At 40.0% G+C, this 142,888-nt stretch overlaps 9 protein-coding genes and 1 non-coding gene across 15 annotated transcripts; 8 read left to right on the plus strand and 2 right to left on the minus strand.

Annotated features, from left to right (window-relative positions):
• The first annotated feature begins 447 nt into the window (after positions 1–447).
• glb1l (galactosidase, beta 1-like) lies at positions 448–5,093 on the plus strand. The gene is made up of 16 exons (XM_054615256.1): positions 448–621; positions 1,065–1,234; positions 1,310–1,460; positions 1,615–1,675; positions 1,750–1,844; positions 1,923–2,103; positions 2,193–2,251; positions 2,345–2,466; positions 2,691–2,731; positions 2,840–2,958; positions 3,056–3,130; positions 3,210–3,299; positions 3,427–3,540; positions 3,690–3,821; positions 4,458–4,685; positions 4,783–5,093. The coding sequence occupies exons 1-16, from the start codon at positions 556–558 to the stop codon at positions 4,984–4,986; spliced, it is 1,908 nt and encodes a 635-aa protein (XP_054471231.1). The 5' UTR covers positions 448–555; the 3' UTR covers positions 4,987–5,093.
• Positions 5,094–5,231: 138 nt separating this feature from the next.
• On the minus strand, positions 5,232–11,015 carry ankzf1 (ankyrin repeat and zinc finger peptidyl tRNA hydrolase 1). Of its 5 annotated transcripts, none has more exons than XM_054615496.1 (16): positions 10,933–11,015; positions 10,452–10,593; positions 9,898–10,016; positions 9,686–9,788; positions 9,390–9,601; positions 8,963–9,072; positions 8,259–8,412; positions 7,595–7,817; positions 7,396–7,494; positions 7,051–7,218; positions 6,798–6,926; positions 6,389–6,671; positions 6,162–6,273; positions 5,910–6,077; positions 5,758–5,828; positions 5,232–5,628 (listed from the first exon to the last, which is right to left on the minus strand). In XM_054615496.1, the coding sequence occupies exons 1-16, from the start codon at positions 10,933–10,935 to the stop codon at positions 5,502–5,504; spliced, it is 2,223 nt and encodes a 740-aa protein (XP_054471471.1). In that variant the 5' UTR covers positions 10,936–11,015; the 3' UTR covers positions 5,232–5,501. The 5 variants fall into 5 exon arrangements, with proteins under 5 accessions (XP_054471471.1, XP_054471469.1, XP_054471468.1 ...); XM_054615494.1 differs by having other exon boundaries at positions 7,051–7,215; positions 10,452–10,596; positions 10,933–10,998; XM_054615493.1 differs by having other exon boundaries at positions 10,452–10,596; positions 10,933–10,998.
• Positions 11,016–14,792: 3,777 nt separating this feature from the next.
• trnak-uuu (transfer RNA lysine (anticodon UUU)) lies at positions 14,793–14,865 on the plus strand. Its single transcript has one exon. It is a non-coding gene; the product is annotated as a tRNA-Lys (tRNA).
• Positions 14,866–15,343: 478 nt separating this feature from the next.
• LOC129104928 (hatching enzyme 1.2) lies at positions 15,344–17,252 on the plus strand. Its single transcript, XM_054615793.1, has 9 exons — positions 15,344–15,403; positions 15,501–15,543; positions 15,630–15,689; positions 15,794–15,949; positions 16,082–16,199; positions 16,503–16,681; positions 16,810–16,891; positions 16,982–17,115; positions 17,236–17,252. The coding sequence occupies exons 1-9, from the start codon at positions 15,344–15,346 to the stop codon at positions 17,250–17,252; spliced, it is 849 nt and encodes a 282-aa protein (XP_054471768.1).
• A 1,077-nt stretch (positions 17,253–18,329) lies between these two features.
• On the plus strand, positions 18,330–19,939 carry hce2l1 (high choriolytic enzyme 2-like 1). The gene is made up of 9 exons (XM_054615794.1): positions 18,330–18,401; positions 18,498–18,549; positions 18,662–18,721; positions 18,799–18,951; positions 19,046–19,163; positions 19,267–19,445; positions 19,532–19,613; positions 19,706–19,830; positions 19,926–19,939. Exons 1-9 carry the CDS (start codon positions 18,330–18,332, stop codon positions 19,937–19,939), a joined length of 855 nt encoding a protein of 284 aa, XP_054471769.1.
• Positions 19,940–21,977: 2,038 nt separating this feature from the next.
• On the plus strand, positions 21,978–26,236 carry tra2b (transformer 2 beta homolog). Its single transcript, XM_054615187.1, has 8 exons — positions 21,978–22,117; positions 24,058–24,203; positions 24,375–24,537; positions 24,738–24,926; positions 25,023–25,138; positions 25,451–25,660; positions 25,759–25,829; positions 25,923–26,236. The coding sequence occupies exons 1-8, from the start codon at positions 22,085–22,087 to the stop codon at positions 25,931–25,933; spliced, it is 939 nt and encodes a 312-aa protein (XP_054471162.1). The 5' UTR covers positions 21,978–22,084; the 3' UTR covers positions 25,934–26,236.
• A 3,460-nt stretch (positions 26,237–29,696) lies between these two features.
• igf2bp2a (insulin-like growth factor 2 mRNA binding protein 2a) lies at positions 29,697–76,158 on the plus strand. 2 transcript variants are annotated; one of them, XM_054614821.1, is made up of 16 exons: positions 29,697–30,113; positions 31,318–31,378; positions 56,446–56,494; positions 57,550–57,601; positions 60,071–60,134; positions 61,046–61,336; positions 61,733–61,867; positions 64,576–64,698; positions 66,533–66,671; positions 68,450–68,587; positions 69,067–69,135; positions 69,861–69,983; positions 70,420–70,494; positions 70,890–71,021; positions 71,720–71,833; positions 72,941–76,158. In XM_054614821.1, exons 1-16 carry the CDS (start codon positions 29,939–29,941, stop codon positions 73,037–73,039), a joined length of 1,839 nt encoding a protein of 612 aa, XP_054470796.1. In that variant the 5' UTR covers positions 29,697–29,938; the 3' UTR covers positions 73,040–76,158. The 2 variants fall into 2 exon arrangements, with proteins under 2 accessions (XP_054470796.1, XP_054470797.1); XM_054614822.1 differs by lacking the exon at positions 29,697–30,113 and adding an exon at positions 30,498–30,538.
• A 1,590-nt stretch (positions 76,159–77,748) lies between these two features.
• Positions 77,749–83,237, minus strand: tmem41aa (transmembrane protein 41aa). Its single transcript, XM_054614823.1, has 5 exons — positions 82,962–83,237; positions 81,088–81,238; positions 80,391–80,552; positions 79,329–79,467; positions 77,749–78,896 (listed from the first exon to the last, which is right to left on the minus strand). Exons 1-5 carry the CDS (start codon positions 83,138–83,140, stop codon positions 78,676–78,678), a joined length of 852 nt encoding a protein of 283 aa, XP_054470798.1. The 5' UTR covers positions 83,141–83,237; the 3' UTR covers positions 77,749–78,675.
• A 1,113-nt stretch (positions 83,238–84,350) lies between these two features.
• On the plus strand, positions 84,351–92,693 carry ehhadh (enoyl-CoA, hydratase/3-hydroxyacyl CoA dehydrogenase). Its single transcript, XM_054615147.1, has 7 exons — positions 84,351–84,645; positions 85,390–85,493; positions 86,405–86,574; positions 86,859–86,970; positions 87,543–87,647; positions 90,070–90,411; positions 90,803–92,693. The coding sequence occupies exons 1-7, from the start codon at positions 84,572–84,574 to the stop codon at positions 92,053–92,055; spliced, it is 2,160 nt and encodes a 719-aa protein (XP_054471122.1). The 5' UTR covers positions 84,351–84,571; the 3' UTR covers positions 92,056–92,693.
• Positions 92,694–93,357: 664 nt separating this feature from the next.
• zgc:162707 (UPF0524 protein C3orf70 homolog B) lies at positions 93,358–106,249 on the plus strand. Its single transcript, XM_054615548.1, is given in 3 exon segments — positions 93,358–93,945; positions 103,918–104,160; positions 104,163–106,249. Coding segments are annotated over 3 exon segments (882 nt in total). The 5' UTR covers positions 93,358–93,761; the 3' UTR covers positions 104,618–106,249.
• Positions 106,250–142,888: the final 36,639 nt, after the last annotated feature.

Genomic DNA, 142,888 nt, shown 5'->3' on the forward strand with positions numbered 1-142,888 from the left:
TCATTTAATTCTATTTCATCATTATTTAACATGGGTTGTTGAGATGTATGGATACTTCATCCAGCTTTCTATACCATGCTGAACATATGCAGAGGTATTAATATGTCACTTAATCTAGATTAAATCAATTGTCAATCAGTTTGGCGTGAACAGTGACATCTGATGGTCAAACTGTAAACACATTCATTTTGTAGTTTTAAGTGAAATTATTTTAATTATTTCAAAGTGAAATTTGAGAAATTTGTTATTCAATCCCAAAATAACAAAAAGAGGACAAACTATGACATTTGTGTCTTGAATGGGGTCAACCATGCAGAGCAGCAGGAACTTTTACAAGCAGCCTGGACAAGAATGGAGGGGAACCCTTCGGTCTTTAGGACCCTGCGGAGGTCCAGTGATAATCACGTGACAGTGCTTTAAGAGGACTTTGATGGTGCTGCTTAACAGACTGCTCGATGCAGCATAAACACAATAACAGACATGAAACAGTTTAAGCATAATGCAAAATAGAGATGAACTAGTTTAAAGTAAAGGCATCGCGGGGAGGCAGCGGACATGGCTGCTGCTGGTTTACTCCTCGTTGCAGTGAACCTCGCTTGTTTATCTTTCAGTGGAAACTTGGTAAGGAAGAAACTAAAAGTTACTTTAATTATAGAAAAAGTCACATGATCAGCAGCAGATCTGTAGTTCCTGGAACATTTAAAACAGCTGAAGTAGAAACAGTTTTCCGTTTTATCTTGTTTTTTATAACTCTTTGAACTCATTATTGAACCGATTTAAAGTGTACAATCTATTCTAATGCTAATATTATCCCCTGAAGACAGATTGAAGGTGATAAATACCACACTGTATGCAGTGCAGTACTTAGATATTTTACTTAAATACAAACAGCAATACTATAGTGTACAAGTCAAAGTCCTGCATTCAAAATCTTAATCTTAAATGTTAAGTAAATACCAGGTACATTCCACCACTGATTGTATTTAATAGAGATTTGTGTCAATACAAACTTTAAGCTTTTTTTTAACATAACATCTTTCTGGATACCATGCCATCTCTTGCAGGTCTCTGGAGAAAGATCATTCTCTATAGACTACCAAAACAACTGTTTCCTCAAAGATGGGAAGCCCTTTCAGTACATCTCAGGCAGTATTCACTACTCCAGAATCCCTCAGTACTACTGGAAGGACCGTCTCGTAAAGATGTACATGACTGGACTCAATGCGATCCAAGTGTAAGTTCAACACATTGCATATTTTGCATTAGGTATGCTGCTTCTTTACAGGACATTTATTCTGCCTCCACACAGATATGTGCCTTGGAACTTCCATGAACCGGTACAGGGGGTCCAGAACTTCACAGGGGGCCGAGATCTGGAACATTTTTTGGATCTGGCCAATCAGACAGGTCTTCTGGTCATTTTGCGTCCCGGACCGTACATCTGTGCAGAGTGGGAAATGGTGAGAAATTGAGCTTTTGAACAGTTGTAGTAACAAAATTTGTTAACAACATCACACCCCAAAGAACAATAATTGATACCTTTTTAGGACAGTGTCTAAAAACTTATGCTTCATTTGATGTATTCTTTCAGTGATGTTTGGTCTTTCTACTCAGGGTGGATTGCCAGCGTGGCTACTTCAGAAACCAAACATCATGCTTCGCACAGCTGACACAGGTATGACCACTGCACCTACTGTATGTGTTTGTGTTTTTTTATAGTAATATGTCATTGATTTTCCGCTGTTACAGATTATCTCCAGGCAGTCAGCAACTGGCTTGCTGTTCTTTTGCCCAAAATGAAGCGTTGGCTGTATATCAACGGGGGCAACATCATTACCGTCCAGGTAGAGCATGTTGTGGTTACGTTTTGTATGAATCAGTTTTATAATATAGTTTTAATTATTCATCTTCCTTGAATACAGGTGGAGAATGAGTATGGAAGTTACTTCGCTTGTGACTACAACTACATGCGTCACCTGCGTACTCTGTTTCGCCTCTTTCTGGGTGAAGACACAGTCCTGTTCACCACTGATGGAAACACAGACAAAGAAATGACATGCGGGTCTCTGGAGGGATTATATGCCACAGTGGACTTTGGCACAGGTTGGTATCGTATGAAAATGATTAACAAGATGTATTTTCAATTATTCATAAGGAAAGTTGCAATTTCTACAATTTATCCCCTCATACAGACACCAACATAACTAAAGCCTTCAGCCTGCAAAGACGGTTTGAACCTCGAGGGCCCCTGGTTAGTTATAAATTCACTTATCTTAAGATGCAGTTATTACTGACTCATCAAACCAAGCGTATGATGGTAAAGTGTTTTAAAATGATGTTACAGGTGAACTCCGAGTTCTACACCGGCTGGTTGGACCACTGGGGAGATCAGCATGCCGTGGTTGATGGGCAGAAGGTCAGCAGAATGCTTGAAAAAATGCTAATCATGGGGGCCAACGTCAACATGTAGGTCTCATCTAACACTCGCAAACTTGCAAAAATTTCCTGCCATTTTCTAGATGTTCTTATCGTCAAAAAAATGATTATAGAATATTGCTAGCCTTTTCTTAAGGATGCATCAAATGGCAGTTTGAGTTGAAACTGCTCCTAAAAGGTGAAAAGCACCTGTCTATGTGATGAAGAATAAGTTTCCCCACTAAGAAACACAATCTTCCCCTCTCTCCTCTCAGGTACATGTTTGAAGGAGGCTCTAACTTTGGCTACTGGAATGGTAAAGTCATTGGTTTCATAATCAGTACCTCAGTTGTTCACACGATTTAAAAAGAAAAGATAAAGGCACAGATTGTGGTGCATTCATCCCTTTTTTAACTCCCCGAAGGTGCCGATCACGACACGAGGTTCCGCTCGGTAGTGACTAGTTATGATTACGATGCCCCGCTGTCTGAGGCAGGAGACCCCACAGAGAAGCTGTTGGCCATCAGAGATGTCATTAAGCAGGTAGCTTAATAGCTTAATCCCCCATCCAGGGATAATGTCCTGATTACACTTGTTCATATGTCTAAGATATGATAAATGCATCACTGTTTCTATACAGTTTAGAGATATTCCCGCTGGCCCCATGCCACCAGCGACCCCCAAGTTTGCCTATGGCTTTGTGACCCTGACAAAGGTAAAATAATTCCAGCTTTTGAAGTGCAAAATAAAGAGCCAGAGGTTGTTACTGATGCCAATAATGGACTATGTTTTAGGTGGGAAACATCGGCGGCCTGTTAAACACGCTCTCACCTCTCGGGCCAGTGAAATCCCAGTATCCTCTGACGTTTGAAGAGATGAAACAGGTATAGTGTGTCCGTCTAAAAGGCAACAACAGGGGGGGGACTAGTGTTGTAGTGGCATTAAACCTCTTGAAACATGGAGAACTTCTAGACTATTGTGCCTTCAACCTGTCATGTCTATTGTGTTCAGTACTATGGATACATGCTTTATCGGACCACGCTGCCCCGGGACCTCTCAGAGCCTACGCCACTTATCTCTCCACTGAATGGGGTTCATGACCGTGCATATGTGTCCGTCAATGGGGTGAGCCTTCACAATGAACTTTTGTTGTCTAGCCAATCAGATTTGTCAGGTCAGGTATAGAGAAAACATCACAGGTTAAAAATAATAATAATTCTTCCTGTTGTTCTGTTTAATGTCCTTACTCATTGAGTGTGTGTCTGTGTTGACAGGTTTTCCAGGGTCTGTTGGAGAGAGACACTGTGCTTGTGATGAACCTAACTGGACAGCAGGGGGACACTGTGGACATCCTGGTTGAGAACATGGGCAGGGTGAACTTTGGCAGCAAGATCAATGACTTCAAGGCAAGAAAACAACATCCAATCCTGTAGAGTACTTTTTTTTTTTTTTCTGCACACACAATCACTTTACCATTTTTTAGGGTTCTTCAAACCTCAATGATGTGTGTGTGAATCCAATTACTGCTAAATCTGTCTTTGTTTTATGTTCTTGACCTCATAAATACCGGGCAAATAGTGAAGAATTAATTAGTATAAAAGTATTAAATAGGTTATATTCCTACCCTTTGCCTAAGACTAGGCTTGCACATTTGAGGAAGAAAAATTACCTAAAAGCATCGTTGTCAATCTAAATAAGGATAGTATTCAAGATGTATATGATGGGGTGTACACAATTAAAAAATATTTCTTCAATTTGCCAGAGTGCTATAACTCCCTGTTAGACCTCCGCCGTCTATTTCACTGCAGAGACATATATTAACATTAGACTACTTATCTGTTCATTACTTGTCAAATAGACAAACTTTGTATATTAAAACAAATATTTATAAATATTCTTTGGTATTTAAAGGACCGTAAAGATTGATATAGCCATAGTATCAGGTGTAGTTCGTGACCAACCAAAAACCCTAAAACCATGATAGCCTGAATTACTTAAACAAAGTATTAAACAAGCTATTAATCAGAATGTATGTACTTCAGGGCCTCTTGAGCAACTTGATCCTGGGTAAAGATGTACTGACTGGCTGGACTATCTATCCTTTGGATATTGATGGAGCCATCGCTGGAGGATGGCCTCATTCAGACAGTCGAGAGTCCTTCCCCGTCCCTCAGAAAGACCCATCAGTTGGACCAGTGTTGTACATGGGGACCTTACAGCCCAACGGCCTGGCCTGGGACACCTTTCTCAAGCTCAATGAATGGACAAAGGTAATGTTGATTTTGTTGTTAATTCCTATGCAGATTTACATCATTATTCCAGGGGGAAAAAATTGATTCCTTATCATTCTGTCCTTTTTAATATCAGGGTCAGGTTTGGATTAATGGTATGAATCTGGGACGATACTGGCCAGCAAGGGGCCCTCAACAGACTCTTTATATCCCTGGACCCCTGCTCAGCACCACCCTACCCAACAATATCACAGTGCTGGAGCTGGAGAGGGCCCCAGCACACCTACGGGTTCTTTTCATGGACAGGCCTCATCTTGATGTCATTGCTGAAAAGACTTAACGGAGCGCACAGATTTGAATAACACAACATTTTCCCAACATTCAGCTGAAGGAATGCTCGTGCCAATATCTGAATAAAGCAAGCCTGTGAACAATCAGCATTGTTTTGGTGTCATCATTAACTTCAGATTTCAGTGTTTCATTTGTAGCTTATTCATAATCATCACAATCCAACATCAACTGGATACACTTACACCAGTGGAAAATATGACCACATAACAGTATTGGATTTTTTTTTTTTGTTGCATTTGTTTAATTATTATTAATCTCCATAGTTGCAGATACTGTGAATAAATTATACATTCATTATGTTTAATACAATTTATTCTTCCAGTTGTCTTGAGATCATCTGACATAATAAAAATAATATTTCAAATGCATGTTTTGAGTTATAAATGAATCTAGCACATTGGCAAGACAGCCATATTAGAACTCTATCAAGGCTGCCCAATTCGACTTAGTTTTAATGAGGCAGCTTCCTTCCAACCAAGATTTTGCACATGGATTTCCTGGGTGTTAGGTCTTGCCTGGGGGAGCGTGGGCTTTTCGATGTTCTTGGACACAGCGAGGGGTGCAAAACGAATACTCTAGGTACTGAAATGGGATCTTCCCAAGCAGAGACTCTCCACAAAACCAGCATCTCCTGGAGACAAAGACAAACAAAACACACATTGTATTTCTGCGTCAAAAAGCATTTACAGTATTCCCTGATATAAAGTCTTAAATTACTTTATGACTAAGCTCAATGAGAGAGTGGCTCTTTTGGACTTACTTGACATTAGATAGGCCGACTCCTGCTGCAGCTACTTGCTCTGCTAACCTCCTCTCTGCTGCCAGAGCTCTCTATAACAACAAAAGAAAAACAGTTTTAAGACGTTTTAAAAAAACATCACCTGATAATTAGATAAATACACATTAACTCACCTTTTCCCGATCAGTCAGAGATGCAAACTTCTTCTTTTCCTCTGCCTCCAACTCTTGTTTCCTCTTTACCTCCTTCTGCTCCTTTTCTCGCTGTTTTTTTATTGCCTTTTGTGCCTTTTTCTTCTCCGTCTTTTTGGATTCAATCTCTGCCGTTAGCGGCCCAGGAACCTAGAGGTGCAACAAGTGTTATAAAATGAGTGCTCTGCTTGTATTTAATGGCATACACGTCAAAGTTAGACTGAACATTCTTACCTGTGCCTTGATGTAGTCGTATTTGTCAGGATTCTCACCCATGTATTTACGAAAGACGTTCCTTGTGTCTTTGTCTGGGCCGACAATATATGGCGTCTGCCCTTTGTTATCCCTGTAAAGGAATATATTTTAGAAGTAATGGTTAAGATCACTGCTTTCACTACAATTGCTGCAAAATATCACAGAAATGTTAACCTTTACGACACTTGAATATATAATTGTTATACCTGCAGGCTGGGTCTGCACCTGCATCCAGGAGCAGCCTGACCACTTCCTTTTGTGCAGCAGCCGAGGCAACATGCAGCAAAGTGAACCCTGACGAGTCTATGGGCTGATTGAGGAGAGTCAGAGGACTAGGGACATCAGAAGGGTTCATATCCAACTGGTCTTGACTCTGTGACGTTTCTCCAGGTGGCTGAAGGAGTACACGTAGAGCGTCCACATCCCCAACCTTACAGGCTGTGAACACTTCATCCCTCAGGCCAAACTCTGACGACTCATCAACGACTTCTACAGACACAGAAAGCTTAATAATAAGTATCTAAAACACTATATATATCACAGAGGTGGCAAGTTGCAAAATGGAGTAACAGGTACAACATGATGAACAATAGTGGGAAAGAAGCAGTTACTCACCTTCTGGTTGCTTCTTACTCTGTGCTTTCCTCTTCCTCTTGTGCTTTGATTGTGTCTCTTTGGGGGAATCTTCTGCAGGTGTAGCCTCTGGCATTTCTTCTTGATCGTCTGCTTCTGTGTGACTCAATTCTGTCACACATGGATGTGAAATTTCATAAATCTTGTAGAACCTTTATGTGATAAATATGCATTGCTTGGGTTGCTGTAATGTAGCTACAGGCACCTATGTGACAACACCCTGGACCAGCCCTACCCTCATTTTGCAGTTTGGATTCCTCCTTCTTTCTCCTCCTTCTTCTCCTGTGCCTGGAGGGATAGATTTCAGACTCCCTGAGGTCCAGAGTTCCTATTGTCACCTCCACCATCTCCAGCTGAATGTCTCCACCCTCTTCTTCACCAGAGCTATCATGGTTTTCATCTGCTGGTGCCAAAAATAAAGGAAGTGTGCTGTAATACCAAACTGTACAGTAAATAAACTTTGTGTTGAAACAGCAATACATTAACTTCTAGATTTAGTAATGGTATTTTACCCACATTGAGCTCCATAGAATGTAAGCCCATAGTGTACACACTGGGCATGTTAACCTCTTAAGCTTACCTTTCTCTTGATCTGTATTTATTTGTGCTGTGGGTTTGACTGATTTTTTCCAGGCCTTCTTAGATGGAGCAAAGACTGCAGACATGTCCGTGTCTTTCCCTGCAACAAGATAATTTGTGCACAGTATTGATTATACCCTGGCTGTACGACAATGAGCAAATGACATGTCATTATTCCATGGATATATAATTCAGCTTACCATAAACATGGACGGTGGAAAGTACCTCATGTACCCTCTGTGCCTCCCGAAAGGTTGCCCTGCGTGTGGGAAAGGGTAGTGTGTGGATCCTGGGATCCTTCTTGTCAAACGGAGCTGCACGACCACCAAAAAAGATGCTTTTATTGTAGCTGGGAGCTCGTACAAATATTGCAGAGGCTTCCTTCAAGTTTTCAGCCCAGCTGACCAGAAGATCCTGAATGTCCTGCAAAATGTTATACAATTGTTTGTGTGAAAAACTTGGTACCTCACCTTAGAATTAAGTTGTAGAATACACTGCAGGTAAAAACTCTGAAGGATGGATTACATCAAAACATTTTACATGGTTTACTTTAAAACTCAGAATTGTATTCATTTATAAAAATCTATTAAATTGATATGTTGAACAATAATAAAATGAGCAATATGTGTTAAACGAGGAAAGAGTTGCATGCAATTTTTGGTAGTTATCTTTTGACAATATGCAACTGCTCACTCAGATTTTCCTTTTGGAATAAGTAATGTCTACACAGAGAGAAAACTATTTTTGTAGGAAAGCAGCACCTAGGCCCACTCACACTCTTTAGCCATTTGACACAACGTCATAGCTGAATTAGTTTGAAGACATGAAGACATGACAGAGACGTTAAATGAAGGGTAACCTTGCCTTGACTAGCGCCGCCTCATTGTAACGCCTCAGAGCAGCTCCTGCAGACTTAGGCGTGTGACTGCGGTTCTGAGAGTCTCTGAGTCCTTGAGCGGTGCCTCGCTTTGCTCGGACTGTGTAGCGGTGGAAAGTCTTGTGCTGAAGCACTTCTTTTCTGTAATGTAACACATGGTGTTTAATCAGATGCTCACACACTACTGAGCTGGCTTTTACAGGGTTCCCACACATTTTGAAGGACAAGATTTTCAAAACCTTTCCATGACTTATATACTTTACTCCAAATGTTAGTTATTGACCTTTATTCATAAAAAATAGCTTCACAAGCACTTATATCAGTTTTGGAACTCGTTCAAGGACCAGTGCAAAAACCGAACATGATTGCACTACCAGTGTATTCCTACTGCATTAAAGTCGTGCGATACTGGAAGAAACGTTACGTCTATAGCTACAGAAAATAAAGTCAGGACTATGTTTCATTATGTGGAAAAATTACTAACAGAAGACTACTGTAACAATTAATTTAATTATTTTTTTATATTTTATTACTTATTACTTATTCCATGATTGAGATTTTGAAATTCCATGACTTTTCCAGGTTTTCTTTGTTGGTAATAATCCTTCTTTTCCACTTACAATTCCAGCCATAACATGTAATCTAAGGGCCTAAAAGCAAACAAACCAAAAAACCTTCAGCTCACACTCACCCTTGGAATACAGCGCCAGCAAAGTGGCCTCCACCCGTCATGAGGATGACCCACACAGTCTTCTTACTTATGGCCCTCAGGAGGGATTCTGCTTCCTGTTCATCATCTGACTGACATATTACAGGAACAGAAAATTCAACAGAAATTAGAATAAAATCAAATATATGTTAACATACAGTACCAGTCAAAAGTTTGGACACACCTTATATCTAAAATATAAAACATATTCTGGTTTGTTGAGCATCTGTTTGTTTACCACATAATTCCATATGTGTTCCTTCATAGTTTGGATGTCTTCAATATTAATCTACAATGTAGAAAAAAAAAATAAAAATAAAGAAAAAAAACCATTGAATGAGAAGGTGTGTCCAAACTTTTGACTGGTCCTGTACACATCACACACCGTACTGTATCTGCTGAGCCTCACCTGTCGCTGCAGAATGCAGCGGTACACTGATAGATATTGTCCAGCTGAGTTCTGGAAAACCACCTTGTTAGAATGCCTGCCAGCAAATAAACTGGTTTCAACTGAGCTCTCATTATCAGTGCCAGTGACATTGCTGCTTGTTCCTCCACTCTCACTATCTGAGTCCTCTTCCTCTGAATCCGACTCCGAGCCCGAGATACTGGACATGTCACCTGTAAAGCAATAACTAAAAATCAATCAACTGTTCCAGACTATACAATGGCTCTTCTTTAGGTGTAGGACTCTGGTTTCCTCACCATCTCCAGTCTTCCTTTCAAACTCCTCAGCTGTGACTGTGGGCATTCCCGAAATCTTTAGTCTCAAGTTGAAGCGATGCCAGTCAAGCTTGTAGTGCTCCGTCTGAAATGTAAAGACAATGTTTTATCGAAATTAAAAACCATGTAAAAGTCTTCAGCACACTGACAGGTCTTATTTTATTACTAGAGCAAAGGTTAAGTTGTGTTGTCACCTGTTCCTCACGACTAATAAAAGGACATTTGCAGGCTGAGCAGACCATCTTGTCTGACACCTCTCTAACCAGGCTGGACTCCCGCTGTCTGTCATCCTCTGGGGATTTGTCTACCAACTCTATGAGGAAGCATATTCATGTTAGACTCAAATAGACAGACAAAAATGACGGTGTTTACTACATTACATTACATTACATTACAGTCATTTAGCAGACGCTTTTATCCAAAGCGACTTACAGGAAGTGTATTCAACATAGGTATTCAAGAGAACTACTAGTCACCAGAAGTCATAAGTGCATCTCCTTTCTTAAACAAGCATCTAAAAGCATAAACCAGAGCAAAAGTATAGTGCAGAAGCAAATTACTACGAAAACAATAATTGCAACAAACTAATACGAATATAATAAGTGCTACAAACTACTACGAATAGGATAAGTGCAATAAACTAATACGAATTCAATAAGTGCAGCGAACTGATACGAATACAGTGAGTGCAACAACTAATACGAATGCAATAAGTGCTACACAAACCACAGCTACAACTCATACATACCCTCTGAGGCTGGGTTTGTGTTTACAGCCTGCCTCAGGACGGAGTTGACTTCTCTCAGTCCGATCAGAGCCTCCTCATCTGGGGACAGATGGAAGACGGAGCGGTGCTCGGGACCAGTCGTCATGGTCTGGACCTCACTGACCTGCTTAAGTTAAGACATAAGAAGAGTTATCAAAACTATACATTTCTGATATTGCCACCATAATTAAATTACTAGCCTGCAGTAAACAGCTCAGCCTAGCTCTTACACCATTGCTGTCATGAGCTGGAAACAGCGTACAAACCAATAGCAGCCTGAAAGCTGACGTTATCTCAGCTGATGTAACGATTGCTGGTCTTTGAACGCCACATGTAGTAGTGACTAATATCCATTATCTTCATTAAACAGTGGCCCAGTCTACCTTTTTAATAATAGGTGCTGTAGTATATTACAGCTAGTGTAAGTGACAGTTAACTAACTTAAAAATAGCAAACAACTTACCATAAAAATATGTTCCGAAAAGAAATGCTAACGTTGTGTTACTGTGCTTCCCCATAACATGTCTACGGAAGCCCGAAAGCGACAATTAAGCTTCAACGCGAAGGCATCCACAGCGAATTCTATGAATGAATCTATAAATAAGTACATTTACTCTGTAAGTAGGCTACAATTTTAACATACTTGTTTCTAAGTTGAGTATTTCCATTACTCTGCTGCTCTGAAGCAGATGTTATTACTCCATAACATTTATTTGATCACTTTAGTTAGAGGGACTTTGCATATTTTGATTATTAATGCAAAAAATAAATAACTAATAGATTGTGATTTAATATCATACGTTAAAACACCCAGTAGTTAAGTCATTTACCCACACTCTGCAGTATACAATTGCTGTACCCAGAATGCATCACTAATTACAATCCAGTAATTCTGAAATGGGCCATTCTGCACAATGATAACTTTACTTTTGGTTCTTTAAGTATATTTTGATGCGAATACCTTTGTACGTTTACTTCGTAATTGTTAAAAAAATGAACTTTAGCTTGGAACAATGTATTTATATGCTGTGGTACTGCAAATTTTACTTGGTGAACATAGCTTTCTTATTCATTGTATGAGTTTGGTCCCTTTTTTCTTGTTAAATAGTAAGGCTATACAAAGGGAAGGTGGTTCTTTTTTATAAGCAATAATACGTTGTATGCACAGTGAGAAAGGCATCATCAACAGAAGTGTATATCTATGCACGGGGCTGTATGTTTCTATACAAACAAAAATATACTGTATATTATGTGTGTCTTAAATGAATGGGGAGTTTTCTGACCCATGGCCAATTATTGTGTAGCAAAACCACTCAACTATTAAAGACAGGACACATTATGCAAGTCGATTTTAGCACTGTAATAGTTAGACAGGCAAACAAACCAGGTGTATCAGTGGCCCAGTTAGTTTTAGATGAAGGATATTCATATTCTTCAGTATTCAAGCCCCTTTCAAATAAAATTAATTTACCTGGTTTGACAGCCACTGTGACAGTTGAGTATTAGCACTTGCTTTTTGTTTTTAACAAACCAAATGTCCATATGCATATCCAGAGAGCTATCCTGCTGGGCTATTAAATACAAGTGCCTCTGGGACAAGATGAAGTCAAACATTTTATTAGGTGTAACAAAACATATACACGTTATACATAAAACAAACATGGCTGTAATCTTTAAAACAAATGTTACATTTTGGATTCAATTGGGTTTGCTTTGATTACTCTTTGATTTGTCAGTTGTTGCTTGGATCATGGCTTGTGCTGTTGGCAAAGAAAAATAGCAGATTACAAATTGTAATAACTGTATTTAGAATCGAAGTTTAGTTTACTCCAAGCTCCCCTTACCAGCCATATTACGAGCCTTCATCTTTGTCAGAAGCTCATTCACCTCCTGAATTTCAGCAGCAAGGCTTTCTTCTTTGTTTGTTACGCCCTCACTCCTTTCCAGCAAATCATTCCTTTGTTTCCCGAAAGACAATAAATATTGTGAAATCACTCTGGATAGGGCAACAATTCTGGTTCATGCAAGGTTACTCTCTCTATGCCAGAGCACAGCACATTTACCTGTCCCCAGAGGCTGGACCATTCAGTTGTTCAGAAAGATGCCTTTCCTCTTGTAGCAGATGACCCAGGTCCACCAACGCTTGAGCAACTTCTCCTTTTTCTGTTATCAGATCCAGTCTACGCACAGTTTCTACTGCACTGCAAATGAGAACAGCACTAATTAGACAAAGTCACAACTGTATGATATGATCTCAACACAATCTCACCATTCATCACATTACATTACAGTCATTTAGCAGACGCTTTTATCCAAAGCGACTTACAGGAAGTGTATTCAACATAGGTATTCAAGAGAACTACTAGTCACCAGAAGTCATAAGTGCATCTCCTTTCTTAAACAAGCATCTCAAAGCATAAACCAGAGCAAAAGTATAGTGCAGAAGCAAATTACTACGAAAACAATAATTGCAACAAACTAATACGAATACAATAAGTGCTACAAACTAATACGAATACAATAAGTGCAACGAACTGATACGAATACAATAAGTGCAACAAACTAATACGAATGCAATAAGTGCTACGAGGAAGGCTCAGGGTAGTGCTTCTTGAAGAGGTGAGTTTTCAGCCTGCGCCGAAAGATGGGCAGCGACTCTGCTGTCCTGACGTCAGTGGGGAGTTCATTCCACCACTGAGGGGCCAGGAAAATATTCCTCTGCTATCAAAAGTAAAAATGTCAGTTGTGAAAAAGGTATAATTGCCATGTGGATGGGCCTTTACATTTGGTTAGCATGCTGCATATTACCAGAGATGGGCACTAGATCAGGTGACTCACTTCTATCACACTCGATTAGCAAATAAAATTCAAGCTTGAAGACCTGCAACTCGTCTTGACTAAAAAGTTAAGAGTCTCCACATTTTTGCTTTAGCACATTTGTGATTTCAACAACCTCCCCATGTTGATAGCTATTAGTGGTAGCCTTGAGCTGATGCTACTTCTCTTACTTGCTGATCCCAAACAGTGCTTCAAAGTAGCCGACATTTGTTTACATTGTTTTGGGGGTTTTTATAACTTCAGTTATTCATGCAAAGTACTTCCCCTCACAGATGGAATCTGTTGTTTAAATGTATATTATTTCGATTTTTGGGGAGGTATTGAAACAGTCAGGGGGCCAAATATGACAGTGTTTCTGGACCTATAAACATCCATTGAGCTTTCCTTCAAGATTAATTTAAGCCTATGTATATATACTGAAACAAATAATAAGCTAAACAGATTATAAACGTGGTCCTTCGCTTTGGCTTTCAATGATGTTTGTAAAAACTGATTTGGCAACTGCCAATTAGGCCACGGTCGTTTGGACAAAGTCAAATTTGTACTGTTAAACACATTCACACATGGGCCAAACCTACGACTGTATAAGATCAAGTTACCAATATTTCATACCATATGTATTTTCTTTTTATATTCGTTATAGTATTGTGATTTTATTTTTAAATATTATATAGGTGGAGGTTTTAAATAAGCCCAGTGGGCTTTCTGCCTCTTCCTGCACTGTATCATCATTTATCAATATTGTTTTTTTATATTTTTCAATTGTGCAAATAAACTAAACTAAACTAAACTAAGTGTGTTTTCCCGTGTTTGCCATTTAGTTAAAGCTATAACAGCGTTTTGGTCCCCCTACCAATAACCACCGAGTGACGTAGGCACCCACGTCACAGAGAGGACGCAGGTGGAGACCAACTCGTGTTTTTCTCCATTTTCATCCCGAGGGACCAAATTCAACAGGCCTAAAAGTTCACCAAACCACCACCACACACACGGACTATAATATCGGTATCGTTACATTAGTTTGACTTCTTCTTCGGTACGCAGTCTTTCTTGCTTCACCTCCGCCAGTGTGCGGAGGGTTTCTTGGATGCCATGCTGCAGCTCTCTGATCGGCTCCTGGAGAGGGGAATAAAAAAAAAATAAATCACAAAACGTTTATTTACAGTTGCATTATTTTTTTTAGAAATAGGTTAATAACGCTAACAAGCTGCCACAGAAGTTTCTTTACATTAATTTGTTAATTTCATGTGAACGTATTTCGCATTATGCAAATTAACAGTAACATTAAAATCAACCAACCGTAGAGTTGCAGGGTTCGGACTCAATTGTATGCTCTGAAAAGCAAGGCATGATACAATTAGTTACCAAAGTGTTTCCTAAAACCTCTGCCAGCATGTATAGACCTGCGGTACCAGGAGTCGAACTCGGGTCCGGACTTTGTATTTCCGACGCTTTATATTGAGCACTTCCGGTTGAGCTGCCAGAGCCCGGATAGCTCAGTCGGTAGAGCATCAGACTTTTAATCTGAGGGTCCAGGGTTCAAGTCCCTGTTCGGGCGGTAGTATTTTCTTCTTTTCACAACCTCTTTAAAATGAGAATATGTTATTAAAGTGTGCTTTGCAAGAGTTTCTTATCTTCTGAAATTAGCAGCGCAACGTTGCATGTCAACTGTTGGTGAGATTAGCATCAGTAGAGAGAAAACAACCCTCTAGGTAGATGTTCAGACACCCAAAGCCTAAAATTGTCCCAATACCTATGCCAAACATTAAACCATTTAATTTTAAGCTCGTCATTGAAGTGGAGCTGTTATTACCCACGGTGAGACCTCGCATTATCCTACTGTTGGAGTTGTTGTTTATGAATGAATCAATCTAATATGGGGATTAAACTCACTCACAAACAAATAACAGTAACCTAGTAATTTACCTGATATAATCATAGGTATTATCCCTGGACCGTGATTGGGAACACCTATAAAGCGCGGGGGGTTTGTGCAGGTAAAATGTCAACACTGAAGACATATCTGAGCAGCAAAGATGGAGCAGATTATCCTCTTGTGCCTGGTTTCCACCTTTCTATCGGCTGCACATGCTCAGGTAACTATTCATGGGATTGGAGTGGGACTGCGATTTAAACAGGTTCAACAGCAGACTGCAACAGAATTGCAAACAACTTTTGCCATCTTTTTTGCAGAAATATTTGTTCAGCCCAAAACAGGGTCCCATTGGCTATAAAGGTAAATGCAATTTGGATTTGATCTAAATGTTTATGTGAGACAGCAGTAAAAACACTGACTAAAAGCTTTTTTTTTTTTTTTTTTAGAACGGGATGAGTATGATGGGACAGCAATGGATGAAATCATTAAAGCTAATGAGTTCCAAGGTAAGTTTCACACAATTTACTTGAATTCTTTTGAAGTTTACACAATAAATGAGCTCCTGTTGCCATGTCTAGAATGATTTAATTGTCACTGATATTTGTCCCAGCTTCCAGAGTTGTAGACCGCTCTACCAGTTTCAGAGAGGGAGACATTGCTGTTTCTTCTGGAAAACGCTCCAAAGTCTGCTTTGCTCGTAGCTGCCTCTGGTCTAAGTCAGTGGATGGACACGTCTATGTTGCTTATAAGCTCTCACCTGATTACTGTATGTTATTTTACTTTTCTACGTGTAAACAATTTAACACATTACCGTCTGATCATTTTTTTAATTGACTAACTTTGTAGTTGATGATATATAAATCATCTGTTCCTTACCACTGTCTTTACAAATATACAGCTGAAATGGAGATAAAGCTCATAAAGAAAGGGATGGAGGGTGTACAGAAAGGTACTTGTGTGCGGTTTGTTCCTTGGACTCACCAACGAGACTACGTCGACATCCAGCCAAAGTCCGGGTGAGAGTATTTGCTTGGAAAGTTTGATCCCTGCAGTCTTTGTCTTTAAAATGTTACTCCTTTTGGCAAAAAGAAAATTCTGTGAGGAAGAGATGTGAAATGCAGCAGCTTTTTGAAATATAAGTTAATTTCAAAGGAAAGACATTCAACCATCATTTAATATAAACAATCCTGCTCTACGGTGCAGCACTAATCTAATGATCTAATGATAAGTGCTGTGTGTGTGTGTGTGTGTGTGTGTGTGTGTGTGTGTGTGTGTGTGTGTGTGTGTGTGTGTGTGTGTGTGTGTGTGTGTTAATCCAGCTGTTGGTCCTTCCTCGGTGCGCGTGGTGGAAGACAGACCGTGTCTCTTCAGAGCCCCGGCTGCCTCAATGTCGGAGTGATCTCCCATGAATTCATGCACGCTCTGGGCTTTGTGCACGAGCAATCTCGCTTTGACCGGGACAACTATGTCACCATCATGTGGCCAAACATTTGGAGGGGTAATTTCAAAGGGGGCAAGGAAAGGGGGGGGATGGAATTAGGGAAATTAATTATAATTAAGTTAACTGTACTTCAATAATGAATGCTCACAAATATTAAGTATGAAATATCTTCCATCTTCCAACAGATCGGGTGAGGAACTTTGAGAAATTCAAGACTGACAACATGGACCTACCGTATGACTACAGCTCAATTATGCACTTTGGGATGTAAGTAATAATTTGATATAGATCACTCAATAATATATTTTACTGTGTGGTAGGGTATTATGATGTAACACATAATATTTATATTTTTAGGTATGCCTACTCTCAGGACGGGGAGCCAACCATCATTCCAAAGAACAGCAAGAACATCAAGGACATAAAGCTCGGCCAGGCGTCAACTCTCAGCCGTATTGACAGGATGAAAATCAACAAGCTTTACAAATGTGGTTGGTAACAAACATCCTGAACTAACCTCAAGTAACTATTTAAGGAGCCACTAACCATATTGCACAATGGGCATATGACACCAGACATGTCACTTTCTCTTTCTTTCTCGGTCTCTGTAGGTGTCACGGATGACTAACCAAAACCGTACGGAGTTGAAACAGGAATGTGCTGAAAGCTTATTCAATAAAACAATGTTAAATCATAGAAACAATTTATATTAAGATTGAATCAAGCTTTCTATCAGCATTTACCCTGTGTGCATGCAGTCGTGTGTGTTTAAACAAGACATATCGCTGATGTTCAGAAGGCTGAGAAAGTGAGCGGGGGTGTCAATTATCGTTGTAGTAAAAAGAGAAGTAGTCATCCAAGTGTCCTTACACACCCAATATAAAGTATACAGCATGCTACTTCATGAATCAGTTACAGATGAATTGAATGTCAAGAAAATGTAATACTACTTGCATACATGCTGTCATACATAATACTGCAATAAAATGAAATATTAAAAAAATAAAGCATGCGTCATGTGGTCACATTAAAGGATATGCTGGATGGAAGTACATTTTAATAAGAAGAAAACTGGAAAAACAAATTTACGGTTTGCCAAGACAAATGTATCTATACGTGAAACAATGCACCCTTAAATCAGATACAGATATATTATAGTACTATAATGTTCTGCAGTGACTTGGGCAAGATTTCATGAACTTCTATCAGTCATTGCCCTTCAAATTGGCCCCTTGATAAAAATAGTAATACCATTTAGAGAACAATAAGGGTTTGTTTTTATATATTTACCGATGCGACAAAATGATTGTTGTCAAAACAGTTATCAACAGATAGTTTATCGCAAAATGACTGGCTGCTGGTACAGTCAGACACTAATTGCTAGTCTATTGGACTGGGTGGACAGTTATTCTCGTGAAGACAACTGCTGGGTTGTAGCACATTCAACAGCAAAGCACCTTTAAAGTATCTTCATTTCTGAAAGTGCTGAATCTTACATGCATTAAGTGCAGGGCACAAGTCAAGGTCAGACTTGAGTTAATTACACACAATGTGATGATAAGGGGTCTTAATCATACTTCATCACAGAACATGTGCCCAATCGGTACAGAGCAGAGGAGGAGAAGTGGATATATAGATTCAGCGGAGGGGAAGAGTTCATTTAGTTCTTGCATCGGAAGACTGCAGACCAGTCTGAAACACAATAATGCATTCTACCATGATCCTTCTGGCTGTTTTGTTTGGCTTGCTGACCCAGGCGTACACTCTACCCATTAAGGTCAGTACCAAGAGAAAATATTATAAAAGGAAAAAGACCCTTTTAATCTTGTTATGCTTTGCAAAACGTGTATGATAATGCACCTTTGTATTACAGAATGCTACCGAAGTGCATGAGGGGAAAGTGAGGTTGAAAAGGAAATACTCAGGTGGGCTCTCTGAAAAAGTTTAACATTCACTTCATCATGAATTTTTAATAATAATGCCCTACATATTAGAAAATAGAGGAAGACTGTAAGATCTGTCTGTTTTTGTGTTCAGATGAAATTGCAGACCTCTATGAAATTAATGCGATGGATCGAATCCTGGAAGTCAACACGAGTAAGTAAGCTGTGGTTGGGTAAAAGTTGTGAAGTACACACTGGACTAATTAAATGTTGTGTTTTTTTGTCCATCAGGATGGCGAGGGCCCCGAGGATTGTCCTTCAGAGAGGGAGACATTGCCAGCTCATATGCACGGAGTGCCATAACCTGCCCAGGCAGCACCTGTCTGTGGCCAAAATCAGTTGATGGATTTGTTTATGTTCCCTTCATGCTTTCTCCACTATATGGTATGAACACACAGATTTAAAGAGGTGTTGAAAAGGCATTGGGAGTTCAAATAATTTCTGTTAAACTCAAATGGGTTTTTTTTGTGTGCGGTAGACGACATGGACAGAATCACCATAGAAACTGGGATGCAAGACATTGCCTCTGGCACATGTGTTAAATTTGTTCCACGCACTCATGAGATCAGCTTCCTCGATATTCAGCCTAGATATGGGTGAGTATGACCGCTACGTGTAGCCTTTTTGAACGTCTTGAAATTGATTGGTGATTTTGCCTTGTGATGATAACACGTTTTTTTTCTGATTCTGTACCCCAAGCTGTTGGTCGTTCCTGGGGCAGACTGGAGGAAACCAGGTCCTGTCACTGCAGACTCCTGGGTGCATGTGGTCTGGAGTGGCTGCCCACGAGTTCATGCACGCCCTGGGCTTTGTACACGAGCAGTCTCGCTCAGACCGAGACCAGTACGTCTCAATTGTATGGAAAAACATCGTGCCAGGTTTGTATTAATAATGTTGTTTTTACATACAGAAAGCCTTTTCTTTACCTTGTTACTAATTTCATGTATATTCTATTTTTTGACAGACCAAATTCAGAACTTCAGGAAACGGGTGACAAACAATCTCAATAGTCCATATGACTACAACTCTGTCATGCATTATGGAAGGTGAGCAGCTCTTTGAGGCAACATAATCATTGGTTTTGCATGTTTTGCTGGGGCATCACATTAACCATATACTTTATGGATCCTTCATACAGATATGCCTTCTCTGAAGATGGTGGGCCAACAATAATCCCCAGACCAGATCCTTACATTCCCATTGGTCAGCGAGATGGACCCAGTAACCTAGATCTTCATAAAATAAATGTCCTATATAACTGTGGTAGGTGAACTTATCAAGTCAATATTCTGACTGAAATAAAATCTTTCTTCCATTCAAAATGATTTATTTTATTTTCTCTGTACTCCCCACTACAGGTGTCATTGAGTAACTGGATCCAGAGTTTTGTATTCTGAAATATTCAGTTGTCTGATCCGTGAATTGGTAAATTGTAACTTCTGGTCTTGCAGTAGATAAGATGGGCAATATTCATTTATAGCTTTTTCATATTTCTATAATTGAACTGTTATCAAAATTCTAGTCTCTGCTTTTAGATTGCATTCAGTCAGCTCTGATGACAATCTTCTTATCTGTATTAAAGATAAGGATAACTAAAGTAAAGGGGCAAGTAAAAATTGAAAGCTGCTTTTCTCTAACATAACTCAAAACAGCCCTGTGATAAGTTTTGATGTGCCTGCTGCTGCAAATTAGATCGCTGTATCTGATCTTAAAATCAGTTTGTTCCATTTCTGCCTCTTTCTCAGCCTCTGCTCACTTGAAATAAAGAAAGTGCAACTGTCATGGAGTAATAGTCTGTTTTATACATCTTTGGTCACATCCATGGGATGTCTGGTATTGCTTTCAGGTGTAACAAATATAAAGTATTGCTGAATTTCAGTCAGACAGGAGTTACTGTTTTCTGTTCAGATCTGTAGTGTTAATGATCGAATCCACAATGTGCATTTACCCATGTGGAATGATTTAGGGTTTTACTTAAACAAAAAAAAAGAAGAAAACATTTTTGTTACCTTGTTCTTTCCTGGGCCCCAGTCATCTTACAATAACTTTCCAAAAAAGCCACATCTTACCTTCCTCTCCTTCCACAGGAAACCATTTATCATTTTCTGCTCTTCACTGCTGAAATACAGTTTTAGTGAGAAAGACTACTAACACTGACACATGACACTAAAAACCTCTGCAATACAAATACACTGTGCAATACAATAGTTATAATAGTTTCTGTCTGTATATATAATATTTCAGTTACTGTGGATTCTTTACTGTTCTTAACTGTTTTTTTATTGCTCATTTGCTTATTTATAATACTTATTTTTGTCTCTTGTTTGCACTATCCTCTATGCTGCTGTAATCCTGTAAATTTCCCCGCTGCGGGACTAATAAAGGATTATCTTATTTTATTTTATCTTATCTTATCTTCACTTATCGTATCTTATCTTATCTTATCGTATCTTATCTAACACTAATAGATAGCAGGAACAGACAGTCAGCAGTCTATTGTTAATGGCATGCATAGTTAGTGCGAACTAACTAAAATCTTTATTCTCAAAAAATCTTATTTGCTCCCATGTGAAAGTATAAAATTGATTGATAGAAGACGTGCATCCTTTAAAAAAAATAATCATTTGCTATTATTATGATAATCATTTATAAGAATATTTTTTTTATATAAAAAGCCTTTGATTATAACATTGGCTTAATGTTCTGATCTCCATATTCCGTTGCTAAAAGGAGAATTACAAAAACATGAAGTTAGATTCTCTTTGAAATAGTGCACATCAATATGGTCAATATGACTGTTTTCATGTGGCTTAATGAACCAGTTAATTTTAACAGTATGCTCGCATTTCATGTTTTCATTTAGATGACAATGACAGTTGCTTGAATATATATATCCCTCAAGATACAGTACCAGTCAAAAGTTTGGACACACCTTCTCATTCAACTCTGAAGAATCTAAAATATAAAACATATTCTGGTTTGTTGAGCATTTGTTTGTTTACCACATCATTCCACATGTGTTCCTTCATAGTTTGGATGTCTTCAATATTAATCTACAATGTAGGGGGAAAAAATGAATCAGAAGGTGTGTCCAAACTTTTGACTGGTACTGTATAAGATTTGATCAATTTCCAGTCCATTGCAATCTCAAAAATACTCCCAACCATAATTCCAGATGTTTGTGTTTCTTATTGGTTTACATTGTTATCAGGGTATGCAGAGTCAAATAAGAATTATGGACCTAACTCATAAATACATTAAAGAAAATATAATAGTATATTTTGGAGGATAATATCTTCATTGTTTACAGTAGTCATGTGTCAGCTGCGTGCAGGGGGGTGTGTGTGGCATGGACAGTAGTCACCGCTGCAGCACACACACACACACGCACACGCACACACACACACACACACACACACACACAGCGTTAGGGCTTTACTCGCAGGCTTAGCTAGCTGGTTAGCACCGCGGCATAAAAACCTGACATTGTAATATATTGAGTGGTACTAATAAAAATATGAGCGATAACGACAAAGGTTACGGCGAGCGGGTACGTATGGTCTTTGTAAAGCCTCCCCCTAACGTGTAAACTGAGCTAACGTTAACGGTCCCATTGTGCAAAAGAAACGGTAACGCTGCGTCCAGCCTTAGCGTTGTGTCGGCTAACGCTAGCTAGATAGCTAGCTAGCTAGCTCAGATCTCCAGATGGAAGTATATCACTGGATTATCAATTCGTTTATAAAACATTAAAATGCCTGTTTTATTTTTTACTTATTTATATTAAATGACGCAATGACTCCCAAGCCAGTGTTATGTCACAGTAAATGATAACGTCTGCTAATATGCATTAGCTGACTAGCTAGCTGGCTAACGTTAGCTAACTAGCTAGCTGGCTAGCGTTCCAACGTCAGCTAGCTGGCTAGCGTTCCAACGTCAGCTGACTAGCTGGCTAACGTTCCAACGACTAGCTAGCTGGCTAACGTTCCAACGTCAGCTGACTAGCTAGCTGGCTAACGTTCCAACGTCAGCTGACTAGCTAGCTGGCTAACGCTCCAACGTCAGCTAACTAGCCTAACGTCAGCTAACTAGCCTAACGTCAGCTAGGCCACAGTCTGGTCTGCACAGCCAACCCTGCAATCAAGTGACACAGTGGCATTAAACATTGATATAAAAAGACAATGAACGGCCTCAAGATGTCTCCTTCTTAACTTGCATTAACACACATTCACCCCTCTTATTATTCCCATTGCAGTTGTATGGTGATTGTGTTTTTGTTTTTTTATTAATGGTTAATACAAGGTCACTGTGTGTGTGTGTGTGTGTGTGTGTGTGTGTGTGTGTGTGTGTGTGTGTGTGTGTGTGTGTGTGTGTGTGCCACTGTAGCAGTCTCTCATGTATCCTTACTCAGTGTTTTCATGTCTGTGCTGATGATGCAAGTTAACAGAGTTGAGTGGCAGAAGCATCTTGAGGTCTTGTGCTGAACATAAAGGAAATCACTGTTGGTGGGGTTTAATGTTTAGTAGATATTATACACATTCAGTGGTTTGATGTACACATTGATGCCTTAGAGGCCACTTGACAGGGTCCATGTAAAGTGAAACACAATATAATTGTAAGGTAAAAACATGAGGTAATCATGGCTCATATTATTCTACAAGACACTGTTCTGTTTTGTGTGTCTGACGTTTAATAAGAACACAACCAAGATGCTTCTCTAAATGAAAGTGGCCAATATGACATTAGTGAATGCAGAACCACCGAAAGTGAAATATTTATTGAACTTTACATTCAAATATTGTATTGTTTTGTCTTATACATTTCCATGCATGTCATAAGATATAATAACACTAAGTTGAATGAGGGTGCCGTTTTAATTGTAGTCATATACTCTTCATCCTTTTCTTTTTCATAAAGGTTAAGAAGAAAGTGCGGAAGAAGTCCACTTAATTTTCAATAATATGAAGCTCAGATGTGTGAAGCTGAATTGTTGAATGCATGCTAAAACATGAGGAGGGAAGAAGTATGGGCAGTGTGTGAGATGGGGGAAGTAAGAAGAAGTAAAACAATTGAAGAAAGAAGAATAATGTGAAGTAATGAAGTTACAGAAATGAAGTTAAGGAAGTAATCTGGATAAGGCCACAGCGCTAAGTAATCTTCTGGTCTGTTTGTCAAATGCGTGCATGTTTTTGTTATTAAATACTACAAACAGTTTAAATCATTGTATTTTTTTTTTTTTTTTTACACAACTGACAAATTTCTGTTATTTCATCATGTTGCCAATATAATTATATTGATTAATGTAATATTGTTTATGTCATATTATTCATGGCAACAAAATAACAATTACCTGCATTACTAATCCACAATCCAAAATTCTGTACTTTTCACAGGATAGTTTTAATTACTACATAGAATTATTTAGGCAAATTTCTCAGTTTGTCCTCTCATTGATTTTGACAAGAGGTGTGTTGGTGTGTGTGGTTCGTTCAGGAGTCTCGCTCTGCATCGAGAAGTGTGAGTCCAAGGGGCTCTGGGAAGTCGGCTAGCCGCTCCCCAGCCCGGTCACCTGCCCGCTCAAAAGAGGGCTCCCGCCACTCCCGCTCTAAATCTCGCTCTCGGTCCAGGTCAAAATCTGGGTGAGTGACTCTTTCTAACACTCAACATGATCTATATATCCAATCCGTCAATTTGACAGATTGGATATATAGATGCATATCTGCCTTTTGAAGCAGCTCTAAATTAATTTAAATTGAATATGAATAACCACAGAACCAGTATGAATGTTGGAAGTGATTCTGTCCTCGTAGGTCTCACTCCCATCGTGGCTCACGGAGACACTATAGTCGATCTCGCTCCCGCTCAAGGTCCTATCGTCGGCGATCCCACAGTAGGTCCTACAGTGGAGAACGCCGGCGCAGGAGTCATAGCCGCTCACCGATGTCCAACCGCCGCAGGCACATCGGCAATCGGGTAAGTGCTCGATGGCCCTTTTTAAAGTCAGCTTTGCTTGTGCTCTTTCTGCATATTGTCTGACTATATACATCTTAGATCCTAAACACTAATATGTATACTAAATTAAAGAAAAGAAACTCAATTATATATAAAAAAAAAAAAAATTTATGTTTTGATTATGAAGGACCCTTTAGAACCTTAATACCTTAAAATTGCAGGCTAATCCAGACCCAAACGGTTGTGTTGGAGTGTTTGGCCTGAGCTTGTACACCACAGAGAGGGATCTGAGGGAAGTCTTCTCTAAATACGGCCCCCTGGCGGACGTTTCTATCGTGTATGACCAGCAGTCGAGGCGCTCCAGGGGCTTTGCTTTCGTCTACTTCGAGAACACCGATGATGCTAAAGAGGTATAAGAACATGAGTGGGATAAATCCCCTGTCTAACCTGTTCCTGGAATATATTCTGGGTTTAAAAAGGTAATTGATACGTTTGTTCACTGTCAGGCAAAGGAACGAGCCAATGGCATGGAGCTGGATGGTCGTAGGATCAGGGTGGACTTCTCCATTACAAAAAGACCTCACACCCCAACCCCTGGAATCTACATGGGTCGGCCCACATAGTAAGTCATCTGAGGGTTTGTGTGGATTGATTCAATTACACACATCTTTAGCTCAGTCAGGAAGAAATAACAGATTATTTGAAGCAGCAGCACTAAATTTAAGTTTATTTCAAAAAATACAATTTTGGCTGACAATGCCAACTTGAAATATAAATTTCAAGTAGAGCGACGTTGCTCCAACATTAGAATAAGATGAATATAATCTCTATTTAAATTAAGTCTTTTTAAATTGAGATGGAGTTGTATAGATAAAATAAATCATAACTGTAAATCTAAAAATGAAATCTATTTTTTGCATTATCTTCTGTATAGTGGTGGTGGTGGGGGTGGTGGTGGTGGTGGTGGTGGTGGAGGAGATGGTCGTAGTAGTAGTAGTGGCGGCGGTGGCAGCGGAAGTGGTCCAAGTGGTCCTCGACGCAATTCTCGTGACTATGACCGTGGATATGACCGCGGATACGACCGTGGATACGACAGAGGTGGCTATGAACGCTATGACGACAGGGACCACTACAGATCATACAGGTGAATATCTACGTTTTTCAAATTAACAATGGGAAATTAATTGTGTTTATAAAAAATTCTACACCTTCTTTAAATTCGTTCGTTTTGTCTCGTTTTAGAAGGCGATCTCCATCCCCATACTACAGAGGGGCATACAGGTCTCGGTCCAGATCGCGATCTTATTCTCCACGTGAGTCCTTTTAGTAAATTATCCACACGTTTATTGAGGCATTAAATGGAATGCAATGGGTTTAATCACTCTTTTTATTTATTTTTTTAACAGGTCGCTATTGAACATTACTGTCAAGCCCCTCCCACTCCAACACACGGACAGGAAATGTTTCTGAGTGATTGATTTCAGAATAGATCTTCTTTCTTAAGGTGATCTTCATACTTCTGTTTGCTAACGTATATGACCAGTAAATGTGTACTGGGATCAGTTTTGAAGCAGTGTCCTCCGACATAACTCCGCTGTCCCTTCATGTTTTTAATTTTAAATGTATAGGCAAAAACTGCCATAAAAAATATATTAATGTTTTTATTAATGTATTTTTTGTATACAAGATCGAGTGATCATTCATCTTTGGACAGATTAAAAGGAAGATTCTTCTTTTTTTTTTCCACTTTGACTCATGTCCTTTCTTACAGCTTTTCTAAAGTTGAACCATTTACTGCTGCAAGTCTGTTTATAATACAAAGATAGAAAGCCTCCATCTTATCGCATTGCTTTGTGTGGATTTCTGCAGAGTTTTAGTCCTCTCAACTTAGCTCCTTACCCACTTCTAGCCTCCTTTATCTGACTACACCCATCCTGAAAATTCTGCCTTCATTTTGATGTCAACTACACACCTGAAAGTTTTGTCACAATATCTTGCACGTTGTGACACTGTCAGTGTTGGCAAACTAAACACCTGGCAAAGTACTCAAAAAAAGCTTCCGTGGTAGTTCCTGCTGCAATAAGTGTCACCAGAACCACATTTTTCTATGATTACAAGCACAGACTTGTGCAAACAATACTGTGTTGCTGTCGAAGCTGCTAATGAATATATCTTAACGCATTTAAAAAAGTTCCGGAGTATCTAATGGCCCCTGGGAATATTAGACAACTACATATTCCCTTAACCTGTTTCCATACATTTAAATCTTTGCCTATATCTCAGATTATTTCAGTAATTTAATTTATAATGCAATTTCTTCTGATTTTCAGACTTATGTTCCCCGAACAATAACTGTGAATGTATTATACTAAATGAGATTGGTATCGGTAAGGGAAGGCACAAGTTTAAACTATTTATGGGTTAAAGTTTGATTTATTGGCACTTTTTATAGTCATTGAAAAAAGTTATTAGGAAGAGTAACCCATGAGTAAATGCAGCTAAACAAGTTTATTCCACCAAGTACAGTGTTTAAACTGCTAATCAACACGTTGTCAGGCAAAACCTGCCAAGTCTAACATCTACCCCTACTGGTCACACCGGAGAACATGATAAACTGAATGACTTGTTGAAGTCTCAGTTGATTGTAGTCTGCAGATGTAGTTAAAGTAGTTAAAAATATCAACTAGTGGGATAAAGTAATGCAGACATTTTTTGTTTCATTTTTCCATGTTTTGAAATAGTCTGAAATTCCACCCGTCACACCAAGACCGCAGAGGTGAATGGATTTTATTTGTGATGCTCTCAGCGAACAGTGACCTAATCCTCTAAAAGTCTGATAGTATTAGCAATTAAAATACAATAGGTATCCTGTGGTACGTTGATGCACTATAAGATGGTGCTGTTTGTAAATGATCTCAATTATCCTCTTTCTATTGTACTTTTTAAGGTTATAGCATATGTTTCGCATTAAAATTTCCTCCTGAAATACAGGCAAGAAAATAAATCTATCAGACAGGTAGCAGTTAAACTAACAGCTCTGTTCAGTTATGAGAACATTTCTTGTGTGTATTACTTAACCAATAAAGTAAATAACTACTTAACACATTTTAATGGACCTTGAGACCGTCTAGATATTAATAATAGGAATGTGTAAACGGTTATTGCACCATGTCTTAATCCACAGGGGATACCAAAGTGAAACGTGTAAGGAAGATGTAATTTCAATTCCATTTCAATCCAAACAGTTTTTATGAATGTAATTGTGTGTTCTTTAATCTACTATTTTAATCATGGGCAGTTTTTTTTTTTCCTGTTAAGACCATTAAAGCTAGTTAACTTAAAGAACACAGGAAATGTAATGCAGAATTATGATAAATAGGAAAGTGTAAAGACACCAGTCACACACTCACTGACCAAACCTTTGAAACAGCATCATCTTATGTCTTTTCTGTGTACTACCTTAAGTCTAGACTACATGTTTGTTGTTTGTTTTGGTCGGCAGGTCGCTCTGTGTAACCGAACGTCACATCCCCTTCAGCTGCGGTTCATTTTTCTTTCTGAGTGGAAATCATTTTGGGTGGTTGCAGGAGTAAAGATGAAATTTCCAATGCAATTGTATCTGCTTTGTGTTTATACACTTAGAAAAAGAAGAAGTAAAATGTAATAGCAATATAACTGGTTATGCAAAGGCAGGAAGTTTAAAGGCAAATGCCATAACTAGATAGTTAAATTTGCATATCATACATGTCAAGAGTTTAAAAAAAAAAAAAGAATCTTAGTTTTAAGTGAATGGGTCTCAGCTGACAGCAGAGAGGCCTTCAACAACTGTGTTAGCATGTCATCAAGAAAGCAACTAAAGAGATGTTTTGTAAATAGGCCACAGCTTGGACATTCCTCTGTTCACACACACACTGACGTAAACACGGCGAGACATGGTCACTCCTGCTGCTGGCACTCGCTCCACTACAGTAGGGTGGCAGTAATGTTCCAGGCGCAGGCCCGTCACATGTAGAAACACTCAAGAGCTGTAGGCAAAGGCTCCTCCCCTCGGTAACTGCTGTAGGTACACATCCATGCATGAGCACTGCAGCTCCACAGCCCTGCCCCTTTAAGTTTCAGCTTTTGTTTTGAAATCCACCTTTACTTACTTAGTGGTTTAGGTGCTTAGTGCCTTTCCCAAACACACCCACATGCACACACCTATATTTAAAAAAAAAAAATGAAATTCTATACCATGTTTGTAGACTGACGTATGAGCATAAACTGGAGGAGTGACACGGACTAGAGAAGCCGCCTCCCCAATGCAAATTTAAAACTGAGGGCCAGGAATCCACTCACGTCTCCTTATCTGCATCTAAAATAAATATGTGCCTTGTTTTACACTTTGCAGTTGGTTCCATTGCTACAATTAAAGGCTAAATGCAAAGCAAAAGTGGCATCACCTTTAATAACATTGTGTAAAGCTGCAGGTCGGAGGCCCCAATCTGTGGATCCTGATAAGGATGCACAACAATATTGTTTATTACAACTGTTATTTCTGCACCAGGACAGAATGTACAAGACTGGCTGTTTCAAGGTTTCACTTTCTGTATGGTTTTAAAAGGATAGCCTTAATTGTGTGTGTGTGTTGTTGTTGTTGTTTTTTTACAGATTTATAAATGTAGCAAAATCCTACAAGATCATAAATATACTAACATATGTTTTTATAGTAGGAGAATATCTCATGCAGGCATCCACGGAGAGATTTGGACCCCCTGCGTCCATAGCTCCATAAATCCATATTTCAATGTCTCTCATAAATAAATAAAAAGGCAAACAGTGGGGATCAGTGACACTGTTTGGGTCGACAAGTAAAGTGACAACGACTTGATTTTCCACACAGTAGCCTTTTTTTTTTTTTTTTTTTTTTAACCCCCACCCCCCCCAGCCTGGAGGGACCCAGGGAACGGCCCTTATTATGATTTGATGAAATAACCTCTCTGCCTCCTTTAAGCCCATCCCTTTGCCGAATGTACCCAGTGATCAACATGCCACTGTCATACCCCAAATGTAGGCTCCTTTCTACGCCGGAGAACCGGGAGTGATCCCACATGCACCTCCAAACATTTTTTTTCTTGTGATTTTTTAAGGGAGATTTTATTTAGAGGCGGTGCTTGTTGGCTCCAGAGTAGCGTCGTAACGACACTTTTTTTTTTTTCCCAGTCCCTGTTAAAAGAGTTAGACCGGGGCCAGAGTTGGTGCTGGGGGGTCGCCTATAGTTTAGTAATTTCCTGGGGGTTAATTGCAGCGTTTTTTTTTTTTTATCCCATCAGATTTTTTATTTTATTTTGTTAATTTTTTATTTTTTTTCTACTTCTCTGAAATATCGCCACCCTCTCACTCTCAAGATCTGATACCCCTTCGAGATTTTTCCTTTCAGATCATGAACAAACTATATGTTGGGAATTTAAGTCCTTCGGTCACTGTCGAGGACTTAAAGGAGCTCTTTGAGGAGAGGAAGCTGCCAGTGGCCGACCAGGTCCTACTGAAATCCGGCTATGCTTTTGTGGACTTCCCCGACCAGAACTCGGCCATAAAGGCTATAGAGACTCTTTCTGGTAAGTGTAGATCTTTGATAAGTGATGCTGCTGGTGACAGGAACAAGAAATTCACAGCTAGTCAAAAACTGCAAGATCAGGTTAAAAAACACTCCAGCTGAGAGTGTCCGAAATGTGAAATAGTCATCATATATATTGTGTTAATATGTTTTTTAATTGTTGCTCGGGACAGTGTTTTTTGCGATCACATCCGTGTGCCATCAGAGTTTAGATGAACGCTCAGCCATGCACGCTCCAGCAGAAAAATGGATAATTTATCGATCACAGGACACACTCGGGGCTTTAGTGCCCGTTTGCCTAAAGAAAACACGAGCCGTCGTAACGCTATAAACGCGCACAATAATCTATATTTTGGAGATTCCGATAGTGTGGGGCGCTACTTTGCAATCACCCGCTGGAATGTATGGGATGGTCTGATGGTTCGGGTAGGCATAATTATTTTTCACTTATTTTTTATCTTGATTTTATTGAAGAGAGCAGAGCGACGCCACCGCGGAAAACTTGTCGGATCCATGTTCCTATGATGTCTGGGCATGTTTTTACGAGGTGTCTTGGAGGTGGGTCGTGGGGGTCCTGAGGAAAGAGCTAATAAACAGGTAGCTGAGGGGGGACGAGGTGAGACGCTAATTCCGTGCTGCGCCAGGCCACTCATAATAACCAAAACCCGTGTTCGAGGCTCGCACAAGAGCGCTTCATAATTCACCCCCTCCAGCTGGGTCAACACGGAGAATTAAGAAACACCTACCTAGAATAGAAAGAGTGGACTACAAGTCATTCTCCTTTCAAACCATCTCCTCTTTGATGTTGCATTTTTTTTTTTTTTTTTTTTTTTTTTTTAAACTGAGAGCAGAAACAAATACCCCTCATTGCACTGTGAGGGTTGTGGGAGTGGAAAGCATGGCTGCCCATTTCCCCCCCCAATACTATATAAGCTTATCATGCTTCATTTTTTGGCGCCGATTCACCTCTAATGTCACACTGTGGTTGTTTTAATCCAAACATGCCCAGTTTATCAGCCACCGTGCGTAATACGCGCCCGGGTAGAGCACTTTTTAAAGGGGGGGGGTAGCTCTTTTGAATGGGGACGCACCTACTTGGTGAAGTGATTCAAAGTGTTGTGTGTGTTGGTGTGTAGGCCTACCAGCTTGCATTGTTGCTCTTATGGCACACAGCTAACGTTACACTATAATTTTCGTCCCTACAGGTAAAGTTGAATTACACGGAAAGGTGATAGAGGTAGACTACTCTGTTCCCAAAAAACTAAGGTAGGCCTACAGCCTCTCTCTCTCTCTCTTTCTCTCTCTCTCACGCACACACACACACCACACACACGCACGCACACACACGAACACATTGTGTCATACGCCTATACTGTGCCCCATGGCATACTGTGTGACCTGTAGGCTTCCGCTGCAAAATATAGCACGCGGATTTCCCTCTTCTCTCGGCTTCTGTGTGTGACTTTTTTAAACCAGGCTGCTGCTGTTTTGTTTCTTGGTGATGTAAATGTAATTGTTTTGTCGGTTGAACAAAAGAAAAACGGCGGAAAAGAAACTATTTAGTCCCGGAAAATCCGCAGAACACACGATGGCTGCTGCCACATCGCGTGATCTGCAGAAAGGCCTATCCCACTTTAAAACACGCACACACGCACACACACACACACACACACACACACACATATATATATATATATATATATATATATATATTATATATATATATATAATAATTGCATGTTAATTGAATTTCTCAAATATACTGTAATCAGACGTTGCTGCTGCATTTACGTCATTTGATTCCCCCCGTATATAAGCAATAAAGTTTCATTATTGACTGCAACACTGCAATGCACGATGAGTTGCATACCAATCAGCTGAGGCTCTTCTATGACGACTATATGCACGCGTGTGTATGTGTGTGTGTGTGTGTGAAAAAACACGGCTTGTGTGGGTGTGCGTGCGTGCGTGCGTGCGTGTGAGAGGAAAGCGAGAAGGTTTGAAGGTTTGTGGGCAAATCTGTGGGTCAACATTGAAGTCCACTCCGCCCACTGTCATATTCCGTGCTGTTGTGTCAGCTTGTCCACGCAGTTCACAATTAAAACAAATCCACGAGCTTTTAATTGCATGGAAATAATAATTAAACTAACATCCTTGTGCGTAATGCGTAATAAACTCCACGCGTTTCTGGCACACTGTGCAGCCTACACATTCAACACGTATACGTCCACCCCCCCCCACCCCTATTTCACAACAATGCCTTTGCTTTAAGGAAAGAGTACATTGCGTGACAGAAAAGGTAAATATTCAAGCCCCTTGTGGAGAAACACGTGACCCATACTTTACAGTTCCTCCCCTTCAGTGCAGGCTTCACTTCCCTGCTTTACAGCTTTCGCCCTTTTTTTTTTTAAACCGTGCTAAAGAAAAAAAAAAATGTGTATGTTTGAAATGTTCAATGACCGGGCTGCTGTGCTGTATATTCTCGTGCTATGGCTCGATCTGAAGGGGTTTTGTAAAAGCTGCAAGGCGCAACATGGCATTAAAGCTTTGCGCCACTCCCCACAGTGAGCGTTGCACGTAGGCCATGGCAATGTTGGAGAGCCTCATAATGGCTGCCATGATGGCCCAGCACACTGCACGGCTATAGGCGGAATCAAGATGGAGCAAAAATGTCCATACATGTGCCTGCATGTGTCCTATACACTCTGTGTAGAGCTGCTGGAAGCGTGTGCACGATCTGAACACAGCTTTTTTTCTCTTCGCCATATCTGTGAGGGCGACGTGAGTGCAGTATAGCACGTACAGGTGTTCATTTTGAATCAGTGGAAATCACGTGGCGGGGAAACGCCATGTTATGAGAATGCTTTTCCACAGTGATCATTTAATTAAACGTTAAAACCCCCCTACAGTTTTTTTTTTCAGTCATTATTAGATTTAGAGCCTTTGTTTATTATTGCAGAAATATTAACATAGATTTAAAATGTAAAGCTTAAAATGCAAATTTTTTGGGTCCTGCAGTTAAATACAATATTTACTAATTAGTCGTAATTTCTAGAGGTCTAACTGATGCAAATTGGAAATCTTAGTGATATATCATTTCAAATAATTGGTTGTTTTAGGCATATTGAGAAATAACTTTTATATTTAATAATACAGTTTAAGAATACTCTGTAGCTGTATTTCGTTTTTTTAGATAATGTAATAATTATAGGTATTGTTAAGATTTAAATTAACATATGTATGGTTACTATACTGACATAGCTTTAGGAGTGATTTAGGAAACACCAGTTTTTATTTTGTCATTCATGAAGCAGTTTGTGAGTTCAGCTTCAGGCCTGCTGGTTATGGTTTTGTGAGATTGTTGTAGTTTCAGCTGCTGTTTGCTGTGATTACTGTTTGTTTATATATTTGAGTTGTTTTTTGTTGTGTTATGATTGCTAATAGGCATAAGGGGATTAACAATTAATTTATGTATATTTCCAAAGGCAAAACTTGTGATAGTTTATTATACTTTGTTTGTAATAACAGTTTGTTAATAAGTGTATTAAAAGATTGGGCCTTTTTTGATGCAACTTTGAATTGTTGAAGTTTTGATGTCCTGTACATTTTTAAATGTCATTTCACTTAGCTACATTTTATATTTTGATATTCCAAATTAGTCCAAAAGTGTCAGCTTTCATAATATTTTGATATAAGTAATTTAAGCAGAAGTAAACTATCTTTTTGGTTTTATTTGTTAAAACTTCTTGTCATGGAAACAGAATAATTAGTTGTACTTTCTATATATATATTTTGAAATGATCAGGGTTATTTTTATTAAAATGATTGCTTTGATCGTTATTTATTTGATATGTTATGATAATTATAATTATTTAGTATTTAAGTGCTGAGACAACTGTTATTCAAAATAAATTAAATTAATGATTATGTTTCTATTAGTGAGGTACATTATTGGATACATGTTATTTAATTATCGTATTCACCTTAGTTTGAAATAAAAACTGTTAAATAATTTGATGGTTAAATAACAAACACAGTAAAACTCTTCAAACCTTAGAGAAAATAAGTAACTTCATGTAGAATTTAGATTATGTAGATAATAGATGTAGATTATAAATACTTCTTTAATTTATACAGTTTATGTTTGATTGTAAAATGTTATCCAAATTTGATAAGATAATTAAGTTTGTTTGCTCCAATCTAAAAATCTCTTTGCTCAAGTTTTTTTTTTTAATGATGGCTTATTTTCATATCACAATTTATTTCACCCTTGTTTAGCTTTCTTGTTAAACAAAGCATGTGGCTGAGTCTCTGCAACACCAGGAAACAAGAGTGTGACTTGGTGTTTATTGATACTGGTGTTACATAAACAATATGTGGTGTTGTTTGAATATCAAAAAGGCAGGGTGATGAAGGTGTGGACAAAGCGACTAACATGATCCCTCTCTGTGAGCATGATCAATGAATAATATCAAGCATGTGAAGACCGCCTTGTTGTTGTGGCGTTAACGTATATAAAGCTGTCTTCCTGAAAAATATACATGTTTATTTACTTGCTTGTTTAGCCCTTTATACAAAACCTGAGCTTTCTCCTTCTAATTATCTCTCTACATATTTGACTTAACCTGGACTGTTAATGTGTTCAAATAAACAGGTGATGATTTGAGATTAAGTGCTTACGCGTGTTACTCTCCATTAGGCTGCATCTCAATAAACGCAGGTTGAACTGTTTGTGTTCTTCATATAAATCCAAGTTTGCAGCTTAATGTTGTGTGTGTGATTGCAAGATCCTTTTTTCTCGCAAAAGGATACAAACCAAGACATGGGTGTAAACATCTGCATTGCACCACAGTAGGGCACATGTGTGAGTTGGGTCGTCAGTGCACACTGAGTCAAAACAGCGAAATACGATAGCCATCAGTTGATCCACTCTGAATCCATTAATACTCCCCAGTTGATCCTTGGTGTAGGGGAAGCTCTCCAATTCAGACTCTGGTTTTGTCCGGAGTGATAGCAGGAGGCACTGCACTGCTCCCCTCTAAAGCCACATCCGCTGCATCCCTCCCTCCTAACTCCTCATGCCTCCCCTCACCTGTCTGCAAGGAGGGATCGCGCAAAGTAATCTGTTTTGTGGAGTGAGGGGAGCAAATGCCCAATGTGTCTCTAAACCATGATTTTATGCCTTAAAGAGCATTGTCTGTGTCTCTTTAAACGTGTGGTTTGTCTGTCTCATTTAGAGAAAAGACTTCATCTTGCAGAACAATTTATCTTTGACTGAGCCCTTATTGTGTGAAATAATGCTCATGAGGTATGAACAAAAAAGCCAAATGAGAAAGTTCTCCGTGAACTCTTCCAGAAATAATGACCATCTACTTGTCAGGTATTGGCTGAAGCCTTTTATTTTGAATTTGTTCAAGCTGCTGAATTTATATCTGAGCCCTTCATCTAACGCTGCTAGATTTGTATAGCAATTATTAACTTTTTCATGAAAGCGGAGCAGTATATTTTTCTCCTGAATTGTTAAAAGACTTGCTAGTGCAACAGAGCACATAGCTTAAGGGAGCGGCGAGATAAGATGTGAGAGCATTGTAAATGTATTGTGTGTCTATCAGACCTGCGGGATCTCTGTTTAAGCTCCACGAGAGTTGGAATCTCCTTCCTTGAACAGATGCTTGCATGTGCATCGCAGCAGCAACTGTAGAGACAATTGTTCTCAGCTGCCATTCATATTCCTCTCCAACCTGTTGCATGAGTAATATTTTACTGCAGGATTAAACTCCTGGAGTAAAGTAATCAGCTAGATGACTCTTAGGAGCAGAGGCGAGGAGTTTTGTAAGGTGTGGCCGAGATGAGGAGGATTTCTCCAGCTGACCGTCCCAAGTCTTGCATTTTTCTAATACTACTATCACAAGATGGCGGGGATGCTTCCTGTGCATGTTTTTATTTGTGACCTGACCATTACTCGTTACCTCTCAGTATTGAAAAATAAGAGGAAAGAAGAGGCCCATGGTAAAAGCATAAATAAATGCTCATTGATTAAAGATGAGAGGCATGAAGTCTACTTCAATTGAAGCACTCAGGACATTATTCTTCATTCTCATTGACTTGTTGAAGCCAGCTTCTGTTGTAGAAAATAAAAGTTTAATTTCTGCAGACAGTTTAATCATTTTCAGCGCTAACAGTGATAACTTCGTACACACCTGTCTGTCTGTGTCTACCGTCCCAATCTTCTAACAAATCATTTGGTTTGAGCAGATGTTTGAGGATGCTGTATAGCGAAGCATGGTTTGATAAATTGCTGGAATCTTAAATGTGCTTTCTGTGAATATTTAATTAATTATAAATAATGATTATGAGTATAGTGCAGTTTGTACCCAAGTTCTTATTGGGGGAAGCAATTTGAAGATGTAACAGCTGCTCTGTGTCTCCTTCATTTTCTATATCCCTCTGTTGCTCAGTCTGTCTGTGTCTGTGTCTGGTACACATTATGTACATTTGTAGATGTTCATATGTAGATTAAGTACAACAATGGAGAAACAGAAAAAAACTGTAAAATCCAACCTTAATGCTACATGCTGGATGTGAGTTTTAGTGTTGCTCACCTCTCAGTGTGCCAGTGCTCCCTGTGGGCACTTGAGGGTGTGTCTTCAATGGAAGGATGGGCAGCTGAGGCACACAGCAGGTGCCATTTCACACACAGCCAAACCCCGTCCTTGTCCCATATCAACACCATACAACCCTGTTGGAATATTATAGCTCTGATGGGTCTTGAGCAGGTGAAATGAATATGGCGAAAAATCCCCAACAGCCAATAAGAGTGAGCCACGGGCCGCAATGCTTACATGCAGCCAATCGTGTGCGAGCATGTTGAGTGGTATGGATGGAGGCCCATGAAGAGGCTCTGTTACACTGGCTTAGAGCCTCAAGCTGGGAATGCTGTTGGCCTGAAGCTTCGCCCAGGACCCTGCTTGACCTCATAGTTGTAATTAAACTTTTTTTTAAAACTTTGCTGTTTAACTGAGCTTCAGCAACGTGACCTTCCAAAGTGAGATTAAAGTGTAACCACACACTCCAATTCTGCAAGAACCTTCTCTTCCTGCATAAAAAAGCATTATATATATATATAATGCTGAGGAGTTAAAATAAATGACTGTAGCAGCATGGTTTCTACTTGTTGTCTAACATGTCACTGTTAGGGAGGGGCCAATGACTTCGACTGAACCAAACTTTCAAATCCAATCAGACTACAAGGTAATTGTTAACACACAGTATGAATTTGTTGGAAAAAAATCCCCTGTATTAATATCATTTGCCAACAAGAATCTGTGTGATTTTGCATACAGTGAGATAACTTAATGTGTAGTTCCTCCTGAGCTACTTTAGCTTTGTTTGGCCCAAAGGCAAAACGCTCAAAGGGATTTGTTGTAAAGCAAAGCCCTATTCACAGAACCGTCACCTTTCTTATTCCACTAGAGTTTTCAGGCCTGACATTTATACTCCTTTTACAAGCTCTGCTCTCCTTCTTTAAAACAATTTAAATCTTTAAAAACCCGCCCCTGGTTCTAGGAACATTCGGATATGGTGTAATAAAATAAAATAACATGCATGGATTGTTTTGTATACACTTCTGCCATGTATAGGCGGGATTTTTTTATTTATTTTATAATTTGTTTACTGCACTTATCCTATTTGTAGTAGTTTGTAGCACTTACTATATTCGGATTAGTCTGTTGCAATTATTGTTTTCGTAGTAATCTGCCTCTGCACTATACTTTTGCTCTGGCTTATGCTTTGAGATGCTTGTTTAAGAAAGGAGATGCACTTCTGGTGACTAGTAGTTCTCTTGAATACCTATGTTGAATACACTTCCTGTAAGTCGCTTTGGATAAAAGCGTCTGCTAAATGACTGTAATGTAATGTAATGTAATTTATTATGTCAGCTTTCTGTGAAGCAGCCAATGTCAAAATAGATACAACAGAAAAAGATATAGTAATTTACAGCACCTTGATTTTGGAGCAAAACTGTGCCATTGTGCTCGTGAATATGTGTGTCCTTGTGTGTTTACAGGTAGCACTGTATTCAGTTCACCCGACTGTTCCAGGTTAGGTTCTCCACGTTGCCATGGGAACCACATTTGAGTGTTTTGCTTGGTTATAGGAGGAGAGCTCTAATGATGAAGGTTTCAGAAATGAACCCAAAGTCCCCCGTTGTACAGAACAGCATGCAAAAGTTGAGTTTACTGCAATAAACACTCTGAGATCCACCCTACATGTGATCATTTCACATTCTTTTGATCAGAATTCCATGATTACAGCTTAAATTTGTTATGAACTGCTGTCAGTTTTAGGACCCTGTAATTTTCACCCATTTTTCCAAGAGAGTGGAAAACTGCCTACCGGTTATAACGGCAGTTCAGCTGTGTGTTGGTGGCTAACGCTCTGGGCGGTGCAGTGGTTAGGGTGCTGATTTTATATGACAGTGAAGAGCCTGGTAAGGTGCCTCAGTAAAGCTGTGCACAGCTCTTGCTTCATAGAAAAAACTTCATGTGCTCATTTTCTTCCCACAAGTGCTGCGGGGGGAAACTGCTGAGTGGGCTGTCCATCTATGTCACCGCCGCAGCCCTTTTGTGACCCTTCTTATTCACAAACCCACTTGGAGCCACCATTTCCATCCTTTTCCATATGTATGCAACGGAAGCTGGGACCCCCCTCCCCCCCCCCCCAACAGAACAAGTCTTCTACAGTATGGTCAACACACGCAGCTGAGCCTCCGACTCAACCTGGAGTACAGTCGGACCATTGTGTTTCCTCTATTTCACACTGTCTCTGACGGAAGAGGAAGACATGGAGGAGACTTCCGAGTCAAAGACGTGTGCATGACCAACACGCATGCTTTCCTCTGTGAGGGAGAAATGAGCATTGCTGATAGAGGGCAGTATTTCTCACCCTCCGGTGTGAGGCTGCTTCTCGCTTTTGGCCTCTCTCAAAAGACTGTGATAGTTCTACTCACAAACGGGAGGATTTCTGTCTGAGTGTTTGAGAGTGACAGTGTGTGTATTCTCACATCAACCTTGAGTCTTACCTTCTTATCAGCTGATTTTGTTCCCTGAATGAGTTTGTAGCATAACTTTTATCCAGCCACCTGCTGGTAGTTTGTTTAAATTCAAATTATTAAAGGGATATCCCAACATTGTCTTTAAACTGTCATGGTGAAGCTTTATTTTAAGTGTCAGTTCACTGCATTAAATCAGAAGTCTATTAGTCTTAAAGCTAGTGTTTATGTGAATGTATTATGTTTTATGCTCTTTTTTGCAGTCTTGTTATAAAATGTAATTATTACGCTAAAATGTTATTTAATAATAATAAAACATGTGGGGTAGTCTTTTGAAATAATTTAATTGTCAAGATTCAATAATTTATTGCCATATCAATGACAGAAGATTAAGAATATGTTTCGGTGTGCTCATCTATAAAACTTATGATCACATAGCACACACAACAAAACCCACTACCACAATTACTGTACAGTAACCATACAATTAATACAATGGCACAAACAGACAGCTCATGCTCTAAATGCTTTAGAGCATGAGATGCTTTAAACAACCGTTGAAGCATTTTGCATGCGGATTGCTACAGAATAGAAGATATTGTAGAGATTCCTTTATACTGCGTAGTCTTTGACCTGAAGGTAGAAGACTGAATAGAGTAGTCATTCCCAAAGACCAGTATTGCAGCTGAGTTCATTAGGGTCCCCAAATATATCCACAGAATTTAGACCATAGTATTTAATCTAACATTTATATCTGCAGTTCACATTTGAGCCTGAATGTTCGTATTGTTATGATAATTGTAGCCTACATATAAAATTAAATCTAACATGAAAGTCTAGAGTGCTTTAAAGTATTAAAGTATTTAATTAAAGTATTTAACTTGTGTCATAAAAATTCACTCTTCTCTTTATTTATAGATGAGGCCTATGTAAATTGGTTCGCCATGTTTTTTTTGTTTTTTTTAAGTGTTTGTGAAAATTTAAATTTCTGAACCTTACTGCTGGATGTGGATGTGGTATAGTTCAGAAACGGAGTACACAGTCAATCATTTATTAAGCTGTGTGCACGACTGTCTATCAGATTTTTTCTCGTGGGCTGTAGAATTGCCATACCATCCAGTTATTGAGAAACTTTTCTATGCTGTCTTAAAAAGTATTAGTTAGTTTTAGTTTTTTTTGTGAAATGATCTTTTTGGTATGATATGACCACTTGGTCTGTTGTTTGTCCATTATATATGAAGATAGGAGCTTAGCATACAAACACGCTAGCTCTTTCTCCCTGTCTCTGGTCTTCCTGCTCAGATAAGTTAACCGAGTATACCACTCTCATATGTGTTTAGCATACAGATATGAGTGTGGTATTGATCTTCTCATCTAACTTGAGGCAAGAAAGGGAATTAGTGTACCATGACTGTTGGTTTCTGTTCTATAATGATTTTGAGTCTTCTTGTCAAGTGGAAACATGTTCATTTTTTTTTTTTAAATCCTTGATAAAATTTCTGTCTATTGGTCTACATTTTTTAACATTCACCCCCTTATGTTTTACAGAGCCGAGCTGTGGCAGTTTAGTTTCAGCAAAAGTAGTTTTTACGTTTGGCAAATTGTAATATGCCATAAAGCCTGTTGTTTTACACAGCTGTGCTTGATCCTGGCTATGATTTGTGCCAGAGATGAGTTGGGTAATGTGGGCCAGGCAGGTGCTAGAGAGTACAGCTCCATCTGCCTCCCTGCCAAGTGACCCAATACATGCCAACACCCAGTCAGTCGTAGTGTGAGAGAAAGACAGAGCGTTTATGTGAAAGAGAGCTATAGTGAGAGAGAGCGAGGAAAAGACCGAAAGGGAAGAACAGAGTTGCAGGGTGAAAAAAGGCAAGACCTCATGGGAGTCCCTTTGATTGAATCACACCAAACGTCATGTTGTAGTATTCTAGTGCAGCCGCTGCACAGATCTGCACACACAGGGGCGGAATAAAGAAAAAAACTGTTAGTAAAGAGTTGTTGTCTTACTGACCCTGGGCTAATATTTCCTTGAAAGCACAGAATGTTTTATCGTGAAGTTTTCAATCTTTGTGCATCTCACTAAACAGTCAATACACAGGGTGTCTCAGTAGCTGCTGCTCTAGTTCTACTGTAGCCAGAACGAGGAGTACTATGGCAATCCTGAGGTTTTTTTTAAGATGCGCTGTTTTCATGAGTAAAACATCACAAATGTACATGAGAGTGATTGAGCGTATGCGTTTAGTAATGAGTTTTGATATTCTTTTTTACCATCTGTCTTCAGCTGTTGCCTACACCCTGGTTGCCAAGCCAGCAATGCAACACCTCTGTCTCACGCATGCAAACAACATCATGACACTGACTGATTAATTGCCGTCCCTGTCAGGTTAAATGAAGCACACGCTGACACAAATCCAATTAAAATTGAAGAGTGCCCCTTTCGCAGACCACGGATCTTCAGCTCACCAGAATTTTAAATATTTCATCCCGAAGCAGCCATGCATGAGTTCTTGTTTGGAGGGTTGCAAAAGTTAATGTGGTCTTTTAAGATTGCTGTTTCCCCCCCGATGTTTACTGAACATCAACACACTAATTCTGTTGTCATGTTCAGGTGAATTCCTTTTTTAAATAAGACTGAATTCCACAAGCTGCAGCTGTAGTTCGCCTTCTTGCTCCAGGGAGAGTCACACTCTCTTTACACTGCAGCATTAGGCGCTCGTCTACCCTCCATCCTCCTCCTCCTCCTCCTCCTCCTACTCCTACTTTTCCCTGCATGCGCATGTTTTCTGTCAGCGTTCCATGTCATGTGAACCACATAGAGTGCGTGCATTGTCTCTCACCGCCTCCTTTCCAGCTCACAATGTCACAGCTCCCCTGGCACATCTTGGCAGTGCAGAATGAAGCCGGCTGTGTGCTAGCATGACCGGGTGTAAATAGCGTAGCCTACAACTCCTTGTTATGTTCTGTAAGCTGAATGAGAGCCGCCCTATCAGATAGTGTAACATAGACAGGCTTAGTCTTAGTAGACTCATGGTTACCACTAGAGGAATTCTTTGACAACAGTAGATGTTGTGTGTGTGTGTGTGTGTGTGTGTGTGTGTGTGTGTGTGTGTGTGTGTGTGTGTGTGTGTGTCCATGTTATTGCATAATGTGTGTGTTTGTACAGTGCCTCTGTGTTCCTGCCATTCCCCTGAGTGGGAGGCAACAGTTCATTTTAGAGATGGTTGCTAAGATGGTTTTGTTTTAAGTGGTGTGAGAAGTGACTCCAGGCAGGCCGGATTCCGGACGTTTGACGTTGCGGGAGAATAAATTACAGAGACATAGAATGACAGGCTTCAAAGACGAGTTTTTGATGTCAAAGAGGCAGTGGCGTGGATGTGGAGATGCTGAAGATGATTCACTAAATATGCTGCACTTAAATAATAGTTACAGTTAACAGTACTTGTGTTTGTTCTTCCTGTTTCATGTGTAGTTGTTGCACACTTTGATGGATGCACGACCACCTCAGGCATTTGAGGAACATTTACAGTACGGCTGCTTCCTCCCCATCACCGCACATCATCAAAGCAGGCGCATCCCTACCGCACACACACAAACACACACACAGATGGGCTCTGATTCGATCACAAAACGTCAGTGAAAATAACAGAAATGCCACTAGACAAAATGCAGCTCTGATTTGCTTTTCATAACACTGCCCATTGCTTTTCACAGCAGTCATGCTGGGGCTGTCTTATGGAATAAGCAGCCAGGTTTTCAGGTCTGCCCTCTCTCCTAATAGCCCCTTCAACTTAGACACGGTGTTTGTTAAAGAGGGGAACCAGCCTTGTATGTTTTCTGCCAGGAATGATGAAAGCAGCCGGCCTGTAAATGCTTGCAGATTTGTTTTGGTGTTTCTGTGTGGAGGAGAGTCACAAGCTGGAAATAGTTGTTAAATTAGACAACTGCACCCTTGAATATCCTGTCTAGCAAAACACCAACCGTCTCTAATTGTTATTAATCCTTTGATATTGAGCCTCAGGTGGGTCCCTGACATGTTCTTGGTGTGTTTTCAACCTTACTACTGTGCTTGTTTAATATTGCATTCATACTGTAGGATTCTGTCCGAAAATCAATCCTTGAAGACAGAACAATAAACAAACATAACCCGTCATGGAGGCTGCAGCTTTTGTGAGTTGAAGAATCGCTCCGGCTCGGCAGACGTTTACGAGGAGCCTTATAGTCGCATGTATACAAGAGGTACCAACAACAAACCTCCCCCCTCAGGCCTTTTCACAATAACCAATAATTCTCCCTCGTCTTCTCTGTCTCACTTTAAATGCTGCCCACACAACAGGCATTTTCACCCGCCCCCCTCTGCAGTGGAGCTCAGGCTTCCTAACTTAAGGTATCGACGTCAACTCAGGATATTTACTCAAGTATTTATCGCATATTGATCAGGGGCTGGAAACCCTGCGAGCATCTCCGACAATTGAATTAGTCCACATATTACACATTCCCACACAGCATACAGGCCTCCTCCAAACTAGAGTCCGAAACACACAAATACACACACACACACACACACACACACACACACACACACACACACACACACACACACACACACACACACACACACACACACACACACACACACACATCTGAATCATCCTCAGCTTTATCTTCCTCTCAAGCCCCCTGCCTCATTTCAGAGAGTAGGTCAGGATTTGGAGCCATTTTAGCCGTAGGATTAAAGTCGGACAGGGATAATGCCACTTCAGCCACTTGTGAGTCACGTGACACGAGATGATTCAAGGTTTTGGGAGGAGCACTACGTATGTAATTAATGTATTGGAGGCCATTATCCATTTGACTCCACCCACAATAGAGCTCATCACCCATAAACAATATAGAATGCTCTTTTACAGTGAGGAAAACCATCACCACCTCCACCATCTGCAGTCAGTGAATATAATCCATTCTCTTTAATGCTTAGAACTGCTACTGATGTAAATTTAACCTTAAAGTGCGTTCGATACAGATAATCCCACCGCCTAGTTAATCCCTTGATGATTTATCAGGTTTACAGCACTTTATTTACTTCAGTCACTTGTGTAAAGCTGCTGCTTATATGCAATTATTTTTCTGGGCTTATCTATCGCTGGTTCTGTTTTCGATTATTGGCAATTGTAAACAGATATATAAATAGATACATTTATGGGTGATTTCTCTTTTTTTCACATTAATTATTAATAACCACTTGGTATTTACATTTATTAAGAGTGATGAAGCATTTAAATAAATATTTCAGGGCTGCAACTCACAATCATTTTCGTTACCAATTTCGCTTCCGGTTATTTTTCCTGTATCATTTAATCATTATTTGGCTTTCAAATGTCAGAAAATGCTGAAAAATGTAATATAAAATGTGCTGAGCCAAAAGTAATTGTTTGTTTTGTTTAACCAACTGCAATGAAAATATAAAATTTACAATTACATAAGGTAGAAAAACAGCAAATCTTCAAAAGCTTCAAACAACAATTTATTTGCTTGAAAAAGGATTAGCTGATTATCAATAATTCAATTAATTGATTTGTTTCAGCTCTTCTATACTAACACTTGTTGCATTTAAATTAATTTTAAATAAATACAGTTTAAATATTAATTTCATGTTTTCTTTATCTAAACAAGCAAAAGTCTGTTTGAGAAACAAATAAGTGTACATTTAAAATATTACAAATATAAACAGGCTAAAACAACTGTAACACACTCAATATGAGAATTTACAATATGATCCAATAAAATAAACCAACAGTGTTTTTTTTATCAGATTCTTTAAAATGAATTTAAATGATCAGAAGCAATCACACGGCTTTAATTAAACTCCCCCACATAAACACAGTGTGCGTTTCGCTGCTTCCAAAAGCTCTGTTCTTCCGCTGTTTGGAGAGCGAGGACTCCTCAGTGACAGCAGCTGTGACTGGCAGGGGTGTTTTGAAAAATGCTGCTTATTGACCAGCCTCGCCAGTGTTTCTGATTCTCAGAGGATGTATCTTCAGGCACCTCCTGCTAGTTGCTTCACGTGTTTTCACTCATTCTGTACAAAAGTTCCCCGCCGACAGGGGGGAGGAGAAAGAGTAGAGGAAGTGCCTTCATGAGTGTGTGTGTGTGTGTGTGTGTGTGTGTGTGTGTGTGTGTGTGTGTGTGTGTGTGTGTGTGTGTGTGTGTGTGTGTGTGTGTGTGTGTGTGTGTGTGTGTGTGTGTGTGTGTGTTACAAGTAGAGCTCGCTCTCCAGAGGGAGCTGGAGGGAGTAGAGAGACGGGCGGAGAGGGGAACGGTGAGAGACAGACTGTAGAGTAGCATGGAACAGGCAGGGAGGGAAGCAGGCGGGGAAACAGTTTGAGGGCTTTTCGTAATGTTGAGTGGTGTGCATTCGGTATTGATCCTTTCTAACCCTGCTGGGATCTACATCTATATGGCAGGCGGGCTCATCCTCCCAGCTACAGTATAATACCTCATGGTCGGCAGATTAAAGGATGAGACCTAAGGAGCAGGCTGCACAACTCAACATAAAGCAACAGCAGCAGCCATGAGGAGCAGCTAACAGCGGACCCACACTGCAGCATGAGCTGGTATCCACCTGTCAGAAGCTCTTAGCACTGAGGTGTGTGAGAGAGACACAGAAAATACATCAGTGTGTGCAGGTAGCAAAGAGTAGGCACACCAGTTAGCTATACATTAGTGTGTGTGTTTGTGTGATTGTGTGCGAGATGTGTGTGGTTGCGTGTCAGCTGTGTCCCTGTGGGTTTGCTGCGTGCCTGTCAGTGACAGTGCTGACTACGTACTTTGTGACGGGGGACCCAGAGGAGTCCTCAGTTAGTGAAGTAGCAGTGTGGAGGAGCAGGCGAGCGTTTGATGTGCGCAGGACAGGACAGAGCAGCATGGCACATGACTCTGCAAGTCCTCTTGAATCATCTTTCTGCCTGTTCATTTATTTATTTAGTCTGACGCTTGCGGCTCAGTGGCAAGGGAAGTGGTTTCAGCATCAGTAAATTGAACTAAATGCTGTAATTGCAGCTCATTGAATGTTTGCTATATTGTGCATGGTTAGCAGAAATTACTTCTGAAACAGGAATGCACATAATCTTTCCTGTCCATCACATTTATTAGCATATGTTTAGATGTGTCTTTTGAGGACTGTTGGAAGGTTGGTTGTTGGTGTGTATATATGTGTGTGTGTGTGTGTGTGTGTGTGTGTGTGTGTGTGTGTGTGTGTGTGTGTGTAAACATTTTTAAAGTCCCTTTCCACTCAAATATGTATTTTGCTTATCGTTTCTTCACTTGGTTTATTGTAGAGAATGCTTTTTGTGCAGTTTTCACACCTTAAATGTGAGTTACATACAAACATATTTATATATATTACACTACTTATATGAAACTAAAAAAAAAAACACTGAACGCTGAGAATGGACTTTTGTGTGCAGTACTTCAACTTTGAAACAAATAATGTTTGCATATTCAAAGTTTCTGGATTTTTCACTGAGTGAGAAAGAATTAGATTTTTTTAAATATTTTATTTAGCTTTTTCAAGGTCAAACACATTGACACATGGCACGTAGCCATTCAATTATAAATAACAGTACAAATTCAGCAAGACAACAAACAAACTCAAACTTAAAATAGATGTAAAGTAGAGATAACTAATTGAAGTTTTGTGGAAAAAAACATATCAGACACAGATTATTTTTATGTACCTTAAACATGTCTGAAGGGAACTTTTAAATATTTGAACTGGATTAAGATCCGACAAGGATCAACATGCTGTATATTTAAATAAATATGTGGGATGGAAGCTCCCCGTTCAGATCTTTCTTCATAATATATTTTCCTCTTGTAATCAGTAATGTTTTATGGTCCAGGTAGTAGTATCAGAAAAACACATTACCATTTATGAGCTACTGATTGCAGATCAATTGACTGTTTCCTGCCTGTGTAGTCGTATGTTTGCTGGAAGGATGTTCAGCAAAACATGTATTTAGATAAACATGGGACAAAAATCCATTTTGCACCGAATGTAAAGGTCCAGATTTTATTTAAAATATCTTCAGAGCCATACTGAGGAGCTTCAGTCGCTGTGTTGGAGCAAACTATTTTAATTTACATAGAAATGCATTTTGACGCATTGATAGGCAAATGGAACATTTTGAAATACTCATTTCACAGGCTTAGTAGGCGTGACAGGAGAACGTTTGCTTTGTGTCAGCGAAGTGGGCCCCCCTGGCATTTTAGGACTGACTGGAAATATATTTGTAGTGATTACACCTGAGAAGTGGATATCTGCAGCAGCAGTATGCAAATAGCTTTGGACACTACAAGGGAATATAAGTTATATATATTTTACTACTTTACTATACTTTATTACATTATCTGCTTATCTTTGAGATGATGTGTAGTGAAAATCAGCCTCTATAAATGCTTTTTTTGACAGTTGATAATGAGCGAAGACTGTCTGAATCAGAGTAAAACAGTCTCTCATGCTGGTGGATCTTGAACGTGATCATCTTTCTTCACCTGGGTCATTGAAAATCTATTGAGTCACTTGTGATTATCTCCATCATGTGACATTGTTCCCTGATACAAAATATGAATCTACTTGAAATATCCCTCGTCATAGACCTCGTCAATGATCTTTGTTTCACACTTGATGGATGCAGCAACAGCGTGCAGTCCCTCCTTATTTACATCTTCCTGTTAAGCAGACAAGCGAGTGTTGACAGCGAGGAGCAGACAGGCGTCAACAGGAAGGCTGTGGCTTCCATTAGAGCTGCATGTTCCTACCTGCCTGACTCTCGGCCTGCATGTGCTGCCTTCCTGCCTCGGTGCCACGGAGAAAACCAATGTGTGAAGAGAAACAGGCAGGCAGGTAAGCCCGCTGAATTCTGATGAGATCTCACCCGCTGAGGGCTGGAAGGGAAAAACAGAAGCAGGCACCTGAGTGCTACACACGCTGAGATGAGATGGTTAGCGGCAACGTGGAGCGGCAGCTTTGTTCATTCTTGCAGTATCAGTGAGAAAAATGTGTGGTTAGGGAACAATGAAAAGGAGCAGATACAATGGCTGTTTTCTTAGTAAGATGATGGGAGGGAAAGATCCTTGATGAATGCTAATGAATGCCTGGAGGAATGAAATGATTTAATTAGGATGAATGTTAGAAAACTGTCACCAGTGACAATTATTATTACTTTGAAAACATATGTACAGTTATATATTTTTAAGATGAACCAAGGTCTGCCTATTTTTTGTCTCAAGGGTATCTCTACAATAGCAGTGTGAAGGATCAAGGGGGATTTATTAGCAGAAATGGAATATAATATTCACCACTAAGTTTTCATTCATGTATAATCACATGAAACTAACAATCTTTGTGTGTCCGTTGCCTTAGAATGAGTCGAGTATATCTAGATACAGAGCGGGTCCTTAGACTGCTGCCGTGTTGAACTGCCGTGTTTCTACAGTAGCCCAGAACGGACAAACCAAACACTGTCACTAGAAAGGGCCTTTACCTTCTTTATGTCACCTGGAGGCCACTAAATCTTACACACTGCTCTTTTAAGGATAAATAAGCAAATTCCTGTCTGAATATTCTCATTCACCCTCAAATACAGGCAATATGATGTGATATGTTTTGTTATAGCACTTAGGGAGATCATTAATTCCTTTAGTTAAAGCTGCTACATATATCAGTATTTTTACATTCAACAGTGGAACAAGTAAATACATCTTTATGAAAGGTGTCGCTTGTTGTGATGAACAATCAAATAATTAACAGCAGTCTCTTTAGCTTTCAGGAGCGTTTATTGTCTGGAGTTCCAGCCACCTATGTTTTCTCAAAAGCCCCAAATCTTTTAGGTTTTTATGAAACCTTCAACTTTGTGTCATTTCCCCTCAGTCTCTCCAGCTGGACCTACAACTGAATGGAGTTTCAAACTAGCAAAACCGACATTTGTTGTTTTATGTTTTCAGAATGATGTGGACAGAGAACAATTAAATAATTAATAATTAATGAAATTGCTCTTCCTGGTTTTCTGCCTTCACTGGTCTCAAAATAGTTTGTTGCCTCTCTTTTTCTTTCTGTTTAGGCCTAATAATCATTTCCCATTGTGTCTATTTTAAGTAAGACAATTATAATGATGAACATGGTTAAGGGTTGCGCCATGGTTGGTGCCTTCATCATCGGCCGACCTTTTACTTAAGTTGATTTAAATGTTGGGTCTTTACAGCTGACATTGCTTTGCCAACTACTGTTTCCAAGGTCAAGAATGAACATTCAAATTTTATTTCAGTCCTGATCTTCTTTGAGAGTACATTATTTAAAACATAGTTAATGAACCATCTGTATGGGGTGGCATGGCTCAGAAGGAAGAGTCATCTAATCAGAAGGTTCCTGCTTCCACCGCCAACTCCTCAAGAAGCACTTTGAAGCACTGTCCTTGAAAGAAAAGCTCTATTGAAACCAAAGTTATTAATAGTTAATTATTGTAATCGCATTACTTTCCCAATTAATCTGAAGTGAACAAATTGAACTCTGTCATAATGGTCCTTCTAACAGTACCAAACAGCACACCTAAAGTAGAAGTAAAATATAACATTATCTATGATACAATGATAAATATATGTTTATATATGTGTATATATTGATATAGGGGCTTGTCCGGTATGCGTCTACACCAGACCAACTACACTTCTCTCACTCAAGATGTGTAAAAGAAAGTGTAGACTTCTAAACAGACTCTTCAGGGTACAGTATGTACAATAAACTTAATACACCTCTACATACAGCCTAAGGTAACATGTGAGCTGAGGAATCGCTTCAGGGTTTGTTTGTCCTTCTGGAGGACAAATAGCAACACATCTTCGTGGCTGAAGGACAATAACAATGCACGGACACTTCTCTCATACAAATCCTGTTAACTCTGCTCCACAACAATCGGACGGGCCTTGAAGAAGTGCTTATAGGAACACCGCACAGAAATGGCCTTAGCTCTGTCTTAATGGGGACACGGTGAAAGCACTGCCGGAGTTTGAAAAGAGGAGCAGAGGGACATCTTCCAGACAGTAGGGTCTTCTGAATATTGTTGACTTGTTGCTTCCTCCCTTGAGATTTCAGGGCATTTAGGCGCTTAAGAGCTTACGGTTCAAAGCCAGAAATTGGGTTAATTCAGATTAGACGAGTCTGTGGTTGGACCACCAGACTATTTTACCAAACCACTCAAACTGACCCATATAAGATAGTGCTGTTTCACTTCTACACTGGGTATAAATTAGACTTTTTTTTTTATCTGTGCTGGTTACAGTAAGACATAAAGCAATAAGAACAGTGCTGACGTAATTGTCAGCTATGAGCTTTACAGTCTTTACAGTACTGATGATGTGAGAGCTCACATACACGCACATGTAGCTGCTGTAAATGCAGCCGATCACATTATACTGCACTCAGCACTGAATCGTTGGAACACTACACATAAAAGATTCAGACACATTAGTGTGGCTTGGACAGTGCATATCACAGGATTTGTAATATGATCATGTAATAGGTGCATAATCGCATGCCTCCAGTGTGATTTATGACCGCAGAGGATTTCATTTCCTATTTTATCTTCACATGTATGTCTGTGAGGAACGCCAGATCGTCTTTCAGTCTGAAAGTCATCAATTATCTCGCGTGCGATATGGGGTCTTTAATTGGACTGTTACAAGACTTCCTGTGTCTGTCATCAAGCGTGGCTTAAGCGAAAAGCTTTGGTGATATTGCTCACCATTCTATCACAAGGAATGAATTATCTCGTTAAGCATTAGGCAGCAAATATGTGGCTGGTGTGAAACAAAGGCGAGGCAGGCTTTAATCTGAGACCTTTGCAGTCAGTCGGTGAGAGCGTTGACAGCTAAATGCACACAGGAGAAAGGAAAATTGCAGTTAAATGGAGAAAAAAACATTATTGGTCAGGTAAATTTTCCATGTAGAAACAATTAGGTGTGAGGTTTTCTATCGGAGATGACGGTGTGTGCTTGAGTGTTTGTGAGAAAGTGTGCTCCGGACAAGGTCGGTGGACTGAAAGGCTATTTAGGATACCTTTTTATTTGCCCAGAGATAGAGCTTTCCCGCTGGGTTCGGGACAGCGTACCCTATGAGCCGATCTCAGACAGCATGGGCATCCGCAAAGAGCAGGGAGGGAAAGGTAAACAAGGCTTTTAACAGCCTCATTAGACCGAATTCTTGAGCAGAGAAGGCAATGTTAAATCATTCACTTCTGTGAGTTGCTGTTAAAATAAGGAAAAAAAGGAACAAAAACTCTCAAAGGTATCAGAAAAAGTGCTCTGACCTTTTTTGTGTTACAGTTCCTGATGATGTGAGTTACTTAGATTTTTAGGAAGCTTTTTAAGACCAAAGTTTACTGAGTTTATGACAGATTTAAAAGTAGTTTGTACTGTTCATAATGACTGAGTGCAAGATTTTTTCCCTTTCACCATCACAGAAAGAAAAATGTGATAAATAATAAGCAAGGTCAAGGCACTTTTTCAATGGCTTCACTTTTCAGACGCTTCTTATTCACATATATCCAGTTCCTGCCAATAGATCCCCTTAAATGCTGCACACTTTATTTTGAAAAGCCCTCTAGTATATCTAGTATCATTCTAATTCTAATTCTAATTAAAAATTGTGATAGTTTGGAACCGTCTGTGTAACAATAATGTAAGCACAAAACATTAATTTACTATCCTTTCATAGCTTTTAACTCTTGGTCTTTTTTCAGCAAATGGTTTCATCACACGGCTTAAGTTGAAGTATAAAGTAACTACATACATTTATATATGGTACAGTACTTTATTTTAGTACTATATTTAATAAGAATTCTGCACTTACTTGAGGCCACGTTATAACAACTTTTCATTTGTGGTAGTTTGTACATTTAATAGATCATATCTCCCAAAACCCTGCACTATTTTGTAAATGCGGCCATCATTTTAGATTGTGTTATGTTTTATGTCTTTCATTTGTGGTGGAATTTTTCCCAGACTGTCCTTAGCTGTTGACGTCTCATCCCATCACTTTGCCTTTGCCTCCACCAAAGATTGTTTGGTTTCAGAGACAGACACGTACTCTTTATTCAATCATTTCTGTCCACATGCAGCACTGTGACTCATGTACGATGGACTCCAGTTGTAGATGATGTGGAAATGATTCAAAACTCTTGAAGTTGCTTATTCTATCAGGTCATATGAATTTGGAAAGGTCATTGTTCCTTACTATAAGGCTTCAACTATAGCAATAATTTGACTTACTGGTTAATCAGCTGTTAATTCACTTGATTAATTGTTTGAATAAAACATTATAGCACAGTGAAAAAAAGAAGGCGTCACAATATCCTAGAGCCCAAAGCGACGTCGTCAAACGTTTTATTTTATCCGACCAACAATTCAAACCCGTAAATATAATTTTACTTTGTGGTAAGACCAAGAAAAACAACAATTCTTACAGGAACAACCATAGAAACGCACGCAAACACGGGACATTCACTCCACTTAAGTGTTCGATTCCCAGTCCTTGGCGTTCTTTCTCTGAGGCAACAGGACTTACCACTGCACCACTATGCTTCCCGGCAGAGCCACTTTGGCTAAATATGTTTAATGTTCATCAAAAAGCAAAAGTAAAACACTGCAGAGAAACAAAAGTTCAGTAAAATAGTTATGCCCTTCTGATGATCAGATGTTCATTTTTAGTAACGCTGCAAAATTCTGGCGAGGGATGAATACCCTCTTTCTCACCCCTCTGTACGTCAGCCCTCTCAGAGGTTAAAATTAATTTTCCGCATGCATGTGTGTATAATAGTACGCATGTGTGTGTATTAGTACGCACGCGTGTTCGCATACACGGTTTCTTACCTCATGCAGGTGGGTGCAGTAAATATTAGCTTTTCAAATGAACTGGGCCACCCTCACATATTTAAAGGCCCAAATTTTTTCTTGGCAGGCTGCTCCAAACCAACAGCAGACAGCTTGGTCACATTCAACAAACATTAAGTAACCATTGACTTCAATCTTCTACTGCAGCTCAATTTGGACTGTGTGAAAGGAGGAGCTGAAAGGGCGCTGGGTTCACCTTGAATGCAAACAAACAGATATTAACAGAAGCCTACTGCTTCATATAATGAGGGTTATTCCCAGATCATAAAGCAACACAGATAACCTGAGCACAGTTGATGTCTGTAACTAGACCTAAACACTGCAGACAAACAATAGTACATGTTGAAGGGTGGCATGTATCATGGGCCTCTCCCTGCCCTGGAGACAGACACTGACAGAAAGCAGTGATCTTATGGTTAGCCAGCGGCCACAGGCATGCTGAAAATTAGACCTTGGAAGAACTGTCAATAGACACTGTCACTTTTTCCAAGGGATGTCCATTCAGGGAAATAGCCCTGCATATTTCACGATGATAGACAAGCAAAGGGCCTTTATACATGTTCAAGCTACGGAGAAGAAACTAAAGACACAGAGGTCTTGGTGATAGATAGTAGAAACATAGATGAAACAATATTATGATAAAAAAAAGACCACAGTTGCTGCATATAGATGCTTATAGATGCTGCAGAGTTCAGCATCTATAGTCTAACATTACATCCATTGGCAAATCAATTAGCTTAAAACACAATAGAGAGCTAGAGCCCCTCAGGATCCATGGGGCTATTTAAGCAGAGGATGCTGAATGAAAGGATCTTTTAGTTTCCTCGTAGGGCTTGGGGATGCCAGAATTTGTGTCAGTTTTGAGATCTGGAGTTGGCCAAATGCTTTTCAGCTATTGGCTGCTTTTGGACAGCAGGAGGTTGTTTACTACGCTAAAAAAGAGGTGATGTTTTTTGTGTGGTACGGGCTGATTTTTAGCGGTTTACCCTTGTTTGGATACCGGTGGCCAAGAGAGATCTTTCATCGAGCCACTCGCTTTAAACCACCATCAGTGACAGAAAGCTCGCAGGCCATGGTACACACTGTGAATAGTATTTTGTTTTGTGGACTTTTGTGTCTGCTGTAGAAGGAAATACCAGATATAACTCATATTATTTTATTCATGGCAGCATTAACCTTTTAGCCCGTGAGATAGATTATGCATTATTATTATTACACCATTCATGTGAAATTGAACATTTTCTGACTTTTTTGTGATTGCTTACCTTTTAATCAATAATAGCAGTCTGTTTCTTGATGTTTTAACAATAGTTTAGATGGTTAGTTTAGGAGAGGAGAGAAGAGGAGAGGGCTGTCCTAAATCCGTGTGACTCTGTGTTTCTCTTCATTTCTCTTTTTTTCATTGAGTAGCACAATCAGAAAAGAGTCATTCATTCATGTCCAGATGCCGGATCGGGCCTCTCTTCCTCTCTTCACTGCTGACAGGAAATTCTGACCTGCAGTCTTTTTGTGCCCAGACATGTATTGAGAGAAAGATGTAGAATCTAGATGTAGAAATGTGTGTTAGTGTGTGAGCACATGCACTCAATACAGAGCAAAGATGCAGGAATGAACTATATGTTTTTGTGGTGGAGAATCCTGCTGTACTTAGATCCATCTTTCTCTCTATTGTTTTTATTACCTTTCCTCCTCACACACACACTTTATTTCTGAACTCCATCTCCAGTCTCGCTCCTGTAATGCCTCCTAATTGTCCTTAAATTATGATATTTGGGGGATATGGTTGCTCAGCAGTGTGGCTTTTTCTCTGCCAGCCTCTCTGCTTTTTAAATCAGAAGCTCTCATTGCGGAGCTGGACTCCCTCACGTTAATGTAGTTGTTAACAGCCTGTGGTCAGCGGGCGGTTTGTGTGGCTGTGCTGTCTGAGCTGACACGCTCACTAGTGAGAGAGTGGAAGCCTGTGTGGAAGCTCCCGATCCTAAAATGACCGGCCAGAGAGGGACGCTTTCGCATTTGTACGTCCATATTTCTGCCTTCTCTGACTGACGTGTTTTGATAAAGAACTAAAAGATGTGGTTAAACGAACCTCGTTCTAATACTCTTCATCTCGACAACTAAGGGTTTGATCATCTTTGTTGTTAATCACAAATCAAATTCACAAATTTGACAGGCAAAAGAAAAGTAAGGAAACATGGAAATTAATGTTAATATGTTTTTATTTATAAAAAAAATAAATGAAAATCTTGTTAATTTGTTGATATAGGTTAATATATTTTGTTCCCATTCCTAAAAACACAATAATCAACTGTGACTTCATCTTCAGTTGATATTTATCATGTCAAATTCCAGCACTGGTTTTCTAAGTCCATCCCACCTTCACTTTTAATCCATCTGTGAATTGTATAGTAACACTTCATACGACTTACATGTCTATAATTCATTAGAAATAATAATAATAAATTATGATCTGCTTATATCATGTATACTTATAGTTATACAACCTTATAAACATTCATAATGCTTTAAACAATGATCCTAACACATTATAAATAAATAACTTATTATAATACTTCATAAATGCTTGTTACTAGCTGACTTTTTTTTACAATGATTGTAGTATTTTTATAATTCCCATAGTTATCATTTTGCAATGCATTATAATCACTGTTAAAATGTACTTATTGGTTACTCTAAGTGGTCATTGTTTGCTTTCAGTAAAGTAAAGACAAAACGTCATATATAGATTATAATGCAATATAAAAATATGATAATGTATGTTTTTCAATTGTTAAATTATGAATTTGGCCAATAAATTATAGAAATTGCTGTTTTTAAAAAAAACATCTCTAGAAATAGTTTTAATTTTTTTTACATTATGCTTAAGCATTCTTGTTGTCTTAATTACAGCCATTTTTTTCTAAAATCTGCTTGTTCACGTCAAGTGTGTCACTTTAACATCTTGTAGTGAGAGTAATAAGAATTCGTTTGTAGGAGGGTGTTACTGACAGTCACTATCCGCAATCTAATAAACATCTTCACCTGCACGCCTACACATCCTTCAGCAGCTCTACGACAGTCTTTTGATTCCTGATACTTTCTAATGAGCTGTAAGTGTTTTACAAAGTAAAGATGACACCGACTGATAGATAGTGCACAGCTCTGACTCTGCATTTCTGCCCTTGTCACTGAAACGTCTTTGCCTCTCATCTGTTGAATGTCTTCACTGTAAAGGAGTAGGCTTTTCTGTACCTAACACAACAGATGACTGTAACTCTCAAGTGGGTGAATGTGTGGTTCAGGTCTGTTAAATCCACTCCGTCTGTGTCTCTCATCTCTGCAGGAGTCGGAAGATCCAGATCCGGAACATTCCCCCTCATCTACAGTGGGAGGTCAGTTGTTTGTCTGTGTCTGTGTGTCTGTGTGACTGTGCGTGTGCGTGTGTGATGCCCAGTGAAGCACCAGGTAGCACATAAACCAGTCTCCCAACCATGAGTCACCAGCTTTTATTCTGTGTTCTCTTTAGACTTGAGTATTTGGGTGCATGTGTGTGTGTATATCTTCGTCAGTGTTTGTTACTTTGTGAATGACACTGTGTCTGTGCGTCAACATCTGCAACTACGTTGGAGTCCAAGTAGTTTTTTTTCTTCTCTGCGAGTGTCTCTGTCGTCATGTCTGACGATTCTCCCATTTCTCAGGGTTGCGACTATATATATATCAGATTTATCTACATGCTCCGAGATAACTCACAAAAATACTCAGAACTAAGGAATTTTAAAATATCAACATTAATGGACTTTGTTTGAGAGATATAAAATGTTGTCAGATATATGTACGTGCAGTAGTAAATTAAATGCTACTATATTTCAGATACTATATCCAGGCAGACATTGAAAGATTAACGGTTTTACCTATATATATAAAAAATATAATATAATCTGTGTGGACTTTATTATAGATCAATATTTGGAATAAAACTGAAATATCATAGCAATTGTTGCATTACTAATGTAAACAACCTTTAACAGCACCAGTATTAAAACATTTTCACTTTGAGTTTATAGCAATTTCTCATCTTGAATTTAACATTTGGGTTATAGATTGTACTTTTAAAAAACATTTACCATGTCTTAGTAGCGAGATTTAAACTTATTATAGAATGTCTCAGCTAGTAAAATCCAAGTTTGTGTAAATTGGTTGCTAGGAAACAGCTGTAGAGACATCCTATCACAAGCAATCAACTGTGAAAACATATTATTATTAGTCATTACAAATGTAAAAGGGATTTTAAATTACTTTCTGAAGTTCTGTTTACTTCCACTTGCTACATTTTTAATTGAGCACCGGCCTACATGAGCACCAGGAGCACCAGACGTTTGTGTGTGTATCCACGTGTTTTAAGCGGCTGTAGTCGTGTCTCTAACCCATGCTCTCATTTCTCCCTCAGGTTTTGGATGGCCTTCTAGCTCAGTATGGTACTGTAGAAAATGTGGAACAAGGTAAAGAACTCTTCTCCTCCCTGTTTTCTTCATGTCAAATCATCATCTGGCTTCAGCTTTTCAATGCACATGTGTCTATTTAGCAACACACAAACACACACACACACACACACACACACACACACACACACACACACACACACACACACACACACACACACACACACACACACACACACACACACACACACAGACCTCCCAGTGAGTCAAGTCTCCTGTGTGACTTGACTTCCTCGTTACCACCATCCCACATACCCATTATCTAAACATAACCCATCTTTGCTTATAAATCAGCCTTTATCATCTTGTCAGTCTGTCTGTGTGCATGTGTGTCATATAAGTTTGACTCAGTGAGAGCAAGGTTTGAATTAAACGCAGCCTCTATAATAAGGACTGTGTGTTTCCACGGGTCCCCTTGGTCTCAGTGTATTTATTGAAGTGGGCAGACATGGCAGACATCCAGTAGTAATGTGTCTATATATGTTTGTGTGTGTGTTTATGCCTGTATGTGTTTGCTTGAGCGTCTGTTTTGTGGAGGTGCATCGGGATAATGGGGGAGGACACTGTAGGCGCCTGTGGTGAGGCTTCTTCACTGTCTGATCGAGTATGTGTGTTTCTGTGTGTGTGTGTGTGTGTGTGTGTGTGTTGTGTTTGTTTGTTTGTGTGTGTTTGTTTGTTTGTTTGTTTGTTTGTTTGTCCCTGTGTGTGCTCGTCTACTACACATGCATGTATGTGTAGACAGCTAAAAGTTCACACACACACACACACACACACACACACACACACACATACAGTGTTTCTCTGTGTGTCGAAGCAGCCAACACCAACTACCACCCACTGTAGTCATGACAGGTGCTAAAAGAAAATCCAGCAGAGAAATTACTCCACTCAGAGTTTCCCAGACGCCGCCGTAAAACGGCCAACTTCATCTGTACCGTAGCAGACACACCAGCGCAGCATTTCCTCTTTCTTTTTCAGTCCGGCTCTCCGAGCGTCAGCACAGTAGCAGTGTATGATCGACGCTTCAGGAGAGCCAGCTCACTCTTGTATCTGTCCCCGTCATAGTCGAATTGTGTGTCTCTGTCCAACTTCCTGTCTGTCTGTCACTTCTTCTCTGCCCGCGTCCGTGCGCTCTGGTTACGAGGGGAGGATTTGGAGGAGCCCCATGTTCTTGTGTGGCATGGTTGAAGGCTGCCCGTGGCGGGGCAGGGCTGGTGGGGCGGGGCAGAGCTGGCTGTGAACGCCGGGGCCTGGCACCATGCCAGGCTCTGCCCACTCTCTCTCTCTAATCCAGCTGGGCACTCACACTGATTTTAACCCTTCCAAACCTGCTGTCCGCAGTTCACTTGAAAGTTTGGAAGTTTTCGTTTTCACTGACAGAGAGACTCGATTCTGTAGCCTTTTTTTATTTCCGCCCCATTTTCCTCAAAAAAGTCCACTTTAAAACATTTGTTTCCCTATTCTTATGGTTCGCATATCTATATTTTCTGAGAAATCTAAAGCATCTGCAGTGGATGTTTTTTTTAGCAAGCTTTGGCATCATTCCGGACCATCAAAGAGCAGTGGCTTCTTTGTTGACTCATCATTTTGACATTTAGCGGTTACACAAACAGATCCTTCATTAACAAAGCAGAGATGCTGTTGTCTCTTCTGAAGGAGGGCTTGGTAGACCAAAGGCATTTCATCAAAAAGTCATACTGTGTTACAATTACATACAAAATTAAATTACATCGAAAAATATCCCTAAAATGATTAGCTGGTGATGTGCTTTTTTTTTCCACACCACAAGCTTTTAGTTATTGGTAGTCCACAATCTAATTATATCTCTTTTACCCTATCACAAGACAACAAAAAGCTGCAAATTATCCTAACAGAGAAGCTGAAACTGGGAAATGTTTGTAATTTTGGCTTGAAAATGTGTTTAAATTAGATTAGATTATTAGTCAATCCACTAATTAATGAACTGACTCATCAAGAGCTTGTTTTAACATTGCATGTGCTGTACAGTGGACTCCTGAGTCACAGTCAGCTCACAGTTCAATCATTTAAAGCATGTGTGGTCGCAGTGGGAATCAAACCCATAACTGTAGCAGAGTTAGCTCTGAGCGGCAGTGCACAACAACAAGTCTTCCCAAGGTGTGACCCAGTTGTTGCACTTTATCATCGTTAACTTGCTTTGTCTAAGCTGTCGTGTCTAACTTAAATCCGTTATTGTGCAAGTGGCAGAGAGGCTATTGTGTTTAGCAGCTCCTGTCTGTAGAGGCAGCTGCCTGGTCTGGAGGGAAGCCAGTGTGGTGATGGCTGTAATGGATTCACACAGAAAAGAGGCTCTTTGGGTCACCGCGGGAACCTGGCGCGTGTCTGACTCACCTACAGCAACAACAAAGACCTGCTGTTGGCAGGTGTAAATGTGGCCCATTTGCTAACTTTATCTCATACTTTTTTTCCTTTCTCTGTCTTGTTTCACAGTGAACACTGATACAGAAACAGCAGTGGTGAATGTTACATACTCAACCAAGGAGGAAGCTAAAGAGTAAGCAGCACAAATAATGACTCTAATTCAGCCAACTACTAAGATTAAGGCTTGTGATGTACTCGTTGTTCACCTATGTGTATACATAGACAAGCAGCATTGTTTACCTATTTGTCCGTGTACTTTGTGTGTACCTGGAGGGTTAAAAAGGACATCCAAAAGGAGCAGGGCCAAATCATTCTTGAACCAGAATATCCTCCTTGAGAACTTAACATTTCACGTTAATGTAAAGATGATGGCAGAAAAAAAAAAGCAGCGGCAACAACTTCTGTTAGAGCATACATCCACAAAAAGCCGGATGTAACTTGTCCTCTGCTCACATTTTCTCACCCATAAACTGATTGTTTTAAATATGGTGCCCACAGTGGATGAATCTTAAAACGCTGGCTTATCATTAATGTAATTTAATGCAACTTTTCCTACTATGACAAGTCAAAATGTCTATAGTGAAAAAGGTCTTACCAGCTGAGACTCAGCAGACAAACTGGGCTGTGTCAGTCCCACTCCTTACCAGATGTAATGCTGTCATGAGCAGATTCATTGTTTGAGTAATAGAGAGCAAAGAAGAAGAGATTGAGCTGTTTCCCTATTGTTAAGATGTTTCAGTGTGGATGGAAAACTTAAGAAGATTACCTGAAACGCTGGTTATTTTTACATGTGAACTGAGTCTTACTTTCTCTTTAAAACATTTCACCATTGCATCTAGCAGGTGCTTAGTGGTAACTTCTTCTGACGTCCACAACAAAGAAAGGAGGTGGCATCATGTACACACGTAGTTAAAGCAAATTCATCTTAAGAAGTTGGCCAATCAGTTTTTTACATTTTTTTATATAATGAATAACTTTTGAAAACTCTATATTGACATTAGACCCATAATGTTTTTGCCTCACACCCCCTGTTCCTCCCCCCAGAGCTATTGAGAAGTTAACAGGACACCAGTTCGAAGACTACTCCTTCAAGGTGTCATATATTGTGGACATGGATGCGGCTCCGCCCGACCAGGTTCCCCGCACACGACGCGGGGGTCGGTCGTCCCGGGACCACAGCACCTCTCAGCCCGGGCCCTCATGTGACTTTGGCGCTCCACGCACCAGACAACACGACTTCCCCCTGCGCATGCTCGTGCCTACTCAGTTTGTGGGAGCCATCATCGGCAAGGAGGGCCTCACCATCAAGAATGTCACCAAACAGACACAGTCCAAGTAAATTTACTCTGATGACCTTGCCTGGTTGCTGCTATTTTTTGGCTTTCCTGTGTCTTTCGTGATTGTATAAACTTCTCAAACAGTTCTGCTCTTATATAACTATAAGGCTTGAATGAATTGGGCGTTGTGGCAATGTTTATCAAAGCTTGCATTTGAAAACCAATAGTCTGAGATTTGAAGCAAGATAGCAAACAATAAAATAAAAGCTTCAAGTTGTCAGATTTTGGGAAAAAACACCATTTATTTCCCTTCTTTTCAATAACGGAAATTGCTGTCTTTGTGTTCTTCTTTTCAGTACATTCATTACCGGGGCACAACATGATAAACATTATCATTCATTTATACACAATGCAAGTAGATTTTACTCTGATTGTCTGTCCCGCCCTCTCTCAGAGTGGACATTCATCGGAAGGAAAATGCGGGTGCGGCAGAAAAGCCCATCACCATCCACTCAACTCCCGATGGCTGCTCCTCTGCCTGTCGCATGATCCTGGACATCATGCAGAAGGAGGCCAGTGAGACCAAGACGTGAGTCAGCACTTTGACATACACAAAACATGCATGAACGCACTCAGATGTTGCTTATTCAGAGCATCTATACGCTCCCGCAGAGAGATTAGCCATAATGTCTGCAGGGCTGTAATCTTATCCCTTTAACCTGCCTGCACACCTTTTAATCTCACTGTGCATTCTACAGCTTGGAGCACTAACACAGTAAACACAGTGCACACGACACAGACTCACATAGGCTAACATGTGATCACAGCTTAGCATTTAAGAAAGGAGGCCAACATGCCTAATTGGGCTTGACACTTTTAACAAGACACTGCACCTTTTAAACTCTTGTAGCTTCTGCTGGATTTTAGCATCAACACCTAGCTTGTGCATGCCAAAATGTTTCCACAGACATGCATTCTAGGAAACTTTGCTCATAAATCTACTCGGTCAGAGACTATTTCTTTTATTGGCTGTTTCTTGTGCCCAGTGTTGTATCATTGTGGGCTCCTATTGAATCAAATAATATTTGAGCATTGAGCATAGACACATATTTCACCTCTTTCTGTGATAATGTCACACTTTGCTTCCTGTCAATCTCCTGACATCTAGAGTCTGTTAGGTCTTAAACCTTTGTGATCACATTTGTGGTCTTCTTCTTCTTTTGTTTGCTAGGAAGACACCCAGGCCAGGTTTAATACTGTTATAGGAACTGTTTGACATTTTGAGAAATATAAGGGGGGAAACTTAGGGACACAGCTAGTCTGCCTATATTGCATTTGTTTCATCTGCACAAAACTGAAAAAAAATCACAGTTTTCTGTTTCAATTAGTGAGCTTTACAGATACTGTCAGGTGGATCTGTTTTTACTTTGGACAGTCAGCTGCGTTTCCCTGTTTCTAGCCTTTATGCTTAGCTAAACTGATGGACTGCTGACTGTTGCGCCCTACTTACTGCACAGAGTGTGGTGGAACTTAATCTTATTAATTTCCCTGTGAGAAATAAACGTGATGAGAAACTCTCAAATGTCTTTAAGTATTTTATTGAACAGACACTTTCTTTCTGCTGAATGGTCAGAGCTCTTTCCCCAGGGATGGTTAGGAGGTCTAACAACAAGGCAAAGTTTTTGCAGAGTATATACGCTTCACACCAGCTGAACCGCAATTCCAGCTGCACACCATCTCGTCCCTCCCCTTACGTCTTCTTCTTTCAGACAAGGCCAATATGTTATGACTGGACACAGAGTGGTATCAATATTCACATTTAATGTTCAGTAAGATGCCACAAGTTTAGAAATGAATATGTCACCTTGGCTGCCTAACACCCTATAATTTTGCCGCTCAGCTCGGCAAAACATACATACATAAACTTGGTTGTTTTTTGTAACAAGCAATGCTTTATTTTAAGGGTCTGTTATTTTCTATTAATGTCTTGAAAGTATCCAGCCATTTTTTTACTAAGCATGTGCAAAATAGAGACAAAGATCTGAGAACTGAGGTAGTTGTTAGTTGTATTGCGTTTAAAAGCATTTCCAGAGAAATTCTTTGAAAAAAAGCTCAATTTATCCCTATAAAATATTGAGTTATAATTATTATTTTGAATACATATCCCCATCAGTGTCTAGAAAACAATTCACAAATCACTGAAAACAAAACATTTACTATATAATACTTTTAATAAATCTGGATAAATATAAGTCCAGGCTTCTTAGGCAAAATTTGAGACCAAAACATCAAAATTAAACAATCGTTACAATTTTTGCCCATCTGTGCACCAAAGAAATAAATAGGGTTTTATCGAGCCATTTCATGTGTTAAAATGGTAAATCATCATAATTTGTGCGACACAAAAGAAAATGGAACTCACTGTCCACTTCACCTAAATTACACAGCTTACACAATCTGTTTTTCTCCTGCATATTTTTTTTAAATCTCCCAACCTCAACAGAAAGAGGAAGGATACCAGTTCTCAACTGTGACTCTGAAGATATACCTTTGATACTACATAAAAGTCCCTATTATTTGATTTGACCAGCAGCATTATTTGTATAGACATTATTATTGTTAAATTGCATGCTTGCCCAAATTTAAAACTTTAATTAATTGGAAGTGAACCAATTGAACACTGTCACAATTTATCTAATATTTACTGGTTCTTTCCAGGAAACTTCCTCGGAAAATATTATGAAATAATAAGGAATTCAATTAAATAATTGATCATTTCATGAAAAACAGATGAAAATTGAATGAAAACAAAGAAACAAGTAATTCAAAAATCTGTAGTGGAACTGTTTTCACATGCGTAGAAGGACTGCACCACATCATCAGCAGATGATTTTAGTTTCTAGCCTTTTCTTCTCTTCTCCTCCTATTATCAGAAGCTGTGGTTGTTGCAACAGTACTTTATTTTACTGTGAACTGCAATGAACATTGTCTTCTTGCAGCAGGCAACATTTGGGTGCACGTGGACCAAAACTCTACAGGAAAATGGGTTAAAGTTTGAGTATTTTACTGTGAAAATCTGTAAAAGTTAAAAAGGAATCATTGCTCATCCATCACTAAATAAAAGGCTCATGTCTTAACATTGTGCTTTCACCAGCTGGTCAGCTGTCCAGATACCTGTTCATCCACTTATCACACCACGAAATATCTCACACCACATCAATGACACTCAGTGCCCCTTATCTTCTATTATCTAACCTGAGTGTGTGTGTGTTTTTCTGTGTGTGTTTGTATGTGCAGGACGGAGGACATCCCTCTGAAGATCCTCGCCCACAACAGCCTCGTGGGCCGGCTGATTGGGAAGGAGGGCCGCAACCTGAAGAAGATCGAGGAGGAGACAGGGACCAAGATATCCATCTCCTCGTAAGTCGACCTCCCCGCTGCTCCCGCCTTCCGCTTTCCCACACACTACGCTGGTAGCCATACTAGCACCTTCAGGAAAACACACACACACACACACACACACACACACACACACACACACACACACACACACACACACACACACACACACACACACACACACACACACACACACACACACACACACACACATATTGTAGTAATTGAACACTTTGATATGAGAGCTTGTGTGATTGTGGCATTTTGGCCAAGCAGCAATTTTGACTACTATCAATTTAACCAAAGCACAAATTACAGGCAGCAATCCCAGCTTCTTGGCGCCACACCTTTCTACAATGGTGCTCATTAACCACTTGGCATGTGGCTTCACTTAACTGAGTTGTTAGAGACCAAATGTGATGAGTTGCTTACACCCCAGAACATGATATTAGAGAGGTGGTGATTACAGCCCGTTTAACAGGCCCTGCTTACCGACCTTTGTTCATTTAGGGCTAATGAATTGCTCCGTCTCTGTGAGCTCTGAGGACGTAATGAGCCTCGAGAAGGAGACAGACAAGTTGAGAGAGATGAAGAGAGAAGGTCCTTTTGGAAAGTGGCAAACAGCACATTCAATATTATTGGTTATGTGATGTGATTGTTAGCGTCCTCCACGTCCACTGACACCGATGAGAGAATAGATTGGTTCTGCTTCAGAGGCACAAAGAGTTTTTTATCGTTCACACAACTTCAAGGCTTTATGGAGCAATCACTTATTTGATTCATGTTATAATAGATTACGTTTTGCTTTAACTGCTGTGTTATTATCTCAGTTGTGATGCGGTCTGCTCACCTGCTGTATAAGTGTCTTGTAAAGGTGGGAAAAAAATGATTTGGTAAGATAATACCAGATCCAAGTGAACGACTTTCAAAGCAAAAGAGTTTCTCACTCAAATTGTTTCTGAACTCTGGTTTAATTTAAGACCGATTGGTCGTGATTTGGCACAACAGGATATGATTAGGTTAAATATCCTGCTGCAGTGCGGAGGATTGATGAATCCATCTCATATTTACTCACGTGTGTATGCTGTCATATTTACATCCTGACCTTGAGAAGGACAAAGTTGTAGTTTGAAGGGGCACTCCACCAATCTTTCACATGGAGATGTGCTTACTCATCATCAGGAGTACAGTACCGTGAGGAGAGTTGAATTATGTTTTCTATCTATCTGTGTCTCTGGCAGAGTATTGTCGAGTCTGAAGAGAAAACGACCCTGAGGATGGGATCAGGTTTATCTAAGTCTGTGAAAGGACACTACAAATGTAAAAACTGATGATGTAGGGTTCAAAAGATGTCTATGTTTCCCAGGCAGGAAGGATTTTCATTTAATTATGGAAGTTATCACGAGTTTACAACTTTTAAGTTGTGCCAACATCCAAGTTGTGAATTACGGCTGGGATAGTCCGATTTTTTTGAACGCTCTGACAATGTTGATGTGAATAAGGTGCTTTGAAGCCCCATCGAGCTGCATTGTGGGAAGTGATTTGGAGCTAGACCCACATTAGGGAACATATAGTCAGACTATCAAACTATCTCTGCTGCTTAAGTTCTGCTTCTGTGTCCTCCAACTTTATGTAAATGTGACACTAAATTGCTTGTTAGCTTGCAACAAAAATGTATTGTGTATTAACAACACTTAAGTTAGATAAACACAAAGACAGGAAAAATGCAATTAACATCAGCTCACTCGTATCCACCCTCTGAGGAAATGGTGAGCAGAATGTGAGTGTTCCTGTCCTCTGTATTTGTAGTTCCACATACATGTTTATGTTTGTGAGTGTGTGATCTCTCTTGCAGGTTACAAGAGTTAACCATTTACAACCCTGAGAGGACCATCATGGTGAGGGGCAGCAGCTTGGAGGCGACTTCTAAAGCCGAGGCGGAGATCATGAAGAAACTGAGGGAAGCCTACGAGAATGACGTTGCTGCTATAAACGTAAGCCGAGCTTAAAGGTTACCATATGCGGGCCTCTTGAACGTTTGTTTGTGTGTGTGCGTGTGTGGTAATGATCTCAGGTTGACTCACACAGACTGACAGGTGAACAACGGAGTGATGATATACAGCAGGATGATATCGCCTCCCCGTTCAGTACATGTTACCACCAGCATTAGTAATACCCGTTGTTGTCTGTTTGGTAAATGGATAACAGTAAACGATAGCTGAATAGCTCATCAGTGAGTGTTTGACTACAGCGTACTTGTGTGTGTGCGTGTATGTGTGTGCCTGTTCCACGCAGCCGCTGACTCACACTCACTTCCCCGCTGTGTGTGTCTGTGTTCCTGCTGTAACACACTGCTTTTCCCATCATCCATCTGATATCTGTAGGCCGCTCTCTCACCCTGCTCCTCTTTCACACTGCCCCAATGACATCACCGGTGCTGCAGCCAGACAGAGAGGTCAACCTCAGAGGAGGAGAGATAGTGATGATATCACATGCTGCACACTCCCTGTGATAGAGATGACTGTTGCGTTCACGATGACGATGCTCTTCATGACGAGCATTTACTCAGAATTGATATCCATGTATCTGCTTTTGCTTCTCCCACGTTTTGATCGGACAACAATTGGCTCAGAAATAGTCATCAAGAAGTATCACGCAGCATGCGGTTAAATTGTACTGGCAGGGGAGAGAAGATCCGGCACCTGTCAGGCTGAGCGTCGACTCTACAGTAAGCGGTGAGGGCCATCTAGTGAGACACTGTGGATATTACACAAAGCACACTGGGAACAAGGAAGTGAGAGGAGGCCGCGTGTCTCTTTGCGGACGTGAAACCACGATACCTGACTTGACTTTGAGGGAGAAATATTTTTGTCATGCCATCACAACAACAAACTATTTTGGGACAATGCATTCTTCAGCCGCAGTCAAGGGGCTTTTAAAATGTTTTGTCTTAAGAAGTGGGTTCGTTTTCTCCACCCATAAAAGACCACTTGATCCTTTTTCTGAAACATGGTTTTCTCAGGGCAGTGACAAAAAACACAAATAAAATATACTTTGCATGATTGATGGGTATATATAATGGAGTTTGTAGTCGTGAAGGCACAGCTCACAAAACAAGCAATTTGCTATTATTATTAACCTTTTTTTATTATTAATTAATCGACGTTTTCTCAATGAACCAGTTAAAAATAATAGCTTGTATTTTCTGAAACAAAAATCAAATCCAAATAAGTAATCTTAGTGTAACAGAAAACAAAGTAAAACAGCATCTGCTTATATTTTAGAAACTGGTACCATTTTCAATTTCTGCTAGACAAATCATTTTAATATAATTTGATTATTAGGATTGTTGCGGTCCAGTTCTATCGGCATGTTACATTATGCAGGACTTATTTAACTTCCTTATCTCACAGGTGATGCAGAGAATAACATGTAAAAGAACAGTTAGACCTTATCTTTGTTATTTATTTTCTTAATACAGAAACTGTACAGAAATTAGAGACATTTGCTCATGAATTTGCTCTTTTACCATTTATAAGCAGTAGAAGTTGTTCTCACTGTAGAATGATTTTATTTTACTGTTAATTATATTAGTCAGCGTCCTCCTGTAGAAGGAAATACAACAACTCTTGGATGCCTGTTTACATTGATCTACTCCTGAGCATATCAGCATGTTTTTCTATGAAAAATTTGCCTTAATTAAGTTATAATTATTCTATCGTCATCCTTGTAGCTTTCATCTTGTGTTTACAATCGGTCATCTTCTGCACAGCAACAGGCCAACCTGATCCCAGGCTTGAACCTGAATGCTCTGGGCATCTTCTCATCTGGTCTGCCGGTTCTGCCCCCCGCTGCTGGACCACGTGGTGCAGTGCCCCATATGGCACATGCAGGATACAACCAATTCTTAGTGAGTATGCTCTTTTAGAATGACTTTACCGCTGTGGGTTATACCCGCCCAGCTCAGCGATGCACAATATTTGTTTTGACTTGATAAAGCAATTTGTTTCCAACACATGGTAAATCATGTTCCCCCTGAAGTGCTTTTTGAAAAAACAACACAGTGTTGACTCAGGTCTTCCTGCATGATGTTGTACACAACACAGTTAGAAACAACCAGAATTCCCCCATCTTCTCCAGAGATGAGTCAGTGTGTCTGTAAAACAAAGTCTCCACTCATTGCCTGACGAGGTCGAGCCAGAGTGGTGTGAGACAGTGTGTGAGAATGTATTTGCGTGCTTCGTAGTCTAGAAGGTTAATGTCTGATTCACTGTGAGTTTATGCCCTGAAATTCCCCCTAATAAGAGCTTGAGTAGGGTATGTGCATGTGTCTGTAAATGTGAGCATTTGTGTGCCATCTGAACGGTCTGCTTGTCACTTCACTTTCAGAGTCACTCTTCACATCTCTGTGGCCTGTACGGGGTTCCTCCAGCAAGTGCCATCACCCACCAGCACTCAGTATGTTCCCTTAAAATCCGCACTACAGTCAATGTTGCCATGGTGATCAGTGACTTAACCACTAATTTCTTGGTTTTTGTGAAGCTAGATAAATATTTTAATAGTTGCAGTTAATAGCATGTTTTTTGCCCCCAAAAAGCTTTACAAAAAGACTTCAAGCTTAGGGTTTTTTCTAAGCATTAAGTTTCTATTTGCAAGTGACTTATGGTAAACATGGGTAGGACTGCCACAGTATAAAGAAAAATAAAGGTATAAGCCTAATGGACAGGGGAACATAAATAAGTGCCCATGACAACCTCCCACTCAGCGGCTATGTTGAGTGAGTCTGGCATTCCTGCGCACCATCACCCAGTCACCAGAACACCACAAATATTTCTGGAAGGGGACTTTTCAGCCCAGAGTTGTCCTGTGGCTCATAAAAAAATCACTTCATAAACCCTGAGTACATGAGTGTTACCATGCTAAGAAAAACAAAAGCATAGGGCAACCCTCGACTCTAATGGTAAATATTCCGCTCCAGACCCAGCGGGATGTTTACCCGAAGAGAAAAACCCTCAAAGAGAGCTCAGTTTAGCTTTCCTTGCATGTGGTGTCATCGCTTTCAGTATTAAATAAAACATCTTGTAGCTGTTTAAAGCAGTTTTGAAATGTTTGCTGCTACAATAATCAGCGAGTTTAGTAAATGTGTAGTGAAATATATTTTTTTCTGTGTGATCTTCTTTCAGCACCAGGCTCCAGAACAGGAGGTTGCCTACCTCTTAATTCCAACTCAGGCAGTCGGGGCCTTGATCGGCAAGAAGGGCCAACACATCAAACAGCTCGCCCACTTCGCTGGAGCTTCCATCAAGGTGGGTCTGTCACTGTCAATAGAGCGCAGACTAGGATTTGGAGGGGAGAAAGAGGAGGTCAAACCCTGTCTGATCAACATGCATCGAATTCTTAAAAAGCTTCAAGTCGAGGGTAAATGTGAAGTTGGCAGTCGGTGTTGGCTGAGTCAGCAGCATGTCATGGACCACAGTTGAGGATGTTAGTTAATTATGGTCAAAAAAAGGAGATGAGTAGTGAGCCGAGCATTTCGGTCTTGAGAAATTAAATAGCTGGTCAGTGAATTCTCATAATGTAATCGAAAGCTATTGATTCACAGGAATTTGCCGGCTTCTCAGATGATTCAGTGGTTACATGCATTGAATGACCGCACCAGATTTCTGACACATTTTCTCCCTGTGTGTGTGTGTGTGTGTGTGTGTGTGTGTGTGTGTGTGTGTTTGTGTTTGTGTTTATCAGATTGCCCCACCTGAGGGCCCAGATGTTCCTTCCAGGATTGTTATTATTACTGGAACCGCAGAGGCTCAGTTTAAGGTAAGAGAACATTAAAAGCGGGTATCTTTAAATTCTAAATTATATACATAAACATATCCCACCTACATCATGTACATAAAGTATCCTATGACAACCTTTACATATTTTTTCAAGCAACCTTGCCACTCTGTATCATTGCACTTTTATCTCCATTTCATTGTCATTTTCTGTGTTTTATGTTCGTATATATACTTTAGCATTTTAAATTTATATTTACATAGTAATTAAATGTTTATCGTTACCTTTGGTCTTCTTTTATCTCCATGTTTTTGGTTTATTTGTCTATTTCTGTGTATGTACGTTAGTGAGCAAAATTCCCTGTATGCATACGCTTAAACTGTGTTTCCCCGTTTCCCCTAGTCTCTCCTTGTCTCATTCCCTCCTCTGTATTCCAGGCCCAAGGTCGGATATTTGGGAAGCTGAAAGAGGAGAACTTCTTCTCAGCGAAGGAGGAGGTCAAATTGGAGACGCACATCAAGGTTCCCTCAACTGCAGCTGGCAGGGTCATCGGTAAAGGAGGCAAAACGGTGAGTTGTGGGTTGAACTGAGCTGAGTTATGGTCAAACACGGGAAAAAAAGTTGCATTTACTTACGTTACTTTAACATAATAATAATAATAATAATAATAATAATAATAATAATAATAATAATAATAATGGTTAGCACTGTCGCCTCACAGCAAGAGGGGCCCGGGTTCAATTCCCGTTTGCATGTTCTCCCCGTGTCAGCGTGGGTTCTCTCCGGGTTCTCCGGCTTCCTCCCACAGTCCAAAGACATGCAGCTAAGGCTCATTGAAGACTCTAAATTGCCCGTAGGTGTGGATGTGAGCGTGAATGGTTGTCTGTCTATATATGTCTGCCCTGCGACAGACTGGCGACCTGTCCAGGGTGAACCCTGCCTTCACCCATTGACAGCTGAGATCAGCTCCAGCACCCTGCGACCCTTAACTGGATAAGCAGGTTACGGAAAATGGATGGATGGATGGATAATAATAATAATAATAATAATAATAATAATAATAATAACTTTATTTATATAGCACCTTTTAAAAACAAGGTTTACAAAGTGCTTCGACAGACAAGCCAGCAAAACAGTGCAATAAACATAAGCATCATATAGCACCTAGTTTGCTTGGTTTCATTAAAGGGCGTTTCAGTTTACCTCAGTGAGTAATGTCAGTGTGTTTTGTAAGTGAGGCTGGAGGTGAAATTCAATTTTTTTTCAGGTAACTGAGCTGCAGAACCTCACGTGTGCTGAGGTCATCGTACCGCGGGACCAAACTCCAGATGAGAACGACGAGGTCTTTGTGAAAATCAGCGGGCATTTCTATGCCAGCCAGGTATGCACAACAAGGTTTAAGGCCCTGTAATTTGACACAGGTGTCGTCAGTCAATTGGGCTGATAGGTTTGTTAATGACAAAAAGCCGTTCAAAATAATGGCTCTTATTAACGCAGTGGAAACCATGTGCAATGTAGGTGGCACATGCAGAGACAAGATCGCTAATAATGTGAAAAAGGCATCATGTAATCTACAATAAACAGAGGAAAGCAAAGACGTTGTGCATGTGCTGAATAAACATACGATAGCCAATACTGGTGATGCTCAACTCTGTCAGTTTAGCCTGAACATTTCACAACAACAGTCCTTACTTGAGCAGCTACGTGCAACGTAATCAAAAAACATGTAGGTGTATGTTTCTCTTGACAAACATATTTTTCCACACCTGTCATTGAGACATTATCTGACATCATGTGCTCATCTTTGCTTACATGTCGAATCTGCACACTTTGGTGCACCTAGTTTTAATTCCAGTTGTCACTGCCACTTGGTGAACACAAATTGAATTTAATGGAATACTTCAGTCCCTAAAATGACCAATTGTATTCAATTACTCCAAGGTGTACAAAGAATCGTAAAACAGAGAAAGGTCTTGATAAAATGAAGTAAAGTCGCCTTATGTAAAGCGTCTTTGAGTATTCAGAAAAGCGCTATATAAAATTAAAGTATTATTATTATTATTATTAAATGGGGGCAACATTTAACAACAGCAAAACTATTGCAAAACATCTGTTTACAAACTCTCACAACTGTTCATATGCTCACTACTTCCACACTTCAACACTTCCATATATATAAATATATATATATATATATATATATATATATATATATATATATATATATATATGTATATATATTTATAACTCTATAACAATACTACAATACAATTCATCCACCCATACATACCAACCTGATTATTTTGATGTTTTGCAATTCAAAGAAACATGATCTGTACATCAACACTCTATTTCTAGGGTTTAACTAAATCGATTTACATATAGGTTATAATTAAGTCGTTTTTTTTTGTCATATATTTATTTAAACATGGACACCTTGTCAGGTATCAATTAACACCTCGTCCTGCATGTGCTGTCTCCCCAACAGACTGCACAGAGGAAGATCCGGGAGATCATTCAGCATGTCAAACAGCAGGAACAGAAGCACCAGCAGGGCGGCACCATGTCACCGCACCACTCCAAGTGACTAGCAGGGCGGCTCCAGCAGGCGCCGGCCAATGAATGTAGCCCTCCCAAATGGACAGAGACCTACCCAGACAAAGGCCAAGGCCAAGGGGGACATGCAGGGCAGACCAGCAACACCGGGATCAAAACCAAAGAACTTCACTAGGGGGGGAAACAAGTGAGAGCCAAAGGCTGAGGGCATTGTGTGCACTGCCAGCCCTGTGAGAGCAGATAGAGTGGGAGAAACCGTACTGATATAATAATATTAATCAAAGACCAATAGAATCTACAAAAAGGTGGAAATGACAGAGAATTTGGCACCTGTTGTCCTCACAGTTAAAAAGGTAAACAGGACATAGTATGTCGCCCTGCATAACGTTATCTCTTTAGTTGGACTAACATAGGCCTAACAAACTGATAAAGCATTGGTATTAACATGAGCATATACAAGGCATTGTGATTATTATTTTGGGTTAGAACAGGAGCGAGTGACAATGGACACCTCTAACAAGATTTTGAGATATTTAGATGGCAAGATTAAATATCCCTAGCAGTATTAACACAGCGTAGATAAGTATATTGATACACACTGAGAGTATGCACTGTTATTTTTCTATCAAAATGGCAGTACAACTTGGTGTAGTTTTTAATATGTTTACTTGTTCTAGAGATTGATCGGGCTGTGACAGCCACATAAAGCAGTTTCCCTTCTTTGTTCACATTATAGGCCACTGAAATCAAAAAGGAAAAAAATACCCTATATAAGTAAATATGGTGAATGGGTCTTTGTAACCAGCCTGTGTGTGTGCCAACGCAAAAGATAACGTCCCTTTGAAATGTCTCTCACCATTTATATCTGATGCTTCACTTCTTTTTTTTGTTTCTTTCTTTTCCGCTAATTTCTGCTTAACTTCTGCTTCACTCATCACTCTCTCTCATTTGGCATGTGTTTGTTTTTTTAATAGGATAAAAATATTTGTTGTCAAGAAAACATTTTTTCCTCCGTAGCCTTTTGATAACATTGAACTGACTGCCACTTTCACCCAACCGAGGTTAAATGCAACAGAGGGATTTTTATCACCCTCCCATTATGTGCAGTAGAATATATCTACACTCATGCTTGTTGACCTGATAAAAAAAAATATCAAAAGGATGTCACTATAGACATTCTCCTCAATGATCAGAGCAAAAATTGACGTGTTTAAAAAAATGTATGCATCTTTGCTTGCTAACAGGCCAACAGTGATTTTGAATGTGCACTGCCGCACGCTCTGCCTTATGAGGACGTCTCGAGGGCCGAGAGAGGGGAGGTGGGCTTAAGGGGGGCTTGGGTGGGAGAGTGCAGACTCGAGGTGTGTGGAGTGGCAGTGAGGAAACGTTTTTTGGGTAAAGGGTGGGTGGTGGTTGGGGTTCGGGAAGCAACGGGAGGAACCTGTATGACCTGTGGTTCACACATAACCGCAAATGTGACCGCAGCTGCGTTTGGCTTCAACCCTCTCTCGTCAGGGAGCTTTCTAAAACGGTATGACAGCTGTGAATGTACAAAATGCAGCCTTTTTAGAAGTATCACCCCTGCCGTGTCCAGCAGGCCGGCCCAGAGGCACAGATTGTCATCGTCATTCGCACTCTCGCTCTTTTCTGTTAACTTTTCCTTTGGTGTTTCTTTTATTTTGGCGAGCTGGAGCTGGACACGCAGGTCCTGGTGTCCCTTTGTGCTTTACTTTGGAGACCATGGAAGCTTGTTGCCTTATTTTGTCACCTTTCAGACATCACCCATCAGCTTCATCTTCCAGATGCAATGTTATTGCCAATACGCACAGCTTCCTCCATGTGTGTGCGTGTGCGCATGTGTGTGTGTATATATATATAAAAAAAGAGAGAGTAATATTTATGAATCTATTTTTTTCCTATTTTGTGATGAGAGCTATTGATAAGAAACAAAAAGAAAACAAAGTCCTTTTCTTTTTTTCCTCAGTGGGACACTGCCATATTATTTTGAAGGGAAGTGTTTATTTTCTTGAAAACTAGACTATGAATAATAATATAAATAAAAAACCTGAAAAAATAGGAGAACAGTAAGGTGAACCACCGCGTTAACTTTGGTCAGGATGTGAACAGTGCGCATGTCAGTATTGTGATCTACCTCAGGCTTCAGGGTACCTCAGTCCAATCTTTCATTTCCCCTTTTTTCCACATTTTGTATGCCTTGTTAACTGATCATTTGAGCGTTTATAATTTTCTTTTTTAATGAAAAAAAAAGAAGAAGACAAAAGATCTACAGTAGGCTAATCACTAAACTCTTCAGGTCCAGCCAACTAGTGAAACTTTGTCAACCGTAGTCAACTCTGTTGGACTCTTTGCCTGGACGCCATACAACCTCTTAATGATACAAGTCAAAAGGATTTCCAAGTACATTTTTGCTAGAAAGGAATGAAGAGCAGGATGTAAGGGGTACATACCTGCCCGAAGTGGTTCTGAATGTGGATGTTGTGTACTGATTTCACCATCAAAAAGAAAAAGATACAAATCAGTGGATCGAAACAAAAACTAACCAACTGTACCTCCTGTTTTTCCCAACTATACCTCCAGGTTTGTTTTTAGACTTTTAAACAAAACAATGAAGTTTATTCACTTGTGAAAAAAAAATATGAATTTTTTAACAACCCTATTCAATCTTACCAGCTCTTTTTGATAACAGCGTACTCTGGGGTTGATTTGACAAAAAAAAAAACACGAAGCTGCAAAAATACACTGACGGGACTCTTGAACATGGTGTAAAAACCCTAGTCTTCTGTGTAGAATGTAGATCAACTCTAGTCGTTGATACGTCACTGTGTACGACAAGGTAACTGTATATCTGTAAACATGTACAATAGAGTCACACATGAATGCATCGTTTTCTGTCTCTATAACACTCATCAGTCTGCACCTGCGTTGTGAGAGATGGTTGGAGAGTTTTAGAGCGTCACAGCTTCCCTCAAAACTGACCTCTAATCGGTTTTCTCATCACTCTACGGAGTTGATTTTTGTTGTTGTTGTGCTGTACATTTCAGAATTACCTCTCAGAATCCAAGGCTGACTTTAGTAACTAAAACCGATGTAGGGCAAAAAATAATTAAATAAATGAATGATATAGTGAAAGTTAGTGTTTTTTCTTTGGAGTCCTTTTTACCTGTTGAGAGCTGATTTCTTTACTTTTTTCAAGGGCAGACTTTTGTCATCAGATGAGTTGGATCATTTTTGTCCCGGTGAACACAGACATGCAGTGCTAAAATAAAACATAAAAAGGTCTATCAAACTCACACAATGCCTGAGGCTGTTTCAGCAAGCCTCCCCACAGCCGGCCCAGTACCTCATACTGTTGACGACAGCTCACCAGACCTGGTTCAAATACCCTGATCTTACCCAGATGAATGCAGTATGGTGCTTCTATTCGAAAGCGTGACTCCTGTGGTGGTCTGGTTCACTATAGTAGGTGAGGCATGTCGAGGAGGAAACTGCTTTTTACGGTAGCGCTGGAAATTGTAGTTTGTCACTCGTGGTTTGTTTGACTTGTCGGGAGTAAATTAGTTTAGAAGTTGAGGCTCTTTTCTTGCATCGCAGAGGACTCTTCAGACCTCTGTCTCTCTTGTGTTTTTGGCTCTTTACACAGCAAGTGCAGGTTTGCCTCCAGCTGGTTTGGTTTCACTGTGGTGCTGTCAGCACAACGTCCTGGTTGTTTAGACATCTGCAGGCCGACCGCAATCTGAGGCGAAACTTGTCAAGATGATAGTAACCTTTTTCTTTTTTTACTTCCAAGGATTGGTGTTTCTAGGTTTTGTGGGGTGTTGCTAGACATTAATATTCAGTACCAGAAAAATCACAAATACACACATCACTGTACTGTGTTGTTAGTCATATCACATGGTGGTTTGATAGTTTAGTTTTTTTTTTTCTTCTGTTGATCTGGTTTTTCTCGTCATTTACACTGATTTAATAACGTAGTCCGGAGCAGTAGCTGCGATTCTTTGCTTTAATATTCATTCCTGTTAGATCACTACCAATAATACTAGCTGTTAAATTGTGGTTGAAACATTTCCTAGCTAGGAGTTTGAACAGATCTGAGAATCAGAATGGCAAAATTGATGTATCTGTGACATGCAAAGAAGGAAGGTTGACAAGAGTATCCAAGATTGATTACATTTTTAAAAAGCTGATAAAAAAAAAACGTGTTCTGCCTTTGCAACTGAACAGAAAAAGAGGGCATTCAACAACCATCCAAAAATCACAGCTGAGAAAGGATTTAGTAAAGTCTGGTTGGATGTATGCAGAACCACAGCAGTGTTTTTTGTACTGTCTTGTTGTTAAATGGGAAAACACAAAGCATTGCATGAGACTGTTGTAGGCGATCCAGTATGTACACTTCATATAGCACTAGACTTTCAGTAGTGGTTTTTACATGGATCCATTTCTTAACTGCATTTCACCATTTGGGAGATTCTTTTTGTTACAACCCTCAAGTCCTACATTTCCCACGGGGCCTGAAGGTCCCAAGCACCTCAAGGTAATCGGTGACTGTGCGCTGGACAGACATTTGATCCGTTTTGAATCCATCTTGTGGATCCATGCCTTTCTGGTAACAGCCATGCCGTTGTTTTGAGTTGTGAGTGAACTGTATTGCTGAGCAACCTGGATCTGAGCAATAAAGAATATTTGAAAAAACAAAAAATGCTGTTTCTTCATGTTTAATTTTTTTATTATTAAAATTTTTGTTCACCTCTAAAATAAAAGATGAAGCGTTTGTGATCTGAGTTGCTATAAATGTACATTAAACTTTAAATAATTTACATCCTTGAATTTACAGAAAGCTTACATAACACTTTACATCATAACCCACATGAAGAATAAAAGAAAATACTGATTTATTTCAATTGGTTACTCAAAAAGACTCTGAGGCAAAATTACACAATTTGAAAAACTTTGAGTTCAGAGTTTAAAAAGAGTAAAAATTGTCCAACACTGTATTACAATTTGCTCTGAAATTGCAAAATGCGATTGTCAAACAAGAAAAATACGTAATCCAAGTTGTATAATATATGCTACAAACACCATACATATTTCAGTTACAAACAAATTAATTCACACAATAAGATAACAATCATCTGAACCCTCCAGCCACATTAAAAATGAGAAGGCTGTCAGATTAATTTTTCTACAAGTCCATGTTGGAGGTAGGAGTTTGAAACTAACACTGCACAACAGGCACTTTAAACACGAGCTGTTTACATTGAAACTCTTACAGTATAATTTTAGTGCAAGAGCAAAGTCTCCTTAGAATTCTTCCCTTTCTCCACATGATTTCTGTACATTCATACATCTATATACACATAAACTGTGCAAGCTGTCCCCATAGAAGTTGTAGCACAGAAACATCAACATTTGGTTATACAAAATACTTGGCTTCAAATCCCAATTCCCCAGTTCTATTTTCATCAAAGCTCTCCTGCTCCAGGTGGCTCCAGACACGTAAAGAACTCCAGATACAAGAAACCTTATGAGTGTGTGTGTGTGTGTGGGCCAAGTTTTTCAGAAAACCCACAACTTTAAATACATTCACTCTTAAGGGTTGAGGGCATCAAAGTGCCCAACAACAAACTCAGTCCCAGAAAAAAGTAAGAATCACTGGACCTTCTTATCTGTGATGGGCCCGTTTTGTGATTGGACGTCCAGTTTGAAACGCTTCTGGCTGAATCGGCGGATTAGTGCGCCGGGCAGCAGAGCCATGCAGGCAATGGCCAGCAGCTGCAGCAGCCTCTCCCAGGAGAACAAGTCATCCAACGACGCCACCTCCGACAGCATGACGCCCGTCTGGACACAGATGAAGTTGTACGGCAGGAGGCCTACGAAAGCAGGTAGCAGAACAAAACTGTAGTAAGACATTATAAGAAACTATATTTGCAGAAATGCTTGATGAATAGGGACGTATTAAAAAAAGTCTTACAATCTGCATTTGAAGCTTTGTTAATTGTCACCTATGTTGCTATGAAGTTCATTAAAAAATATCACAGGGACATTTTGAAACTAAAGATTTGACAGCGGGCACGCAACTTAATATAAACCAGCATTAAAGTGGCCTTTAGATGTTTGTTTTAGCTGAATGTGGAGTCCCGTTTCTCTTTGTGTTAACATTAGTTATCTGGGCGGAACCCAACAGTGGAAAATGGTCTGTGTTGTTTTGATTTAGTGTGTTGAGCCTCCTGAGTACATGAGTTGTACAGTATGATGAATGTGCCGTCACATTGTTTACTAGTCAGATTATCATGTGTGCTTACCAATGAAGACTGAGCAGAAGAAGAAGGTGATGGGGATGTTGACGATAGGCGCAGACATGTTCAGAAACCAGTTGGGAGTCATGGGAAAGAATCTCAGGAAGAGCAGGAAGAAAAACAAACAGTCCTGGTTCTCCTCAACCTGGGATATTAAGAGGAGATGAGATGTTGTTAGATGATGTAAGAATCTATAAAAGGGAGAGCAGATGCATATTTCTTTTTTGTGATTTCTCTTTTGAGTGTCAATGTTTTGTCACATCGCTTTCTGATACTGTGATTTAAAAAAAATATAATAATAATAATAATAATTCAACCTTGTTATAGTAGAGTTAGATACATATTGGTGAACACTGCAAAACAAAATCTGTTATCATTGCACAACTGCATATTTACTTACACTTACACAATTTCATGTGTGAGTAGAGCTCTTGGGTCAGGAAAATATAAAGTCATGAGATGTTATCAATTAACACATCCTGAAGGAAATAATGTAATCTGTAAATGTTAACATAACATATCCAAAGAGACTTTAGTAAAAGAATAGCAAGGATTCACTGGGACACTAAAAATGGAGAGTTTTGGGTGGAAAATCCATCCACAATTATTTTCTATGTGACCGATAGTTTGACAGGCTGTTGAGACAGTGGATTTTGTTTAGATATATTGTCACCATGTTCTGTTGCAATGAGATATTTCTGCATATATTTTACTTTGTGTTGCGAATAACAGTGTATGTGTGACTTCAGAGCATTGAGATGTTCGTGGCAATGAGGTGAACCTGAAGTCAATATGTTCAACGTCTCACTTTAAGAAGCATCTTTGCCTGATGACCGTTTTCACATTTGTCTTTCGCTCTTTCACTTGAGCATTTTTTTGCACACTGTCAGCATTGTGTGTAAGTTGAGGAATGACATGTAGGCCGTGGTGTGTATTTCTATGCACTGTGCAGGACTTTTTCTCTTTTGTTGATTGTAGAGACTTAAACTTGGTTCATCAGTGCTTTACATTTTTGTTTCGATACGTGTTGCTTTGAATGACTTATTTACATAGTGTGGTCGATATTACCTTCTTCTGTAGCGTGGCGACTTTATCAGGGAACAGGTTAATGATGTAGCGCTTTCCGAAGGCCTGGGACAGGAGGTAGCACATGGTGGAGCCCACGGTGGTGAGCACAGAGGCTAGCAGCAGTCCTTGATATGGTCCAAATATGGCTCCTGCTAAAATGTTCTGAACAATGACATGTGGAGAGAGCCAGGGTTACTAAACATCATCAATATGCGTTAGGAATGATCAGCTCCGATATGCACATCTACTGTATGACTTCCTGTGAAGGGAGAGAAAAACTAACAGTGTTTTTAACGGTAAGACGTTGGGTGTCATGTTAACCAGCAACGTGGTTGAGTTCTCTTCACTGTGCTGCACAGGAGGATTAAAGTAATGTAAGTGGGGAAGAAAAACTGACACAAAAACCTAAGATTACACATGAAGGGAAGTCTGGCATCCCTTTGTTGTTTCAGCTAGCAGAATATTTTTATCCTCTGCAGTGTGTCTTTAGAGAAGATGTATCCTTGAAGGGGGCCTTGCATAAAAGCCTACTTTCTTTTACACCCAACAAACACAGCATTTTTTCGGGTCTAATTTAAATCCATGTGTCATTTGTTCTTTACAACATGTAAAAATGTTTTTGCCTTGTTCAGATTGTCTGCCTTGTAACCCGGCACCAGAACAGAGAGTATTTTAAACTCTTTATTTTTTACCTTACCAGGAACGAGGATCCAGGGATGGCGAAGGACTGCTTGTAGAGATAAGCACTGCAGAAGAGCAGCAGAACATATCCAGTGTGCTCTGTCTTGTAAAACTGCAGAAGCTCAGCCAGTTCCCTCAGCTCCTCCAAGTCTGAGGGGAACTTCAACCTGCAAGAACAAGTTTGTCAAATTTACTCTTCATTATTACCAAACAGGGTTGGGAGAAATATGGAATATAAGATACATTTAAAATCAACAATATTTCAATGATACAGTTTATCTGTTAACAAATACAAGGACATGTATCAGATATTGAGCATTTTGAGCTGGTAAATGTATTTCTGACTTATTTGTTTAAAACTCATTGTGTACTGGCTATAAAACTAGCTGATTAATTAGTTGATTAATGACTAGACAAATATTTGTCAGTTTATCTAGTAATCAATTAATCGTTTGAGTACTTTTAGAGCAAACGACAAAACATTCCCATCGTTTTTGATATTTTATAGGCTCAAAGATTACTTAAGGATTTATCCTTTGTTACTCTGCTTACTACTCTTATTATATGAATAATTTATGTCATATACATTGAATGTGTTGTATCTCTGTTATGCTGTTCATTCTGTACACATGACATCTATTGCATTCTGTCCATCCTGGGAGAAGGATCCCTCCTCTGTCGCTCTCCCAGAGGTTTCTTCCTTTTTTCTCCCTGTTAAAGGGTTTCTTTAGGAGAGTTTTTCCTGTGCCGATGTGAGGGTTCCGGGACAGAGGATGTGAGGGTCTAAGGACAGAGGATGTGAGGGTCTAAGGACAGAGGATGTGAGGGTCTAAGGACAGAGGATGTGAGGATGTGAGGGTCTAAGGACAGAGGATGTGAGGGTCTAAGGACAGAGGATGTGAGGGTCTAAGGACAGAGGATGTGAGGGTCTAAGGACAGAGGATGTGAGGGTCTAAGGACAGAGGATGAGAGGATCTAAGGACAGAGGATGTGAGGGTCTAAGGACAGAGGATGTGAGGGTCTAAGGACAGAGGATGTGAGGGTCTAAGGACAGAGGATCTAAGGACAGAGGATGTGAGGGTCTAAGGACAGAGGATGTGAGGGTCTAAGGACAGAGGATGTGAGGGTCTAAGGACAGAGGATGAGGGTCTAAGGACAGAGGATGTGAGGGACTAAGGACAGAGGATGTGAGGGTCTAAGGACAGATGATGTGAGGGTCTAAGGACAGAGGATGTGAGGGTCTAAGGACAGAGGATGTGAGGGTCTAAGGACAGAGGATGTGAGGGTCTAAGGACAGAGGATGTGAGGGTCTAAGGACAGAGGATGTGAGGGTCTAAGGACAGAGGATGTCGCATGTGTACAGATTGTAAAGCCCTCTGAGGCAAATTTGTAATTTGTGATTCTGGGTTATACAAAATAAACTGAATTGAATCTGAGGAAATAATAGTTGCAGCCCCATCGCCTTCTACTTATGAAATATTGCTTATCATTAATTCAGACAAGTGGAACAATTGGTAAACTCACTCACTGTATACATATATACACAAACACTGCTAATGAGCGGTGTAGTAATAAATAAAAGGTAGTGAACTGAAGTTAAGACTTAGAGGTTAACAGTCAGGTTGTAGCAGTGCCATGGTTCTCCATAATTATGATAAGAGTATATGTTCAGGCCCTTTTGAATTATTGCCCAGTTAGATTTCAATGATCTTACCACTGACTGGGAGTGTGTATGAAGGAGAGACTGGGAGTGATGGGAGCGTGCCAACATTAAATAACATTAGTGATAGTCAATTTAAAGTCCTCTTTTAAATGATGCATTGAGACTAATAACCTAGAGGTGTTCATGATCTCATGTGGCTGAGAGCTGCTAACACTAGCGTCAGTCACCTGCCCGGCTCCTCGGAGCTGTCCGCCCGCTGCTCGGGCTCCGCTGTGTCCACATGTTTGCTCTCTGCGGGCGGGTGAGGAGGACGTCTCCGCGGGGCCGCCGGCAGGTACAAGGACAGCGAGTACAGGTACAGAGTGGCCGCGGCGACGACAGCGATCAGTCCGACAAGTGAGCGCATATTGCTCACTTTGACAGCCACGACGCGGCTCTATCTCCTATGTTGTGGGCGAGTGACGTATACGCTGCTTCTTCTTCTTCTTCTTCTTCTTTGAAATTGAAACGGCAACTGGCATCTTCCGGTTAACCGTTGTCAGGGGTTATTATAATATTTTTAATTTAATTATATGATATTATTGATTTATGATAACCTACAACATCAAAAAAGTCAACTTAAAGGAATATTAGAAAAAAAAACAGGCAGCAAAAAATATAAATTAATTTAGTTTTCTGGTTGGCTCCAGGCCGGATGGGGGCGGTAATGCTTAGAGTCGTTGCCATCGACGACCAGAAGAAACCAGAAAAAGATGCAGCGAAGAAGACTGTTTGGAACTATACAGTTCATGTCTCATGCAAGCCCCTCAGGAAGAGCTTTGAAGCAATGTTTAAAACATTTTATTAAAGACAATATCATATACAATATATACTTAATAGGACACACAAAGACACACAAGAAACAAAATCACAGGAGTACATGCAAAAGTAACCAAGGGCAACAAGGCTCTTTAATTTATTAAAAAGTCCAAATCACCCTGCCAATTTCAGTCAAAGTCAATCAATCCTGTGAGGTCACAAAGGTTGAGTTGTTTGAATATTTATTTATCTACATATTCATTGAGTTCACTCTTAAAAATGTGAAAGAACGGGTTGCAACCATTGCATTTGCACTTGTTGATGTGGTATTTTGCCAATAACAATACAAAATGTATTATATGATAATAATTCATCACTTTCTGTCTTAAAATCAAACAACACACCCTTTATTGTACCGTTCCAAATTGGGATTATGTATGGAATTGGGACCAAATCGTTTTGCAATAAAGCCCTAATTTTTCAATTTGTTATTCTCAGTTAAATAGCACAAACCAAATGCATTCCCTATCTTCTGGTGTTATACCTGTACAATGGCGTATTGAGCCCATACAAGATTTTTTATATAATTTTTCAGGTGATGCCATGGGGGCCAAAAATACTTTTCCCCAAAGATTTACATTGGATAAGAGAAATCTGAAACTCAGACACACTTAAATAGTCCTTTTTTAAAAAAAATCATAATGTACTTCAAGGTGTAAAATGCACTAATAGCCGAATCCAAAGTGATTTTCTTTCCTCTGTTCATGTGAAGGAGTCCTGGACCTCTGGACCGAGGGCTGGGAGGCTCTTTCGCTCCAGTGATCCGGGTATTTTCATTTGACTTTGCTTCAGACGCCATTGAGCAACTTTCCTTGGAATAAACGTGGCGCCGCCTCCAACGCTGTATATAGTTCAGATTATGCACCCACGATCTCATGCATTAAAAGTTGGACAAAGGTAATGCAGTCTTGAGTTGCACGGTCCAGTCTGCACGCCTGTAAGAAGTGCGATAGTTTGTAGCATTTGGTCGACAGGATCGATGGCTCTATATACTCGTGTTTCGGGGATTGTTGGCCTAATTACTCTCCAGAATCCGCCTGTCAACGCACTCAGGTGAGCTGAAGTCCAAAACAAGGCTGCAGAGCTTATTTAATATACACGATCCATTCACACAAGTTTGTTATTTTTAATCATGTGCGATGACAACTTAATGCAAATCCATATGTTGGGTGTAAGAGATGCGAAAAGGTGCACATAAGACAAGTTTGTGTGCGAAAAAGAATAACTTGATATGTCAACACGACAAAAACATATCTACTTTGCCAGAGGGTGGCGTCAGAGGAAAGTCTTTTTTTAAATCAATAGTGGAATGTTACTACATTTGCTGAATTACTGTACTATGTACTAAGTATAATTTTGAGGTACTTGTTCCCCAAAATGATGTCATAAGACACTGACTGATCATGAGTACTCTAAACTTTAATACTTTAAGTACATTTTGCTTAATATACTTCTGTAGGACTTTTCACTGTCACTGTTGTATTCTTGTATACGAGCAAAGTCTGATCTGCTGGTCAATGATCTACTGCAGCAGTTAGGGTTTTAAAGTTTTTCAAGGGCACATTTGTTGTGTTTCTCACAAAATTTTAATTAGACCACCACTGCCCTATTTAACAGAACAATATTTCATATGAAATGTATGTCATAATCTAAATAATGCACTTTATTTTGGGAAGAAGGGCTGGAGCAGACAATTCTGTATTGTCCCTTAAGCCAAGCTAAAAATACTAACAAAAAGCTAAACTTAAGCAACACTGTACATCTAGTATCATGTAAAAATGTGCCTTTTTTATACAGTGCAGCGGTGAGGCAGGGCATTGTTGACAAGGTGGAGACAGCACTCAGTGACCCAAAGGTGAAGTCTGTGGTCATCTGTGGCCAGAATGGAATCTTCTGTGGAGGTTTGGACATGTTCTTTAAAAAATTTCTATTGCCTTTAACTTAACAACCCTAAATATTGATAATTGTTACTTCCGGATGTCAGTGTGCTCTTAAAGACTTGACAGAGATAAGAGTTTTGAAAATCTTTTGAAATGGCAACACTCCATGTCATTGGTCCCACACCACAAACTTGATATTTTCTTTTCACTGATTTTTAGAATCTACAATAAGCAAGGTAACATGAGCAGTTGAAGATATAATCAAATTGACTTCTCAAGCAATAAAGGAATTGAAAGCTATTCCAGTTAAAAATCTTGAATTAGATTGAACTTTAATATCAGCGTCTAGTGCATTTAAAAAAAAACATTATTATTGGAGCCAAAATAATGTTAAAATTGTGTTTTTCTAGACTACTTTCAACTGTATAACAAATGCCCGTGATTAAACTAATGAAAATGCTTGAGGTCTTTTGTTTTGACCACAGCTACAGATTTTTGTGGTGATTTATTGGATACACTTCAGCCTGGAAGCAACCATGGAGGGAAGAAATGAGAGAGGATATTACTACCCTTGATTCATATCAATTTCCACAGGATTTAATCAAAAAAATGTGAGCACAGCCTTCATAAAAAGACCTTCACAAGGGCTGATAAGAGCAAGAATCCTACGACAAATATGGCGAAATGAAAAGGCTTGTTTAAAAATCCTTCAATAGTTTAATGTTTTTTATTAAATAAAAAGTGCAACTTTGTGTTATTTAACAAACTTAATAAATATGAACTATTAAATAAATTGTATATGTGCCTCCTGAGACAACATCCACAACCAAACATCTGTGTGGAATCAGATGCACTTCATATTACAATGTGTTGTTTATGTCTTAAAGTTTGACCCCCCCTGGAAACGGCATAAATTCAATTTTGCATAACAGGGGCGGACATCAAGGAGTTTGGTGCACAAATGACCGGACCTCCACTGATACCGATGATCCACGCCATCGAGGCTGCGAACAAGCCGGTGGTGGCAGCGATAGAGGGCAGCGCTTTGGGCGGAGGCCTTGAGTTGGCACTTGGCTGTCATTATCGAATCGCGCACTCTAAAGTTAGTCCATGCTTCATATATCTCTCTGTCTCTTCAGGTCAGTGTCGAGTTGCATCAGTGTCTAACTGACAGTGTTGTCTCGCATGTTACATTGTGACTGTGTTAATTGGATTGTTATGTTTTATATGGCATATTTTTTTTAGATGGTTTAATTTTGTGATCTAGAAGGATATTTTCCCTGTTATAACCAATGTAATATATTTTTCTATAGCTGTCTCAATGAATGTCAGGAAAAACCCACAGTGATCAATACCTTCCATTCATCAAACTCTGTGTCTTTTCAGGCCAGACTGGGTCTTCCAGAGGTGACTCTGGGTCTGCTGCCAGCAGCAGGGGGATCCCAACGGCTGCCAAGGCTCATTGGGGTCCCAGCTGCCTTAAACCTCATCACCACAGGTAAAAAAAAAAAACAGGTTAACCTTGCCTGATTATTAAAGAGTTGATAGTGGAAGTTTAGACCGTCATTAAAGTACCAAATAAGATACAAGAAAGTATCAATTAATATAAAGAGGTCTTCATATATCTTGGTCTGTTTTCCTTCCAGGAATCTGTATGTGCACCCACATTTTGTCGTATTTGTGTTCATCCCTGCATATGACACTGCATATTATAGTTCTGAAAAATCAATTATTAACATCAACTGAACTGTTAGTTGTACATGAACCCTGTACACAAAAGTCTAGACGCTATTATGTAGAGATTGGTAGTTTAATCTGATGACCAGCAGAGGGCATCATGTGTTTAGTTTTACCGTGCCCACCTCTGTGATTTGCTGCTCTGTTCTGAAATGTTCTTAACAAATTAATTCAGGCTGTGATTCTTTATCATTGTTTTTGGGTCCTTACTTGGTAAAAGTTAGATTCTAACAGGGGATTATACAGTGCCTGGATGGCCCTTTAGTCCTTATCTAATTCGAAATGGCACATGTCACCCAGATAGACCTTTGATGCCCTTCATATCTCCCACAGGCCGCCATGTGACTGCCGCTGAGGCCCTGCAACTCGGCATAGTGGATCAGGTTACTGATCACAACACCGTTGACGCGGCTGTGAAGTTTGCCCTGAGTGTTGCAGGTGAGACACAAGAAACGGATCGCCAAAGGTGTAAAATCCACTCCCTCTTCATGGGTTTAAAAATGGACTCAGTGAAAGGACGTGGGACATCAAGAAGTGTCGAGATGTAGGTTTGTGGAAGTCAAAGGAAGCAGAAAACACGGCAGGCAGATCCTCCAGCACAGAAGACATAAATGTTTCATGGCTCTGTCAGATGTGCTCTGATGTCTTCACTGCTTTTACTTTATTATTCAGAAGGGCGAAAAGGGACAAACTTTCCTAGAATATTAATAAGTGGCCCTCGCCATCCATTTAGGCGCACAAGGATTTCTCCGTGCACGAGAATCAGACTCATTTACTCACTGAAAGGATCGCTAAAGTGTGCCATGTCCCTACAGTTTACCAGGAATGATTTCTCAGTCTGTAAAGGCTAACTCCTTCAGATTTGCAAAATGCTACATTATAATACTGACAGATAACACTAGTGGGCTCAACTGAAATGAAATATAAAACATTTAACATTCAAGTTTTGCTTTTTTTAGCTTCCTGTTTAACCTACATATATTAGAGTGCTTTTAAACATCTCATGCAACCCTTGGCAAGAAAGTGAATACGCATAGTTTTCCAAAATGTCAAACTATAACTGAAATCGGTGTTGTGAATGTATAAACATACCACCCACTCTGGTGTGTGGTTTTGTACGTTTACATTGTCAGATCACATAAGGGGTAGGAGTAAATTGTTAAGTGTTGTCTTAGCAGAGCCTTGGTTGTACATACATGCATGAAATAAACATGGGAGGATGTTTTTATGAATATATTGCAGGTAGCCAGTTACTTGTTTCAAAGATGTCTGTCATGTTTTACTGTTTATTTCTAGCTTTCTTGGCAATGAAAGCTTATTCTTAAGACATTTAAGTTAGTATGAAACCTGTTAGCTTGTGCCTAATGTTCCACTTTTAAGCAAAAGATCTCGCTACCTCTTTGCAAAATGTCAACAGTAAGTGTCCAGCATTGCCTGTAAAACATTTCACAATCAAATGATGATTGAAGTCTTGTGCTTTTAACAAATGCTTTTTTTCCCCACTCAACACTGCCAAAATGACTTTGAGTGGGTGAGCAAGTGAGTGCTTGTAACGCTGAGGCTTAGAGTGAGTCACGCAGAGAAGCCAACAGTATACACTACGGGAGATAGGACGGAAATCTGTTGAGATTTACAGATACTCTGATACTGATTAGCATGCGTGTTGAATTTAGACAGGAAACGTGTGTCTAAATATACAAACAAAATGTGTGAGTGTTAGGGACATTGAGATGCACGACTGGTGAATCAACCAGCACAGAATAATTCAGTCTGTCACATCCATACATGCAAACATAAAACACTGCACAGCAGTCTCTGCTGGTGACCAGATTAACGTTTTTTGCCCCAGTAGTTGCAACATCTGCCCGTTACATCTGTCAGGACGACCAGGCTTTCCACCCGCTGCACAACAAATCCATCGACACAGCTCAACCATTTACAGATTAACCGCTGCAATAATGCCCTCCTGAGGTACATTGGTATCACATCGCTCGGCCACACAGCATCCCATTGACTTTTCAGAATGGTCTTTTAACAGGCTATTAATTCTTCTTCGGCCTGACTTTATTAGACCAAATTATAAGTGATTGGACAAAGTGGAGACAACAGATCAGATGTGGCTGCTGTCCCCTTTAAGCTTTGCCATGGTGACCCAGATTCTGGCCTAGACCCACAGCTGAGTGTAATTCAGTGGAGCTGTGAAGGATTCTGACTACTATCTCATGTAATCACATCAGTTGAGACAGAAATGGGTATTAAGATGCTTTTAACAAGGTTTTAGCAGAGTGGCCTTCTTCTTCATTCTCATTGTTTGCAGGCTTTAATCCCAGCAAACAGAAAGTTGGTGTTGCAAATTTTTTTAGGCTTTTAAATCAAATCCTCTCATGTAGTTTTACCTAGAAAATTGTTCCAGTATGGTACCGTTGCACAAATATTCCATTTCCCCGCCTTTTGTTCTCAGAGTTAGAAATTGACCCAGAACCAAATTGTTGCTTTTCATTACGTTTCAGATCGGTGTTATTCAACGTGAACTGTAACAGAGGCTCTGGCTCTGGAGTCCCTCCAATTATGCTGGAAATGGTCTTTCAAATCATTCTGCTCTTATAAGCTACTGGGCTATTTTGTGATTGAGTGGCCAATTATACCCAGACTGAGTGCTGGCTGACAAATTGGAGAAAGTGGAAAAAAGCTGTACAATTGGAAACTAGGAAGAGCTTTTAAGTTTAGAAAATAAAATAGAATGCAGGTAGAGATGGCATTACAGAGTACATTTTGGGATTTGCTTTTAGAAAAAGTCAGAGAACTGTAAGTAAAAAGGCAATTCCTCTGGAGTCATGTTTCTTCCATGTTTCTATTTCAGGCCAGTCACTGGATGCCCGTCGTATAAGTACTTATCCGTGTCCACGCCCGTCCGATTTGGATGCTCTGTTTGAGGAGGTGATGCAGAAGGTGCGTCAGAGTGCCCGTGGAGCTATAGCGCCTGTTGCATGTGTCCAGGCGGTGCGTGCGGCTGCCACCCTGCCGTACACCCAGGGCATGGAGCGGGAGAGAGAGCTGATGGCCACTCTCTTCACCTCAGGCCAGGCTCGTGCCCTGCAGTACATTTTCTTTGCTCAGAGGGCCGTTGGCAGGTGGAGGATGCCCAGTGGAGCCAGCTGGGACACAAGCAAGCCCAGGCCCATAAATAAAGCAGCTGTCATTGGTAAGAGCTTTGGACTTTTAATCTCTGTTTGTCCGAGCTTTCAATAAGCACAAGCACATCAAGCTATCTGTGTGGCATTTTCAAAATTCGTGTTGCCTATGGAAACTAAGCCCTCGTTTTTAGTTCAGCTGAGTGTAAATGGATGAACCCGGTCTTCCCTGCTGGGAGGATTGGCTGCATGACAATCTGGATATGTGAAGCTCTGCAGCTTGTGCATTAAAATTGCATGCTTTGGAAAAAAGTAATGCTCCCAGGCTAAAACTATTTACAGTCTAGCATTGTGTATTGAGTGCACAAAAGGTATCACTTCTGTGAGATAAACTTGTACTCTCAGAAATGTCTGTGGTATGTGTAGCTGTTGATTCTGAGGTAATATTTCTCTCTTTCAAAGGTCTCGGCACCATGGGGAGAGGCATAGCAGTGGCCCTGGCTCAGACGGGGTTGTCTGTGGTTGCCGTTGAGACCCAGGAGAAGCAGCTGATGGAGGCAAAGCAGGCAGTATCTAGCATGTTGGAGCGAGGAGCTAAGAGACGTGGGGTCGCTCCTGCGCTTGATAGGATCAGTTACAGCCAGAACATCCAGGCTGTAGCAGACGTGGACCTGGTCATCGAGGCTGTGTTTGAGGACATGGCCCTGAAGATGGAAGTATTCCAGCAGCTGTCTGCTTTCTGTAAACCAGGTACTCTCCTGTGCACCAACACTTCTGCACTTGACGTGGACCAGCTGGCCTCTGAAACCCCTAACCCGGAGCTGGTGGTCGGGATGCATTTCTTTGCACCAGCCCACGTCATGAAGCTGCTGGAGGTGGTGTATGGGCCCCGGTCCTCTCCTCAAGCGGTGGCCACTGCCATGCAACTGGGAAAGAAAATGGGCAAAGCCAGTGTGGCGGTCGGCAACTGCAGGGGCTTTGTGGGGAACCGCATGCTCAGGCTATACGTCGAACAAGCTTCCTTCCTGTTGGAGGAAGGAGCTACACCTGAGTTGGTTGACCGAGCGCTGGAGGAGTTTGGTTTTCCCATGGGTGTGTTCCGAATGTCTGACCTGTCTGGGCTGGACGTGGGCTGGAGAACCAGGAAGAGAGACGGGCTAGTGGAGTCTGGAGAGGCATCAGGGCAATCAGCTAGAATCCGAAAAGGCTACAGGTACAGCCCCATTGGAGATCTGATCTGTGAGCAGGGACGGTTCGGCCAAAAAACAGGCCGGGGATGGTACCAGTATGATAAACCCGGCGGTCGGGTGGCCAGGTCTGACCCCTGGCTGCACAGCTTTCTGGAGCAGTACCGAGCCCGACATGGCCTGGTGGCACGCAGCATAGATCACCAGGAGGTGCTGGAGCGCTGCCTCTATGCCCTGATCAACGAGGGTTTCCGCATCCTGGAGGACGGAATAGCTGCAGGACCCGAAGACATCGATGTCATCTATGTGTTTGGCTACGGCTGGCCCAGGCACCGCGGAGGTCCAATGTTCTACGCCAGCACGGTGGGGCTGGCAAAGGTCCTGGAGAGGCTGGAGCACTACCACCAGGTTCACCCTGATGTGCCCTACCTGCAGCCCTGTGGCCTCCTTAGGAGGCTGGTGGCCAGTGGCAGCCCACCTGTCCACAGGTGGAGGGAGGTCATCAATAAACTCCATAGCCAGCTTTAAATCTCAAACATGTCAGCTTTAATCTCTTTATTCACTTTAATAATGAGTATGAGCGATTAATAAACTGCACTTATATTGTGATTTATAATAATGCTGATCTTTTTCTTACATATGTCATTATGGATAAAATTGTCTCTTCTGCCTTCTTTGTTTATTTTTGTCTCCTCCTGTATGTAAACAGGGGGTGGTCAAAATAATAGACACACCTTTCAATATACTTCAACTACTATAACCGAGCTGAATGAAACATGAATTTAACATGACAAGCTTTACGACGATTGGATGTGTTGCAATATATTGGAGTGAATCAGATTGAACAGATGTATCTAATAAACTGGTAATTCAGTGTATTGCAGATTTTTTTTTTTTTAAAACTACTGAAATCCAATGATGTGAATATATTTTCTAACTCAGTAATGACAGATCTGTATAAAGATCCCAGAAAACAATCTGCAGTTAAATCTATTTTTTTAAATGCTCTGAAATGTAGTAGATCACAAATGGTCTATATAAGGCTTGTTTGGTATTAATTTATCGTGTTTGATAAATGTTGGTACTCTTTTATTCTATGTACAATTTGTTATAATAATCTCTAAATCTACCGCCTGATGCCTCAATAAAGACCTGTTATAGATTCATGTGATTTTGTGATTTATACGGTCATATTTGTGTGAATCTGATACACGTATGTTGTTGTTATTCAGGTATGCGTTTGTGCCATTTCATCTTATTCGTTACATCATTCAAACATTCTGCTCTGGAGGAGAAAACAAATGAACTCATTCTTTGTGTGTTGTGTTTCTGGGGTTTCTGTTTATTTCTACTGACTCAGCTGCAGCGGTGACAGAGGAGGGCTGAGGGAGACACACGGAAGCTAAACTGCTTTTATATAAATGAACGGGTCACTCCAAAAGGAAATCTCACACCTCAGCACTGAGTAGATGTTGGGGTTGCCATCTAGCGGCAGAAGGCCCCAAACTCAGCAGCTGGATTAAACATTATTATGCTCCATTTTGTCTGGAAATCCACTATTTCTGAACCTTTCGTTGTTTAAAAGCAGGTAAATGCAATCAACACAATTTTTTAATTTATTTTTTAAATCAGGATTTATGAATCGATATGATTTATAGAAATATGACCAAGATTACATAATAAACAACTATTCAGAAAAATGTAACCTATTTGTGAATAGTATTCAGGTGAACTGGAGTATTTCTTCCAGATCAACACCCTGATGATGTTTTGAAGTTGTAAAGGGGGCCGATGAAAGCCTTGGGTGCGTGTTTGAAGTGCGCACAGCAGCTGGCTTTGTGCGCCGGACTCCTCCCGTCGTGTGATGAAGTTCAGCTGCGCGCCGTAGTTTCCGTACGCGCGTCACCAGCTTTGCACAGAGGAGCTTCCCGACGCGAATGGGGAGGATGGAGAGATGTGTGGCTCGGGACCATGGGAGCCTCTGAATGTCACATCACACGAAGCTCATTGACGCCCTGACACTTTTCTGAGATATGTGTCAATGCATCATATGAGCGGTGACCCAGCTGATCTGGATCCAGACTAAACCAGCACCGCCTCAGCTGAGAGGCTTCCTGGGCTGCGTGGACCGTAAAAAAAAAAATTTTGGCTAGGTGTCTTTTGTGGTAATGTTGTAGTTTTTTTTGCTTTTTTTTTTTTATTATTTTTTTGGGGGGAATCCAGGAAATGTTGGCATGGCCAGCTCGCGAGCACAGAAGTGTCCGAAGAGCGAGAAGTTGGACGAGGCGCAGGCTTTGGCCAGGAGCTGCGCCGGGAGACCAGACTTCCTGCCTTGCGACGGGCTCTCCATCTGCGCGACCCACAGCCACGGGAAGTGCTTCAAGCTGCACTGGTGCTGCCACTTGGGCTGGTGTCACTGTAAGTTTGTTTTTTTGTTTTGTTGTGGTTTTAATAGCTTTCTGTAATGCCAGGAAGCTCACGGTCATGTTGAGATTTCAGAATGATCAGTTTTCTGTTTTTCCTAAGAAGGACAAAATGTATCAGAACTCGAGATGTGAACATTTGCTGCCTTTTGCTGTGCTGTTCCGTTTTAATTAAATCTTCCAAATATAGTCTTTATTTGCATTCAATGCAATAATATCGAGGTCACACTTTGAGAGTCATCGTTCCTTGATCAGAGACCTTCAAACAGACGCCCTGGTATTCAATAGTTTATGTGGTTTAAACAATAGAGGCTGCAAAATTCAGAAGCAGGAAAATAGATGTTTTTGGGGTCCTGATTGTGGTGTTTTCTTCTATTCCACTGGTTTTGTTTTTACTATTTTTATTTGTGTTCATTTTCCATTTACAGCCCAAACTGTCGTGATACAGTATGCTGTAGTTCAGTGCAGGCCATCAAAATGTAGTGACTAAAACAGATTATATTAAGGCAGTCCTTCTGTATCTGTATTGGTTGATTCTTTAGCTGTTAGTTGTAATGTTGTGTTAAAGTTTAAAAGCACAGATTATTATAAGTATGATGATGTTGAGTTGAATTATCTTTCTGGAAGTGCATGTATCTACAGTTAGTGATAACTTATTCAAGTTTAAAGATATTTAAGAGTGGAAAACACCCCAATTACTAAAATAATTTTAATTTGCGATATCCCTGTGTCTGCCAATTCACTTTGTATTGAACTCCAAGTAGGCCTATGCCTTATACTGTAGCATATGCATGCCTGTTATGAATGCATCTGTCTGTCTTGCATCCTAAATATGAGAGAGGATATATTATTTAAAACCATCAAAAGGAGTGCACAGAACAAATCTAACAAGCCTTCCTTTACTTCACTGTTAATAAGATAGAAATGCACACTGACATGTCATCACTTTCATTTCTGCTTTTAAGGCAATGTCTGGTGATATATTTCTTAATGTTTCTCAATTCCAGTAAAAGACCAAAAACCAACAGTGAATTTATTCTACTAAGAAGTGTTGTTTGTGTTGCCAAAACCTGATGTATCATATTCATCTTCTATTTTAAACACGTCGTTTTTACTTAATTACGAACGTGTAGTTTATTATGGGCCAATCCCAGATACACAATCCAAGTGCAGTGAATACACTTAAGCACCAAATGTGTATTCATCCACAGCTGAAAATAGTCCCCAACAAATGCAATATTTACTCCTGTTTGAGTAATGTTTGCTAAATCCTACAGTGCCCAGCTGTTTCAGGAAAACACTTTGCATGTTTTACATATTAAACTGCATAGTTGGGACCCAAATTTTAAGATTTACATTTCTGTATGAATGATTGGGCTGGGGTGTTGAGTGCTACAGTTAGTGTAGCCATGTTGTAAAGTACTGAAATGTTAAGTAATATACTGCTTTGGTCTTTTGATGGGTCTTATACACAACAAGAAAAAAGAATGAATGTCATTAGCATCATCCTTTTTAAAGTAAAATCATCATCATCATCATCATCATCATGTTCAGACATAGTCAAGCCGTTAGTCAAGTTCATCAGCTGATATTCTTCAGTTTCAGGCCAAATATTTGATAATGTTATCTTAACTCAATAGTATTAACACATTGTAATCAATATAATTTATAATGACTGTTGAATTGACTGTCTTGGTAATCGAGTACATGGTAGCAGCTCCCCTCAAAAACATGAACAATTTTCTTTCCACTCTGTGAAGTGTTAGTGGCATTTTCACCACCCATTAGACACTTTCTCTCCATTTGAGCCTTTCCTCAACCTGCCACTTCCACACCGCCGCAGAACCACAATAGCCGTGCCTGAACCTGACAGGATGTCCGTCTCTTTGTGCTGCCCTAATTTATCCCATCTCTGGCTGCTCTGAAAATCCTCAGATCAGGGTGAAACACAATCACCCTTCACTCTGCACTGCTCAGTGGGGGCTTAGAGTGTGCAACTGCACAAGTCACATTGTAATCTTTGCCATGTAATCATTGGATTTAGATGCCTGCCTCCGTCCAGAATGAGCCAAGTGATTTGAAATATCTGATGAGGCAGAAAAACGATGAATTCTTTCTGGTGTTTATGATGAGCCACAACTGGGATTTATGTTTCTCAGAAAAGCCTGTGTAGTGTTACATCATTTGTAAACATTTAGTTTTGCTCCTCCTTTCTGCTTTAAAAAAAACTATTCATCTCTAAAACTGAAAATGAGCTTCACAATGGACACGGAGCATTGTGTCCCCATTATTTGATACAGGCTTGTTATGAAGAAAAAGCCAGCCACGTCATAAAGGAGATTCTCACCTTCACTTCTCTTTCCACTGTCATTTGCAGGTTCCCCTAGCAGGACACACAGGCACCACAGTGAGAATAAACCAGCTCAGACTGCTGAATCAGGCAGAAACAGGGCACCCAGTGAGAAAAGTATAGCAGCGTGCTTCTGCATGTAATGCCTGCCCGCTTTCCCTAGCTAACACCCTCCTTTCTATTCAATACATGATAACGCTGGATGCAAAAAAGGGAAATGTTGTCACGCCCCTTATCTCGTCAGTTTTTCATTTTAAATGTTCCTATGACTGTCGTCTGGAGTATAAACTTGTTCTGAGGCTGATAATTGTGCATTCACCACAGGGAGCCTTGCTAGACTGCTTTTTTAATTACATTTTTAATAGGTTTCCAGGCAAACAAATACAAAAGGTCAATGTGTAGTAAGACTTTGGCTCTGCATTTGAATTCTCCAACGCAAATTATTTCCATTATCGTACCTGTGGAGCAGTGATTACCTGTGACTTTATTTCTGGCTTCTCTTATTTCCTACGTGCCGTTGCAAGCTAAACAGTTTCAGGTTGTCTTCCTCTCATGTCCCGCTCCCAGGACTGCAATTATCATCTCAGCAAGAAAGGGATGCTTTGACGGCCTTCCAGTAGTTTTCCAATCAGTTGTAGCTTTGTTAAACCTTTGGCTGAGAACATTGGGAAAAATGGATTTGATTATATGTAGAGGCAGTGTTCCCAGCTGGTGACAACATCAGTCTAAGCCTCTCAGTGGTAATTAGCTATGTTTAGTGTCATCGCCAATATGTCATGTCTGATGAGAGCTACTGCTCACAGCAACACTAGAACCACCTGGTCTGAATATTTTTTTCTCTCTTTTTATCCTCTACTAACTGATTACAATTACCAGGCAGAGCGATGAATTACTCATTAAGGAAATCTAAAAGGGTCTAATGAGTCCTGAACAGTCTTGTCAGTCTGCTTGTTCTCTGCCAGCTCCAATCTTGTACATTAAAACTTGTACTTCTCTCGTAGATGCAAGTAAAAGGGATTGTTCTTTCCGTCCTCCTCGTCTCATCTGTCACACCATGCAGCTGTAGCTTGCAACTATTTCTAAAGGGAATATAAAGGGTTATTGGATAAAGCTCTGCCTTACATTGATTGATTTGCTGACTAATTCAAAATTTGCCGCAATGCTGAATCATAAAAAGCTTCAGCTATTATCAGGATTGATACATTGTTAGCACAGGCCAGAGGGGATGCTTTTTGACTGGGTGTTCATGTTTGGGAACCACTTTAACTGCAGGTTTGTCGATGTTGGAAACAGGGCAGCCCCAAACTAAAGTTCAATACGTTTTTAAAGGATTATTCCAGAGTCTGTCTTAATACAAAAGAATTACAAAACCTCATTGCAGATCAGCAAAAGGAGGAACACAAAGTGGAAGAAATGTACAAAAAAGACTGCAACTTAAAAGATACCCACTTGATTTGTCTAACATAAAGCTTCATATTCGCTTTGAGCTGAGCTTTAGAACACATTTTTGTATTCCACCAAGGTCACTTATTCAAAGAAATACATTATTTTGATTTAAATATGAAACCCACGTAGCCTAATTATTGTTTTGTTAATCCTGGTGACTGTTACCTCAGTGTGACAAGATAGCAGGTGACTAAAGCGTTGTTGTTGTGGTAATGGATTCTTAAAGGGGACAAACAACCTCACCTTTATCCACGATGTTCTCTTTTTTCCAAATGGTTTTGTGTATATGCTCATCCAGTATTAACAAAGAGAACAACAATTTTCACAGGAGGACATTTTGACATGTCACAGTTGGAAAAGCACAGGCGTAATGATAAAAATAATGATGGCTGAATTCCATTTAGCTGCCTCAGGTTCAGGGTCTTTTATGCCGACTGGATCTCAGTCAGGGCATATTGGGACACTCTAACAGAACAGAGCCCTAACAGAGCTGCTAAAGATGCCTTTTACTGAGTTGATTGATGCTGTTGATCACTGTGAAGGAAGTACATTCTTTAAAAGTACAATTGGACATGTGAGTATTGTATTGAGACAACATTTAAAGAATCCAAAACCTATCCTTTAAGGCCTTTACAGGAGTCGAGGATTAATGCTCACTCTGCACAAGAAAAACACTGCAAAGAGTTGCATTTCTTCACCATGATGACAGACTTCACAGTGAATTTCAAACTGGCTGAAAGCCAGGAACAGCCTTTTGCCTCTGGAGGCATGAAACAGGAAACAGGAAAGGAGTTTCACATCATGCTGGGTCACACCATCCCCTCCGCTGAAACCTGAAACTGGTGTTGTTGCCTCAGCTGCAGCCTCTTGGACAGATTTAAACACAAAGAGCAGTGGATGGGTTTCCACCGGCCAAATGGGTGCAGCAGCTGTTGATAAATAGAAACAATCTGCTAAAATGATTTTGTTCACTAGATTTTTTCCGCACAGTGCTTTGAACTGGTGTGTTGCCTTTATAGTAGAAGGTTTGCTCAGGCTGCAGATAAAGACATCTGGCTTCCGCTCAAACATACAAAAAGTCTAACTGAGGGGGTTGTTAATGACTCAGCTACTACTGAGGCTTTGATATAAGATGATGTTAACATGACATAATCTGTGTCATGCCCATTCATCATCACTACATGTTGAATTTGTCGAAAATAAAAACCTACTTTCCTTCCAGCTGCAATAGACAGTAGAGCTAAAATTTAGACAGAGTGATGTTGAAGCTCTGTGTGAGAGAGAAATGGAGATATTTAGTAGCTACATGCTGCATTATTCAGACAGTCTATCTCCTGTTTTAAACTAGACTGTGCAGCCGTCGGCCAGCCACAGGCCCATGAGAGAGCAGAGAAGGCATGCAAGATGGAGGCAGGTGGGAGCAAAGGAGTTGGAGCTACTCCCACTTCAGCTCCTCCACTCCACCCGCTGTCTCATTAACCTCTCAAACTCTTGATTTTTACGATTTAATTTATTTATAAAACCATTTTGGATGTAAATAACATTCTCTATCTCTGTGATTCAACACATAAATGAAGCTAATTGATTCTTGCGCTCAAATAATGAATCCCAAATTAACCAAAATGTTTGACATCTTATGATGTTTTGCTATCTTTAGAAACTTTTCACTGTATTTTCACTGACAAAGTTCACTCCTAAACTTTAAAAGTAGGGGAAAGAGTCACCTCCACTGCTGTTAAAGGCGCCTGAAATTATAATTGCATTGTAACAAAGAGCTCATGCTCCCTCTTTTGATGTACCCAACTGCCTCATTTACATATCGTCTAGTCCGTGATCTCCTACATCCCCCAGAATGCCTTTCATCAGTCTCCAGTGAAATTGTTGCTTTCAGTGGCTCCTAATTATAATGTGATGAAAGGCTTTCCAGTTAAGAAAAAAAAGCAAGGAGTCATTTGCTTTACTCAAAGTGCAAAATGCCCTGAGGCTGCATATTATTCTAGTCTATTGATGCTGCTGTCAGTGGAAAACATTGTGCCTGTGTTTCCTCTGCAGTTGATTCTTCACAGTATGATTGTAGGTGTAAAGTGGTGGGTCTGAGAGGTCTCCTTTTCATTTGCTTTTTATTCTAAAGCACTGACTCAAAAACTCTTACATTAAGTGTTGATGTTTTTCTTTTATTCGATCAGTATTCATTGCAGTGAGGTTAGAAATGTCTTGTTACAGCGTGTTGTCTGTCTGTGTCCATTTATCTTGAATAAGAAGGAGACGGTAAGGCATGAAACAACTAGAAAAATACATTCGAAGATGTCGCTTTCACCGTTTTCTGACAAATTATCGATAAACAAATCATTCAAGGGAATGTTTGCTATGAACATGGACACTGTAGTTTATTTATATTCAATCCCACAAACACTATCCCACTGCCTTAAATTCTCAGCCCACTAAATGTGTATTAATCCACAGAGAATAGTCCCCTACAAAACTTCACCATCATCCCTTGTTAAAGTAACATTTGCTTAAAACCATGGTGCCCAGCTGTTTTAGAAAATGATTTAGCTTCTCTTTTTAAAATGAGCTCAACAATTTACATCCTCAGTAGAAATCAATGGGTGGCTGGCTGAGAGCCACAGATGGCAAGGAATTCAGAAGGAAATTACAGATTAAATACGATGTTACTTTTATTTTTTATGGAATTTGTTGACAATAAGAGAATATAACTCTAGCCTCACCTTTTATGCCTTGACCCTAAACTAAGTGAGGGGTGGCAAAATGTCCTCAGTATTGTGGATTTAGCATGTTTTTTTCTTTGTGAGGACATCTGGTCTTTGTCAGTATGGAAATAGAAAACACACACACATGCACACACACACTGGGTTTAACAACTGACATTGTTATGCGAGGGCTCCGGCACTGGGAAACACAGAAGGGTAGAGTACACCTGAATATCAATACAGCTGCATAGACATTGTTCATTGGTCAGTCAGTGGTTGGATACTTCTAGCAACCAACAATTTGACAGGAATGTTAAAATGGAAGGTGCCGCTTGAGTTTACTTGGAAACAAACCATCATTACTCACCAGAAAGTACCGTGCGTATGGCCTTATGGCCTGACAAAAGCGCTGCTCTTTCTCCCTCATACAACATTTGCAAAGTGTAAATGGTTCACCTTGTTCATTAATGTATGCCGGCTTGCAGTCTTCTTCTTCTCTGCCATTGTCATAGCCAAAGTATGTAAATAATACAATTAGGGCTAAAACAAACACTTGTTATTCACTATTGATTATTCTTCCAAACATTCCCTTGAATGATTTGTTTATCTATAATTTGTCAGAAAACGGTGAAAGCGACATCTTCGAATGTATTTTTCTGTCCACAATCCAGTCCAAAATCACCAAAATATTCAGCTTATAGTTATGTGTTACACAGAGCATTTAAGATCTTCATATTGGAGAGGTTAAAACCTGCAAGTGTGTGGCATTTTTGCTATAAAAGTGTATTAATTGATTATCAAAATAGTTGCTGATCAATTTCCTGTCAATTGACTATTTGTCACAGTTTTACATGCCATTAGTAGGGACTGAAAACAAAGAATATTTTAAGTATCTATGTAATAATATAACTCTGTGTATCTTAGAGCATGCAGTTCAAGTATTTGGAATCAGAAAGTTGTATTTAGTTAAACAGTATGACTCTCTTCTCCTTTTTGCCAGACTAAATGGGATTAGTCTCACACATAAAGCAAAGTCCTCTGGGGCTGATGGAAACAGTGATATTTCCAATTTATTGCAAACTAATTCTGCATTCTATACACACCTCATAAATCTACAGACAGGCTGTGTTCCTTCTGCAAGGCTCTTGAGGACAACCAGTGTTGTGTTGTCCCATATGTGTGTCTGTTTTGTTGTCTGCCCATGCATCTGTGTGTCCCCCAGTACTGCTCTTGGTATTTGCAACATCCAGATGGATGACTGCAATTAGATGTAATATGCTAAAAACTAAATGCCAACACATTGCCGTCTATAGCTATAGCTCTCATTTGTTGCCGCTATTGTGTCTGCCTGAATGGTCTCATCTCAGTCTGAACATGGACCATTGAGTTTCTCTCATTAAACAGAGGACTGCTACTGTTCCCCCCCTTTTGTCTGTATCGTTATAAGCTCCTGTGTTTTGTGTTAACAGTGTTTACAAAGAATACGGACATCAAGCCTCTTTTAATGGTTTGATATGGGTGGATGGGGCAGTTTTGTGTCCTTAATAAAGATGTGGTCACCTGAATTAAGTTAACCATTTTTGTGCGCAGAAAATAAAGATTTAAGTTGCAATCTTGAAGATTATAATTTAAGTAAAAGTCTGTTAAGTCACTGTCTATGGCTAAAAGAGGTAATTGAGCCTACGGCCTACTGATGAAAGTATTGCAGTATTTTCATATTTGCGCTATTACGATATGTGTGTCTGCAGTGATATTTGGAAAAAAAGCTGTATCACAGTTACTCCATTTTCCACAAAAATGGGAAATATGAACACAGTTCTAAAAATACCATGTGACACAGTCCAAGACTCCAGACTGCTAAACTCTAAGCACAATTGCTTGTTTTCACTCAAATAGAAATTCTAAATTGCCACTTTAATTAAACCTATTATATTTTCTGTGGTGCAATATTTCATTCTCCCAAAACAAAGCCAGTTCCACTCTTTGAAGAAGTATCTCAATGTAACCTGGGAAAAAGATTGTGATTGAATGGGTCCCCCAGCCAGCGAAACAATAGACAAGGACACAGAGTGAGAGGAAGTGATGCGTAGGCCTGTCATCTTCTGTAGTTTCTCTCTCTCCAGGGAGCAAGTTAAACACACATCTGAGCCGCACTATTCAGGCAGCACGGCTCAGAGTCGGAGGCAGTGGGCTGCAAACAATGAGTAACATTTGGGAGCAGTCATTTTGCACAATCACCACCAGCAGATGAGTTGCCAAGATGGTAGGCATAACTCTCGTGGAAGGCGTTCGAAAATTTTCCAGAACAAATGTGGGGCCTTTTATTTCATATAGGATTCATGTGATACTATATATTACACCATCGTAAGCCATTGTGTTAGTAATACAGATGTAAGAACCACATTGTTGTATATATGGCCTTAATGCTATACATTATTTTGTCATTTTTCCATTAAGCCTTGTATCAGCTTCTTAGAGTCAACATTTTTGCTGCACTGCTCTGGAGGCCCTTCAATTTAAATAATGTTACACTCTGGCTGCAGCTTCATCTCAGGTGGTGGCGGCAAGGCAGGTTTTTTTGCCTTTGGCAGCACGCAATCCTTTGCCATGTGATAATTGCTACTGCTTCCACTTTAAGAAAGGACAGATGATGAGTTATCACAGACACACTATTCACTTAAGCCTCCCACACTTCTTGGCATCAAAAACATTGTCCTTGGTCGAGACTGACTAAAATCACATTGTTATTCACTACTAATATGACAACGACGATGTATGAGCTAAGAGGTTAAGTGCAGTTTTACATGATGGGAAGGCTTATCATATAATTGGATGGATGGATGGATGGATGTACACGCCCTCAATTGTCATCTAATTGGCCTATCCTTTTTCCGGATGACTGGAAGACAAAAGATTTGATATGTAAATGCTCAAAATACTTATTTTGGAAATGTTTTTTGTGCAGAGAGCAGAACAATTGAGGCTGAGATACAGAATAACAAGTTGTCAAGTGTATTTTTCCCCCTGTGTCTTTAAAAGCAAAGCTTGCATTTATTACAATTTTCACACTGCATTTTCATGTTGCTGTCGGGATTCCTGCCAAATGTCTCCACATGGTGCCCGTTTGGATTTATTTACAATTTTATTGATTCAAACCTGCATTAAGGTTTTTTTTGGATGCCTTGGGCCAGCGAAAACAAGCTGTTAACACAACAGTGACTCTAATCATCTTTTAAGTTGATGTGTTGAACAAATTAGTCAGCAGTATTAAATGCAATATTTATTCTTCTTTTAGCTTTGTTTGCTGTCTAACAACTACAGAAATATCTGTCTCTTTAGCGGATAAATGCTCATATATGTTCACCAACAAGTTGTTAACTGTGTCAGTTTGCTGTTGGGTGTTGAGCGGGAATCATACAGTAAACTAATCAGAGCCTTTTATTTTTTTCCCCCACTTTAGGCAAGTATGTGTACCAGCCCATGACCAATGTGTGCCATCTGCCCAGTACAACCGTACCAGCTGTTGGGACTGAGTACAGTAACACCATGGACCTGTCCGTCTCTCTGGCTGAGCGCTTCCTGAAGCTCGCCCCATGCTTCCAGTCTCCGCCTCACCTGGAGTCGCCCAAGTACTGCGTCATTGCAGATCTGTTCGTGGACGACTACATTGTCAAACGCATCAACGGAAAGATGTGCTATGTGCAGCGCCCCCGCCTCCCTTACCAGAACCTCCTCACCCTCCCCCCACCCCTCCCCCACCTGCTCCCGCTACACCTCAGATGCCCAAAAACCCCACTCAGCCTCGGCAACCGATGAAGCCTGCACCGCCAACCCAACACGCACCTGCGCCTTTGCAGCCGGTCCAGCAGGTCCAGCAGGTGTACAGTGAACACAAACATCCTACCCCCGTGGATAAGATAAAAGGCCCCAAAATGGACCACTGCTCCTCTCCATCCAGCTCCGAGGACTCCGGCATCAACGCACTGGGTCTGCACTACCTGGAGTCCTGCGAGGAGGAGACGGAGGAGGAGGAGGATGACGAGTTGAGCACAGATGGGAACTCCAGCCCCGGCAGCCTCTGGGATCAGGACGACTGCTCTCTGCTCTCCCCTTCCAAGTCCATGATAGAGATCATCGAAAAGATCGAAACAACTGTGTAACTGACGCAAAATCGACATGGACACCAGCTGTGATGGAGCGTGAGCTACAGAGCAGAATTAATGAGAATAACATTAGAGGATTTATTCTACATGGACTAAAACTCTCTGTGATGCTTCAGCAGGGCTTTGCTGGGTTGTTTGGTTGAATTAGTTTTCCGGTAGGTGGCCGAGGACTGCGCGTCTGCGCTCGCACACATCCTCTTATCTTTCCACACCCCTTGCATGGAGTGAATTTCTAGAACTTATTACAATACCGAAGAAAGGCACAAGCACAAGAATATTAAGCACATGCACAGTGGACCAAATAGACCTCCTGTACTTGGTACTTAAAAAATATTAAATACAAAAGGACTCAATAGTAGGTTCCCTTCATTTTCTCTTTAGGCATATATTACTGGAGCTAAATTTTGTTTTTAGCTCACAAAAGTGGTATAAGTAGGCTTTTCTGATGACAATGAGCAGTTAGGGAATTCTTAGTGTTCTATAGGAGTCAATCTGCCAGACAGACTTTATTAAAATTCACCATTTAAGAGGCAGATACGCAAGTGTGCCATTTCTTGTTTCTATGGTCATTGGCTCCACCCACACGTATTAGTAATTCTGACACTTCAGCATAATAACTACAAGGCCAGCTACCTCTCATGGGCCTTAAGCACATCAGCCCGTTAACCACTTAGCCCTGGGCAGCTGGGACACGACTGCTTCTGTCACGTTAATAAAAATATTCCCCACCCACAGTTTGTGTGCACTTTACTGACACCAACATGAGCCGTAAGTAGGTAGGTAGGTCAGTGTTCGACAATCAAGGATTACACAGAAGCACATTCCTAAACTGGTCCTGCCAGTGAGGGCCAAGGATACTCTTATAAAACCATTTATCAGACCTAAACACATTGTTCTGACCACATATTCTGGTCAACCTGGTCTGAACTGCTGTGCTGTTCAAAGTTAAATGGGGCGTTAAGCAAAACATGACTTGATTGACCTCTATTAGCAACCAAGACATTAAATAGCAAGGACTGTCTCTGGCAGAGCTGCAGTGTCAAAAGTCACGTTGTTACAGCAGAAACTAGCAAAGAGCACCTAGGGAAGAGGGGATATATCTAATATATAAACATATAAATTGTATAACAATAAAACTGAATTATTTGCTTTTTGGACTTGATGTTGAAGATCAAAGTATGGAATAGGACGCGGAGTATGTTGTGATGTTGTGATGGACATAATGTTATAAGAAATGCAGTCAAATATATTATTTTTTAGAAAGCCCCTTATTAGTCAGTTAGTAAAATGAAGATGGGCTGGGTCTTTAAAAAAAAAAATGTTTTAAGAGTTATTTCCTGGACAGTTATCTGCAAAAATCACTGAAATCTTCACAAATATGTATTGCTTCAATGATACGCTAGATGTAAAAAAACATTATAATAATTTTGCATGACTGCATTCATTTGCAGAAGTCCCTCACTTGGAATAACAATTTAACAAATCCTATGTCTGTTATTCAATTCAAATGTTTTTTCTTATTCAGGAAAAGCCCTTGACATTACACTGAACACAGTCCCTCTTAATGCATTCAAAACATCTGTTATGTTCTTATTATTGTTATATTATTTTCATATGAATAAATCGAAATGGATATCACACTTTCTTCTCCCTCAATTTGTCTTTTGTAGTCAGTTTGGAGCATTTTCTGCAAAAAAAAGTTTAAATCTTCTTAGTATAGCACGCAAACTTCTTTCTCCTGACACACAGATGACTAATGCTCTCCAGGGATTGGGTGGAATAGCGAAGCACAGTGAGAGATTTACTGAAATTGAGTCATTACTTTAGCTTTGGTTGTTTGTCTCCTCTGAAATGTCTTGACGAATGTTCCTTGTTTTTCAACCTTTACTTTCTTGCACTGCTCCAACGTAGAAAATATCATATGAGAGCGAGAGATAAACAAAACCGAAGTGAGAGGAAGAGTGGAGGTGGAAGAGTCAAGATAACCTGTGCCTCAATTTTATGGTGTATATTATGGTGTAAGAAATACAATGCAGGTTAGAGTCAAGCCCCTCCACCTCTGACCCTCAAGCTTCCTTATTGATCCACTCCAGGGATAAAAACAGTCCAACCCTGTCCTCTGGGTCTCTGCACCAGACAGTCTTCGTCTAGCAGCTGACTTTATGAGAGACCATGCAACTGCCTCGCTCACCTTGACTTTGGGCCCAGATTGATTTCTCCATGCGTCTCTTTTTCCCCGCTTCATTGTGTCTATTGATTATTTGTACTCTGCAAATGCAAAGAGAAAACCAAGGCCGGGATGCAATGTTAGTCTTTTTTTTTAAATTATATATATACATTCATTGTTTTGCTGGGGTGATGAAGAGGAGGAGTGTGCTACTGGCTGCAGGAGAGTCTGGATGACAACACGGAGTGGAGAGGATGAGAGAAGAAAGTGTGAGTGTACGGATGGAGTGCAGCGACAGGCAGAGGAAGCTCAATTAAAAAGGATGATGATGCAAGCACATGTAAAGTCTTTGCACCGACTTGCATATGTGTGTGTGTGTGCGTGCGAGTGTGCGAGCAGTCACTCAGGGTTGCGCGTAGTTCAACATCTTAAAATATTTTTCAAGAGCTACAGACAGATTTCATGGAGAGATAGATCTCTCCTGCTACTGTTAATCCCTCGCAGCAAAGTCATTCAACTGGCAGGCACCTTGAGCATTGGATAACTCACAGACTCTCTCTCTTTCTCACACACACGCACATACACACTCACGCACACACACAGGAAGATACACACAAAATCAAAAACGCCCTTGTTGAAGGACTGCTTCTGAAGCATAGTTGGCACAGCACGAGTCACATGAGCAGGGAGAGATGTTGTCAGCTTTCTTTTGATTTGCGAACCAACAGATTAGCTTCTTTTCGGAGATTTCCTTTTAATTTCATATAATTGCGCTTTCTCTCCAGTGGCCAAGTATTAGACAAGCAAGAACCCAAATACTCAGAGGATGTTTTAGTAACAAAATCAAAGCATGGAGCCCCAGCAGTTCACCTGAGTAAGAGAACAAGCTTTAGGCTGAATGAACTAAAAGCATTTCCTGTAACAAAGAATTCCTGTGTTGAACTTTTATTAATTTGATTCAGTTTAAGTACCTTCTATTCCGCAAACTAAATGTATTTAAAAATGTTATGTTGTTAAAATGATTCAACAATATTTATTCTTTATAAAATGGTTGGTTGGGTTTTACACAGCTACGGTATTTAAGAGAATGTGATGTTATGCGCGTAGCAGGTGATGGTAATTTTGGATTAATGCACTGACTAATTGTGTTTGGTAAGTGGCCGTCATTGAGCAGTGATAGAAGCCAATAAAACAGTACATTTTGTGTAAATATAATAGCCTATGTTTACATATAATTGACATGTACTTACAGTAATTGGCGTATAATGGTATCTACTGTCAATGATATGCCAAATACTGTAAGTGTTTTAAAAAAACAAATGAATGACCAACATGTTTTTACCCCAGGTACGTAAGCATAATGGGCAAATCAACATGCACCCAACAATCATAAACTCATGTCGTCATGTTTTTTAAAAATCAACAGAACTTTATTTTGACTTCAAGTGAACATCACAGTTTTGGGGGAAATTATAAGTTCATATATATATAAGCACAAAATGTCCATTAACATCATGTGAAAATCATGTAGCTTCAAAGAAGAGCTGGAACAAGCTGATACAGATACAGAATGTGAATCTGTCAAACAGAGGGCAATATAAAAGAAAAAAAATCTAACTTCAAAGTTACTTAAGGGGAAAGTTAAAAGAGGAAACCAGAAGTTAAGGGGTTAACATCATTTATAATTTGACAGTGCACCTCATGAAAATCCATATCAGCTCCCTTCAGGGAACCTGCACTATATTGCAGGCGTACAGCTTCCTCATACAGCCTCATCTCTAATGTGAGACATTCAGAGCCAAACTTCAACAGCAGCACTCCCTCAAAAGGGTCATTTATATGTCCAATTTACAGCATAGCATCCCTGTGATTGGCCTGATGCAGGCGGTAAGCAGGTAGCAGGGGACGACCAACAGGCTGCTGATAAACAATCAGACACATGGCTTTGCCTTGGTCGTGCTCGATGGGCTATGGGTTTCTGATAAGCTCTATAAACGCGAGAGTGTCACCTGGAGAGCAGCTCTGCACTCCCTGCCTGTAAAATATTCATTACTTTTTTTCCGTCACTGTCTGCCCTCGTCTTTTAAATGGATTTAGAGCACTTTTTACACACAGAGCGTGACTTTCTCCCTGCAAACTCCAGACAACAGCTTCCAGTTCTTGTGAGGATAGACAGGGCTGTGTTTGAAAGTATTCCCCCTTTTGTTGCTTAAAGCAACTTGGTGATCCATCCTGTCTGCTGAAGAGCCTGCAAGTGCTTTTGTGTGATGGCAGAATGACTCACAGTGATATACCATAATGTGATTAGTTGCTGTGGATTAGTCAGTATTAGATGGTGATTCTGTAGTTAGAGAAAGTGCTGCATGAATACATTTGCACATGAAATTTGCAACACCTTCTGTACGTTTAAAATGGACTTTCCATTTCTCACTCAATGATCCTGAGTTAAATTAGTTCACGGTTACACAATAATTCCCAGTTGAAAAGAAAAGCTAATGCATGGTTACTTTTCTGCAGTTTTCATTGTTTAATAGTGGTCATTAGCAGAGCAATTGTGTGTATTTTGAGCACTGAGGGAAAGTCTGAATCCATCTTAATCACATCAAAGAGTCAGAGGATGTCGGGAAGGCCTACACTGGCTTTCAACTTGAAAGCCAGGGAAGTCAATATGGCCGCCTTCTCTAGTGTCTGCTTTTCAGTCTGTTAAATCTTTTCTCCAATAACTTTTATTCTTTTCGGGCTTTTGATTTTCAGAAACAGGGAAAAGGGAAAATTGACTACCGTCGTATCTACTCTCTGTGCACACTTCTTTTACTTCTCTTTTATCTGACTTATTTTTTTAAGCTGAACATAAGAGGCTGTGGTTTATTTTAAAAGGAGTGCAGCGTAGAAATTGATACACGTTCTTCTTCCCTTAAGATACTGAACATTTAATTAGAACATTAAACATTATGATAAGAGAGTTATTTTCTTTCTTTTCATCCTCCCACAGCAATGAAATAAAACACCTGTGGAGAGACCATGTCCGAAATTCAAAGGTCAGTTCAGCTAAAACCACTCGATGAATTCATCAAAGGAGGTTTGCTCGAGTGTCCAATGGGGGCCTTACAGTCACTTTAACTATGAGGAATCAAAAACTGCAGTATTCATCGTGTCAATCAACCCTCATGCACCCACAAAAACTTTACAATCAGGAAATGATCGAATTACAGAAATTACAGATGTAACATTAAGACACTGTAACATCATAAAGCTCTATTTCCTCTCTGTCTGCACCAGACGAGGGTCGATTAGCATCACAGTCTACATTCACATGATTGATGTTGCTCCAGTCCTCTCCCACAACACTTGGACAGATGTGGCTCTCATCTGTGAGAGTATTTTATAATGCTGCTGCTCAAAAATTGCATTGTTCTCCACTGTTTAATACTTTCTAAAAGGTTGCCCAGAATAGAGGGACAGAACTAGGCCAGCACTGGACCCAGATTGCTTGGAGCAGATAGGACTGAAAGAATATGGGACGCAGGCTTTCTAAATCTAAATGCCTACTGCCTGTCAACCTTAAAAAACATTGGTTTCGGGGGAATTATTGCATTATGAGATCTTAGCCATCATAGTGCCCCAGGATGAGCTTTGTGGTCCATTAATGTGCGTGGAGATCCTGAAGGAAAATATTGTCCTCAAAAACACATCATCATGTGTTTAAAGTTATAGAAACTTGAAGAGGTTCTTTATGTTTTCCTTATTCAGGGTTTCTAAAATGTTATAGTGTGTAACTTTCAACCACACGCAATAATCTGTTTCACAGGTTATTGGCGTTGATCGAGGCTGTTCTTGTGTTTATTTCTCTTTTTTCTTTGGGTCTTAAGTCACACTACACCAACATCAACACATTTTTCCACACTGGCTTGAGACATTTGATCATATTATTTCATATCCTTCTTTAAGTGAATTTATCAACAGCTATCCATATTATTTTTTAACAACTATACAGAAATACAGAAAAGATAAGCAGTAATGTAAATGTCCAAACATGTCTAGGCCAGCTAATCTTAGTGTAAAGACTGGAAACTGCAAGGATTTTTCTAAAGGGACCACAATCTGCATTCTAGCAACTCTTAATCTCACTAATTACTACGTTATGTGATAGACCGTTTCTTGCAAAGCAAAGCTAACCTGCTACTGCCTGTGGCTTCATATTAAGCGTACATGTGAGAGCTGTTTGGTGTTGTTACCAGCATACTTCAATCATGGCTCTACTGTGGGAGGCTATTCTTGGGTTTTTTCTTGTTCTTCTCTGGATGGCTTTAGTTGCAGTACACCCACACCAACCTTTGAATTGCATCTAAATAGAGGACATTACACCTACCCCACACAGTGAGAGTGTGGGTGAAAATGAAGGTTGCCTATGGCCTTGAATCCTGCTGTCAGTGACACAACATGTTCATGAAGACCAAGGTACATTATACGCAGACATCACACAGAAAAGCTCTATATTTCAACTCAAAACACATGAATGCCCACAAAAAGGAGCATATAGCTCAATGCTAACAATAAAAACTAAAGACTTCTCCAACCTGCCAGACATTTAATGGTGGTGCACGACACTGCCAGCTCAGCAGTAGGAAATAAGACCGGCTAATTTGTGTTTGAAAAGAGGCCTGACAGCGTATGTGTGCCAGAGAGAGAAGAGGAGGAGGAGGAAGAGGAAGAGGAGGAGGAGGAGCGTCCAACAGACACGTTTGATTAAGCACTGTGTAAATGGACCTGCTGGCTGGACCAGATGAGGACCAGCAGATGGTTTTTCCACACCGTGGGGTTGTATCTGCTGGGGTGCGCTGTGCCTAACCATGGCCCCTTAAAAAAATTAAATCTCAACTTGCAGCACAGCGTGGCCCCCTGCCTTGGCCCCATTCTCATCGCCTCCACTAACATCATTAGCATGTAAATGACAGCTGAGCCCCTTTCGCCTGTGGGTGCTGATAGGCTGCACCAGACCTACAGCTTCTCGGTGCATTAATATAATTTTCTTCATTGTTGTGGGATTAGGTGGGGTTGAGTATGGAGCGGTCAGTTTGGCTTGATACTTGGTATGAATATGAAAGGTTGTTGTGTTGTAGAGAGTCACACCACTTCTAATGGATGAAGAGGCAGCAGTGTTGCTCCCTTAAGGACAACATGTCTTAGCTGTGAAGGTTTCTGCAACAGAACATCACACACGAGGGAAACTTTTATGATCAGGAATGGAGAGATGTCCCTGGGAGACAAACAGTTAACATAAAGACATTTTCAGTTTCTATGCAGCTTCCTTTTGTTACTTTTTCTCTCTCACTTATTCAAGGTAATATAGGAGCTTACAGAATCATACATTGTTAGTGATTCTACAAGAAGTTATTCAGTTCATCAGGATCTTTAGAAGGTGAAAAGAAATGCACATTAACACAGGGAAATCATATAAACTAACCACTTACCGCTGTCTCCACTTATGTTTTATTTTGAACTTGTTTGAACAGGTGCACACAAAAACACAACCAAAAAAAAAGCGTCCAAACAGGCTGAAATTTATTCAGACATATTCTAATGTCTTATGTTTAATGAATGTGCTTTAGGAAAGGTAACTTTAAGAAATTGTTTCACATTTTGGGAAAGGCGCCTGTTTGCTGTATTGACAAGAGTTAAATGGGAAGATTGATACCACTTATACCATGTCTGTGCGCTAAATAAGGGCAAATATCAACCGGTTAGCTTAGTTTAGCATGAGGATTAGAAGCCAGGGGAAAAAAGTAAAATAATCTCCTGTCCAGCATGTTAGATCTTGTTTGTTTAATATGTTCATAAACAGAAATGTAAAATTATTATTATGAAGACTATTTTTAAATTAAGATAACCGCCCGGTGGCTGTTACTTCATATTTACGGTACAGACGTGTCTTGGCATAGAATACACGTATTTCCCAAAATGTCAAACTATATTTTCGAGCAGTTCAAATAAACAGAGGTCCTACATTAAGATGATCTTTGAAGAGCACATAATTGTCATTTCAGTGATACATTGTGCTTAAATAATACTGACAATAATTTAAAGTTAAGCTTTGATTATTCTTTGATTGAAATTAATTTACTTGACCTAAATATCCTTATAGATGACACTATCTACTAAACTAATCATGTGACTAAATTGTCCATACCGATCATGTGACATGCGACATGATAAAACCAGTCCAAAGTCAACCATTTTGTTTTTGCATTTCACCATGCACCTAGTGTTGATTCCTCCTCCTTCAATGCTGCTACTTTGTCTTTATTTTCAGCTCCATTTCCTGGCCCCGATGTTGGTTCCTCATTTTTGTGAAGCGAATTGAGGCTTGTGAACACAATTACAATAATTTGGATTAATTGTAGCATGGGGCTACTGAGGCGTATGCAAAAATCATACAGAGAAAGTTAATGAACATCACATCCAGCATCAACCCACCCCGGAAAAAAACCCCATTCACAAACACATAAAGTATTTAGAGCTGTAGAGTAGTTAGTTGCAGTTTCCTTTGATCAACCTCCTTTTTTACTGCCTCATCCTGACTGCTGCAGGAGTCCAGCTGATGCACCCAACTGTATCCTGCTGCCTGATTTAACTCTGCATTTGTACTTTAATGATCAGGCTTGTAAATGTAACAACATAAACAAACCCTTAATTTGCCCAATTTACTCAGAGCAGAATGTTAAAATAACTTGAACTCTCTGTGAATTATTTTGAACCTGCATTTTATTTGTCAGCAAACTTTAGCAAAGACTTTTTGCAGTCTGCATTCTGTTCTTTGTGAAACTGCAGGTATTGAAACAAAGTTACTTCGGTAAACTAAATAGGCTTTATCTAACCTTCGCTATTCTACCATTTGTTGTGATGTATGAAACGCCTCTTCCTTGCAGTAACAACAAAGAATATCAGTGGGTTCCATGAGTTAATGAATGCCTGTGTCCTTCACTGTTCTGAGCTTTCTGTGGCAGCACTAAATTATTTAACAGACAGCAGCCATCTCTGAGGAAAGCATGCAGCCTCTCCTCCGCGTCCCATGAGCCCATGAAAAGGCAGAGGGGTAGATGGGGCACCGATGCCGGAAATACCATGGCAAAGAAATTTGGCTGTAGTGGCTTTATCACAAGGCTTGGTATCTGGTTCACAGACTACTGCTGCAAATGGAGTAGAGTCAAGGTTTCCAAGCAGATGTGTCGATGCCAGGCAGGAACAAAGGCTTATTCTCTCCGAGGGTGCAGGATTAAAGGGAGAAGATGGCCGTGTGTCTAAAGAGCTTTCAGTGTGGTGGGCACAGCCAGGTCCAAACAAAAGTGTCTCAGTACTCAACTCAACCTCTGCTGCCTATTGTCTCGCTGCCAGCGTCCCCACTTCCCCTACACTGAGATGCCTTTCTGAAAGTGACAGCCCATCGCTCCTCATCCTCAGGCGTGACTAATCAACCCTGTGAAGGGTGATGGCTGATCACTGAGTCCTCTCACTCCTGCTCCCAGCACATCACCACTTCAATCTTTTGTTACACCTATCACCCTGCAAACCCATGTGTGCAGAACAGTACATCCTGTTTTTTCCCTGCACTTACCTTGGGAAATACTACAGTGCATTTTCAGATACTTGAACTTTAATTGTTTAAACTCCTGTGCCACACAACCAATTATGGCAAAGTTCTGTTTCTGCAACATGATTTACAGTCAATAGATAAAACAAATTATATTGCAGCCTGGTTTTTACTCATGCTGTAACTAGCAACATTAGCTTCAGAGCAAAAACGTGATTCTACTTTTTTTTTGCCCCCAGCTGAAACATCAGCCCAAGTACAAAACCTGCATGCTGCTCCGTATATATCAGCATGTCTGACTCTTTTTCACAGTTTGTCAAAGCTCTCTGCAGTTGCATGCTCAGCTGTGTCCATGGCAAAGGCAGACAAGCACGCAAATAGTTTGAATTAATTTGGTATAATTGGATTTAAATTCAAAATGACAATGTGCAAGGTTTTACTCACCTTCACACTTCCACATGCACACAAAAACACACGTGTTGGCAGTTTGTCCTTTCAAACTGACTAAGTGCTAAGTCAGGAGATGTCTGGTGACCGTCTTGGGCCTTCTGTCATCCTTCTCACTCAAGATAATCATCACCCATCATCTCCCTGATGGTTTGGATCCATCCTGTCAAGCCGTCTGTATTTCCATCACTCGCACCCTCTCAAGCTGCATCGATGCACGTTGCAAAGGTCACTGTGGAGCAATAATGTTAAGCAGCAGATATTGCCTCAGTATTGCCTCTGGCTGAAAAAACACACACGAAATGAAGACAAAACTGTTTCAGTCGGTGTCTCTTAAATGTCTCGAGAGTGTTTTCTAATAACTCTCTGCTTCCTCACATGGCCAAAGACACAGCTGCAGGAAACCAAGGATACCTTTCAGACAAGAAAACTAAAACTAATTTCTCTCTTTTAAGTAAAACAACAGTAAGTTACTTTCCACACGCATGGCGTGTTATGTAATTTCTTGAATAAGGTCTGGAGATTTTCTCCAAGAGATATGTTTTTACTCCCACAAATCTTAACCTATTGCCCAGAGATTGTAGTGAGGCTATTTTTTAAGATGTCAGGCTCATTTTTAGTCATCATGCACTGCCTCTGCTTATTGTTGAGGACATACAAAACACACGTGGGACCATTGTTAGCGGCTGTCTCATTCTGTCCCTGGAAGCATTAAAGGCTGGCTGGAGCTACAAATATGCAAGTAAATAAAAAACAAGCAGGACTGGGAAGCCATACTGGAGACTGGAACTCTTCATATAGGAGTAGCAGGCACAAATAAATGTCATAAATGTCTTAAAACTTGATTCTATAACCGGATAAGGTAGTTCACATTACTAGCTGTATCATTATGTCCTTCCTTTTTATTCAAAAGACAGGGTAGGAGACTCAGAGACGAACATTTCAGCCTCACAGCAGGACTTCTGTTGTTTTTGTCAATAGTTCTGCATGCATGGTGAAATTTGATGCAAGCTTTTCCACAGTTTACTCCCACACTCCATTACCCAATTTAATTTCCCATTGTCTTAAGAGGGATGTCTCTTTGATTTATGCTCCATTCTTCTCCATCATGGATCATTACAGATGTTGCTATAAACCTCCCAGCATCTCTCGGCCTTGCATTTACTTTCTCATTCATAGATTGTAAAAAAAAAATGTTTTTTATGTTGTCCTGTTGACGTTTTGGGCAACACCAGCTGTTTCTTTGCTTACTTTCCTATGACACCCACAACTGTTTTGAATGCCCACTAACGAGAGAAAAAGAGAAAAGTCAGTAAATGAGGAGGTTCTTTAAAGAGATGAGTCTCTGGGCTACTCTACATTCAGCCTCTGTAATCTTGACAGCTGTACATTTGTGGGTGTGTGCTTAAATACTGTATGCGTACTATATTATTAATAAATAAATCATTAGAAGGAGCTCTATATGAGGGATTGCCTCCACACAGCTCTTAACTTCCCGACGGCTGAGCAAGCGGCTGGACGCTAACAGTGCTAACAGCGCTAACCATGATGACAATAGCAACAGTGCTGACAGAACAAACAGCGTTTGACTGAGTGTGGGTGCTACGCTTCTGTGACAACACAACCCATTTTCACTCTTAGGCGTCAAGTAATGCAGCTTGATCAGTGCTCCACAGTGTCTGACACTGATGCACACAAACATAGAATGAGAGTGACTATTCTCTGGTCAGGTAGACATTAACCTCTATATCTTTACATTGTTAATAGTTGTTGGCTGCTATATTAATATTATATAATTAAGAGTGTCACATAGAGAACTTTTAAGATTATGCTGTAACACAGGTCACAGCTTTTACTGTACTGAATGTCATGTGATCCTGTTATTCTTTATTTTGTGTTTATTTTGTCATCAGGACATGTTTACTTTATTACAGTGTAACTGAAAACATTTTAAGACTAATCATAGTGGATCTTCACTGTAAAAATTTTTATCTGACAGCTTTTGACATTCAAACATGTCATTCCAATTCCTGTCACAATTCGTTCAATATTTCATTATAGTTAAGGTATCAGCACAGGAACTCATATTCCTCTCTGGACAGAAAACAGTGTGGTGCGGATTATGTTCATCAACTTCTCAAGTGCCTTTAATACCATCCAGCCTAGACTGCTGAAGGACAAACTGGAGGATAGGCAGGTGGTTGCCTCCATGGTCTAATGAACTTGTCTGCATGGACTACTCAACATGCAGACCACAGTTTGTAAAGCTACAGAGCTGTGTGTCTGCATGTCTTGTGAGTTCCATTGGGGCCCACAGGGGACTGAGTTATAATAATAATAATAATAATAATAATAATAATAATAATAATAATAATAATAATAATAATAATATGCGGCCATCTATAACAAGGCCTGAGCCCGACTTTACTTCCTGACAAGTCTCCACCTTCAACGTCTGCAACAGGATAGTCCACATGTCTATCAGTCTGTTGTTGTGAGCACCATCTTGCTGTGGTGTGCTGGGGCGAGGGCATCAAAGCAAACGAAGCCAACAGACTGAATAAACTCCTAAACAAAGCTGGGTGTGTCATTGGGTCCATTCTGGCCAGATTGGAGGAGGTGGCGGAGAACAGAATGCTGGCAAAACTGCTGATCATCATGGATAACACCTCCCACCCCCTACACAGCATGACAGCAGAGCCAAAGATCACCTTTAGCAACAGACTTATTCAACCCTGCTGTGTAAAGGAGAGACACAGTAGATCATTCATGCTGGATGCTATCAGACCCTGCTTATAGCAAATCCAGAACATTGAAAAACAGGTGAATCAATTTGAAAGCATACTGTAATATTGTTCATATTTACCAGCTTCATATTTAACTTATATTTGAATCTGTGTTTGTTTAATTGTCTTGTGTTTTAATGTGTCCGGCTGCTATGGCATTTTAATTTCACTCCAGGGATTAATGAAGTCAACTATCTAGATCCAGGGGAAAAAAGCCAAGACAAACTGAGCTGTCTTTCGGCAGAAGGAATGAGACATTTTTATTGCTGAAGCTCTGCTCCCTGCCTCTTTGGAAGTTGCAGGTGACTAATCTTCACTTGTCAAACAGACAGGCTGACTTTTTTTTTAAACTAACACTTTGAAGGTCTCAGCTCATTCCATTGACTTTTTTCCTGCAGAGTTCGGATGTTGCTGATTTATCCTGTAGAGAAAATAACTACAGTCTGACTCCTGTACTTTAAAAGCAGGGCTCTGCCTTAAGGGACAGAGACTCTGAGTCATGGATTAGTCGAAGTCTTTGAAGGATATCATTAGTTGCCGCTGCAAATGCAAAGTTAAGATTGACATTGTGAGAAAAGACAGGGTAGCAGTTGGACCAATGTTATGTACTGCAACGAAGCTTTGTTAATATTAATATAGTATGTGGTACTATAGATTGCTGCAAAATTATTACGGTCAAAATAATCAAATATATATGACTTATGAACATTTGGTGGTTCATTTTTACCTGTTCCATGGGATTTTTGCATGTGTTTTTTTGGCGCAAGTTATTTAAAAACACACAAAAGTCATGCACTCAAGTTTGCCCCATTGACCTCTTCACCTCACACCACCACTCCTTAATTTCATCACCAAACAGTACAAACACAAGGCGTTACATTTTGGGGTGCAGAGAGGAACAGAAGAATGCAGATGAATTGGCATCAGAACTAAAGGCACAAAGGAACAGCAGGTCCCACACGCCCCAGCCCCCTCAACTGGCTTTGTTCCTGCATCTTCTTTGCAACAATTTTAAAAGCAGCTTGCACAAATTAGACCCATGGGAGGAGAGAACAGTCCAATGTGCAGCAAACTACTGTCAGTCAGGCAGCCTTATGCTGAGGAGAGCGAGGAAGGGGACACTGGATACGCAATGTGCTCAAGCAGACGAATTGGCCACGAGGGACCAGATGTTCCTCTACAGTGTAGCCTTTTCTAACTAATATATGCCCTTGGCATTGCACTGCAGCAAATACCTACATCCTTTTGTCTTCCATTGCAACTTATTTATTTTCAAGGCGTGGTGGTCTCATCTAATGTGGAGCAGAGGAAACATTTATAAGTGTAGAAAAGATGCATTGTTTTCTGCTCCCAGCACCCCCTGAAGACGAGCAATACAGTTGCTCTCGGTGTCCTTTCCACACACACACACACACACATCTGGTACAGATGGTGACGAATGGCGACATAAAAGAGACAGGTAGAAAGAGAGAAAGACATGCAGAGAGAGAAACGTCTCACCATGGGAGGAACTTGGCAGCTTCCTCAACTTTGTAGAGTGCAGGTGTTGTGCTCACGATCGTGATCGAGTTAGGAATGCCACACATCAGTGCAGGCCGGTGGGACGAGCTGGCAGGTGTTGTCTACGGAGAGACGCGCTGGCAAGCACAAGGTGTCATATGTGGAGTGGATTGTTGGAACAGAATAAACCCTTATTCTGTCAAAGCTAGCCTTGTGATATTCATCATGGTTAGATCTACTGAACTCAAGCACCCAACATCTATAAAAAAGCTTCACAGAGCGCCAGAGGAGTGTGTGTACATTCCTTCTGTGAAGCGCTTCTGCATGTTAGTGCTTTAATTGGATTCTCCACACGTATTAGTTACACATTGTATTTTATCCAATTGAGGGAATTAAACATACTTAATTCAGCAATGATGCCCAACATTATGGACATGAAAATACATGAATCATCAAGTAAAAAAAACAACATCTTGAAAGGGGACGAGAAGGATTTTGACTATTCAGTGTACAACAAGTATTAGGTACAAATAAAATGTGTTTTAGAGCACAGCAGATCTAGATAAAAGAAGTTAGACACTAGCAGAGATTTTGCATTTGAACAAAGAAGAAGGAAAATTAAACACCACATTAGAAATATGCATATTTTCCATTTAAACAAGCAGTTTGTTCTTTGCTCTTTGGCAGATATGAAATTACAAAAGATGGTCGAGGGAACATGTTTCTTTTCTTTCTTTTCAATGCCATTGTCAAGGATGGCGTACAGTTTGTAATGGCGGCCAATTACAGAGTCTTTTCATCCAGGAGGCAGCATCAAACGGTTCGACTGTCAGCTTTTGTAGCTGGAGGCAGACTGGCAGACCAGCCTGGGGAGAAACTGATGCACACAGCAGCACTTTTCTTCTTCTCCAAACGCCCATCTCTCCATGTGATAAACGCTGTTCAGAGTCATCGGTCAAACTCTGCAGCAATTACGACCTCTTACAGGGGAAAGAGGTGAAGGCACTTGTACTGAATAAGACACAGACAATCTTTTTCAATATGGCAAATCAGCTCCATCATCATCAGAGCAAAAAAAAGCATGTTCTGCTTTAAACTGAACAGGCATGAGTTTTCGCTGATTTGAGAGGTCCTTACTTAACCCTACCTGTTTGTCAGTCTACTGTATCACCCTGTTGCTACCTGAGGGACTTTCCTGAGCACTGTAGCTGCCCCCCTCCTAGGACCTAATAGACATTACAGATGCAGCTTCAGAGCATTGAAAAAGCTCTCATACACACACGCACACACGCACACACACACACACACACACACACACACACACACACACACACACACACACACACACACACACACACACACACACACACACACACACACGCACGCACACAATGTATGCATACACACAGATAGGGCACAGACGTAAAGGCAGCGAGGGACAAATGGTTGCTGCCTGGGAGGGGGTATATTTAGAGCCTTGCGTAATGTGCTTTTAACACAACACAGAGTGGATGAATTTTTAATGCCAGGCAAGAGAGAGGGTGGGAGAGAGAGAAAAAAATGAATAAAGTTAAGTATTTAATCTGTGCGGTTGCTTAGGGGTGAGACAGAGATCTGAGAGCAGCCTATAAGCATCGGGCTGGGCACACAGGATAGCCACCGATGTACCAGCTACGGATGAATGGGTCTGCAAGAGAGGGGATGGGAAGCAGGAAAGAGAGCAAAGTGAGAGAGGCAGAGAGAGACAGAGAGAGAGAGAGAGAGAGAGAGAGAGAGAGAGAGAGGAATATCTGGAGATATGTAAGGCAAAAGGAACAGAGAGCTTGCATGAATGAGCGAGCAGGAATAACTACGAGCCATGTCAACACTGTGCTGGGTAACCCGGGTGAAACAAAGAAGTGCACAGCACAGTGGTTTCTCTGCAAAGCCCTTATACTTTGATGTGAATGTTTATGATGCAAAGACATGTGCAGACATGTCTACCACACATGTTTTTTTCTGGCAGGGGTACACCATGACTAAATATAGGATAAATCATTGACTAATAAAAATATTTTTTTGCAGCTGATTTCCTTCTTTTATGTCATATTCATTAAACAGTTTATCATCATGGGAAAAGCTGTGGAGAGTAAATAAATCTGAATAAATCAGCTTCAGATTGTGCTGGTGGTCACCTTTTCCCGTATTACAAAAAGGCAACAGAATGAGATAGCACAGATGACATTTTCGTAACTGTTAGACAAAAAGGGCAGCGATAAGGTGGTGCGCAGTACAGATCTCCCAACAGGAGGTTTCACAAACAGCTTGCAAAATGATTCAAATCTGATTTATTGCTTTGTGGATTGTATGTTAATATCTAGTTGTTTTTACTCTCAAGACAGTTTCTGAACCAACCAGTTATGTTCAAAGCCCACCCAATGTTTAGAAAACATATGCCCAGCACCAATTGATTAGCTACAGAACAGATGTTCAGTGTTAATGTGTTTCAGAAATATAGAATAATTTTGAGGAACCATAGTTTTGATGTCCACCATTAAAGTATTTTTTTATTTTCAACAAATCCCAGACTAACACCATTATTCTGTCTTTCTGAGACTACTTTCTGACTTTCCTACGCTACAGTTTGGTCCTCAGTCTCTTCTTCTTACTGAAAATGTCTGAGCTGATGGAGTTTCTGGTAAACCAGAATGATTTTATCTGATTTCACCAGAATCCGACCTGGTGGCACCGATTGACAAGCATTAAGAATAAATATAGAAATAGCTATTCTTCTCGCTTATGGTCATGTTTACTTATGTAGGTCATATAGAGGCATCAGTATTAAGTATGAGACTGTTCCATAACAAGTTTAAAGTTCTTCATAGTAACTTTAAAGTCAACCAAAAGCAGCCCACTCAATTCAATTTTCATACCAGAGTCCTGCCTCATTTCCTTTAGCTGCTCGGCACCTGCGATGACAGGCTTTTAAAAACTTGCCAAATTACTTGAGCTACAAGCTCCAGGGAGGGAGCACGCAATTACACAAAACTCTTTATCAGGGTTAGGCTGCATGATCGACATACTGACTCACTGACACACAGTATTTCATACCTAGAAACTTGTGCCAGGACCAAAATAGACAAAAATCTCACGCGTAAATAAGCAACACATTTGCCTCCTGCTGGCTTGAAAACAAAAAAACGTCTAGAGATGTCTTGGAAACACCTGCCTTTAAAACCAGCTGGCTAAGGAAGTCCCACTGGGTGCTTCGTCGTCTTCTGCTCGACTCACTACATGATTTTCCTCTCAGCCTTACTGCTTTCTTCGCCAGGATAATACTTGAGAGACAACAAGATGACACGAAACATGCCACAGAGACTGCTTGACCTTTGCTAGTGTTTGCCTAAAACATTATGACAGTCACTAAAATTCATTTGAAATAGCCTCTACACGCTCTATGAGCCCAGAGGTTTGTTTGGTGCTGATGGCATCTGGAAATGACAGATGGCTGATGATGAACTGAACGAGGGAATCTTTAAGGGCAGAGGATTGAAAAACAACCAGGATCACCGATCAGCTGACGTGTAGGCTCACTGCTGCTAATCCTGTCTGTGTGCTCAAAGAGGAACAAGAATGACATGACAGTGAGTGATGGTCAGGTTGCATCGGCTACGGGTGACGAGGAAATAACCTCAGCGTCGGCTGCAGCGATGAATAGGGAAAAGGTCAAACGAAGTGCCACACATTCAATCATTCTTTCAGATGCACTGTACAGTAGTTACCCTCTATTCACCTCTCATTTCATTGTTTGTCATTGAGGTTTTCTCTCTCAATAACAGTATTTATCTGCAACTCATGGCCAAAAAAAACTTCTTTTTTAAAAAAATTGCTTTCACCCAGTGAAAAATAATGGTCTTCATCCAAAGATTGGATGTTTGAAAATCAAAAAGAGGGTCGTTTTGGCCCTAATTGATACTCTGATTAGGACTTTCTGTCCTAATTAACAATTAATTTTAATACTCAGTTGTGTGTAACAATAAACTGATAATTAATTAAAATTTCTCTTTCTGGTCGAGAAGTGGACCTTGTGATGAGATTGCTTTCTGAAGTGCTGTTTTCAAGGTCAAGAATGAATGATGAACTTCAGCTTTTAAGAAATTCTTCAAATCTGAAAATCTGCATTTCCATGACAACTTGGCAAAATCCATCTGTTAATGAAGATCATGTGATAAAATCAAAAGCTCCAGAACAGCTACTAAATTATCTTTCTCCCTAACATGCGTGCAATTAATACACAAAACAATTATTTCCAGTTAATGTGTCTAAATTCCCATACTTCTTATGCCTGCTCTAATTATCATTTTCATTATCAATCAGTCTCCTAATACAAATATTTGCTTAATTGTTAATTATAAGATATTACAGAAACTAGAGAAAAAGAGCCCAAAAAAGATATTAAATATATTATCATTTAATTTTGAGAGGCTTGAACCAGAGAATGTATCGTCCTACTCTTAAGCGAATGTTAAAAAAGAGCTTAATTATTTTTTTCTTACAGTACTATATATGTTTATTACTAAAAAACAATCCACCATCCTTCTCTTGCTCTCCCATTCAGCTGTGGCAGCGTTATCCTGGAGCATCAAACATGTTTGTGTACACACTCAGGGGGCATCTCTTCATGCTGACTTTGCTGATAGCAGAAATAAATTTCAGAGGCCCATCAGTCAGCGAGGTAGGAGTGATCTCGCTTCCTCCACAGTTTCACACTGAGCCTCTAAACTGATCTCTGTCACAGGAGCCTCACCAGCCAGAACATAAGCAGCTGCAGCATATACAGGAGCAGGAGCAGGATTATTGCCACAGTGGAGCTTTCTATTTGGATATTATTCTGTCTGTATACTCGAAGCTGAAGCACCAGATGTGCTGGTGTGATTTCCTGTTGGTTTTCAAACCCATGAGATTCTTCATATGACAGAGATAGAGAGAGGAAAGGGTTATGATATTCATTGAAAAAGGAGGATTTGAAATGTGAGAAGAACAACACAGTATAAACACATTTCGACTGTTGGCTCTTAACATACAGGATATTGGGTGCTATATTTTTCAGTCACATGGTCAAATTGACCTACAACATTGATTCAAAAAACATCAAAGTCATCCTTAAACACTAGCAGCCTCTTAACTTTGTCCCTTCGTCTCTCTTACAGATAAGTTGTGATTGATGGAGCCCAGAGGTGTGTGAGCTGCCATCTGGGGCTCATCTGGCCCATGACGGCCCTGAGGCGGTGGCTGTCACCCACAGAGCAGACCTCCTGCTCCCGGTCTTGGTTTCCGTTGGGCGGAGGCCGGCTAATGAGGAAGTTATCAGATCAGCGGCCTCAGCCTGACACAGGCATGGCTGCCAGCACAACTGATTTGACCTTTTCTTCCTGCTCTCAAGACGAACAACCAGGAGCTTCATGCAGTACAGTCACAAGAGGTGGGGGGATGAATAAGAGAAGGGGATGTGATTTATATGTCACAATTCAATTAAATATGTATCTGGGGTACAGTGTTCATTTTAGTGTACTTCTGAATTTTGAATGGTCAAAGTTACCAAATCAACAGACTCATTTAAAAAACTTAACTTTTTTTATTATTTTCATGCTACATTTACATTAAAGGAGCAATATACATGTAATTAAAAACTTAGTTAGCATGCTAATGTTAGCTAATTAGAACTAAACACAAAGCTGAGGTTAAAATAAGGTATTGAACAAACTTTTTCAGGATCACCAAAATGACTTCAATTCATCCTGACCTTTACATGGGGGTTAAGTATCTGATTCAATTTTTATTGGAATACAAGAGGAAAGCCACGGGTCCAGACGGCATCAGCTCAAGGCTCCTCAGATCCTGCGCAGACCAGCTGTGCAGGATAGTGGAGCACATCTTTAACTTGAGCTTGAAGCTGGGGAGGGTACCACAGCTATGGAAGATGTCCTGCGTGGTACCAGTCCCAAAAACCACTTCAGTTCGCCTACCAATCAGGCTGTCATCTACCTACTACAAAGATGCCTTTCTCACCTGGAAAAGGCTGAAAGCACTGTGAGAGTCATGTTCTTCGACTTCTCCAGTGCCTTCAACACCATCCAGCCTTTGCTTCTGAGGGACAAGCTGGAGCAGACCGGGGTGGACCACCACCTCACTGCGTGGATCCTGGACTACCTCACCAACCGTCCACAGTATGTGAGGATAAGGGAGTGTGAGTCAGATCGGGTGTCCTGCAGCACAGGGGCCCCACAAGGAACTGTTCTGGCTCCATTCCTCTTCTCCATCTACACATCGGACTTCACATACAACTCTGCTACCTGCCACCTGCAAAAGTTCTCTGACGACTCTGCAATCGTCGGCCTCATTTCCGCCGGTGATGAGAGGGAATACAGAGAACTGAACCAGGACTTCATAAGATGGTGCCGGCGGAACCGCCTCCAGATCAACTCTGGTAAAACCAAAGAGCTGGTGGTGGACTTCCGCCGGGGAAAACACTGTCCTCCGGAACCAGTGAACATCCAGGGACAGGACATTGAGATTGTGCAAACTTATAAGTACCTGGGTGTTCACTTGAACAATAAACTGGACTGGACTAATCATACAAATTCACTGTATAAAAAGGGTCAGAGCAGACTCTATCTGCTGAGGAGACTAAGGTTCTTTGGAGTGCAGGGAGCAGTCCTGAGGACCTTTTTCAACTCTGTGGTGGCATCAGCCATTTTTTATGCAGTGGTCTGCTGGAGCAGCAGCATCTCGACAGCCGACAAGAAGAGACTCAACAAGCTTGTCAGGAAGGCCAGCAGTGTGCTGGGGTGTCCACTGGATACGGTGGAGGGAGACAGGAGGATGATGGCCAAGCTGTCATCCCTGATGAACAACACCTCTCACCCCATGCGGGACACCCTGGCAGCTCTGTGCAGCTCCTTCAGCCACCGGCTGCTTCACCCCGGTGTGTGAAGGAGAGGTACCGCAGGTCCTTCCTTCCAGCTGCTGTCAGGTTGCACAAGCAACTCTGCTCCCAGCAGACCACATGACACATGACAATAAAAAACCTGTGCAATACAATACACTGTGCAATAATAGTTATAACAGTCTGTAAATATAATATTTCTTATTGCTTATTTATAATACTTGTTCTTTTATTTCATTTTTTATTTTTATCTTGTCTTTCTTTTACTATGTCTCTTGTGTGCACTTTACTCTATGCTGCTGTAAGCCTGCAAATTTCCCCGCTGCGGGACTAATAAAGGATTATCTTATCTTATCTTATCTTATCTTATCTTATCTTATCTTATCTTAAGAGCTTTTTGTTGTTGAAATAAGTCATTTTAACAGAACAAAGCCTGTGATGAAGGCTTTGTCAGATTTGCAATGTTATGAACTCTTTCTTTTATTGGAAAGTCTTAATGTGGCACAAGTGTGAAGTGATTAAACAAGTGCTGCTGTTATTTTTAAAGAATGCTCTAAATCAGTGACAGAGCCACTTAGGCACTGCCCTCTATACGCCTCCTTGGTGATGGGTAATTGTTGAGTTTGTATACGCTTGGCTACCTCACACTGTGATACATTGAAAACAGTGTTGCTGCCTTTAGAAGCCTGTGATTTTCAACAGGGCCCGAGCCGAGTGTAAAAAACATCCCTGTTTGCTGTGGATGCACTGCTGAACATTTGCTTGACAGGACAAAGTTATTACAGATGAAAACTAAGCAACAGCAGAGAGACATCTTTTTTACCCTTAGTCCTGAGATGACAGTAAACATCAGTGCCAATCATTGTGATTTTGATCATGAGGAATGAAAAAGACAGTATTTTTCCTGCTGTTTTAGAGCATATAAACGTTGCATTTAAACATAAACATACACCACCGGCTCTGCAGCCAGATCATTTTCTCCCACCGGAGACCTGAGAGCAGATTGTCTTCATTTACTGTTTTATGCTAATGCATCAACATAATTATAACCATTATGATGGAAGAGAGGTGTCTATAAGCTGGAAACTAATTTTAACTTTGAATTGTCATCTCCAAACAGAGCCATTCTATCATTTTGAAGGCCTTATGTGGTCCATTAGTATGCAAAATGAGGTGCACTTCATCTTCACACACAGGGAGCAAATTAACTTCAAGCACTGGCGCTGTAGTGGTGTTGTGTAATGTTGGACTCTGAGGGTAGCTGTTGTTTTTCCGTGGTTGGTTGCAGTCAGCCAGGGACAGTAAGGTTGTAAACATCACATGACATCTTATTCATGTTTTTTTTCCCCTCAGTCAGTTATGTGGGCAGAGAGACAACATACAGTGCATCTATTGCTATTTCCCAAATGGCCTTTTGGGCAGCGAAATTCACAGAGCATCTATATGCTGCAAGCATGTTTGAGAAGATGACAGATTAATGTCCTCGGTGACAGCTAATTTGGCTGTGTGGGAGTGAGAGGGAGCTGCCGGAGTGTTTATTTCCCTCAGAAAAAATCAACATATCTGATCTCGGGTGGGAGTGAGAGTCATTTTCCAGAGTGAAATTTCTTCCTCACCAAGAGTAACGGCTGTCGTAGGCTGCACAAGATCACTGGCTCCTATTTCCACAGGATGCCTTTCTAAATTGAGATTAGTCACAGAGGTCATGCTGTTACTAAATGCATGAATTCGACAGCTTCTTGCAGGCAACTTAATGAAACTAGCAGCCTTGAATGAATATGTATGCAAGAAACAAAGACACGGTAAGGTATGCACAGAAATATACAGAGTTGGTCAAATAGCATTAAAGCTGGTAGCATCCACAATGTGGTGTATTCTTTTAATTGTGGTACCAGCAATTAATTAGTAAAATTAGTAAAAGCCTCTTTTATTCATTCAAATTATTCAGTCTGAATAAATTGTGGTGAGGTTTTCGTTAGAAAAATGTGAGAATTTACTAATCCAGTAAAATTAGTACTTGCATCAGTTAAACTTGTTTTGCAATTTAATGTAAAGATGTAAGTGTAAGTGTTGCATCATCAGATGACCCAAAAATTGTGGATTTTCATATCACTTTCTCTTATGCAAAAATATAAATACTTTGAGGCATTTTGATTAATGAATGCATTGTGAAATCTAAATAAGTAATGCTTTCTTTATTGTCTTTGTAGAAGATTAATGACACATATACCAACCTTCTGCCCCTAATAGTGAGTTTAATGAACATCTCCTGTGCTTGTGACAAGCTGAAAGGCTCAACAGGTTTCAATTATAATCCAATATCATCAATGTAATAACATCGCAGCAGCCTTCAGCATGAGCCCGTCCCAGCGCCCAGAGGTAATAAATAGGTGAACAGCTGCATTATTGTACTTGTTTGAAGCACTGAATCTTTGAATCGCTGTGTCCCTTGACAATTTGAGTGGCTGTCACATTTATTAACACTTCACACAAAGCCCAGTGTTGTAGCTGCCTCAGGTGAGAGTAGATGGTCATATGAAACGGAGTGAAAGCCTCGGAGAGAATCTAAAATAGGGAACGACAGGGAGACGGCCAAAAGAGCCGAGAAAACAAATGTTTCCTGATAGCACTATAACAAAATTGATGTCTCATTTAAATTCATGGTGTTTTGATTTAATTTGATATTTAATACCTGGTACATTAAGGCTACACTAACCAACATTTTCATATAAACCATGGGTCTAATGATTACATGTAATGGGAAATTGGTCGCTTGTAGTAAAGAACTATCATCAACTGTTTATTGATGGCACAGTTGATGATAATTCTCTCTGGGTTCTTTACTACAAGCGACCAATTTCCCATTACATGTAATCATTAGACCCATGGTTTATATGAAAATGTTGGCTTTATGGTGCATTTTAACTCCTTGCAGCTCTTTTTTTTTGGTTTCACAAACCACAACTTTATTATTTTGGTTCACTCTCACAGCTCGATAAACCTACTATATGCTATCTATACTACTATCTGCGGTTGATACCATCGTGCATATTGGACTTACATTAATGAGGCCGCTCTGTGGCTGCTTATATTCTAAATAGGCAACTGTTTGCCTCCATTTTTGCCACATTGACTTGATAACGTGATAATAAGCCAATGCTACAGATTGTTTGGCTTCCCTCAAGTGCTCAAAAAAATAATTAATACCATCTCAAAGAAAAAGTATGGAGTATGTTTTCAGAATTTATTATGCTTGAAAAGAAATAAATCAGTTTCTCTCGTCTTTTCTAGCATCTCATTTCATAATGATTCCCCAAAACTGATGAAAGTCAAAGATAATCATCTCAGTGGCTGCTGTTTTTCAAACCACTGGTTCAAACCTCTTCACCTCAACTGGAAAAGGCTAAGGACATTGTGAAGGTGATGAGAGAGGAGCATCTGATTCATGCAGCCGTTCCCTCTGTCTCTATGAGCAGATGGTGAATTGGATCAGTGCCTTTAGATTGGCTGCTATCTTCTCATCTGTGTCCTGCCTCTTGGGCAGTAAACATATTGATTACAGGTGGCACTGATCTCTAAACAGCTAAGCTCAGGCATCTGGGGGAAACCAAGAACACGGAGGAGCTCACTGCTTTTCTATCAAAACCGTAGAACAATAAAATCCAGATTTATTGCTCATATCAAGTGAGTCTTTAACAGTACTGGGCAAGTAAATGATAGAAAAACCCTCAGCTTCTGCCTTTGTTGAAGAAAAGGTGTGAAGGGTGGAAACTAGGTAACAAGTCTAATTAATGTCAGCGTACATGACAGATAAACACGTGCACATGCTTCCCACGCACACCAATTAGTCACAGAGTACTTCCTGATTGATAAATGATTCATGGTGGTCCTCTCTACAGGAGTGATCAAATCTACAGGTGTTCTGTTTCTGAGTGCCCTAAGCTGTGTAGGAGGTTTCCTTCCTTAACCCTCATTAGAACAGTGATTACACTGGATGGCCTCATCACTTGGACTCACAGTGTCTAATTGTACTTGGTTTTGAATTATCTTTCATATTCATAAGAATATAATTAAGGTGCAGTCCTTTTTTTCACTCTGGATGATACTTGCATTGAGAAAATGCATGTCACTGCCAAAATGAGGATGTCTAATCAATCAGTCAAACGTTTTTTTAAAAATTGATTGGCATACAGAACATACAGGCATAATATCTGTAAATCTATCTGACTCTGAAAATGTAATTGCACCAAAGCAATTTATCTTGTGCAATAGAAGAAAAAAAAAAGTGGAAAATGTTTTTTTAATGACATCAATGAAGAAACGAAGATTACAATATTGTAACCCTATTTCTATACGCACAGGTAAAGACCTCTACTGGACTCTATGGGGCTGCCCTTTGGGCTGCGGCATCTGCAGAGGTGATTGCCAGCCTCCACTTGGATGAGAAGTGGAGGCTGGCAATGGTAACCAAGCAAGTGTTGCTTGGTTACCATTCCCTCTACTGGGGGGTCCACACCCTTTAAAAAAAGGTTCTGGAAAAAGGAGGATCTGTTTGCCAACCGATGCAACATCCTCTGCTGACTATGATTCTCCCTGCCTCTCTCATTCCTGTAACAAGGGTCCCTTTGAGCCATTGTAGTGCTTCTCTCTGAAGGTGTTGTCCTACAAGACAGCTTTGAGAATACTAAGAGAGAATGCAAGCTAACCCTCCTGTCAGTGCTCCACATTTGCTTGCTCGTGGTGACCGTAACCTGGCTACACTTGATAGGGCTTTACCCAGAACAAATCTGGGAAAGCCCTATCCCACTGTAGGCTGCACACATCCTACACGCAGCGTGGCAGTGTCGAGGTCTTTGTTCAGTAGTGTGAGTGTTGACGACATATGAACACCGGCATCTTCGTCGACACCTTGTCCGTTCATACGGTTCTGTCTCTTGGACACGTTTGGCTCCTTTCCAGGGTCTGTGCACATGGAACAAAACATTGACTTGTGAAAAGGGTGGGTCTGGTCGCTTGTGATGCACATGACCCCCTTAGATACAGATGCATGTTCCCATGCTCCTTCATGATAACTGTGTTTATTATTGTATTTGATGTGGTTTGGTCACATCTGGCCCAAACCCTTATTTAGTTGATAATGTCAGTGCCGTTACTGATCCAGTGGATCTCTGGGAAATATGGTATATTATTTTTTCAGAAAGTGCAGATATGTTACTAAGTTGGTCTCCAAGTAAAAGTTTGATATTTTGCAATAGTTTTATAGTTTCCAAAAGGAACTGTTCCTTTAGGAAATGGTCAATTTAAGACCAATAGAGTGTTAAGATACTTGTTGAAATTATTCTAGGCTTCGGTTAATATTACTGAATCATCAACATCTACACTCCACACCTTGAGAAATGTGGGCTCAGACTGTGTTGGTGCAAGATCTAGGAGTAGAGTACATGGACACCAGTAGCCTTGTCCCTGGAGAAAACAGCCAACATGTTTTGTATAGTAACTATGCCAGCATCATGTGAGGTTCACTGAGTACACTCAGTCAGCATGAAAACATGCTGCACCCTGAAGCTAAAGAGAACAAAGCTGCTATAGAGAATGAAAAGCAAATACAGTCCTAATAAGAATGACTTTTAGCCTTCAAAATGTCACAGCAGAATTTATTCAGACCATCCGTCTAAAATGAGCTTTATTACATAGGGCCATTGAGGAGTGTTTAAGAACATCTGGAGGTATTTCTCCAAGGCTGTAATAATAAGGTTAGGGCCTTGTGGATCCCTTTTTAATTACATAGTCGTGGCCAGAGTCCTGGGAGAACGACTTTACCTCGCTCCCAAACTTCACCACAGAGGCAGCAAGGTCAAACACTTAAAGAAATGAACAGACTTAAAAACACCAAAATCAAAGAGTCCCTTCAGGTACTTTTCTTAATTAGCAAAGTTTTGCCTTATGTGTCCCACTTTGAACCAGTCAGGGAGGATGCAGGGCACGGCTTAATATGAATATCTAAATATGAATGACACTGTAATCCTCCACAGCACCTTTAACTCATTGAAACAGCGTGTTACAGCATCCTCATGAGCCTGATATTGTTGCTAAATGTCATGGTAACAACCTTGCAAAGCAGGGTGCAGTGTCCCTCCGACACAGCCTCCTTCCTCACTTTCATCATTAAACTGCACACATGGGCAAGAGGCTTTGAAAAGCCTGCCACTATTGAGCACTCTTGAAAGGAAGGCTCTTTTCATTTAGTGGTCTACTGAAGATGATTTGCATTCAGGGATTTTAATTGTGCTGTGTGATGTTCAACAGGCAAAGCTGATCCAGAGAGCCTGCTCTTCTCATCTGTATCACTGATTGATGGTGGGCTGATTTTCCCTTGAACTTTCGGGGCCGTAGAGTTCAGAGCGCCGGGGGCGGGCGTGACGGTAAGGGAGAAGGAGGAGGGGGGAGGGAGGGGAGGCACGAGGCAGGGTGGGCTCAAGGAGGACAAGCTCTTAGGCAGCTCATATTCATAGATAATCAGATCATCAGCCAGAGATGCATTTTGAAAAGGCTTGATTGTCGTTCTCTATGACAGTAAATAGTCATTCAGTAATCTTCAAAAAGGGCTTTTAGCTAAAACTCCACGAGTACCAAACAATCATTAAATTCACGGTGAAGCAGCGCTTTGAGAGCACCTTGCATAATTATACATGTGTTCCTTTGAAATGGGATGTGAATTAACACATAAGAGATTGCTCTTATACCTGGGGAAATTATTCAAGGGAGAAGGGCAATTTCACAAAGCGTGAAAACCGTGTCGCATAGAAATTACGTTAATAAACTAACTTGCAACAGCGAATGTATCCTAAAAAATGCCCTGTGGTGCATTGAAAACTATAGTGCTATGGAGCAATGTTTTTACGCATTGGCCCCCGACTTGGTTGCATCGTATATTCACATGTACCTGCACAAGCACAATGCAGTACTTCTTCCTGGCAATGGTTTCACGGTTTCACCGCTGAAGTACAGCTGGTGGTGGTGATGTGCAAATGCATTACAGGTACAATGTTTGTAATATGTTCATGTCTATATGTGTATTTTGATGTATGTACGCAACTATGTTTATATATTTAATATATATGTTTATGTCTTTGTATATATATATATATATATTTACAACTTGTTTGCAATTTGCAAAGCTGCCCCCAAGTGGCCAAAAAATATGTTGTTGCAGGTTTAAAAACAACCACAATCTTTTTAAACCTAACAAGAGCTGTACGGGATCAATTAAAGTAGGGCTTACAACACTAGAAAAAAATGTTGTGGGAGAGCATAATAGAGGCAGTAATTATAATTCCCTACCAACATTATTTTCTAAACAAATCAGTAGTATTTAACATTAATTTCTTGGAGACAGGAGATGAGATTAGATTGAATCAGTTGACAAAACAATTTAAACTCAAGGTTCACTTTGCTCTGGAGCTTTTACTGGGTAACACAACATCTTCATCAGCATGCTCTGTTGTAATGGAACTGTTGAATTTTTCCTCGATTCTGAATTGATATTATAAAATTACACAGCGTTTGATTTGGTTGTCTCAGCATTTGGTGCACAGCTAACTAAACTAGACCTCAGTCTCTTTTTTAACATTATCCTCCACATTGGCCCACTGTGGGAAAATTGTGTTATTTAACAGTTTGATAGATTGAATGAGCTCTGCAGCCTGTTCAGTCTATCCTGAGACATCATAAACTGTCTATCATACAGTTTACAGGCTGATAAAAGCCCAAATAAAAATTCCAGAGGAGTCATTCTTCTTTTCAGCTTGACGTATTGCGTGCCATTTCTTAGTGATCGTGTGTTTGGTAACACCTTTTTGTACTTTAATAATACGCATCTTATGGACAAAATTACAGGCAAATGCTTAAAGCTTAATCAATATTCTATGTTTAAAATGGATGAAATTACTCCATGCAATGTTAAAGGGGTCACAAATAGTGAAGAACCCAATTATCATTTGAAGCGGCAGCTGTATCGGTGAAAAAGCTCTGATAAACCCAATGTATACAACCGCCAAACAACACACACGTGTGTGGAGCATTTAGCAGCTAAAGTGACTGATATATTCCTTCAAGAGTCGATTGAAACCAAGCAAAGCTAAACTGACTTAGACTTACATTCACCACATGGGAAGACATATATAACTATAAATGTTGGTCTGTGTTTAAATGTGATTAATAATAATGATAAATGTACTGTATCTTCCCTTTAGGTTGCTTTGATAATAGCTTTGTGCATCTGTGTCAACAGAATTCTGTTAAAATGATAAACTAAGACTGACAATTTTCAACCACATGCATACTAGTTTAAACTTATATTTAGACATGTTTTAACAGGCAAGTTGTCAATCAGTGCTAAATGGTTATGGTCATTCACTGTGTCTCTTTATCTGGCTGTGGTGCTTCATCTCTCTACCAACATCGACAATGAAACACCACACAGAGGGAGGCTCATAGACAGAGATTGCATTTTGTACTTACAAATAGCAGCATCTGTCAGGTGTATAGCTTTATGAATCAATTTGGTTAGAGTCTATAGTTAGAGGAAGCCTCTTTTGGCGGCTGTTTGTTGCCAGTTTCTTTTAGGCAAATCAGGGCTCAAGGAGGGATCTTAAATGCATTCAGCCATATTATATACTCAAAGCCAATACCTCCATTTAAGGATGTCACCATTTAAATGATTGCATTGTGTGTGTAACGCTGTGGAGTGGAGGCTACCTTTCAGGACCGAAGCAAAAGAAGATTGGCTCAGCCTGCAGATGCTCGATGTGCTGCTAATACTTTTTGATGATAAAAGCATACCCAGCTGAACGAAAGTGAATGTGACAATCAACTCCAATTCACTTTAAAGTCAAGGCTAATTCAATAAACATTTTCTGTAAACACTGCTAATGGTGTTAATAGATCCTCTCTGTTGTGAGATAAACAGAAAGCCAGCGGCATTTTAATTGCATCCATAGCAAGAAATAATAGCATCATAAGGGTTGAGCTGTTTTATATAGTCTCAGGAAATACATACCGGTGCAAAAGGGATTTAGTTAGACCAACATTAATGCTAAATGAAATCCTTCCTAGCGGAATCGTGAGCAAAGTTGAGGGAAACAGCTAACTAAGAGAACTTGTGGTGGCAGTCCATCCTCCAATGTGAGTCAAGCACATAATCTTTACTGCATTCAATCTTTGAATAATGCATTCTAGCAAGCAGCATGCATCAGCAGCAGATGCTCAAGCGTCTATGGTCTTTTCCACCCATCAGCACTGAAAAAAGTAGCAGCAGTTGTGCTACAGTGTCCCCAAAAAGTTGAGGCTTCAATAGTACATCTGCATAAGGAGAACATTGCCTTCCTATATGCCAGGGGGACTATTTCCATATTCATTTATTTTTTATCGTGTTTTTTATCGTATTTTATTTTTCTGTATTTTTGCTTATTAAAGACAATCGGACCATCAGCCCAACATAGTCTTAAACAGCTCTTTTGCTTATACATTGTTCTCTGTGCATACGTCTGTTTTATTTTGTCACCAGAGGATGATACAGTGGGATAGAGATTTCTCAGACATGAAAACTGAAAGATCGAAGCAGAGCTCATAGTTGGGCACCTTAGATCTCTCTGCATTTTAAAGGCAAAGATCGCAACTTATTTGTTACCATTTGCTGTACTCAGTTAGGACACACACATCTCATTTGAGAAGCTTTTCCATGAGCATGCATGGCCTCGGAGAAATCCCTGAGAGGCTCTGTTTGCGTGTCTCCCACTGTATGCTGTCAGCCGTCATCAAAAGGAATAGGGAGCTGCGGTTTCCTTGGTTTGACAGTTGTGATATTGCAGAACCTCTTGCAGCCTCCACAAATACTTTGTTTGTTTTGCCTCTCTCAATTGTTGCAGCCTTGTAGGATATTTAAGGATCATGTGTTTTGAGTTTTAGACAGAAGCATTTCTCATCTTTTATCTTTTTGCACTGGATGGTCTGGCAAAGATGTCTGGCAGTCGTAAATCAACTGCTGCCATATAAAACCTATATGCCTAAAATCAACGACGTTGGCAGTGTTTGTGTATTCTCTGTGTGAATGTTCACTATTATTTTCTAAATACTTGGATCATCAAGACACCCTTCAAGTAACAGAAAGAACAATTGAAAGTAATGAAAGTAGCAATTGTGAGACAATTCGTGTCTCTAGCTTTTACAAAAAGCACCACAAAATAGATTGGAGGACTGCAGTGTTTGCTTGTTTTGCCTCATGACTCACAGCAGCCATCACACAGATTGTTTTTGTCAAGTACATACGAACGCTGCTATTGTAAGAGCCCTGCAGAGCAATAAAAAAAATGCTTAAGAGGATGACATTGCAAATAAAATCTTGATTTTAGAATGAAACATACTGAACATATTATTACCACTTCATTGAGTTACATTCTCATAAGACTTGCAGGCAAAGTGAGGATGAAATCAGCAAAAAAAGGCAGGGGAATAACATCTGAAAGAGCTGCAAGCTTCAGGTCTATTATCTATAATCATTTGGGAAGCTATCCGAAACAAGACCTTTAAACCACAGGACAACCCTCTGAAGACTGTCTACCCACTAATAAACTGGCTTTTCAATTAGCACCTATCTGACATTACAACGATAACACAAAACCAATTACACGCTGTGCAGCAGATAACTCGTAATCCACTTAATGGGTCTGATTTGGCTTCTTTTTTTTTCTTCTCTCCTTCCACCACTGCTGCCCTCGGGCTTTTTTCTCCAACCAGGACAAGGTATCACTTTGAATTATCAGTATTGAGGACACATCTGAGATAGCAGGCCAGCCAATCTCCTGGAGGTCCTGATAGTGTTTTCATGTCTGTGGGTGTTGATGACAGCTTTGAAGGTGAGATGAGCAAAGCTAAGTTCACAGGTGTTAAACACGTGGATCCACAGTTCAGCAACATGCTTTCAATAAACCTCAGTGCGTCTTTCTTAGATAATCTTTCTTAGATAGTCTTTTTTGCATATTTTACATATAATGTATTTATCTTTAAGTCTTATGTTTAGGGCTGCAGCTAACAATAATTTAAATTATTTATTAATAGTTGGTCTATTAAACACCAGAAAGCAGTGAAAAATATTAATATAAAAAATGTCTTGTTTTGATAGACCAAAGGTCTAAAACCCGAAAAGTATCAGTATGTAAAACAAAGAAAGAAAAGATCGGAACCGTGAAATGTTTGGCATTGAATTATGAAAACAGCTTCTAATTAATTTTCTTCTGATTGTCTAATCAATTCATCGTTTCAGCTCCTGTTCTGTTACTGTTTTACCATTTTTTCACTGTAAAGCACTTTGTCATGTCATTATCATTAATTTCACAGTATCAGAGACTGTATACAGAGAGATTGGTAAAAGAGATTTTACAGAAATATAATATGACCCTGATAGATGTAAAAAAAAATATCTGGTTGTCAGTCCCATCAAAACTGAATGTTGAAGAAAGAGAGCAAGTGAGCTGCATATCTGGGAGAGGAGGCTCTCTGGAAGCAGCAGAGCTGAATAAGTAGTCTGTGTGACTGCATCTATTAACCTAGAGCTGTTTCAGCTGTGACAGATAACAGAGACCTGCCTCTAATGATGCCACAGAGTCACAGAAACAATCTAAGACTTTAATTGAGAGGAAAAGGAACAAAGATTAGCCGCCTTACATCAACATTCAAACTACAATGTGCAATCTGGTGCACCTTTGCTGCTTACAAACCAAAGATAAATAAATATTGATAAATAATAATAATAGTGGCATCGTGCAAAGGTAATCATGAGTATCCATATTTTAATCAAAACAGGTCTATTGTATATATTACCCGAAAGGGATTTCCTTTCATTGCGCACCTGATATGAGGCAACCCATCATCATACAATGTACATATCATTCATATTTTGCATCAAAATAATATTTCTGAGGAATCCTTTCTCACGTCTCATTGCCTGTTCTCCCTTTTTAGGCAAGCAAACAAAATACCTTTTTTTGCTTCAGGCTGATTTGTACCAATGGGCGAAAAAAAAAGATGGTAGATGCATTTATCAAACATGGCAATTTGCTTAATGGACTCTGACAAAGCCATTGGCGGTCTTTATTTAGATGCAGATGACTTCCTCCATACTGGCTTCCTCTGACAGTGGTAGAGCGGCCTGTCAGGGAAAAAAGAGAAGAAAGCTTGCTCCTGTTTCTACAGACTGACATTCAATCACTGCCGCTGTCTGTCTGTATATTATGAGACTGACTGACTGCCAGTCTACACTCCCCCTCAACCCACTTTGGCTCACACTGTTTCCCCTTCACTCTGTATAAATTATCCATTAGTGCAGCGAAAAGAGAACAAACCACCTCTCAGTTGGACTCCTTCATATGTATGAATGCACAGAGCCTCACATGGTCATGGTTGTCATGATGTAAAAGAAAAATGGAAAAAGTTGGCTCATGAAATACTACCAGCTCTAAAACTGTGTCTGTGCTTCATTACATGCAGCACCATATCACTCAAAAGCATAGCTGTCACTCCTAAACACACCCTGGTGAAATAGAGTTTCTAAATCTTGCATTATACACCATGACTTTTAACAAATATGCCGGCAAAAAATTAAGCTATTCTGTATTCAATTGCTGTATTGCTTACGGGATAAGTTGTTGGCCTGGAAGAGCTGATAAGCATGCAACCAGCATATTGTAAGCACAGGGCTTCCCTGCTATTAAAACTGTTGGGAAGAGTGAGATGGGGAGGAGGAGTGGTTCAATGTAGAGGCAACAGTGCCCTCTTGGGAAAAAAGAGCATCAGTCATGTCGTTGGATGTTTGTCTTATCACATAATACTGTTGTTTGATGTTGCATCATGATCTTTGTGCATAAAAATATCATCAGTATTTACAAATCTGTCATTTAAATATTTCTGACATTTTCTCCTGTTTAATGTTGGCATCAAAAATACAGACAATCTGAAACCTTCTTCTTCATCTACTGAAACTGTAGCAAAAATCTTGCGTGATTTGGGAACTTGTGCACTTCCATCATCACTCATCATTTTCATGCTTTCTGAACTTGTTTGTATTGTGCTTTACACTTCGCCAATCTAAAACTGAACCTACAATCAATGGAAAAAGAATCAGCAACTACAGTACTTTTTCAAATAAAACTAGGAAAACGAAATTGTAAACTTTGAAGACATCGCATGTTTCTGCAAAATGTTGTGTTTTGACCGAATAATCAAACAAATTATCGGCAGATAAAAATAATTGTTAATCGCTGCCCTTCGGTTGTCCATTTAGTCTCATGTTTTAAAAAAGATAATTAAATAACAAGAAAACAAATTAAGATATTTTGTTTGTTTTGAACAATTCCTTGAAGGCAGGAAGCTACAGACCAACTGGGAGTTCTACAACATTTGTTTCTGAACAATTAGACCAAAGCCCTTTGGGCTTGTGTTTTGAAGATGGTAGGATGAAGCTTCTTACAAAAATAAACACCACAAATGGAGTTCTGATAATTAGGCTTAAATATGACTTCTGCGTGTAAGATGTGCTAATGGAGATTAATCCTCAGGACTGTCGTAGCCTGAAATCCTCCGTGTCTTTCATCACTGAGGAGAGATTAACAGTTATCCACCAGGGAAGATGATAAGTGGTTTCTTCAAGGCCACATAGGGACTGAAGGCATGTAAACTGGGGAAGGACCTGCGCTGTACCATGGAAACCTTTTACATTAGTATGTTAACCAGCTTCAAGCAAAGACCTTCAAAGTCTTTCAAACAAATGGCCCGTGGCAAAGCCTATGACATCCTGCAGAATAATTTTCTCTGAATTCAGTCGAGGGTCAGTGGAGAAGTACTGTTGGATTTACACATCTTTCATTGAAGTATTTTGTTTGATGTTAATAAAACACAATGTTTAAGGCCAAGATATATTTAAAAAGCCTTTGCTTTGAGACAGAAACTAAGCAGACAAGTACACAGAAGTTGTTTTGTCACTAACTGCATGAGGAACCTAAATGAAAGCGACTATATTTTTTAAACAAGACTAAAAACTATTTGTTTCTTTGTTCTATTGATGCATCCAGATTGTGAAGAATATTCGTAACATTAAGGTGAACTCTGCGGGCATGGTTAGTCACCACCTATCAAGATATAGTGAGCACTGCTTATTAATTTGAAGAGTGTACAGCCTTCCCTTGTCTGAACATACTGACTTACAGCAGTGATTCATTCAGCTTTTGAATGAGATAGTGACATCTCATCTAAATACCCTCTGACAATCTTCTCCCAGTGCATTCCCCTGGGACAGAGCAATCACGTTTCAGTTTGAAGGAACATATCTGTTCAGCGTACAGTCAACCGCAAACACGCAGAAGCAGTCATTACTGATGACATTTGAAGACACAAAGGCCAATATTTGAAATGGGCACAAGGGACAAAGGCATCAAATCAATGTTTTTCATTGACTTGATGGAACAAAAGCAATCACTTCCTTGAATCTCTCTGATGAAAAAGTAGAACAAAAACACAGTCATGAATATTACGCACTGTATGAATCTTATTTCTGAGGGCAAGGGCCTTGTCACAGCTGCCATGATGGAGGGGAGGTGATTCTAGTTCCCATCTGGCTGCATAATGAGCTCAGAGCAAGACACAGGCTCACTAATAGAAACATGCCATACAATACAGCACAGTGGGAGCAAAACAAACTGCAGGGCTGTTGTCAATCGCATAAAAGACCCTGCAATTTCTTTTTGAGTGTCTCATTTTATGATGCTTTTTCTCACTCAGTCGCAATGCACTGTGATTTGTCCTTTTTACAAAATTACTCTAATTGTTCGACTTGTTATTCTGGGCCCACTTTGTGAGCGAGGAGGCGGTGGAGCTGAACCGCTTAAGTGCAAGCCATTCATTGAAATTCATGCGGGAAGCTCATGCAGAAGTGGTCTGATTTCTTTAAAAGGACCTATTTCAGTATTAAATGAAATGTTACAGTTTGAGGGAAACTTCTTTGGGGTGTCAGGATAGCTCTGAGTGAGGAAGTAGAGTTTCAACACCAAAGGGAAGACGTAGGGTACTCTTATAGTGTGTGTTTTGGAGGAAATAACCTAAATAACTTGCTGTAAACACGTGATTCCATTCACTACTACAGCACTTCTAGCAACACAAACTATGAGGAGGAAGAAAGAAGAAGAAAATACCAGTAAATACAACTAGAATATTTTTTTTAAAGGAAGAAGGCAAGGCTCTTTCTATGGGGGACTTTTGCAAAAAGCTCATTTTGATAAATTTATTATTTCACTTGTCTTGTGTGAAATTCCCAAATATATCTGTGGTTAAGGGGTGCTCAATGGATTTAGCACTTGACTCTCATAAAGTTTGGGGGCTTGCAGCAGAAAAAAGAATTGTCAACATTGTCAACAATGACCGAGATAACCTAACCTTTAGTCCCTAGTATGGGGACTAAAGATGCTGATTCCAACACTTCTAATAGTGTTACTTTACATCTCTTGCTTGAAAGTAATTTTTCTGGGGATTTCAGTAAAAGTGTCAATACCACACTTTAAAAAATGCTCATTACAATTAAGTCATGCATTTAATATTTTACCTAAGTAAAAGTGCAGAAGTATTAGCTACCCTTTGTAGTATGAATGCAAGTATGAAGTATTATTTGTGCAGAATCGCTCTTGTCAGTTATATATTATTAAATAATTGGTTCATTATACTTGATTCATCAAAATGTTAGTAGTATGCTCAAATGTCTTATGTTAAAACGTTGGATAGTTTAATATATAACAATGGATGTTATTTTCTGAAGTGATCATATCAAGAAGTACTACCCTGAGCCTTCCACTTAGCACTTATTGTATTTGTATTAGTTTGTTGCACTTATTGTATTCGTATTAGTTTGTTTCTGCACTGTACTTTTGCTCTGGTTTATGCTCTTAGATGCTTGTTTAAGAAAGGAGATGCACTTATGACTTCTGGTGACTAGTAGTTCTCTTGAATACCTATGTTGAATACACTTATTGTAAGTCGCTTTGGATAAAAGCGTCTGCTAAATGACTGTAATATAAATGTAATGTAATATGCTTTGAATGTAAAATCTCTGTATGAAAAGTAACACCACTCTTAAATTAGTGGTGTTAAAAGAACCACGTCGCTCTGATATGTAGTAGATTAGAAGTAGTATAGTCAGTAACCTAATCCCTTCTTCAGAACTGCAGGCTACTTAAATACAGAGTAAATGTACTCAGTAATTTACTTTCCACTCCTGCTGCTCTGTGACCAATGCATTTAACTTTAATGTAGCCTACTTTAGATTGCAAGTACTGCTGATATCAGACTGATGAGCTGACTATTGTAATAACTGCAGTGCACAGCCTTGATAGCATATCTTTGGACATGCACATACTGCATTGAAGCCCCTTAAAACAAACCCATCAATGCAATTATAAAGAACTACACCGAACAGGGATAAAGGTGACACAGAGATAAGACGTTGCTTCCGGTTGTAAAGAATGTAGAACAGTAGAAGAAGAGTCACAGTTAATTTTGACTGCCATGGTGCCTTTATCCTCACCAAACTGCTTATCAATGAGAAACTAGAAGCTGTTTTGGTGTTAATTAATTTATTAATTAATTAATTAATTAAATGTGTTGTTTTGTGTATAAAACAACAATTAATTAATTAATTAATTAAAATTAATTAATTAATTCATTAATTAATTAAATTTGTTGTTTTGTGTAGAAAACAACAAACTTCACATGTTATTGATCATAGCGCACTTCAGTCTGATCCCGGGGATGCCTCCGG

Source organism: Anoplopoma fimbria, chromosome 16 (assembly GCF_027596085.1).
Source record: "Anoplopoma fimbria isolate UVic2021 breed Golden Eagle Sablefish chromosome 16, Afim_UVic_2022, whole genome shotgun sequence".
Taxonomy (NCBI): Eukaryota; Metazoa; Chordata; class Actinopteri; order Perciformes; family Anoplopomatidae; genus Anoplopoma; species Anoplopoma fimbria.

Bases quoted from the DNA above. Each gene is read 5' to 3' on its own strand.
- ehhadh (XM_054615147.1), top strand. From the start codon at position 84,572: ATGGCTCTATATACTCGTGTTTCGGGGATTGTTGGCCTAATTACTCTC. The intron at 86,971-87,542 runs GTAAAAAAAAAA...TATCTCCCACAG, and splicing joins CTTAAACCTCATCACCACAG to GCCGCCATGTGACTGCCGCT. The intron at 87,648-90,069 runs GTGAGACACAAG...TTTCTATTTCAG, and splicing joins GTTTGCCCTGAGTGTTGCAG to GCCAGTCACTGGATGCCCGT.
- ankzf1 (XM_054615493.1), bottom strand. The intron at 6,274-6,388 runs GTATAACAATTA...ATTCCTTTACAG, and splicing joins GGTGCAGACCCAGCCTGCAG to GGATAACAAAGGGCAGACGC. The intron at 5,829-5,909 runs GTGAGTTAATGT...TTGTTGTTATAG, and splicing joins CTCTGACTGATCGGGAAAAG to AGAGCTCTGGCAGCAGAGAG.
- tra2b (XM_054615187.1), top strand. From the start codon at position 22,085: ATGAGCGATAACGACAAAGGTTACGGCGAGCGG. The intron at 22,118-24,057 runs GTACGTATGGTC...TGGTTCGTTCAG, and splicing joins ACAAAGGTTACGGCGAGCGG to GAGTCTCGCTCTGCATCGAG. The intron at 24,204-24,374 runs GTGAGTGACTCT...CTGTCCTCGTAG, and splicing joins CGGTCCAGGTCAAAATCTGG to GTCTCACTCCCATCGTGGCT.
- LOC129104928 (XM_054615793.1), top strand. From the start codon at position 15,344: ATGGAGCAGATTATCCTCTTGTGCCTGGTTTCCACCTTTCTATCGGCT. The intron at 15,544-15,629 runs GTAAATGCAATT...TTTTTTTTTTAG, and splicing joins GGGTCCCATTGGCTATAAAG to AACGGGATGAGTATGATGGG. The intron at 16,892-16,981 runs GTAAGTAATAAT...TTATATTTTTAG, and splicing joins TCAATTATGCACTTTGGGAT to GTATGCCTACTCTCAGGACG.
- hce2l1 (XM_054615794.1), top strand. From the start codon at position 18,330: ATGCATTCTACCATGATCCTTCTGGCTGTTTTGTTTGGCTTGCTGACC. The intron at 18,952-19,045 runs GTATGAACACAC...TGTGTGCGGTAG, and splicing joins CATGCTTTCTCCACTATATG to ACGACATGGACAGAATCACC. The intron at 19,614-19,705 runs GTGAGCAGCTCT...TCCTTCATACAG, and splicing joins TCTGTCATGCATTATGGAAG to ATATGCCTTCTCTGAAGATG.
- glb1l (XM_054615256.1), top strand. From the start codon at position 556: ATGGCTGCTGCTGGTTTACTCCTCGTTGCAGTGAACCTCGCTTGTTTA. The intron at 2,732-2,839 runs GTAAAGTCATTG...AACTCCCCGAAG, and splicing joins TAACTTTGGCTACTGGAATG to GTGCCGATCACGACACGAGG. The intron at 2,959-3,055 runs GTAGCTTAATAG...GTTTCTATACAG, and splicing joins TCAGAGATGTCATTAAGCAG to TTTAGAGATATTCCCGCTGG.
- igf2bp2a (XM_054614821.1), top strand. From the start codon at position 29,939: ATGAACAAACTATATGTTGGGAATTTAAGTCCTTCGGTCACTGTCGAG. The intron at 57,602-60,070 runs GTAAAGAACTCT...CTTGTTTCACAG, and splicing joins TGTAGAAAATGTGGAACAAG to TGAACACTGATACAGAAACA. The intron at 69,136-69,860 runs GTATGTTCCCTT...ATCTTCTTTCAG, and splicing joins CCATCACCCACCAGCACTCA to CACCAGGCTCCAGAACAGGA.
- tmem41aa (XM_054614823.1), bottom strand. From the start codon at position 83,140: ATGCGCTCACTTGTCGGACTGATCGCTGTCGTCGCCGCGGCCACTCTG. The intron at 79,468-80,390 runs GTAATATCGACC...TTAATATCCCAG, and splicing joins TCGCCACGCTACAGAAGAAG to GTTGAGGAGAACCAGGACTG. The intron at 78,897-79,328 runs GTAAGCACACAT...CTGCTTTCGTAG, and splicing joins CTTCTGCTCAGTCTTCATTG to GCCTCCTGCCGTACAACTTC.